Raw genomic sequence first — 122,812 nt, 5'->3', positions numbered from 1 at the left:
CGCCCCTGCACCCACTGAGATGACAGTTACATCATAGAGAAACAGCTTCATGCAAGAGGAGGGCCCAAGTTCATAAAACGTTTCTGTACTTTGGTAAAACCCACAAGTATGGGATCGTTTCTGTGTTGAACTCACAATCAATGGCTAAGGCTAAGGGATGCAACTCTCCCCAGCATGTGTTGCACAGTACCTATTTGAATGGTGAGGTGGGGTCTTAACATTGCGTTCAAGATTATTGCACTTATATAGTGACGTGCATGCACATGTGTGTGTGTGTGTGTGCTTGTATAGTTTGGCCGATTTTATAGTGCTAGCCCACTGAGATACCATGAAACAGTTTAAAATGAATACCCCCTTCACAGTATACCGACTCAGTCGACCAGTCCTTGTTTTAGCCCCTTAATGCCAAGCACCAAGTTGCATCTTTTAACATCTTTTTATATGATGCAGCCAGGGATCAACTCATGACCTTCCACTCTCCAGGCAGATGCGATATCCACTAGACCACAGAGGCGGTCAATTTCATTAGTTCTGCCTGAAGATGACAAAGAAGAAAAACAAATGGCCTACAACTGTGTAGTTGTTTTATTAGCATGCTATTATGCATGAAGACAATACAGAGACAACTCAGAGACGTATGATCCTAGAAACTGTACAGACTCTGTACAGGGGGACTGTGAGTGGCTAGGGGTGGACCTCCACAGTACAGGGAACATGTGTAAGGCTATTAAACTGCATTACAACAGACTCAACTCGAGTCTAGTAGGTCTAGGATACACCCAGGCCTGTCTACAGCATCGGCAGGCTTCAGTTAAAATCTTTTCACATCGAGTTATGATACAAGAACCACTAGTCTCTCAAGAGCTGTGGACAAGTACTTAAGTCACGTTCACCCCCCATAATACAGATGGAAAATAACTGTAAATAGCCAGAATATTTTCTTGACGGAAATCTGCATTCTACATCACTAGGGAGCTCAAATGATGAAAAAAAAGATAAAAATTATAGTCTTGTTCATTAAACTTTGCAAAAATATTAAAAGGAGCTTCAATGTACTGTTTGTAATTTGGTATTTAATTCAAAAATTGAATGTAAAAATTCAAATTTTATCCACTTTTCTTTAAACCTTCCCACCTCCTCCTCTACAACACCTTAAATGCCAGTGATCCGTCCCATGCACTGATGCTGTAGTCAAGCTGTGGGGGTGGCTTATCTCTACAGTGATTCATACCTACTACCCACAATAACAACTACAGTACTGATCTACAAACTTCACACATGAACATGGTAAGTCCAGCATGTGCCTCACATTGTTTGGTGTATGACTGCTCCCATGTGAACCTGCAGGATGGACAATGTATTTGATTGAAGTACTTCAGCCTGCAATGATGTCTGAATCAGGTACTCAACACCAAAATGTACATTTAATGTCAACAGGTTTCTGAAAAGATGTTTGGTGTCAAGTGCCTGTGATTTGAATTAATGGGTAACTGGAAAGATAATCTGATGAAAATGTAGTCAAACATTGAAATCAATTTGAACAAAAGTATTTGTCATGTAATTAAATGTTTTTAACCAACTCTGATAAAATTCTGCATCAACATTTAAACCTCAACAATTTGAAAATTATTCAACTCTGAAAAAATTAAATTTTATTTTAGTTCAAAAGTGTATTTAAACCTCATTAAAATCCAAAAATGAGCTGTCTCTTCCAACAGAAACCAAACATTCACATCTGCGCACTGAGATTTCTCATTATAGGTAAAATATAGTTCCATATTTGTAATGAAAGCACTAAGATACAACATGACCCATACCCTAAATGACAGATGATGGTTAAACATGAACAATGACCTGCTACTGACAAGATACCTCCAATTAGGACACACTATGTATACATACACATAACAAACACAGACATCAATATGTTCATTTCTGAAATGTACACAACTTGCAATGTTATTAACATGATAAAACACTTCCTTCAGTGTATTCCAATGGAGTCGACTCACTGTACACATATTCAGATCACACATACACAACTGTTGCTGGTTGTATGGTGAAATCTACAACAATGCTGTTATCACAAATATATTTCATTCAGTGGTGGTGACATCTACATCAAGCTACTGTGCTGGTGATTGATGGTGAACTAGACATGACTAAATGAGCATGGAATGCAACCATCAGGGAACATATCCTTACAAAGGGTCTCGCACATTTTAACCAGACTGAAATTAACATAATTAATTATGTCGCATGAAATCGCACCTTAACACATGAACAATTCAATAGTTTCATCCAAATTGAAAAGATCATACATGAAGATGACTTGAAAAAAAAGAACATAATTTTTGGAACGACACTTTTTTAACCCGCAAATATCCATTTCTGTACCATATGGTAGCCTGATACTGATGGCGATATTCTTAACAATATACATTACCAAATATACATTATAAAGTATTATTTATTTCAAAAATCTTAATGCAACGATATCCAGATACATGTACATAAGGAAAAAAACAATGGTCACCTTGCCAACGTGCAACTCCAATCATTCCTTGCATAGCAAGACCTAGTAACTGACAGCAGTTCGAACTTAATTCAACACGTTACATGTTCGACCACAGTATCAATGTTTACTGCCTTAGGAACCACAAAACAGAAAACGCCCCAAACTCCCACACAATTTGATCTCATTAGAAACATTTTAAGCTAAAAAAAAATGCTACTAAGGTTTCTCCCGAAAACATTTCTATCGGAGTGAGTGAGTGAGTTAAAATTTAACGTCACATTGGCAATATTTCATCTATCGGAGTGAAAATGCTTAGTTTTTCTGACACATTCGTAAAGCGTTTATCCACATTTTTCGGTCTGGATTCAGACATCAAGAATGACAGGAAGGCCTTAAATAGAACATATACATGTATAGAGTCTGTACTGACAACTCAAAGTATAGCCCATAAGAAGCACGGACAATGACAACTGGTGAAGAACTTCTTGCAACTCAGGTTCATGAATATTAATAAGACATTCACTTAAATTCACACCACAACTTTTTAATTGTGTTCATAACAAGGCCTCCAAGCCTTTAAAGCTCAAAGCCATTTGTTGCCATCGGTTTTATAGATTAGTTAGAATTATTATATTTCTTCTCAGCATATATTAACAAAGAATCTATACAATAATGGTGTATTGCTATTTCATGTGCACAAAAACACATTAAAAAAAACATTTGTTGCCTACATCTATATATGTACTCTGTATGACTTAGGAAATTTAATAATTCAATCCATCCAATATCTAAAATCACAAGTCCAAGTTTGGCTTCAGGGTCCCATTCCACAAAGCGATCACAGCCCCAAGACAATTATAACTGCCCTACTTAAACACAGACTAGAGTCAGCCTTAGCTCTAAGATCACTTCGTGAAATAAAGCCCAGGACTTTCAGGTTTTGGCCAGGCTTCTTTTAATACTTGGTTTACAAATCTACCAACTTTGAAAACTTTAAATGTAAAAAAAAAATAATGAATTGTTTTATTCTTCAGACAAAAATATAAGGAAAATGTAAAAAAAAATATCTTTACTGTCGCTATCTATATAAATAGTTAACAAAATAAATAATTAAAACCTGTTGAATATTTATCCTGAAAACTTCAAAACAACAAATTATCACATATCATGAGAAAAAGTAAAAAAGAATTGAAAATAATTTTTAGTATTTTATTTATCTGACCAAGTGACCTTAATTTTTTGGGCAAAAAATCTGCAAACCATAATAATAGAAGTCTGGCCTTGAACCAACTGCTAAGTACTCCCCATCAGTGATTCTCAATCAGTGTAGGTTAATATGGTGTTGGGTTGGTGTAAAAGAAGGACTGATGACTGTTTCACATAAACAACTAAACAACATGAAAGAACTGTGGTAATCTCTTGACTAAGGACTTCTACACTAACAAGGGCTACGCAGCACTAGCTTGTCTATAAACTATCTACTCTACTACGAAACAAACCAGCAATTTGGAAAGTCTTTGCAGATTCGGTTTGGACCATAATACTCTTCGGCATCTACTTAATTACTTGATTATAAATCAAATGATCCAAAACAAATAAGAAATATAAACATTTTCTTCGTGCAACGTCTGTTGACTAACTGTAGTAATGAAAAGTCCACAAAGTAGGTGAATGGAGAAGATACTACTAAACAAAAAGTTAAAGAACACCCAATTCTTTCACATTAAACTAAAAGGCAAAAGTTATTGTGACGTGGATTCTTATATGAAGTTTTGGATTCGAACCTGGGAAAATGTTGTGAAAAAGCTGGAAGAAACGCAACCTACAACCCCGTGAGAGACCGTCCCTTGGCCTGCAAGAGCCCCTCATCTGCCACTAATCGAGCACATGAAGAATGAAATGAAACGATCTTTGAGACGTCTTCCAAATCCAATAACAACGTTGCAAGAACTCCCATTTATCCTTCCTCAAATATGGAATGTCATTGCCCAGACTTTTCTTCGTTTAGTGATCCCAATGAGGCGAAGGTGTTAGGCCTGCTTCAATACACAAGGTGGCAGCACTGGCTACTGACTAGGTGAACTTGCCTCTGAACCCACTCTGGTGACATGGCTCACTAGCATATGGTAGGAGCGCTCCTTATATGGACTGCTGTTTGTTACCATTCCCTCAGACATTGAGCTTTCTATGTTATACAATTCCATATGCACCAGGACAACTGTTTGACCGATCCTCTTTGTGTTTTGTATATCACAAGCACTTTTGCCTTTGAGTATATTATAGTTAATCCATTATGTCATGACAGATTAACTATAGTCATATGAAAAAATCGCCCTTAACATTTTTTTAGCAGTATACTAACACTCGACTTTAAGAGACACACATTATTCAACATTTAATCAAACCATCAAAAATCTGAAGTGATCGCTTAAAATAAAAAAAATCCTTTTAAAATTTCATTTTCATATTGGCCATCGACACATCTGTTATGAATGGTATGATATCTAAACGAAGTAATTAAGAAAAGACCCTACAGTCTAATTCAACATTTCTGAATAAATTATTTGATTAAATATTCATTAAATATCACCTATTAATAAGAACATAAATGCCCATTTCAGTAAGAGATTATAACATAATGGAGTCGCCCCTTTGGGATATTGCAACAACTGAGGTCCAGCAAACAACGTCCTGAATGTTGGGAGTACACGGACACTACGCATAATAATGTCTTTGGCAACATACAACAGAGGGGATAATAAAGGCTACAGTTCATTTGCATACTTGGAAAAAGGTATTGTAATAAAAGTGAGTCTTTATGGAATGTCTCCAAATGATTATGTACAAATTGGATAGCACACACGGCCTGAATAATCTCGAAACTAGTTCTTATTATGTGGACATTTGATGGCTGTTAGGACTGAAATATCTGTCTTCTTTCATATCTCATTTCTCACAACAAACGTTTTAAATCACTGTATTTCCAGTAGTTCTACCACCTGGCAAAACAAACAATAATTATGCTTTAGGAATTTTGGCAATAGGTTTTAGTAGTGCACGTATTATGTTGATCAATCTTATGCATTTAGTAGTGTCAAGAAAACCAATACTGAAGCTGACGTGATTCCTGAAAGTTGAACCCAGACCAAGTTTTGTTTTGTTTTTCACAAAGTATCTCGTACTCTAAAAACATAGGAAGTATGTACCAATGGTGAAAATACTGTTAGAATTCTTTCAGTGATCAACTAAAGAGCTCGTATGAGGAAAACACAGCTCATAATCAGTTCAAAACAACAAAAATATTTTGTCAACATGGAAAGTAGTTTTCTGATTGACCTATTCATGTATCTGTTTGTTTGACCATAAGTAATGGCCTAGAAAATATGTAAAACCAAAAGAGATATTGGTCCGGCCTTACAAGCATATTATTCTTTCTCAAACTCTAAACCAAACTTCAAATCATACAGATCAGATCAAAGCAAATCAAAACTCTACCTCTCTAACGCAAGAGCCTCCTCAGAACAGCTTCGAGCAAACCAGATTTGTACATTCAAGAACATTGAGCACACTAACTAAACTAAAATCACAAAAACGTGTTAAAAAACTAAATAATGCAACAAGAACAAGGAATTGATGTAAGTCTTAGCACAAGCAGTACCTAGGTGGCAGTACCTAGGTGGCAGCACGGACACACACAGCGTCTTCACACAACAGTCATACTACAAGGTACATAACCTACAAAATGATCCTCAGTTTGGCCCACAAATAATGTTTGTAACATATTTTCTCGTATGTAACATTTAGCAAGCCTCCTATGTACAAACAAAAGATACACAATATATACAGAATGACAGCTAGCATATTGCACAATGCCATTAGGAGTGTGTCAATGATGTATTTATGTATATATATGCAGTTCATAACACTTATTCCATCACACACATATATATCAGAGATTTCCATTACATTGGTTTTTAACTTATTTTTATATCTCTTAATATCCTTTTGTTACTTGGAATGGAAATAAATAAAAACAGATACATGCCTCAGCATTTTAGTTCACCTTATTTTATATCCAACAGCTTAAAACAATCAGTGGGAAAAATATGATTAGATAGCCATATCAAATATGGATTCAAAACCTTTTGTATAAATCAAGGGGTTATCATTGGCAGGAACAGACACACAAGGTAATCTCAGTCCCAATGGTTCTGCCATGTTACCAGTTGATGCCTCGACAAGCACATCGGATCTTGGTTCAGGTGAGCTAACAGTTGCTTATTACTGGTACAATATAATCAACCACGAAACTAACTATAAAATACTTTTATATTAATCTTATTCCTATCATCTAATGCTAGAACAAGTAAATCCTAGTGCTCTGACAATGTTTTTTATAAGAGTGTGGACAGGCAAATCATATTACTTTTCATATGACTGTGAAAAAGTATGCCCCAGAGATTAGAATATGTATTGTGTTCTCTCAAAACAGAAATATACAAATGAAAGTTTGCCTGAGAACCAACAATTATTTTCTTAGCCTAAGTAACCTTGGATCAAGGATAACATATATACAGGATGATATTCACAAACTGACAGACATAGTGATGTGCACATATCATTTCATCCACCCAAATTCACGAAAATCACAATATAGCAACTACCCTTTCTTCAAAAGGACTAACCATATTCTTCTGTTACACAGAAGCATACTTCATCTGAAGATCTAAAACAGTAGTTGCATTCAAAGTTCATGGTAAGAGAACTTCCGAAATCATCCAAGTCACGCAACCATATGGAAACCCTTTGATGTCTGACACATTGGTTCATCACTGAAACCAGTGTTACAATGATAGACCCTTTACAGATACCAGGAACACAATCCTGCAGGTTATACCTACAGGCAGCTTCATACAAATCACTCAAGTGAAATGTTACCATTCTTCCGGGTACCACAGAACAATTTCCTTTCTTGTGCAAATCAATATCTGTGCCATTTTACGAATGTGATATTTTTTTCATATACTTTGATAAATAAAATATTATAAATCAAGTAACATTAGTAAATAAAGCAAATTTTAGGAGAAAAATAATAACAAACTGATAGCCTACAACATGTTGGCAGCTTACAACACACAAGCTGCTCCTATTATGGAAACGTAAATGTGGACCGTGGAATTCAGCCATGGAATGTCTCCTAGTATGTTTTATTGGGGTGGATCAATTCGTCATCAGCTATGCATACAGGGATATACCTCGGTGGTCTCAGAGAACTGGTCTACTGGAGTAAATGTTGGTCAAAATTCCCAAATTAAACATCTTCCTGTTCAGACTTAGAACACAGAAACGTTTCTACTCAGTTTAACATTAATGCACTGACTGCAGTACTAAAACACATCTTAAAGTAGAAAATCAGGACTGTCTTTTCTTCAAACTAACAACACTGTATTCTAATTTGTCTGTCATGGGCATTTAGTTGAAAGCTGTAAAAAGATCCCTATCTCATATAATGTTAACACTAATATTCTAACAGACAAAACTTCAGACAGTTTCAGCAACTATGACTTCCTCCTCTTGAGGTGATAAACCCATTTGAAGTAGACATGAATCCTGTTTGGCTAACTCTTCACGTACATATTACACAGAAAAATGATGTTCTCTGCTATGAAATGAGCAGGGAGTTAACATTCATTGCATCAAGGTTTGTGAAAACATATTCAAAAATAAGTAATACAAGTCTCATGAAAACACAAACAAAATGTTTGAGTCAGTCTCTCACTCTGGTATAAATTCATTGCACAAAAAAACAACTGATCACTGCTAACATGACACACCCCTCAAGGAGGAGGCACTGTTAGAAATCGCTGACAGTCTCTATCACTTGGCTGTAAATGTATTCTAATTCCAGCTATAAAGGCAAACAAAACATATTGACAAGGGAGCAACATGGAACTGTATCATACATTTGCTAACCATGTTCATACTCAATAGCACTATCTTCCTGACGAGCTGCTGGCTGTCCTAACATCTTCCTGACAAGCTGCTGGCTGTCTCACCATCATGCTGACGAATTCATGTCTGTCTCCTGTCTTGCTGATGAGCTGACTGTCTCACCATCATCCTGATGAGCTGATAACAGTCTCACCATCATGCTGATGAGCTGATAACTGTCTCACCATCAACCTGACGAGCTGATGACTGTCTCACGATGATGCTGACGAGCTGATGACTGTCTCACCATTGTGCTGACGAGCTGATGACTGTCTCACCATCGTGCTGATGAGCTGATGACTCTCACCATCATCCTGACGAGCCGATGACTGTCTCACCATCATGCTGATGAGCTGATGACTGTCTCACCATCGTGCTGATGAGCTGATGACTGTCTCACCATCATCCTGATGAGCTGATAACTGTCTCACCATCAACCTGACGAGCTGATGACTGTCTCACGATGATGCTGACGAGCTGATGACTGTCTCACGATCATGCTGACGAGCTGATGACTGTCTCACGATCCTGCTGACGAGCTGATGACTGTCTCACCATCGTGCTGATGAGCTGATGACTGTCTCACCATCATCCTGACGAGCTGATGCTTGCCTCACCATCATCCTGGCGAGCTGATGACTGTCTCACCTTCTAGACAATGAAGCAATGTGTGGCTCACAAGCTTCATCATGAGTTGTATCACAGTTGCCAATACAGCTCCACATCATACTTCTTTTCCGTCGGACTCAACACATGTAAACAGCTTCAAATTGCAGTAACAGTTACAATCTCAAACTGGTAGCTGTATTATGTAATGTCAACTTATCAACATTGAAACAACAGTGATTATGGCAAGCTGCTGTTAACAAAACTACACTGGTAACCGTGGTGACAAGCAATGCAAAATCGTTAACAATTGGTAACACTGAGTGCTGTGTGTGTGAGAGATTCTGAGGCTGGACACAGATGCTGGACACAGATGCTGGACACAGATGCTGGACAATATAGAGCACAACAGGACTCCTACGCCCTACACTGCAGACAGACAGCTTACAGCACTGCAAGCAAGATCTGTTCAAACTCTTGGAATTTCACTCCATCCAGAGATTCTGTGTTGGCTTATACCGAGGTAACTGTGCAAAATCTTTGTAGTGTGAGGTATTTTCATGTGAAAGATCTTCCAGTGGTGGCTCTCCTAAAGGTGACTCGATTCACCCTTGTATACAGATAGTTATCCTGTATTAATGTTCTCCTGTGTTCATGTTGTTCTGTGTTAATCTTGTTCTCTGGTAATGTTGTTCTGCCATGATGTTGATCATCAGTAATGTTGATCCAGATGATGCAAGTTAGTTCAAGATGAAGTTCAAGACCTGACCGTCCCTTCAGGTCGTGACAGAGAACCGGCCTCACACTTTCATACACAATGATATGCTTAGGCAAGTAGCAAAGTTTACTCATTAACTTATCTGGGACTTTTGACTTTCTATTCTTTGGATTGCATGTATTAAGATGTGACTACTTTCTCCACAACCATCATGTTCCATCCCTGTTGTCTTCAAAACAATCCAATGCAATAACAGCAACAAAATACCATAAGACATGTAACCAATACTGACAAACAGTACAGAGTGAGGGAGACTTGAAGCAACAGACACAGTAATTCAACAGAAACATAGCTCCCCTTCTGTCAACAGTGCCGAACCACGAGCACCCTCAGCGTGGTCCTTCCACAAAAGTCAGTCTGTTCAATTCACAGTAACAACTCCATGGAGATCAACATAACAAAAGCTGCAAATGCCATTATGGACCCTCTTCAAATCAGGTTTCCAACAGGCCAAAATCAGGCTTCAAATATGACCCATAGCTTCAAATGTGCCTTCTTTAGGCTTGACATCTGCCCCTGCAGGCTTGACATCTGCCCCTTCAGGCTTGAAATAAGGTGTCCCTGGTGTAATGAGCCTCCAAAGACTATCTGCCTCATCTTGCCAGTGTACAAAATGAGGCACTCCAAGATGGCAAGGTATGACTGAACCTCTCCCTACCAACACATCACAACATTGGTACAGGTGAAGTCGCAGGTGGAACGTGTACTGTGGTCTACTGTTCACTGACACTAGTCTAATGCACTCTATGGAATGATGGTGTTCACGTCTTCTGGCTGGAGATGGCGTCGGCGGCCTGCTGGGCCCGGACTATGTTATAGCAGGCCTGACACACTCGTACCGGTCGCACAATGCGAAGACGCCGGATCTCGGTCTCATACCGGCTACATCTGAAAAGAGGAAAGAATTATTAATAGGCAAAACATTAGTCATGTTTGTAGGGAAGTGTCAATCAAACAAAATGACTGACCAATCAGAAAGTCACAAGTGATATACAGACTCCGCCGACTTTTATCAGTGTGATAGGATATTTGTAAGGTCAGCTTTCAGGACAATAGTTTGTTTTTTCAGAGCAATTACAAATAATATGTAGATAAAAAACTTGAGATGTTGGCTGGTCACTAATGGTGATGAAACAGCAATGTCTGTAGACATGTAACACATGTCATGTTATCAGAAGTATACACGTTAAAAAAAATGGCTGACATTCTAGCCTGTACATTTGGCGCCTCATCACCTCGGCTCTGGTGATAGGTCAGCGGGGTCGTTTGACTACATACCGGTATATGGTGTATTTCAAAGAGTAAATTTCAGTGTAGCAATTTTCGTCTGCAGGTGCTTGGGGACAATAAACTGATGTGCTCAAGTTCTGTCATATGGTTATTATGTACATATACATTGACATTTTCTGAAGACATTTTGAAAGTTTTACTACATATTGACTTGGAAAAATTCAAAACACCAATGTCATCACTATCTACAAATATTCTGCCATGACACATCACTGACCTTGAACAGAACACTTGTCCACAGTTCCGACAATGGTGTCGCCGCTCGGAGAAGGAGAACTTGACAGAGCAGGAGAGACAGCTGTCCACTCCCTCATCCTTCATCCAGTGGTCAGCCACCACACGGCCAGGCTGGTCAGTCACTGTCCAGCTGAATATCCGTCCCTTGGCGTCACCCACATACACTGTCTTGTGGTCCCTGCAACACACACACACACACTTAAACACAGTCTAGGGGTAAAAGCGTTCACTCATCACACCAAAGACCCGGGTTTGATTCCCCACATGGGTACAAAATGTGAAGCCCATTTCTGGTATCTTGACGACATATTTCTGAAATGTTACAACACAATGTATACCTGTCCTTATAAGTGTTAATATGTGTGTTTGTTCTTAATGCTGTTGTCAGCAATATTCCAGCCATATCATAGCAGCCTCTTAATAATCTAATCTGAACCAGCAAAACCAATGATTGATATTATGAGCAATGTCCAACATGGTTGGGGAACGATCATGCACAATCAACCAAGTCACCAAGCCTTGTATAACGTCTATCTTTATTCTATCTGTATGACAGGTGCCTGTAAATAATCAAGTATGGACGTGAAAGTTCCAACTCAATTTGAAACAGAATATCATTTATCTAAAAGATGGTTACAACAAAATGTTTTTGTCGGATGATGTAAGCTTAGCTTACTTGAAAATGGCAAATGAAAATTTCTTAGCTAAAACCTGGTAATAATAAGTGCCTGTTTGGTATCATGAAGGTTCGACTCACTTGGAAATGGCGATGGCTGTGACAGCAGCAGGGTCCTTGTTGTCCTTCCTCTCAAACGCTGTGTGCATCGTCAACTTGCTGCGGAACACCAGCTGACTCTGCCACTGGAAACCTGCCACGGAGGGAAGACCATTGAAAATACCAGTAACACAAACAGCACTGAAATAACATGCTAGACCTGAAAATACATCAACTTCATAACCCAAATACTTCAATATAAAAGGACATGAGTGTATGACAATGTACTGTATGTGTCTTGTCTCACCTTCTCTCAGAGTGTTCTTGTTCTTAGGCTTATACTTCTTCAGCACCTCCTCCATCGACTTCTTCGAGTCTGCCACCTCACCGTCCTGAATCACCACAAAGTCGGAGCTGTTTGATCGAGACGAGTCCGACTCATGCCCCGACCCCTTCAAGTCAGGATGGCTCTTGCTACGACCATCGACACCAACACTGTTTTCCCCACTAGCTACAGCCGCCAGACACGGTTCCGACTGACTTGGCTGCTGGCTGTTCTGGGACGTCACCTTTTCCTCGTCACCTAGTTCGGTGAGAACATCTAGGGCAGTTTCTAGGGAATGTTCCCCTGACTTGATGCTCGAGCTGTCACACTCTCTACTCAAGTCATCTCCGTCACCATTTGTACTTGTGCCATCCTCGCCTCGGTACAAGTCACTCGTGCTACTCGTCGTACTCAGGTTGGACTCCAGTCTTTCGAACACATCCTTCTCTGTGTCACCCGTGTTAGTTTGTTCTCGTTTCTTGTTATCACGGTTCTTCATCCTGTTCACATAGTGATGCTCACTGTCTGCAGATGACCCGAGTTCACATTCCTTTGCTGCCAAATAGTCAGGATCTTTAAAGTCTTTCAACAAGTCCACAGCTGATCGGGCATCGCTGTAGCTATCACAGGACTCACGGCGAGCAATTTTTGGAATTCCGATTGGTTGAGTATTAACAACAGGGGAGGTAACCACATCCTTCTTGCCTGTTTCTGGCTGGTCCTTGGATTTGGTCTTGGTTTCTATCGGCACTTGGACATACTCGACACTCCACATCTGAGATTAAACATAATATGTACATATAACTCCAACCATAAATCTCGTTATAAACATACAATGATCATTATTAAAAAAAAAACTAAATGAGGTTTTAGATGCTTACAAAATTTGAGTCCTAACAGCAGTCTGTCCCCAAACTTTTGCATCGACCAAACTCAACTTGGCATCATTTTCAGTAGATAATAATATGGATTATTACTAGTTGAGGTCACTATATATCAAACAGAACATTTGAAACTCGGACTCCAGACTACTGGTTAAGTCGCAGACTACTATATTCTACCATTCAACAACCTTTTGCCCTCTTCATTCAAGGGTAATGATCAACATCAAGCAAGCAATAAAAGACAACATTAATTACATAAGACATTGTCTCCATTCCACACAAGGCTGTGACTACAAGTACAGCACCTACACTTACAATTGACACCAAACGGTGAAAGCCTAGACTCCATTTAAATTGATTCACAAATTGTCACAGGTATATTCAACATACGTGATGAAATTAACAAAGCAGATATGCTTCTCATAAGAAAGTTTGCTACAAAAACTGACAACTGTTTACAAGGCTTAGTAGTCCAAAGGACAGTTTCCTTACCCGGACAACTCCATCACTGCTTCCTGTCAGGATGACATTCTGTGAGTCCCATTCCATCATCTGAATGCAAACAATAAATTACTGATGTTAAACAAGATGTTCCAATGTGTTAGGTTGTATCAGCTTGTGTAAGTTAGACAGTGAGTCGGGACTGTGTAAGTGCTGCTCTATAATGCTGCCAGAAAAGGCTCCTTCCACTGGCATCCTGAAAATATTTGAGTCTTGGCAAAGCAAACAAGTAGTTCATTTGCAGGGTCAGGTGAGATATGAGACAAGCATCGGTACTGGGGACCTATTCTGATCTTGATTTCTCATGTACTGGAGAACTATTCTGATCTTGATTTCCCATGTACACCGGAACTATTCTGATCTTGATTCCACATGGGAGACAAGCATGGATACTGGAGAACTATTCTGATCTTGATTCCACATGAGAGACAAGCATGGATACTGGAGAACTATTCTGATCTTGATTCCACATGAGAGACAAGCATGGATACTGGAGAACTATTCTGATCTTGATTCCACATGAGAGACAAGCATGGATACTGGAGAACTATTCTGATCTTGATTCCACATGAGAGACAAGCATGGATACTGGAGAACTATTCTGACCTTGATTCCACATGTACTAGGGACCCTTTCTGATATTTATACCCCCATGGGAGACAAGCGCTGATACTGAGGACCAAGTCTATCTTCACGAGTGTGTGATACAGTAGCATGGTGGAGGTGAACTGTACTTGCCTGTGACATGGCCACACATAAGATCTGCTGGTTACGCCCTGTGGAGGTGTTGACACTAGCAATGCCCTCTCCGTTGGTGTTCCAGATGTGAAGGTAGGTGCCAGAACATGTAGCAATGTCGCCCTGTATGATACATAGCATATGGGGTCAACTGAATGACAGACACAAACAGTCCTAACATTTTAATAAAGTCAGCATTAACAATTTCTTATAACAGGATTTAATGAAATAATGATGGGCAGGTATCAATTAATTTCATGTTTTGTAGTGATGCAGTCAGACAGGAGGGGGTGAAAATCTAATATTTAATTTATTATGGCCTTATGTTATATTCCTCCACCATCTTGTCAGAAGCAGTGGTAATTTACTGTCACTGATACAATGAAAACATCCAACATTTCCTGGCTGGATATCAGATCAGGCAACAAAGCAACTCACTGTCAGATCATTGATGGCTACAGCAGCCACCGGCGCTACGTGACCTCTCAGCTGATGTACAAAGATCAGCCGGCTCATATCCCAGATGATACAGGTGCGATCACGTGATCCACTGATGATCACATTGTACGCAGGGGAAGCTGCTAGACATGTGACAGGCTCGGTATGGCCATACAGGGGGCGCTTCAGGAAAGCTTTCCGCTCTTTAGGAATGTACTCCCAGACGTTCACAACCTAGACACAGATATGATGGGATGGGAATTACAATCTCTGATAGTGGAAACCACCACTGGATATATAGATATATACACTTTAAAGAGCATTGCTAGGAATGTAAAGTAATAAGTTAAGGCAATTAGGAATATCTGGGAAAATTGGACTTAAAAGTTTAATCAATTGAAGAGAGATATTAACTGATGTTCACATCTGTACACACCAGATGGTAATAATACATGACGCAGTGTTAGATCGGCTTCAATCGTTGGTGATAAAAAGCGGGACCATACAGAAACTTACACAGCTGAATCCTCCTGTGATGAAGAGTTTGGAGTTGGGGCAAGCAGCACACAGTATCTCTCCGTTGTCCAGACACTCAAACACTGCAGAGGCCTGGCACAGACAAAACAGATCATCAACTCCTTAGTCCTTCATACGTTTTAGTGTCTCCTGCAGTCATATTGCTGGCCGTGGTGTAAAACGATACTTACATACTTATTAGTTAGAGACAAGTTGCCACTGACCCACACATGCAATTCCAGAAACAATCATGACATGACTTCACAGCGATAGAAACTAACAGTTTTAGACCACTAGTCCTTATAATGATAACATATAGCAAAACACTTAAAAAGGGCAAATTTCTACTAGTCCTTATGATACCTTAACTATGGGGCAGTTTGGCAAGGACTATAGGACTAGTGCCAATTTCTAACGCTGCTTCAACATATAAGAAGAGAGTGCACATCTCTTGGAATGAGTGAGAGAGCTGGGTTTTATGCAGCTTCTGGCTTTATTCCAATCTTATGATGTTTGCGCACACCCAGAATTAGCTGCTCCTATTATATCCATTTGGAGAATGGAGAATGCATCAGGGTTATGCCAGGTCTTTAACTACTAGACTACGCTTCACCCTTTGTCTTTGAACAACATAAGAGGTGAGGTGAGGTGAGGTGAAATTGGGTTCAATGTTTTATCCCCATAATGCTGAGGGCCAGGCAAGGTGAATACAAGTTGGATTTTTTAACGTATTTTGGTATGACGCAGCCTGGGATCGAACCGCCGACCTTCCGCTCTCCCTGAGGAAACTCTACCACTAGACCACGGATGCGTTCCAAAGGAGAGACGGGAACACACACTGCAATTTTCTTCAAGTATCCTCCGTACTTGGAGCAACCATGTTGGCTATATGACCTCCAGAATATTCTTCAAAAATAGCATGGAGAACCAAGAAGAGCGGGACATCAAATGGTTGGTTGGTTGGTTGGTTGGTTTGTTGTTTAACGCCGCTCTCAGCAATTTTCCAGCTATATGACGGCTGTCTGTAAATAATCGAGTGGACCAGACATTCCAGTGATTAATATCATGATCATCGATCCACGCAATTGGGATCGATGACATGTATCAACCAAGTCAGCGAGTCTGACCACCCGATCCCGTTAGTCACCTCTAACGACAAGCATAGTCACCTTTTATGGCAAGCATGGGTTGCTGAAGACCTATTCTACATCTTTTTCAAGGCTACATGAAGTGTACATTTATAACTGACCATCAGCCATTGACATGGTGAAATAGAGAGGAACATGAAAATGCCCTGATGTTCATCTTAGAGCATATAATGAAATCTTTGCTTATCCAGTCGATGGAAAGTCTTGAACACATTTCAGTGAGCAGGAAGCAAGTGTACCTACCCTATCAGATTCGTAGTTGCCAATACGGACACTGAGGTCTGAGTAGCCCCAGGCCAGGTACTTGTTGCAGCCCGGTGGGATGAGGACTTTGTTCTGCTCCACAGCCATCACATACTTCTCACTGTGGAAGATCTGACCCACAGCGCTCTTCAATTCTATAACATACAGTACATATATTGCACTGCACTCTTTGTCTCTATAATACACATTACATATTTTGCATGGCACTCTTCAGCTCTACAATATACAGCAGCAGTTCAAAATTTAACAAACCCCAAATTAACAACTGCTTTAAAGAAGCCTTTCCTGCTACTTATCACAAGTCTGTACTTGCTTTTCTTGAATTAAAGCACTTTTCAAGGGCTGTCAATGCATTTCAAGAACTTAACCCTCCATACCACCAAATCAGCAATTTCATTGAAGCATTATGGCAATGTGTGTGTGAACTGTGGGTGGGTTGGTCTGTGTATTGGTCTGTGTATTGGGTGGGTTTATGGAGTGGGTGGGTCTGTGTAGTGGATGGGTCTGTGTATTGGGTGGGTCTGTGTATTGGGCTGATGTGGGTAGCTTGTGGACCTACCTTTGACAGGCTGCATGGAAGGTTTGAGATTGTCAACGTTGTGGAAGAAGAGTCTGTCCGCCGAGGTGCTGGTGTAGGAGCCCATGGGTAGGGGGTCCAGTGCACGGATGTTCAACTTCTTCTGGGGGTGGGGCCGCTTGAACAACTAAACACAACAGCATACATCTCATTTACATAAAACATGTATAGGTATATATTCCTACAGCGCTGGTTCAAAGTTAGTAAGTCAAGAGAAGGAGTTGACAGATTGTCACAGTCACGTTCCAACGACTGATATGTTGGAACTAACTGAAGAAGTTATTACAACCACAGAGCAGTAATGTAAGATTAGTTGACACTGATTATTTTGTACCTTTAAACCATAGAGAGAGAAAACATCTATATCTCAAATATCGGCAAATTTTCATGTCAGGAATCTAAATGAAATCTATCTCCAAAGATTAAAAATCAGTGAAAACAAATTTATTATTACAAATCACATACAAAGAGTGAGTGAGTATTGTTTTACACCACTTTTAGCATTATTCTAGCAATATTCCAGCATTATCACGGCAGGGGACAACAGAAATTGGTTTCACACATTGTACCCATGTGGGGAATAAAACCCTGGCCTTCGGTGGGACAAGCGAAAGCTGTAACCACTAGGCTACCCGACCTCCCCACATACACTGACAAATCTGTGTACATGAAAGAAAACAAGTATTTGTCACAGAAGTGACGAAATGTCCCCCGCCTGTATATACACCATAGTACCAAATATGAAGACAATCCAGCGATTACTTCTTGAGATATCGCGGCAACGCCGTTTTTCAACTCCAAAAGCAGATTTACCTGCTGAGCCTTGAAAAAGGGGTCAAGGTCACCAGAACCGACTGGTGTCTGCGGAGTCTGTATATACACCATAGTTCCAAATATGAAAACAATCCAGTGTTTAGTTCTTGAGATATCGCGGCAACACCGTTTTCAAACTCAAAAAGCAGATTTGCCTGCTGTGACCTTGAAAATGGGGTCAAGGTCACCAAAACTGACTGGTGTCTGCGGTGTCTGTATACACACCATAGTTCCAAATATGAAGACAATCCAGCGATTAGTTCTTGAGATATCGCGGCAACACCGTTTTCCAACTCCAAAAGCAGATTTACCTGCTGTGACCTTGAAAATGGGGTCAAGGTCACCAAAACCGACTGGTGTCTGCGGAGTCTGTATATACACCATAGTTCCAAATATGAAAACAATCCAGTGTTTAGTTCTTGAGATATCGCGGCAACACCGTTTTCAAACTCAAAAAGCAGATTTGCCTGCTGTGACCTTGAAAATGGGGTCAAGGTCACCAAAACCGACTGGTGTCTGCGGTGTCTGTATATACACCATAGTTCCAAACATGAAGACAATCCAGTGTTTAGTTCTTGAGATATCGCGGCAACAAACAGGTGGGACGTACGGACGGCGTACGGACGGTCGTGAATACTATATCCCCCGCTTCACGCTTTCGCGCGGCGGGGGATAATCATTTAAAGGGGTAGCACCTGTCTCTACAGAAGAAATCTCTCCACCAACCTGTTTCGGTATTTGCCCAAAGTTGTTTATGAAACCAATTGTGGCGTTCTTCTTAAGAGGATCATCAATGCTGTAGATGTCCACATTGCCCTCATAGAACAGATGGTGGAACACATTGACGGACTCCACGGCTGGTGGTCCTCGCTGCTTGCAGCCGAAGATCAGGTCTATCCATTCATGGAGGTGAGCGCTCACATAGTCACACTCAAGAGCCTGGCAATGGCAATGGAAGACATTAATCATCAATCATTTCATAACATTGTTTTGAGGGAACGAGTGAAGTGAAATGGGGTTTAGAGTCGCGTCCAAGATTATTGCAGTTATATAGCGACGTCTTTTGATCAAACACCAGGACCGGGGATCGAACAACGGACACTCTGCTCTACGGGTGGACGCTCTATCACTAGACCACGGAGGTGGTCGGGAACGAGCGAATGATCTATTATGGTGGTTGTAGGTTTGTTTAAAATAATTTTTTTTAGATGCAGGAAAAAGCAAAAACAACCCACTTCTCAATTACATTCTTTAATCACTGCTTACAAGATTGTACCAAGGACGTTATTCAGTTTACAAACAAAACATTATGCATAGAATAAAGTATTGGGGTCCTAACAGTCATCACTTGGTTGTAAAAATAATAGCCGGTCAGTTGCAAGTTCAACTCCATACATGGTTAAAGGTGATCTAGCAATTTGGGGAGTTGTGCAAGTTGCAGCAATAGTAAAGAGATCTCTGGGCATAAGCTATCACTGTGAGGAGCTTGGAGTTATCACTGGTGACATACCTCTCTGTGGGCTCGGATGAATTCTCTAGGGTCCCCTTTAGCCCAGGCCGGTAGTATGACATCACCAAGCTGGACCCCGCTCTGCTTACAACCTGCAACACGAACACACAAGCTGTAGGAAACACTCATGTTCTTGATGTCCTCAGATGTGACTTCAATATTTGTTTGTGTTTATGGAGGTATGGACGTAAAAACCAACATTCCTACTGTGTAAATCCGCATAGCCAAGACATCATGTACCTACCTAGGTCAAAGTTGTTCTTGTTAATCAAGAAGTCCGGCAGGTAGAAGAACTCTGGAATAAGCTCTTTCACATCTGCCATGTTGTGTTTAGCTGCTGACAGCCAGTTCTCTCGGACGCTGTGAAACATTCTGTCAGCCAGGTCAAAGTGACCTCCCTTGAAATGAAATCAACAGATCATTATCTCACTGAAGTCTACATCTAGATAGAGGGAGGCTGTACTCTAGGGCCTGGTGCCGGGCATATCATAAACTTGAAGTTCGCAAAAGTAGAATGGTTGTTATTGGTGACTAAAATGCTGAATATATTTCTACTCTTGATGGAATGATGAAGTACTCAATTTCAAAGATGGTTTTGTGGAATGAATGGCTGGCTGGATGGGTTGGTCTGTGTATTGGGTGGGTCTTGGTATTGTGTGGGTCTGTGGATTGGGATGGGTTATGGTGTGGGTTGGTCTGTGTATTGTGTGGGTCTGTGTATTGGGTGGGGTTATGGAGTGGGTGGGTCTGTGTATTGTGTGGGTCTGTGTATTGTGTGGGTCTGTATATTGGGTGGAGTTTTGGAGTGGGTGGGTCTGTGTAATGGGTGGGTCTGTGTATTGTGTGGGTCTGTATGTTGGGTGGAGTTATGGAGTGGGTGGGTCTGTGTATTGTGTGGGTCTGTGTAGTGGGTGGTTCTGTGGATTGGGTGGGTCTGTGGATTGGGTGGGGTAATTGAGTGGGTGGGTCTGTGTATTGGGTGGGTCTGTGTATTGGGTAGGTCTGTGTATTTGGTGGGGTTATGGAGTGGGTGGGTCTGTGTATTGGGTGGGTCTGTGTAGTGGGTGGGTCTGTGGATTTGGTGGGTCTGTGGATTGGGTGGGGTAATTGAGGGGGTGGGTCTGTGTATTGGGTGGATCTGTGTATTGGGTGAGTCTGTGTATTGGGTGGGTCTGTGTATTGGGTGGATCTGTGTATTGGGTGAGTCTGTGTATTGGGTGGGTCTGTGTATTTGGTGGGTCTGTGTATTTGGTGGGGTTATGGAGTGGGTGGGTCTGTGTATTGGGTGGGTCTGTGTATTTGGTGGGGTTATGGAGTGGTTGGGTCTGTGTATTGTGTGGGTCTGTGTATTGGGTTGGGGTTATGGATTGGGTGGGTCTGTGTATTGGGTGGGGTAATTAAGTGGGTGGGTCTGTGTATTGGGTGGGTCTGTGTATTGGGTGGATCTGTGTATTGGGTGAGTCTGTGTATTTGGTGGGGTTATGGAGTGGGTGGGTCTGTGTATTGTGTGGGTCTGTGTATTGGGTGAGGTTATGGAGTGGTTGGGTCTGTGTATTGGGTGGGGTTATGGAGTGGGTGGGTCTGTGTATTGGGTGGGTCTGTGTATTGGGTGAGGTTATGGAGTGGGTGGGTCTGTGTATTTGGTGGGGTTATGGAGTGGGTGGGTCTGTGTATTGGGTGGGTCTGTGTATTTGGTGGGGTTATGGAGTGGGTGGGTCTGTGTATTGGGTGGGTCTGTGTATTGGGTAGGTCTGTGTATTTGGTGGGGTTATGGAGTGGGTGGGTCTGTGTATTGGGTGGGTCTGTGTATTGGGTGGGTCTGTGTATTTGGTGGGGTTATGGATTGGGTGGGTCTGTGTATTGTGTGGGTCTGTGTATTGGGTTGGGGTTATGGATTGGGTGGGTCTGTGTATTGGGTGGGGTAATTAAGTGGGTGGGTCTGTGTATTGGGTGGGTCTGTGTATTGGGTGGGTCTGTGTATTGGGTGAGTCTGTGTATTTGGTGGGGTTATGGAGTGGGTGGGTCTGTGTATTGTGTGGGTCTGTGTATTGGGTGAGGTTATGGAGTGGTTGGGTCTGTGTATTGGGTGGGGTTATGGAGTGGGTGGGTCTGTGTATTGGGTGGGGTTTACGAGTGGGTAGGTCTGTGTATTGGTTGGGTGGGTCTGTGTATTGTGTGGGGTTATGGAGTGGGTGGGTCTGTGTATTGTGTGGGTCTGTGTATTGGGTGGGGTTATGGAGTGGGTTGGTCTGTGTATTGGGTGGGGTTATGGAGTTGGTAGGTCTGTGTATTGGTTGGGTGGGTATTTGTATTGGGTGGGGTAATGGAGTGGGTGGGTCTGTGTATTGGGTGGGGTTTTGGAATAGGTAGGTCTGTGTATTGGTTGGGTGGGTCTGTGTATTGTGTGGGGTTATGAAGTGGGTGGGTCTGTGTATTGTGTGGGTCTGTGTATTGGGTGGGGTTATGGAGTGGGTTGGTCTGTGTATTGGGTGGGGTTATGGAGTGGGTGGGTCTGTGTATTGGGTGGGGTTATGAAGTGGTTGGGTCTGTGTAGTAGGTGGAGGTGTCTGTGGAGTGGGTGGATGGGTGGATGTATGGATAGGGTGGAGGGGATGGGTGGGAGCTCGGTGTGGAGTAGGTGATTACAGACCCACGAGTTCAGATGCCAATCTAATCACAGGCTGAGATACTATGCCACAAGATTAGTCTCTGACCTGGAGTTTCAGGAAGTGCTGTGTGAAGGGTTCCATCCTGACTAGATAGGAGGCCACGATCATGGCTGACGAGTAGTGAGTGCCGTAATGGTAGGGTGGGGTTTCACCTGCAAACATAAAACATCGGCATCATTTCATTTCCCGATCAATGTTTCCGCAGATAACAAAAATGTGAGCGAGTGAGCAAATGGTGAAGTCATCAATATGCCAGCCTTATGACAGCAGTAAGCAAGTTATCAGTGATGGACAACATCATCAGGGTATGAAACCATTGGCCAGGTAATCTAACCACCTGATTCCCACGATAGCCCATGTTTGTATTTTATCACTTTATATAGTGATCCCCAACAATCATCACAAGTGATCCCCAACATTCATCAAAAGTGATCCCCAACAATCATCACAAGTGATCCCCAACATTCATCACTAGTGGACCCGTGAAGATGCAGGGTAGAATAGGTCTTCAGCAACCCATGCTTGTCGTAAGAGACGACTAACGGGATCGGGTGGTCAGGCTCACTGACTTGGTTGATGCATGTCATTGATCCCAATTGCATGATATTAATCACTGGATTGTCTGGTCCAGACTCAATTACTTACAGACGGCCGTCATATAGCTGGAATATTGCTGAGTGTGGCATTACAACAAACCAACCAACAAACTAACCATCACTAGTGATAGCTGATATTCTTAAGTAGTGATCAGCTGACATTCGTCACTAGAGATCAGCTGACATTCGTCACTAGAGATCAGCTGACATTCGTCACTAGAGATCAGCTGACATTCGTCACTACTGATCAGCTGACATTTGTCACTAGTGAGCACCCGATATTCGTCACTACTGATCAGCTGACATCCGTCACTAGTGATCACCTGATATTCGTCACTACTGATCAGCTGACATTCGTCACTAGCCATCTACCAGCTTCACCCACCTTGAGGATCATCCCACTCGTTGTATCTCTTCTCGAACTGTTTGAGTCTGTCTGGGGACTGGGCCCCCATAGGAGCCGACAGATCTCGGAATGTAGAAGCTTTGTACAAGTCCATCTCCTGTAGACGGAACCAGACAACACATAAATACCAGTCCACAAATGTGAACAAAAATCTGTGCAGTCATTTTCAAGTTATAGGTCACATACAAAATTGTCCTCTGAAGGATTATAGCAATGCGGTAGAAAGCAATAAGACAGCGCTTTGCAAACATCAGGCTGTACAACAATAACAAACACAGGGAATCACTATCAATGCAAAATTTAACACTCAAAAACAGAAATCACTTTGTACGTCCACTTATGTAACACTTTCTAAACAATAAGCAAGTCTTAACACTAACTGCTGGGATATACGTAATTAACAAAGGCATATTCCCCCATTTCATGCGATCAACAAAAGTAATTCACTTTATTCATTACCGTATATCGCTGTGTACAAGGTGAGTTTTTCGTACCTAATATGAGGGGGTTAAGAAGGGGGGTTGTCTCATACACGGAGTCGAAGATCTCACATTTTTTTCCACTGGCGATGTGGAAAACAACGCAAGATGAACATATTTTTATTGCATATATAAGGTTTGTGTGCGCACTTGTGATGTGCTTCATTCCAGGTTGCCTTATACACGGAGAATAGGATTTTGGGTTGATTTTGAAGGTGTGTACTCGTCTGATACGTGGGGTCGCCTTATACACAGTGATATACGGTATGTAAATGAACTAGAAGACTCCTCAATGGCTTTGCTCCTACCTCGGAATCATAGTCGTTGATAATCCAGGGAAACACAGGGTACTGCATAAGGTCGTTGTAGCATCTCCCCGCCAGGGTGTTCAGGTGCATAAGGTACTGGAAGTTGTTGATCTCACCCCGCTGTGGGCAGACACACAGGGCTCATTATACTCAACCAGAGACACAACACAGGTCAAAAGCAAGGAGGAACGTCAAGGGTCCTTGTCTCCTAATTGTTAAAAATTTCATAATAATGACATTTTCAATACAATGCCATACAATGTTCTGTCAGATGATGTCAGTGAGTGAGTGAGTTGGGTTGTAACGCCACTTTTAACATTATTCCAGTTATATCGCGGCGTGTCAGCTTAATGTCTCAGACCTTTACCACTTTGGTGAAACCCACGAGCACGGGTATGGTGCTGACAAACCTAGAAACATAAGCGGGGTGAACCAGGATTCGAACCCACAATCATAGGTTTCTGGCGTGTCCAGGGGACGCAACTCTGCACAGTGAATCGTGGCGCCTTAGACGACTGGGCCACCTGTGCCTCCCAGTTGATATGACATGTTTAGGGGGATCCTTAGATGATAATTTTATAGCCAAAAACACGCCCCCTTGATTAACAGTGAGGTGAATGGAACTTGGACCATGGAGAGAGGAGTGTTTGTTATTCATCTATGTCATTAGACAATCCATAGCAAGGTAAATAACCACGTCTTGACCTAGTTCCATCACTCATGTTGGCCACATTCAAACAATAAACCATTACATATGTGTTGCTACATGATGGACTCAGTGAGGAGGTCCAGCATTGGTTACTGGTGGCCTATAGTCCATGTTATAAACAGTTGAAGATAATATCGTTATACAAAATATGTTTGACAAATTTGTTTTTAAATATAACTATGTATACATGACTCAATTGTATATATATCAACTTATGGCTTAAATAATGCTGATGCAATGTTAAATGTTAACTCACTCACTCAAATGATGGACTGCAGTTAAATACTACTGCCAGTGGTAATGACTGTGAATCTGATAGGGAATTTAACAAAATATTAATGATGATGATGATGATGATGATGATGATGATTCCATTTGATATGACTATTGACACCTACCTCCCATCTCTGCGTCACAGACTTCTCCCCTATCAAGCTGCTGATGAGGCCACCACTGCAAGGAGGTTGACACATGAAAATACAGCCCTTAATGTGAGGTGAGGTTAGGTGATATGCACTTACATAGCGATGTATATGCACATGTGAGAGTGGCTGCTTGTACTTGTCCAGACTTAAGCCAGTTTTATAGTCTTATTCCACTGAGATATCAAGCCACCGTTTATAAATACTGACTCCGTGCTGACTAGTCTTTGTTGTATCCCCTTACAGCCGAGTGCCAGGCAGGATAACAACAAGTACCATCTTTTAACGTGAGGTTAGGGCATGGTAAACATTTTATAGAGTGTTTGCTTGTTTGTTATCTAGAAAAGGCTTAAAACTGCTCAACTTAAACCCTTCTTTCATATAGGTTCGAGAATGATGACAGATTATTCAAAAGATACCATCAATTGTTTGATAGGCATTACTTAGAAGTTGACATATGACAAAGTAGACACAATAAAAGACTGTCTTGCTTGACAACAGTATAAGGATCTATATTGAAACGTCGTCTTTACAGTATTAAAGAAGCTGTCATCCATAAATTGTGTCTAGTTTGAGATATCATTAAGTATGTTCAGAAGAGTCCAGAACCATTCAGTTTATCTCTGAAAAGTGCACTGAAACTATACGTGACGTACCCCGATTCTACTTTAGCATTCTGCTTCTGTCCGGACACTGACTGTTGGGCATTGTCAGTGATCGCTGTGGCCACCGACAGAATTCTGAAATCATCATCCAGGTTTTAGTGAATACATTAAGTCAAATTTATGTAAAATCAACCATATGTTTCAATAACAATTCTGATATTACTTTGGAATGATCTTGTTTGGTTTGGTTTGTTTGTTGTTTATGTGTTTACGCCCCACTCAGCAATATTCCAGCTATATGAAGGTGGTGTGTATGTAATCAAGCCTGGACCAGACAATCCAGTGATTGACATCATGAGCATCGATTCACGCAGTTGGGATACGATGATCTGCATCAACAATGTCAGTGAGCCTGACCACCCAATCCCATTAGTTGCTTCTCATGACAAGCATAGTCGCCTTTTACAGCAAGCATGGGATGCTGAAGACCTATTCCACCCCGGATCTTCACAGGTCGAATGATCTTGTAAGACATAATGGAAGGACTACTATATAACATCTTCTAGCATCCAGAGATGCAAACCCAAACAGAATCGTTGGTGCAATCAGTGGGGTGAAAAAGCATGATTTAATTTAACAGTACCATGACGCAGGGTTTTGATTTGACATTTTTGCTAGGCCTGGACATAAGTGAAACATGTGGTCAAAGCTCCACACATTCATAAAATTCATCATCACTAATTAACTGTTTGTCAAAAACACAAGGTGGTGTTGAGAGTTCCGAAGTAACATCGTTGTAAATGCAATTAGTTCCCTGTCTGCACCCACAATTGATAAAATGACTTAAGTGTTTTAACATGACAACCAATCAGAGACCTTGTATCACTCAGTAATGGATATTATAACACTATGTCAATTGAAAACATGGCTCTCATTGGTCAGCATTGTCTCGCTGTAGAATGCTTCATGTCACAGGTACATTAACAATTTGCTCACCATGATATTTCAAGCGTGTGAATAATTCGCGAAATAGAATCATAATGTAGTGGGAGAACACTAAATGTTCAGTTTTAGGCTCAAAATTGTAACTATTACACCCAAATCATAATGGTTGGAATCTCTGTAATATCAACGAATTGTTTGGGTTACAAGGTGCACTCACTTTGCATACACTTTGTTCCTGATCTTGCGAGGGAACGCCAGTAGATAGTTTCTGCCATCAGCAGAGAAAACCTCGATGGCAATGGGCTGGAGCAGGTAGCGGCGTTTGTGCACCTCTCGCACCTCATCATAGGCGAACTTGCTGCACCTGTTGAATCAGACACATGACATCAGACAAAGATACTGACCACTATCTCATACTGACCAGGGTGCCATTGTACAAAACAACCTTAGCCCTACAACTCTCGTAGGTCTATGTTAAGGTATGGGAGTTTCCATCACCTTAGCACTAAGATCACTTTGTATAACGGCACCCAATCATATAACATTACTTTAAGGTTCATCAAGTGTAGTTGTTGAATGAGTAAGTCTGAGAGGTTTGACTCCAATCTCAGCATAGTCAGCATCATCATGACAAGAGATGCCTACAATGAACCTCACTGTACCCACGGGACTTGATCCTGGGTATTCAGCATGACCAGTAAACACTTTAACCATTAGGCTACCCCTGCTGTAAGAAAACCAGTCAATGGTTACCTCAATCAGGGTTACCATGCTGAGATTTCCATTTTGAAAAAGATGAATAATATGAATGGCAGGTGGCTATGATATGTGACTTTATGAATTTGCTGCTAAGTCCCATTTTTAGACTAAAAACTGTTCATGTGATAATTGCTGTTTTTAGATATAATGTCAGACATGTATCCTGAAATGTTTTTAAAAAATGATTATATTACATTACGAACTAACGGGAGAAAAATAAGATATGGCGATTTTTAGGGAAGTAAGTTGACATCAAAACGTCTTTTTTATGACGTCAAAGCACAATTGCATCATAGCACCCATAAGATCCCTTTTCTCTTGGTGGGTCACATATGTTATGTTACTATTCGGGCTACTAAATAGCTCAGGTCAAGTTGGTGCATCCCTGCATGATAAGAGCATAACAAGACACTAATCAGTTGGGTGGTATATCTACTGTTGTGACTGCCGGATCTACATATTACTCACCTCCTTATGTGACAAGTATATGATAGTACAGCAGAACACGGAGAGAACAAACATGGATAGGAGCGAACAAACATGGATAGAGCGAACAAACGGATACAACATTCCGTTACAAAATCCCTGAATTATTTCCTACATATTATCATACATAATGTACATAAATATACTCTCTACAGCAAATTAACATACACACTGAACTGTTACTTGACCCCGAAACACCACTTATTAGTGACATGTTGAGTGAACTGTGAAATCTCACTTACTGTCAATTATTGTCACTGACATGGATATACTCTATATATCCATGCTATACAGCTGTGACTAAAACACTTACATTCTCTTCAGTGCACCCCCACTGCTCATTGATGACTTGGGAATGATTGGATCGTGATACCTGCAAAATAATGGAGTGTATGAGTGGGTGATTTTATGCCACCTTTAGTAATATTCCAGCAATATCATAGCAGTGAACATGTGTGGAAACAAACAGGGGCCTTCAGTGTAATGAGAAAATGGTTTAACCACTAGGCTGCCCCAATGACCCCTTCCCCCAGATAATACAAATCACAATCACACTATCTGAACTGTTCATACACAATTTAGTGACATATGCAGACCTTAATAACACTGTTAAGTTTCATTGTTTTTACGTGCATTTACTATTTTAAATATTACATTCATATAACACACTACAAGACATTTAAAACAAAAATGAAATAATTACAATCAAATATTATACTCAAGTGTGTAAACACAACAAATACGACATTTTTATCTTCCCTGTATTAGTACAACAACAATATTCACCACTGAATAAAAAGGTTACATAAAGTGGACAGTAATATTCATATCGTTGACAACGTGACTCACTCGGGGGGAAGAGTGTCAATGTCTTTGATCTCCCTTGTCTTGAGGAGCGTGAAGCCATCAATCACATAGAAGTGTTCCTTGCCGAACAGTAGCAGTCCCTCTGCCGTGTCCAGCCCCTGGATCCGCGCACACCGGAACATGTGGGTGATCTGCGGAGGAAGATAACGTTTACTTGTAACACTAGTTGCATACTTCCTGCTGCAGCTATGTCCTTGTGGACCCGTGAAGATCCGGGGTAGAATCGGTCTTCAGCAACCCATGCTTGCCGTAAAAGGCGACTATGCTTGTCGTGAGAGGCAACTAACAGGATCGGGTGGTTAGGCTTGCTGACTTGGTTGATGCATGTCATCAATCCCAATTGCGTGGATCGATGCTCATGATATTAATCACTGGATTGTCTGGTCCAGACTCGATTATTTACAGACCGCTTTCATATAGCTGGAATATTGCTGAGTGCGTCATTAAACAATAAACCAATCAATCAATCAATCAATTATGTCCTTGTAGTGACCATTTGTCACTACTCCCTAGATTCACATCAATGGAGGGAGGGTGACAGGTTTCATATGAATATGGACTACATGAAGACCAATTCATCTTTTAATATGGTTTAACAAATGTAAAACAGGAACATATTTACACTTGCAATACATTTTCGGTACAAAAAGAATAAGACATATCATCTTAAATACCCAATTCTTTTCCCAATTCGTGGAGAAACCGTAAAACTGTTGGTTAAAGAAGGGAGACAATTCTACATGCCTGAAAGTTCAAGGTGGGTCCACATTTAGAAATATTTGCACAAGAAGTTCTTACTCATCCTCCAATAGGTATGATTGATCATATCTAATTTGTCTCCTTAATACTGAGCACCGGGCATGGTAACAACAGTATCATCTGTTAACATCTTTTGTATGATGCGGCCATACAATTGATCTTTCTAATTTCTTCCTTAATACTGAGCACCAGGCATGGTAACAACAAGTACCATCTGTTAATATCTTTTGTATGATGCGACCATACAATTGATCTTTCAAATTTGTCCCCTTAATTCTGAGCACCAGGCATGGTAACAACAAGTACCATCTGTTAACATCTTTTGTATGATGCGACCATACAATTGATCTTATCTACTTTGACCCCTTAATACTGAGCGCCAGGCATGGTAACAACAAGTATCATCTTTTAACATCCATTGTATGATGCTCCAGAGGATCGATCAATCCACCTTCCAGTCTCCTACCCCATACCAAACCATGAGCCCATATTCACATCCTACAGCATGCCTTGTCCCCGGCACCCACCTTCTCCTTGTCTCCCAGCAGCCTGAGGATGGCCTGGTTGTCTCCCTTGTCCCCTGTGGACTGACCCTCCTGTTGACCCTCCCCTGTAGTGGTGTCTGACCGCTCCCCGTCCGTTGTGTCGGCCGTGTCGACGCTCTGGAGGTCATCCGGGTCCTCATCCTCAGTGCCGGACCGTTGACTGGTCGACCGAGGCAGAAGCTTCGGCATATTCATGATGTCAGCTGCAAGAACAAGGACACCAGCATTAATAGATCTGTCGGGACATTATTTAATGTTAGTTTGTTTGTTTGTGGTTTAATGCTGCACTCAGCAATATTACAGCTATATGACAACTGCCTGTAAAAATCAAATCTAGACCACACTATCCAGTGATTGATAGTATAAGCAACGAGCCACACCATCAGGGTACAATGACACACCATCAACCACGTCATCGAGCCTGACCAACTGATCCATTAGGTCACCTCTTATGACCAGCACAGGTTGCTGGGAAACAATTCTAACCCGGAATCGCAACAGAGAATCAATGTTAGTTCCAGAGTGCTGAAAACTGCTGTCCCAGGAGATTCATCTGGCAGCAACATGCAACACATGAACCTGTATGACACATTGTACAATACATTACGTCCTCACCTTCCAGTGACCTGTCCGCCCCATTCTCAGACTCGGCAGACAAAAGATCAGCATCGCCAGTGCGCTGGATGGGCAGAGATTCCATACCCAAGATTGTCTGAGGCCGATACTGCTCACAGAAATCCTTGCTATCAAAACTGATGGCTACTTTGTACCTCAGGGGCTGAAAATAAGACCATGGACATCAACAGTCATGACATAGATCATGTTATTTAATTGTTTACACAAGTTTTAGTGGGGGCACGCATGGCTCAGTCGTCTAAGGCGCCACGATTCGCTGTGCAGAGTTGCGTCCCTTGGGCATGCCAGAAACCTATGATTGTGGGTTCGAATCTCGGTTCACCCCGATTATGTTTCTAGGTTTGTCAGCACCATACCCGTGCCCGTGGGTTTCATCGAAGTAGTAAGCGTCTGAGACCTGCATCACTTCAGGCTTTCCTCCAACATTAAACTGACATGCCGCAATATAACTGGAATATTGTTAAAAGCGGCATTAAACCCAACTCACTCACTCACAAGTTTTAGCACATCAGACCTAGATCTAACTGTGTCAATCAGGGTCACAACGACAGACTTAAGTAGTTCCAGGGGACATAGTTTGTAAACGACGCTGGCTTAGTCGGCTTAACAGCTAAAATGATATTTGCTTACATATTACTTAGACAACACAACTGATATTTACAAATTCACACCAATTTGTTAAATCTCTTCTTTTTTCGATAATTTCATTGTCTTCATGCGGGTCAATTTGTAAAGCAACTATTGGGTCTAAAGACTTCAACACCTAATGCTGATACTTACACTGTCCTCCAGATCAGGCCTGTATGGATAATGCACATAAAACAACTCATTGCAGTGCATCTTCTTCCTCATTCGACAGGGACCTACAACACAAGCACATTGACACAACTACTTCCAGCCTCCATGATACACACATGTTATGCCAGGATCCCATAAACATGCCATCATTAAAAATGTATTTGTCAGAATAAAAATGGGTTTTTCAGATTAAAAACGATGTTTTATTGGTCTGTTTTCAGTCGTACAATTGGGTATCTCATACCTCTAGTCGCACGTTAAAAGGAAGCTAGAAGCTGGAATGTAAACAATAAACTTGTTTCCGTCCGGTTGCGCACGCACCTCCCGATGACATGCCACAAATCTCGAAGAATAAGCCATCAAGCAGGACTGGACTGGATTACTTCCCAGTGGGGATGGCTGGGTGGGAACGTACGACTGAAAACAGACCAATAAAACATCGTTTTTAATCTGAAAAACCCATGTTTTAGTCTGTTTTCAGTCGTACAATTGGGTAGAATTCGACGGAACACTGGAAGGAGGGTCTGGAAAGTAATCCGGAAGTGACCTCTTGCACGTCGAATGTACCAAGTTCCTCACCCCCGTAGTGACAATAGAACATTCGACCAGATGCACAGACGAGACAAATTGTTTATCACGAACGCACAACATGGTTAATGCTCATCAACACAAAACTAATTATCGATGCGACAGGACAACTGCACGCGTCAGTTGAACGGCGATCGAAGTGGTCGACGTATAGTTTAGTTACAGAGCAACTCGCAGTATACAAGGTAACTAAACAGCATCTTTAATGCTCTTCGACCCACAAGTAAGTATCGATGCGACAAGGCAACTGCACACGACAGTTGAATTGCAATCGAAGTGTGGACGGCATATAATTTAGTTTCAGAACGACTCGTCGTATCTAAGGTAACTAAAACTGCATGTTTAATGCTCTTCGACCCACAAGTAAGTATCGATGCGACAGAACAACTGCACACGTCAGTTGAGGTGCGATCGAAACGTGGTCGGCTTATAATGTAGTTACAGAACGACTCGTCGTAGGCAAGGTAACTAAAACAGCATGTTTAATGCTCTTCGACACACTACTAATTATCGATGCGACAGGACAACTGCACGCGTCAGTTGAACTGCGATCGAAGCGGTCGACGTATAGTTTAGTTACAGAGCAACTCGCAGTATACAAGGTAACTAAACAGCATGTTTAATGCTCTTCAACCCACAAGTAACTATCGAAGCGACAGGACAACTGCACACGACAGTTGAATAGCGATCGAAGTGTGGACGGTATATAAAGTGGTTCAGAACGACTCGTCGTATCCAAGGTAACGAAAAATAGCATGGTTAAGGCTCTTCGACACACAACAAATTATCGATGCGACATGACAACTGCACACGTCAGATGAATTGCGATCGAAGTGTGGTCGGCGCATAATTTAGTTACAGAGCAACTCGCAGTATACAAGGTAACTAAAACAGCATGTTTAATGCTCTTCGACCCACAAGTAACTACCGAAGCGACAGGACAACTGCACACGACAGTTGAATTGCGATCGAAGTGTGGACGGTATATAAAGTGGTTCAGAACGACTCGTCGTATCCAAGGTAACGAAAAATAGCATGGTTAATGCTCTTCGACAAACAACAAATTATCGATGCGACCTGACAACTGCACACGACAGATGAAATGCGATCGAAGTGTGGTCGGCGCATAATTTAGTTACAGAGCAACTCGCAGCATACAAGGTAACTAAAAAATACGAGCAGTACTTCTAGTCGGAGACAATGTCGAAGGCGACCTGATCGAGAGGCTCGTAAGTCTAACTAGACAGGTAGCGCAGAACGATATTGAGGTCCCAGGCCGGCAGGCGGAATTAATGTGACTCATCTTCAACCATGAAGGCACGTAGAATTTTCTGCAATTCCGGTATTTTAGTGAGCCTGTCGCCCGTAGGAGACGGCTCGTCTAGGTAGAAGGCGACCCTGATCGCCTGCCGACGGAGCCATTCTACGACCGTCTTCATGATCCGTGTGATGCCATGCCATAGATCGGGTAACGCGATCGAACAGGTGGTTTGCTGAAACTCTGCCCCGGCAGAGCAGAGGCAAGTTCTGGTCCATATCGTGAACCATGGCTCTGAAGACATTGGGAGGAGAAGACTGAAGAGACTGCGGCGTATCTCCAACCTTTAAGCCAGCACACGTCGGTTTGTCATCATCTTTTGATAACTCAGGCAGAAAAGTGAGATAGCCAAGCCATAGCCAGGCTGTCGTCACAATCCATCGTCGACGTCGATTGTGTAAAGCTGGGGCGATATGAAAGTGAGACGAGGGTCACGATCGGTCATTATCTCTACGACGCTGTCGTCACAATCCATCGTCGACATCGATTGTGTAGGCGTAGATGAAGGAACCGGTGTACAGGACGATTGTCCATGGACCTACGACGTAGACGAACCCTTCTCGGTCGACGCCGTCAAGGCGAGTACCGCCGCCGTCATCTGGCCTATCAAAGCCGGGTCGATATGAAAGTGAGACGAGGGTCACGATCGATCATTATCTCTACGACGCTGTCGTCACAATCCATCGTCGACGTCGATTGTGTAGGCGTAGATGAAGGAACCGGTGTACAGGACGATGGTCCATGGACCTCCGACGTAGACGAACCCTTCTCGGTCGACGCCGTCAAGGCGAGTACCGCCGCCGTCATCTGGCCTATCAAAGCCGGGTCGATATGAAAGTGAGACGAGGGTCACGATCGATCATTATCTCTACGACGCTGATCTCCCAAAAACTCCCTTCGAAGGCGTCGCACGTCCCCGTGGGGCGAGGGCTACGATCTCTAACTGTAGAAGTACTACGATCCCCATCGTAGTTATCGTCCAAATCGAACTCCCGACGAGGGCCTCGACCTGTCGTCCCGTGAACGGGAACGACTTCTAGAGAGGGATCTGTGTTCACTGTCGACCCGCACGACATTCCTATCGTCGTTGGTAGGACGAGAGACGGACCGACTGGGGACCGTAGTCCCCTCGTGGTCCTCGTCACCACCCGGTCCCGTCGTAACGGGGGTGGCTGAGTGACGCTCTCGATCAACCGATTGACGAAGATCAGTCGTGCGGGTAGTATCATCAGCAGGCGAACGGTCCCGTGTCTTGTCAAAAAACATAAGTTGACTGAGGCGGGTCTTTTTCAACTGATTTCTTGGGTGTGGCCGACGCGCCACCCCCAGGGCCAGATGTAGGGGGTGCAGAGTCCAAGGATCCACCCGATGACCTCCTCTGCCTGTAGCGCTGGTCAGTAGCCCGCTTCGCCAACGCACGAAGATACAAGTTAAAGTTGATAGAAGACAAATGCTCACATTCTTAACAACGTTTATTCCACGAACACGTTGAAAGCCCGTCCTTATTTATGCAGGAAGGACAATACTTGTGAGGATCTACTTTAGACAGTTGTCCTTGACACGAGGCACAAATGCCCGACATGTTGCCACGTGTATAATCAAGTGAAACACGTGTTGAACCCAAACAATGGATTACCAATGATTACATTCCAGGAGTCTACAGGTAAGACATAGTATTATTACTGTATTAGAACAACAACTGTAGACACAAGATACTGACTAGTAGAATACAAACTAGCAGTCTATCGCGAAAGTCCTTCTCGAGCGACCAGCTCAGAGGCGCGCTGAGAGATTTGTGGCATGTCATCGGGAGGTGCGTGCGCAACCGGACAGAAACAAGTTTATTGTTTACATTCCAGCTTCTAGCTTCCTTTTAACGTGCGACTAGAGGTATGAGATACCCAATTGTACGACTGAAAACAGACTAAAACATATCTTTTATACTTACATACTCTCACTTCTGAAAGGTAGTCAAAACTTTCTGAACAATATTCCCAGAACAGAAAAAACATCTCGTCCAAACGCACCCAGGCTGCGCAGGCGCACCAGAACCACAGGACCAAACCAGAAGACTTGTCACTATATACTTCTCCTACTTACGTCCGAAACATGTATGAGGTGGAAGAGGGGATGCTGGGTGGGCGCTTAAGCGTATGAGTCAGGATAAGCATAAATGATATCTTTATTAAAAACAATTACATATATTACCATATCCTGTCTTATATTTATTGCTTGAATCCCACGGAAGGTGATGGGTTCCACCGATTGTGTGATTCAGACTGTGATTAGTTCTTCTTCCAACCATGTGGGGTACCGCCTCCTTGGTGAAAGGAGAGGAGTATATCTCTAGGATTTTGTTGGTTTGTAAAATGCAGTAAGGAAAGATTTTCCCGCTTACTTTAAACGATTATAGTGTTGAGAGAAGGTCATAATCTTAAATACAATCGATGTCACTCATGCTCTGAATTACATAGTAAAACAGGGGACATGGACTCTGGGTCATTGGTTAAGGGAAAGTAACCTGACATCAGGAAGTCTGTGTGAACGTGGGTGAGTGTTGTGTAGGTTCATCTTCTCGTAGGTATTGTCAGTGGTTGTGCGACTACTAATGGTCCAAATTGATGAATTCCCCTGATATCCTCTGTAGCAATATCTCTTTGATAGTGATTTGCAAAGACAATGGTCCAATCTTTGGTAATTTGGTAAGTTTGATTCTGTTGTACATAGCGAGGACGGAGCTGCTAAGTATGTGTCCAGTGTTGAACCTTTAAGGTTTCTTGTGCTTCTCAGGTGGCATAAGAACTCTGCTACTTGTGGTGAAGAGAACTTAGCTGCTGATAAACCCTTAGATCTCGCAAACTGGTCAAACTCTTCCCTGTATCATCACATATATTCCTTGTTGATCTGCTCTTGGTTGAATATCCTCTGCTAGTGAGGCTGATTGCAAGATGCTCCATACATGAAGCTTGTAGAGTTCCATTCTTGGATGAACTTGCTTTTTTGAAGATGAAGAAGATTTGACCAGTTCGGGAGCTTTAGGGTTGGCTTCATTAGTATTGCGATAAGGTCTGGAAACCCAAGTTCTTGCTGGCCAATAAGACGTGACCACAGGCAGTAGAATGTTCTTCATGTGCATGATCTTCTGTAATATCAGAGGTATCAGTGTTGGTGGTGGGAACACATGAGCTTGAAGTCCCTCCCACAATATTGCCAGTGCATCATTGGCCCAAGTCTGCAGGTCGATACTGATGAGACAAAGACTGCAATCTGTCTGTTGAATCTGGTTGCAAATAGGTCCACCTAGTTGTTGACATGGAGATTGCATTTGTCTGCGGACAAACGCTCGGTCACATGTAGATCTAGTAAGTGCACTCCCCAACAGATGTCTAAGTATCGACGTTGCAGTCATGGAAAGTATTATAAAATGGAAGCTGCATCTGGTACATCAAGGCTGGATATAAAATTCTCCAGTCTGAATGATCCTACGAAGTAGGGTGATCGAGAGCATGCAGAAGTGCAGCAATGTTATCAGAGACTGTGCCTTGAAGGAATGTAGAGATCATTAGGGTCATGTGCCAAATCAGTGTCTATATTCACCAACTCCCGATCATCAAAAATCGAGGGATGACTTTCCTTCTGGCAGTGTCAGAAATTTGAAAACTGCCAGGTTGCCATCAGGACCCAAAGACTGTAGAAGCTGCAGGCCCTCATTCAGAAAATTGCAGATTATTGCGACAAGAAATTGACACAAAAGTTTACTGCAGGCCATAAGGACACATACAAATTTGAAACTACAGGCCTAACACAAGAACTACTAGTCCTGCACCATGACCGTGGAATATATTTATTTTATGAAAAAATAATAATCTAGAAATACATACAAATGCAAGTCTAGCCAGCTCAAGCTATCTCTATTCAGCATAGGGAATTTTTGGGGTTTTTTTAAGAGTCAAGAAGGATATTGTGTAAAATAAGATTTCAGAGACTAAATGTTAGTCTAAAGAACTACCTGCCACTGTGCCCATATTTCGAACACTCCCTTCGGAGTTGATTGTTGTCACCATGTCGACCTGCAGTCCTGGTGAAGAGGCAAGGAATTCAATTCCCTAGGTGCTAACATTCTTACAATCATTGTCAACGAAGGTTTACTGAAAGTTATTGACCCGGTTGCATTGATGTATGGCATCAGGCATTTGAATGTGCGGTTGCAGCATTAATTACAAATAATCATGCACACCAATCTGTAAAGTGCACTGCACAGCTTCTATTAGGTGTCTGATCTAATTCCAGCCTAATCGTGCTTGTTTACAGTCCGAGAATCTTGACACGTGACTTGTTAATCACCCTGAGCAGGAACACGGAATACAGCATTCCTGGCGGAAACAAGGTCTCGTAGAAGTTAATTCATGTGCTAATACAAGCCATGTTGACTACATGAGGTAGACATGGTCTGTACCAGAGTTTAAATATCAGAGAGAATGCTGATGATGGAGTCCGGTGTGATCTAGACTGTACAAACTTCTCCGAGCCAGAGGCTTCATGGAGGTGACAACCTGGCTCAGGGGTCGGTCGGGTGACCTGTTTTTTTTTCTGTTCAGGGAACACTATTCATGAAGTTTCCACTAGCTTTCAGAAATGAGATGAGATAAGAAATAAGTATGAGTTAGGATTAGGTAAACTTGCCATATTAAGAAGATTTTGTCTTCATTTTCCCCAAGGTATGAATACTATGCCATCAGTGTAACCACTCAATTATACCCATCACACATCAAACCCATATAACCAGACGTACCTTCCGTCATATCCAGCTGCCACTTGTCCAGTCTATTGCTGACCTCCGGCCCCCATATTCCCCGAACTCTCAGCAGCTCCCCCTCCATCTGGCTCCACTCCTCGATCAGGTACTTCTCCATGTGCTGCTGGCTCTGTTGTCAGGGGCAACACAGTTAGCACCAAACATACCATTACAATAAAACATACTTGTTACACATACCATGTCTTATCAAACATATTAATAATTCATTGAGACTTAATCCAAATTACAGAAATAAATTAGGAAAACTAAAAAAAACTTAAAAGGAGTGTAGTATGATTTTCTAAATACAAAAGGTACTATTAAAAGTAATGCTGTAACTTAAAATTAAAAGACTATGTGAATAAATTTGCGGTAGAATTGATGTAAACTCTTTTATGCTTACCTCAACAACAAAATTGAGGGATTGAGTTTTTTGGTTCATTAGTTTGTTGTTTAATGCCGCACTCAGCAATATCTCAGCTATACTGCGGTCTGTAAATAATCAAGTCTGGACCAGACAATCCAGTGATTGATATCATGAGCAACGATCCACTAAATTTGGATCGATGACATGCATCAACCAAGTCAGCGAGCCTGACCACCCGATCCCATTAGTCGCCTCTTACTACAAGTATAGTCGCCTTTTACGGCAAGTATGAGTTGCTGAAGACCTTTTCTACCCGGATCTTCACGGATCCATTGTGGAATTGAGAGAAGGACTAGACATAATGACATAAGGTCAGTGAATACTTTCTTCCTGAGTTAAGGATAAGACATGTTTGATCTCACCAGAATGGCACAAAGTATTACCTGCAGATACTGCTTGTGTTGAAACTCCACCACGTCTTTGACTAGAGTTACATGGGTACTGGTCCACATGTAGAAATCCTGCAACAACCAGAGAGACCATGTGTAAATGGGGGGATGGATCCAGGCTTTACCAAGAGCCAATAAATTGCAGTGTTGGCAAAATGAACATGTACATTGATGTCAGTACTTACATGAATGTGTACATTGGATGCTGGGGATGACTTGAGGGGCAGCTCTCTCTTTGTGCGGCGCGATGCTAGACGAAGGACGCCACTCCCTACTCTTTGTAGTTTCTGTTAACAAACAATTCCTAGACTGAAACATGTTTCTTTATCTATGCTCCCCTGTACTCCCTCCATGTGGATGTAATAGTGGACTCAGGAATAATTATATATAATAACTATCTGTATTAGCATCTAACACTGGCACAGCCTAGTAGGCCCGAAGGCACAAGAATGTGTTTTTACTCCCCCCTTGTTTTTTTAATACATTAGTTTCTAATATAAGTTGTTACTGTAAATGTGTTTACAAATCTGAAAAACAATAATAGCAAACAATAGCCCAGAAAGATAATGGTTTAATGAAGAAATTTCATTAGCTGTAGAATTTTGGCGGGAAACAAATGCTACTTGTTTGAGACTTAATCCAAATTGATACCATGAAAACACATCAAATTAAGAAATCATAACTAAAAAATATGAAAAGGAAATAGTTGAGCATGTAGTCATTGCACATGTATAGTTTCATGCAAAAATATTCATTGGTTTGAGAGTTATGGCTCTGATATGAAGCCTAGCGTTGTTTGAGTTTAACTCCAAATTGTTTCCATGAAAACATGACAAAATAAACTTTAAAACAATTTTCAAAATATCAAAAGGCACCAGTGAAGATGATAAGCAATGCACATCCTAAATTTTGTTGAAATATATTGAATGGCTTTCACGTTACGGCCCAGAAATGAAACTTACCCTCGTTTGAGACAAAGTCAAAATTGTTTCCATGGAAACATACAAAAATATACACATTTTTGACAAATTTAAAGTACCAATAGGCACCAGTTAAGCTGAAGAGCAATGCACGTGGCAAGTTTCGTTGAAAGACTTTGATGAACGGCTTTCAAAGTTTCGTTGAAAGACTTTGATGAACGGCTTTCAAGTTATGGCTCTGAATAAGATGGGAACGCCGATACCAACACCAACAGGCACCGAGCCAAACACAACATGTCTCCTCCCTTTGGGAAGGGGGAAAGACATAATTACGCAAACAAGATCAGACAAAAAGATATGCACCTGTTAAAAAGAAAGCTAAAGTGACAACTAACAAGCTACAAACTCTCAGATGCCTTAACAAAATAATAGTGTTCTACTGCATTCAAGAACAGATGAAGAATAAGTATCTTGAATACATAACAGGGTGCACATTATTCACAAACTTGAGATGAGTGTTACTAATTAAACAAATAAAACATAGCATCACTCAACACCTAGTGGGTGCTAATTGTTTGTCATCACAACAGCAATTTTGTAGTCACGGGAGCATACTATTTCAACAAACAAATAGTTGCTTTGTTTGGATAGTAACTCCCGAGGAAAGAAAACATGTTGTGATGACAAACAATTATCACCCACTAGGTGATAAATGTTGCCACGCATTAATTCCTGTCAAAACACCACCTACAATAAACACAAAAGGAAGGAATTTATGGATGTCAACTTCTTTATTATGTGGAACACAACGTTTCGATCTATATGCTTATGCCTTTATTCACCCGATGAAGAGGTAAGCATATACTCCAAAACGTTGTTCCTCATAATTAAGACGTTAATATCCATACATTCGCTTCCTTATGTGTATTGCTTCTAAATTCCTTTTAAATTGAGTGAGTGAGTATGGTTTTATGCCGCTTTTAGCAATATTCCAGCCATATCACGGCGGGGGACACCAGAAATGGGCTTCACACATAATACCCATGTCGGGAATCGAACCCGGGTCTTCGGCATGACGAGTGAATGCTTTAACCACTAGGCTACCCGACCGCCCCGCCTTTCAAAGACTTAATAAACACAAAGGTTAGGTGAGATAGTAACTACCCAGGGGAATACAAGTGATTGTATGGTCCAATGACAGGGTTTGATGTTCATAGACAAAATCTACCAGCTAATGTTGAACACCACCCGCCCAATGAGTGACAGGTTACATTTGACCGATACCTGATCTATACTTGTCACTGTTCAAACTGCATTTATTATGATTAGACATTTTCAGCAGAATGCACTTCAAAAAAGACCGGTAAGTAGAAATAACAAGTTACCATTATTGCAGCCAACGTTACAAGCATTTGTCTATTTTGCCAGCATATTTATGGAGCTCTGAGCCCCATTCCACAACGTGACCTTAGTGCTATGACTAAGTCTATGTAAAAGTATGGCAGTTACTATCATCTCAGCTGACAACATTGCTTTGAGGATGATAGTGAGTGAGTATCGTTTTACGCCGCTTTTAGCAATATTCCAGCAATATCATGGCGGGGGTCGCCAGAAATGGGCTTCACACATTGTACCCATGTCGGGAATCGAACCCGGGTCTTCGGCGTGACAAGCGAACGCTTTAACGACTAGGCTACCCGACCGCCCCAAGGATGATAAGCAATAATCAATGAATATTGTTTCTACCCAGTAGCCGAGACTGTCCAGCTGTCGACTCACCGACTGTATCTGTGTCTGTATTCTGTCGGTGTGCATCAGGACAGACTTGCGCTCATTCTCAGCGTAGTTCACCCAGATCTTGGAAGCTGCTTCTTGTATCAGCAATCTACACATTTGTAAAACTTCATCATCTGTCATGTCACAAACAACTACAAATGATAAATAAAAAATTGAGGGATACCTAACTGTTGAGCATATATTTGCTGGCGCCACATTTAATGATATTTACATATGTGATGTTCCTATTTATTTGTATGTGTTTATCAATAAGCTGAGACCTTGTGCTGATGCAACCCAAATTTAATTCTAGATAACAAAGTGTTATCTTACACTAACCTGACAGTGTTGAGATCCGGACTGGAGATGTTCTTGGTGGAACTGTCAATGTTATTCAATTGGGTTCGGAAAATCTCCTCTAGAGCCTGTTTGAACATGAAAAAATAATTGTGTCAAATTGATGCATGCTTCTCATAATAAATCAATACATAATTACATGTGTTACTACTACGTTTCACATAAAGAGGACACAATCAAAAATCTTTCTACTTAAATATCACCAATGTACAAAAGCAAGGTGGAGAGGTGAAATGGGCTTAACATCACGTTCAAGATTAGGGCATGCTTGTACTTGTCTGGACTTATGCCTGTTTTATAGTGCTTGCCCACTGATACCATGCCGCAGTTTAACATGAATACCCCACTCGGACACAGTATACAGACTCCAAGCCGACCAGTTCTTGTTTGAGCCACTTAATCCCGAGCGCCAGACAGGGTAACAAGTACAATCTTTAAACGTCTTTCGGAATGACATGGCTAGTGATAAAACCACCGACCTGCTATCTTGGCAGACACTATCCACTAGACACTCATACAAAAGCAAGGGGTAATAGGTAAATTAAGTTTGATGGTGCAGTCAGCAATATTCTAGCTATATATCTGCAGTGTGAAAATAATTGAATTTGGCTCAGGCAAACCAGTGGTTGACAGCATGAGCAGTGATCAGCGCCATACAATCACAATCAACCAGATCCCCCGATCCACAAAGTGTTTGTAGCACAACGTCATTCGTAAGCCTATGATATAAACTTAAAGTTACAATACGTTGTAATGCTATGAACGCCTTGTGGAACCCAGGTCACATATTTCGATCAACCAATCCTCATCATAGTTTCAAATATGTATAGCTGTGGACTTTTTCTACCCTGGAATCTGAAATGTTGTACTCACAGGTGAGGTGAAGGTGAGGTGAAATTGGGTTTAACGTCGCGTCCAAGATTATTGCACTTATATAGCGACGTGCATGCACGTGTATGTGTGTGTGTGGCTGCTTGTACTAGTCCGGACTGATGCCGATTTATAGTGCTAGCTCACTGAGATACCATGCCGCAGTTTAACATGAATACCCCACTCAGACACAGTATACTGACTCCGAGCCGACCAGTCCTTGTTTTAGCCCCTTAATGCCGAGCGCCAGACAGGGCAACAACAAGTACAATCTTTTAACGTCTTTTTGTATGACGCGGCCCGGGATCGAACCCTGGACCTTCCGCTCTCCGGGCGGACGCTCTACCACAAGACCACGGAGGCGGTCTGTACTCACAGGCTTCTTGCAGACGTAGAGTTCATCCCACACCCTCTTGGCAGCAGTAGCCACCAGATGCATGCCTTCCTTCAGTACGGAGTTGGTGGGAGCCGTCTGCCGGGGCTTCTCTGCCGGGGGAGTCTGGCTGTTGGGGTCAGCGTCTACAGCGTCAGGGTCCACGTGCCATGTTGTTTGTCTTGGCTTAGACTCACTCAGGTTTGCTCCGCTGTTCAATAATACAAGTCAGCATGAAAATGAAGACCTAGATGACTTGAGGATTTCAACTTTTTTTTATTCTTTCAATGCCATATGTTTCATCTGCGAAGACTAAATAACACATGTGATGAAGTAATAATGTTTGGACTACTAATTCAGTGTATCATATCAATAAAACACATGTAAATACATCTACAGGATCCTGTAAAAGTATGTCCGCCCCCCCCCCCCGAAAAAAAAGACTAAGTTCCACAAACATATTTTTATTCTGGATTACAGAAGCTAATCCGGTATTAAAAAAAATGTTTTAAAACTAAAATCAAAAAGGTGTGGCCACAGTAGAATCTGCAACTCTGCTATGCAAGAAGTCCTCAATGATTGTTACCTTGACTCTGGGTCCTCTGTAAGCTGCAGCAAGCAGTAGCAGAGACAGCCAAGGAACTCCTGATCATAGTTGCCAGGCCCAAACACCATGCTGCGGGAGTTGGTGAGTCTGTGGAGGGCCTCCAGCACCCCTGCCTGGCTGGCCACGCTGTCTATAGGCCGCGACAGCTGGAACAGGATGGTCCTGTTCAGACACTTGTAGATGCTGTCCAGGGACACGCCAGATGCTGCAAGGTACATGAAGGATTGATTAGTGAATGAGTAAGGTGAGTGTGCAAACGATTCGAAGAGTATTTCAGTTATATTAATCTGTGCCAGCTTCATGTTAGGTCATAGGTCATAGGTCATAAGTTTTCAAAACCCTTGACACAAGAATGGTGCTGCCAACCAGGCAGGTGTACTGACAGACAGAATGGGGAAATGCAGGATTCAAACTCATGACAGTGGATCCAGGCACAACTAAGGGACACAACTCTGAACAAGAACATATATTGCCTATGATCATTGTACACTTTACATCTTTTTAAATGAACAATCCCAAATTTGGTACAGTTTTGACAGTGTTTCTTTATTATCAAATTGGATTTACAACATATGTGGAAACTAAATAGAAAAAAAACATTTCTGATCTTTGATCAAATACTTACATTTTCTTTTGGCTTGTTGTATCAGTTTGCTAACAAAATCATACACCTCTTTGGAAACTCTTGTGAATACACCTGCAAAAATAGATTTACTTCTTTCATAGCAGTTAATTAAATGAACAGTTCATTAAAGGAAACAGAGTAAAAGAAATGATGTAAACTTTACTCAAATGTCAAATCAAGCAATGCGAATGTTGATTTATGCTGCAGTCAGCAATATTCCAGCTTTAACACACCAGCCTGTAAACAATCAAGACTGGAACAAGCAGCCCAGTGGTTGATAGTATGAGCAACGATCCATTGAGGTATGGTGACACACAGTCAGCAAGGTCAAACATTCTGACCACACAATCTTTATTTTAATCAGCTCTTACAAGTTTGGGGTTCTAGGGACCTCTTCAGAACTCGAATCCTCCCTCACGAGGGTATAAAATAAAGTAAAATTATGTATCTCTTGAGGCCATCATTACACTTAGCATTGTACTTTAATATATATGTTTATATAAGAAACGGCTATGATAACATAAAGAACATCTGTTTCTGCATGAATGAATAATTACACTATGAACATCTGTATACCTTGCCATAGTTTGTCTACAACCCTGCTAGCGAAGTAGAAGACGTTGGCAGCCATGTTGTTGTAGCTGTTGCCTGTGCCGATGGGCAGTGCAGCCTGCTCCCCAAGGAGCACATCAGCAGCCAGCAGGTGCCCCATCAGGGTCGTCAACAGTTCTGTCTGGAACTCCTTCTGCTGGGCTCGACTTGCGTGTTCGGGGGAGGCCTGGAGGGGATCCATGCAACACGGTCAACACACATTCAACTATCCAGTGTACTCCATTAAGACGTAAATATTATGTTTTCAAATTTGTGGATGTTATTGAGTAGAGAAACTCAATAGTACCAGCAAATCTGAAAACACATGTCGGTTGTCCATCACTCTCGTTCTGGAAATAACGAAACTTAGACACTCGTGTCGTAAACATAGTATGACATGAACAACCATGTAATATCTTCTATATATGTTGTTTTGTCACGGACGATGAAAAAACACTGGAAAAAAAACACTTATTTTGGGCCTTGTGGCAGCTTCCTATTCCAACAACACTTACATCAAGAAGCAGGTCTATTGCAGCATTGGACTTGGAAGTTGGAGGCTGTGAGAAGCTGTCGATGACGATGGTGCGGAGGAAGTCAATGATAAACTTTCTAGCGGAGTGATTGGTCAGGACGCCTGGAATAGGAAACAGGGTAAGAACTGTGATCTTTACATAGAAACAGAGGAATTCATCAGAACAATTTGATAAATAAAGTTTGGAATCTGCAGAGCAAGCTTGTACATTATTCACTAGGTGTGGGATACGAAGACACACAACCAGCCAGGTCACACATTGTAACCACCCAATCACAATCATGATCAGGTACCAGGGACCTATTCTTAATCCTCACATCTGACATTAGTAGAACGATATATTTTCAGAGTGTATAATACGCAATAAGAGTTTAACACCTTATCAGTCTTGCAGCTTCATCACAGTGCTGAACACAAAGATTGACCTTCATATTATAATGGAAGCGTTAGTTCTTCACTAGTCTAATCAAACAATGTGACATGTTCCAGACAGTATCTGAATCCCACTTACTTCCATTACTTTTCTCTGGAGTCTTGACCAACACAACAGGCTCCGCATCAGGGAATGGTTTGAACTCCTCCTGGGGAGATGTGAGGTCACTGTCCAGGTCCATTGGCTGGAAGGGGAACAGTGTGGCAGCTAGCCCCGAGATGAAGTCCGGCATCGTGCACAGCGTCAGGAAGTCGGCCTGGTTGTGGTACAGGAACAACAGGAACTGCATCAGCGTCACGGGGAAGTCCTGCAGCCACGAGTTGTTGGCGCTGGTGTTGTTCTCTTCTCCAGGCTGGGGACAAGATGTGAAGAGCTGATATTAATCATACCTCAGGCTAATGTTTCGTAATGATCAATTTGGAAAGGCAACTGCAGTCAAGAAAAGAGCTAAACTCTGTCCAGAAAATACTACTCCAGACACAAAAGGTCTGAAATATTTATTATCATCCAAAACTGGCTCCCACAGGAGATATCGCTTGGATGAGATCAAGCGATATCTACACTGCTAATTACTGTCTGCAAACTGAAAAACTTGGAAGAATGATGTTGGATGATAAATAAAATCTCACCCTCGTGTCTTTTGATATCAAATATATAAACACGAGTTGATAAAAGTGGCAAAAATCCTCGGCAAGCGTCAGACTTTTTCCACTTTTATCAACTCGTGTTGATATATTTGATATCAAAACACACTCGGGTGAGATTCTCTAAATCTGCACTCAGCTATGTGACAGATGACATCATATACTGACCGTCAAGTTGAGCATGGCTCTGATCATGGACAGGATGACAAAGGCAGCATCAGGCACAAGGTCCACCTTCTCCCTGGCCAACAGAACTACAGGCTTGCTGGCTGGCACCCCGAATATCACAGTCCACACAGCATCCAGGTTCAGCTGCAAATAACATTAGTTCCATGTTGGACTACTCTATCATATATTCAGTGAAGATCCGGGGTAGAATAGGTCTTCAGCAACCCATGCTTGCCATAAACAGGTGACGCTTGCCATAAACAGGTGACTATGCTTGTCGTAAAAGGCGACTAACGGGATCGGGTGGTCAGGCTCGCTGACTTGGTTTATACATGTCATCGGTCCCAATTGCATGAATCGATGCTCATGGTATTAATACCTGGATTGTCTGGTCCAGACTTATTTACAGACCGCCGTCATATAGCTGAAATATTGCTGAGTGCGGCGTTAAACAACAAACCAACAAACCAACCAACCAACTATGAAACATTCATAAAATCCAATTCAGATTGATCATTGTCACCAACTTTTCAATGACTGTCAACGACCTACATGACAATAGTATCTGCAAACCTCAATTCAATTCTAGTATCTAAATTTTATTAAGAAAGATAAATAGATCATCATTTCTGATATTAATATGAAAATATACTGAATAGTTACATAAAATATTCAGAAGTTAATTTTACATTTTCACAATAATCTTGTGAAAATAATCTTTAAAACTACGGCTACTGACACCAAGACACGGGACACATACGTCTGTTGTTGCTATGTGGTCACAAGAAACTATCTCCAATCTGCACCATTACAAATAACAAAGGGGCTTGTCTGAACATCACACACAAAAAATATAAATAAAAAAAATATTCAAATACTTCTATTTAAGTTGTGGTAAATAAAAAAGGTATTTCTATCATTTCAATAAAATCATGTGAACATATTAAACTCGTGGAATACAGTGCACAAAATCTAAACTGCAAAAAAAAAAAAAATACTTTCACCAATCAATGAAAGAAATTCTACTCTCTAAACATACAAACCACTATATGCAGAGATGGCAAAAAATACCCGAATAAGTCACAACTCAAGGCCATGTGACCAATTTGGACGGAATTCCATAGAAGTACTGCCATCACTGCACATCTACCAGTGTGTCAACCAAACACGATGAGTCTAGTGTGACGACACGGAGAAGTTAATTAGAGAAATATACCCTCCCATGTGACCTGGCTTGGGCGTCTACCTGAACGTCAGCTGGCAAGTCCTTCATGTGCTGGCCCAGCATGAGTGCCATGAGCAGGAAGTAGAGTGCCGACACGTCCGTGTGCCGCGGCAACAACCACTGCAGGGCCAGAAACCCTGGCACATGACACACCTCAGAGTTCACTTCCCGTTCATGGCCTTTAGAGGCAGTTCCTAGATTGAAACCTAAACAAAAAATGGTTATTAGGCAACAAAGAAATAACTATTAGATTTTCACCAATTAGCCTAAATAGTAGTCAATACAATATCATAATAACTTGAGGTGAGGTGAGGTGAAATGGGGTTTAACGTCGCGTCCAAGATTATTGCACCTCTATAGCGACGTGCATGTACGTGTGTGTGTTTGTGTGGCTGCTTGTACTAGTCCGAACTGATGCCGATTTATAGTGCTAGCTCACTGAGATACCATGCCGCAGTTTAACATGAATACCCCACTCAGACACAGTCCTTGTTTTAGCCCCTTAATGCCGAGCGCCAGACAGGGTAACAACAAGTACCATCTTTTAACGTCTTGGTATGACGCGGCTGGGGATCGAACCCTGGACCTTCCGCTCTCCGGGCGGACGTTCTACCACTAGACCACGGAGGCGGTCCATAATAACTTGAAGACACAAGTAAGGATACTTCTCTATATATACTTAACTTGGAGAATAATTTCTCATAAGTCTTAAACATTTCCAGCCAACAACATACCCAACATGGTGGCCATCTGGTTCTTGATCACATGCTCTGTGTCGCCCAACCAGCCTCCACCGAAGCTGCCCTCGCGGAAGCGGTTGATGTTGTTGGGGTTGCGGAACATGGTGAGGAGTAGTCGCAGAGCCAGTACTACGGTGGACTGGTGAAGGTGAGGCTTCAGGAACAGCAGCAACCAATCAAAACCCAGCACCTTCTGAATCTCCTCACACGTACTGGTAACAACAATGGAGAAAGGGGATAACAAAAAGTCTGAATACATTAATTTTATTTTGTTTTGTTCGTTTGTTTGTTGTTTAACGCCGTTTAATATTCCAGCTATATGACGGCAGTCTGTAAGTAACCGAGCCTGGACCAGACAATCCAGTGATTGATATCATAAGCATCGATCCACGCAATTGGGATCGATGACATGCATCAACCAAGTCAGCAAGCATGACCACCCGATACTGTTAGTCGCCTCTTATGACAAGCATAGTCGCCTTTTACGGCAAGCAGGGGTTTCTGAAGACCTAAAGAATACATTAATGAAATGGGCCTTCACAGTCAGAACATTTGACTATGAAGCATACCTCCATCTGGCTTCAGATGCTGCCAATCAGAAGTCCTGCACATTGAAATATGTATCATTTTCTCTTGCAAGGTGAGCACTGAATACCAGTACTAACATTTGATAAAAAATATTTTTATTTCAATAAACATTGCCATTTCAAGTTCAAAAGAATCCTTGTTTGTGTTTATTTGCTTTTCAATGTCACCCTCAGCAATATTCCAGCTATATGAAAATAGCCTGCAAATAATCAACTCAGGACCAGACAAACCTGTGATTGATATAATGATCAACAATAACTAAATCATGATACAATGATATGCAACCAACCAAAGCACGGAGTCTGATAACCTCTGATGACCAGACAGGTTGCTGGGTGATTCAAACAAGGAATCCCGTCAGGGATAACCTCAGTACATCATGTTACGATAGGGACTCACGATTGGTCCACTTTGTTGGCTCCTCGTGGAATGATGAGCTTCAGGACCACCTCCAGGAGGATGTTCCTCAGCTTGATGGTGTGGATCTGGTTGACCTTGCTACTCTCAGCTGGAAACAAGGAACGACAGTGTTAAAAAGAAGAAACTTTCATTACTTGCTGCCCAAGTGCCATGAATGAGTGAGTGAGTGAGTTTGATTTAACGCCGCTTTTAACAGTATTCCAGTTATATTGGGGCGTGTCAGCTTAATGTCGGAGGAAAGCCCGAAGTGATGCAGGTCTTATACGTTCACCACTTCGGTGAAACCCACGAACACGGGTATGGTGCTGACAAACCTAGAAACATAATTCGGGGCGAATCGGGATTCAAACCCACAATCATAGGTTTCTGGCGTGCCCAAGGGACGCAACTCTGCACAGCGAACCACGGCGCCTTAGACGACTGGGCCACCCGTGCCCCCTCCATGTGCCATGAAACATGTCCACTTGTCTCCTGAGGTTAAAGCCAATAAACAGTCAAACACTGTTGTGTCGAACTTTGATGTGTCGCACTTACGTTTGTCTCGAAGAAAATCTTGGTCCCTGCATATTCCTTCTTTAGTCATTATTTACGGTTGTGACGAACCTCTGATAACTTGAAGTTTTTACGTAGGTCCCTTTCACTTCGACACAATGGTGTTTGACTGTACTTACCAACTTTATTTTCTTTCCTATGCATTAAAGAGTAATGATATTGAACAGTTTCTGAGGTTATCAGGAACAGTATAGCACATTTTAGATTTCTTGAGGGTAACTGCACACAACCTGTCATTTTAAGATATGAAATCAAGTATAAAGTATTTAATTGGTCATTTGGGTCAATTGGGGGAATAGGTCTGTAATCCTGCCTGGGAAAGATCGAGCTGGAAAAAAGGAAACATTTCGAGTTCTAACAGGCTCTCTGTTCCATCATATTAATGGAGAAGTACCAAAAGGGATTTCTTGCCTACCATTAGGGCAGTGTATTTAGTAAGAATAAATGTACACAGTTTTGAGCAAACACACAGCAAATGAACAATGTGAGACACTTGTCTTTGAACATTGTCCCGCATTGAGAGAGTTAACGCTGCTTTGAACAGTATTCCACTTATATCATGGCATGTCAGCTTAATGTGGGTGGAAAACCCGAAGTGATGCATGTTTAAGACTTTTGCCACTTTGGCAAAACCCACGAGCATTGGTATTGTGCTGACAAACCAAGACACATAATCGGGGCGAACAGGGATTCAAACCCATAATCATGGGTTGGTGGCATGCCCAAGGGACGCAACTCTGCTCAGCAAATTGCAGCACCTTAGACCATTGGGCCACCCATCCCCTTTTGAGAAAAGGAATTGTAGCTTTAATCACTGCTCCCTGTTACAGTATTGTCTACAATGATGACAAGCATGTTACTTGATGCTGTAACTTTGTACTGCATCCTGACCCCTGCTACAGCTTGTCTTGCATGCAGTACCTGTAACTTCCTGCTGTGTGGCTGAAGGAGACACGTCCTCATCACTGTTGGACACTCCAGTACCATTCACCTGAAGACTGATCAGCTTCTCATTCACACTAGCTGATGGAATGGTCGATACAACAAACTGACCAAATCTGCAACACATAATGTTCATTAGTACTGGCAGCATTTAAATAAAATGCATTTGTTGAGAACTAAAATTATTCCGTAGTTTGAAAAGATGAAATTGTTTAGTCAGGATTCAAAAACTTTAACCAAAAACTAAATTTTCTTATCATGCAACTTTTCTTTCCATCCTTATGTGGAAAAGGGCTTAAACATATTTTCCAGCTTCTGCCTAGTGTCATAAAAGACAGAAACTCGTGAGTGCCTGAAAACATCATAACATGACCCCTTTACGCTTGTTGGACATAACATCATGAAATCGGGTATAACACGTGTCATGTGTTTTCATGTAGGACATCATTACACGAACGACCGTGTGGCTTTGAATAGGGATCTATTCAGCCACGACTTATAACCAATCCGGAAGTGGTCTCCAGGCAATCAGTTGTACAAGAGAGACCACATCGATATCTCCTACAGACAATAGGGTGAGCCAGCTCGGGACCTCTTTTAATGCTTCGTCAAAGCTATCAATCATGCCCGCAGGATTGAAGAATTACTAAGAAGAGGAGATTAACGATCCACAACATCCACAAGAGGATCTTCAAACCAATACTATGACAGCATGCGCACAAACGGACGAGCCTTGTGGAGACTTCGATGTTGAAGACTGGAGTCTCTACAGGTAAGTCACTTCACCCTCTACTGGGTACTCAGTCTGGGAACCCGAATAACAATAACCATAGTATGTACAGGATACAGAGTACATTCTGTTGGTGATGGTTGGTCTATGACATTGTGGATCCGGGACTTGGTGGAGACCATTTGGTTGATATACCAGACAACTGATAGATTGTCCGACTGGATCATGATTTGTGATGCACTCAGGATCTCTGCCCAGTGGTATTCAGCCAGAATGACTGCCTTGAGTTCCAGGTTGCAGATGCAGAGTCTCTTTCTATCAACAGGCAAGCGCTCTGCCATCTGTAGATCATGGAGGTGAGCACCCAAGCCCATGGTCGAGGCATCGACAAAAAAGTGTTGGGTCGTGTTGAACAGCCACAAAGAGACCCTGGCGCAGACATTCGACTTCACTAGTCACCACTGGAGATGCTGATGTAGTGTTACTGGGAGGTTTATCAGAACCTGGCAGTTAACGTCCTGGAGGAAGTCGTGTAAGGTCACAACGCACATGATTACAGTGGGTGTTTGGGTGGTGACCATGGTGATGCTGGGATGTGTTTAGGCGAAATGTTTTTAGAAGCTGGAAACTTTGTTTCAGCAAGTTTCCACATAAGGATCAAAAGAAGATGAAAAAGAAATGCATAGTATGAATAGGATAAGTTTACAAATTGCAAAATTATTACCTTGTTTGAAATGTAGACATTGTTTATTTAGGATTCAAATTATGTTCTGTTCACAATAAAAAAATTAAAAAATTTGATTTGCATAAGTTTGATGATACGACAATGCTTACATAGTATTAAGAACACCAATTCAAAAACATTATGTTGAAGGAAAATCATTTCTTTCGCCACCCATGCCCCACCCCTTCAAGTCACCGCCTCTAGAGTCAAGAGTAGTGTTGACTGTCTAACCTGAGTAGGGCAGGGATGTCTGGTGGCCCCTGCAGGAGCTCATGGAGGACGGAGGACACAGTCTGGATGGTCAGCTGGGAAAGGCGGACGTCATGCATGACATGCAGCAGTCGCTCAACCAGACCGATCTGACGCATCATGCCATGGTTCACCTTCTGATCACTGCAACACAAACACACAATATATCAACACAAACACTCAATACATTGACATGATCACACAATATATCAACACAAACACTCAATGTATCAATACTTCAACACAAACACTCAATATCTCAACACGAACACTCAATACATCGACACAAACACTCAATACATCGACACGAACACACAGTATATCAACACAAACACTCAATACATCAACACAAACACTTAATATATCAACACGAACACTCAATACATCAACACAAACACTCAATATCTCAACACGAACACTCAATACATCGACACAAACACTCAATACATCGACACGAACACACAGTATATCAACACAAACACTCAATATCTCAATACAAACACTCAATACATCAACACGAACACTCAATTCATCAACACGAACCCTCAATACATCAACACGAACACTCAATACATCAACACAAACACTTAATATATCAACACTAACACTCATTACATCGACACAAACACAATAATCAACACAAACACTCAATATATCAACACAAACACTCAATACATTGACATGATCACACAATATATCAACACAAACACTCAATGTATCAATACTTCAACACAAACACTCAATATCTCAACACGAACACTCAATACATCGACACAAACACTCAATACATCGACACGAACACACAGTATATCAACACAAACACTCAATACATCAACACAAACACTTAATATATCAACACGAACACTCAATACATCAACACAAACACTCAATATCTCAACACGAACACTCAATACATCAACACAAACACTTAATATATCAACACTAACACTCATTACATCGACACAAACACAATAATCAACACAAACACTCAATATATCAACACAAATACTCAATACATCAACACAAACACTCAATACATCAACACGAACACTCAATATATCAACACAAACACTCAATGCATCAACATGAACACTCAATACATCGACACAAACACTCAATACATCGACACAAACACTCAATACATCAACACGAACACACAGTATATCAACACAAACACTCAATATCTCAATACAAACACTCAATACATCAACACGAACACTCAATTCATCAACACGAACCCTCAATACATCAACACGAACACTCAATATATCAACACAAACACTCAATGCATCAACATGAACACTCAATACATCGACACAAACACTCAATACATCGACACAAACACTCAATACATCAACACGAACACACAGTATATCAACACAAACACTCAATATCTCAATACAAACACTCAATACATCAACACGAACACTCAATTCATCAACACGAACCCTCAATACATCAACACGAACACTCAATACATCAACACAAACACTTAATATATCAACACTAACACTCATTACATCGACACAAACACAATAATCAACACAAATACTCAATACATCAACACAAACACTCAATACATCGACACGAACACTCAATACATCGACACGAATACAAACACTCAATATATCAACACAAACACCCAAAATATCAACACAAACACTCAATATATCAACACAAACACTCAATGCATCAACATGAACACTCAATACATCGACACAAACACAATAATCAACACAAACACTCAATATATCAACACAAACACAATAATCAACACAAACACTCAATATATCAACACAAATACTCAATACATCAACACAAACACTCAATACATCGACACGAACACTCAATACATCGACACGAATACAAACACTCAATATATCAACACAAACACCCAAAATATCAACACAAACACTCAATATATCAACACAAACACTCAATGCATCAACATGAACACTCAATACATCGACACAAACACAATAATCAACACAAACACTCAATATATCAACACAAACACAATAATCAACACAAACACTCAATATATCAACACAAATACTCAATACATCAACACAAACACTCAATACATCGACACGAACACTCAATACATCGACACGAATACAAACACTCAATATATCAACACAAACACCCAAAATATCAACACAAACACTCAATATATCAACACAAATACTCAATACATCAACACAAACACTCAATACATCGACACGAACACTCAATACATCGACACGAATACAAACACTCAATATATCAACACAAACACTCAATATATCAACACAAACACAATAATCAACACAAACACTCAATATATCAACACAAATACTCAATACATCAACACAAACACTCAATACATCGACACAAACACTCAATACATCGACACAAATACTCAATACATCAACACAAACACTCAATACATCAACACAAACACTCAATACATCGACACAAACACTCAATACATCAACACAAACACTCAATACATCGACACAAACACTCAATACATCAACACGAACACAAACACTCAATATATCAACACAAACACCCAAAATATCAACACAAACACTCAATGCATCAACATGAACACTCAATACATCGACACAAACACAATAATCAACACAAACACTCAATATATCAACACAAACACAATAATCAACACAAACACTCAATATATCAACACAAATACTCAATACATCAACACAAACACTCAATACATCGACACAAACACAATAATCAACACAAACACTCAATATATCAACACAAATACTCAATACATCAACACAAACACTCAATATATCAACACAAATACTCAATACATCAACACAAACACTCAATATATCAACACAAATACTCAATACATCAACACGAACACTCAATACATCGACACAAACACTCAATGCATCAACACAAACACTCAATACATCAACACTAACACTCAATACATCGACACAAACACTCAATACATCGACACGAACACAAACACTCAATATATCAACACAAACACTCAATATATCAACACAAACACTCAAAACATCAACACAAACACTCAATATATCAACACAAACACTCAATATATCAACACAAATACTCAATATATCAACACAAATACTCAATACATCAACACAAACACTCAATACATCAACACTAACACTCAATACATCGACACAAACACTCAATACATCGACACGAACACAAACACTCAATATATCAACACAAACACTCAATATATCAACACAAACACTCAAAACATCAACACAAACACTCAATATATCAACACAAACACTCTATATATCAACACAAACATTTTCATGTCAAAATTCCAACATGAACGCTCCAATGTCAAATTATCAATGCGGTCTTGATTCATGTGTAAACACTTGAATGCAAAATGGCATCCTATGACGTAAACCATAAATCTTTTTAAAAAGTCTGGTCGAAGAATGAAACTATGACTTTGTCATTTTATTCACCAGATGAAGGAGTAAGTAAATACTCTGAAACGTTGTGTTCCTCATAATAAAGAAGTTGACATCAATAATTTCTCTTCCTTTTGTGTATCACTTCTAAATGCCTTTCAAAGACTTTATATGACTTTGTCTTACCTAGATTCTGTTAACAGCTCAAAGAAGTGCTCAAAGAGAGATCTCTGTAGATCCCCTGGAGCTTCGTGCCACACCTGCAACACAGACACAGGGTTTCCCATGACGCAGGAATCCTAAGTATATTCACATTACTCATACTTTCGCAATAAGCTTTATTTGACACAATATATTCATATAACTTGGTGCTGTTTTTTTTACAAAAACATTGATGGATTTGTATCTTAAATTGTTTCTTCATTCATTACAACATGTTTCGATCAACAGAATGCTCATATGACTTGTTTTCTTGTTTCCTATGAATAGCTTGTTGTCTAAAAACTCATGCTTGAATCTCTACATGATGCTCATGACTCTCAATAAATAATGCAGTCAGTCTAGATGACCCCCAGTTTTCAAATACATTCAGAACACGCTGTACCTACCTGTTTTGTCCGGGTAATTTTCAAAGGATTAAGTTGTCACTCAACAATAAATACATCTCTTAGTTAGCTCGTGTCTACCTGATATCAATGATATGACCACTTTTCACATTGGATTTAGCAGAAATAACTAAATTAGTACAAAACAATTTGTCAGAAAAAAGTCATTTTTCAGGTATGATGACAGAAAAATAATGCTGTATGCAGAGTATGAGAACTAAAACTATCTCAGTTTAGTTTTACATCTTTTATTTCCACTCTACCAAAATCTAATTCAGTTTCAACCATACTAAGGCTAAAAACAATAATAGTCTTGGTTCTCAGGCGCCACCCGCATCATCACAAAGTCTGCTGCACATTTTGTTTTTATTTCCATTTTCAAAAAAATAAAAAAATCCTAATACTTAAACACAATGCATAAAAAAAATGAAAATGGAAACAAAAACGATACGTGCAATGAACTTTATGATGATGTGGGCAGTGCCTGAGAACCAAGACTATTATTTTCTTTAGCCTAAGATATTTCTGCAGTTGTTCTCACACAGTATTTACTGACCTCGAGATCGCAGAGCAAGTCTTCAAACGACGTCTGGTTGGGTATGGCGGAGCTCTCTCTTCCACTGTCAACAGTACCCACCAATGAGAAGGTGAGATGTAGGATGTGGCTGTTGAGGAGGTGACGCTTCTTCTTGTACAGCATGGCCAGCATCTACAGTGCAAGTACGCAGGCTGATCATTCCAGACGACATACATGCTTATTACAAACAGGACAGAATTTTATAGCGGCTTCTCTTTGAAATATGTCATCACATCAATCCATATATTTCACCAGTGTTTCAAATGCATCTGAAACTTTTGTCAGCCACACATAGAGTATTTCAAAATACAGTGAAACCCTGTACTTCCAAAACACTGAAAAATACTCCAGATTACCAGTAACAAATTTCTAAATGAATGAGGAGCAGGGTAGTCTAGTGGTTAAAGTGTTCGCTCGTCACACCGAAGACCCAAGTTCGATTCCCGACATAGGTACAATGTGTGAAGCCCATTTCTGGTGTGCCCAGCCGTGATATGCTGGAATATTGCTAAAAGCGGAGTAAAACCATACTCACTCGCTCATTCAATGAATGAATTGTCGGTACATATCTTTTGGTATATATACTACTCAAAACAAATTAAAGAACACTCAATTTTTTCACATGACTATAATGGCTTGAGAAGTCCTACCTATTTCATCAGGCTCTATGTAACAGCTCATACCTAACTGATCAATATAAAGTCCTATACCACAGATAGAAAAAATAAGAAACTCTCAGCCTGTTCAAATTTCTGTTAATATCTCATAGTTTAAATATTTCTAGAATCCTCTCATTGCTTCAGTCACAGCTTTCATATCCAGGAAGATATGTCCTACACTTCTTGCCTGACACTGTTGTGTACCATGAAGCACGGTACGGCTGGGTGTCTGTCCACATCGCTTGCCTTATCCAACTTATTCCTCTAAGTATTTCCCTTGTATACAAAGAGAAACGCCTTCACTACCTGATAGCCTCGGATCCTGTCCATGTCCCACATGGCCGACTTGTTGCTCCGGACCACGCACACCAGCGCCTTCACCGCAGCATACAGGCCCTCAACATCAGTTGCCATGGCGATCAGGCCCAGCAGGGCTGAGGTGCCTCCAACATTGTCCAACATTTTGGCAACAGGACGAGGACAGAACGTGCGGACACCTACAAAATTGAAGTGCCTTCATCAAAATCACCATCTTTGAGAGTTAAATACACTGTGTATAACTAGTGAGCTAGTGAGTGAATCATTTTACCCTAAGGAGCCAACCATTTCATAACAATGAGGGGTGCTTTTTTCAACAAATAATTTGTATCTGAAAAAACAGCAAACAAAATAGTTTGCCTTCAGGGTGGGCTCCCCTGAACAGAGACAAAACATAATCTCTTGAACCGCTGAAACAATAACCAAAATATATTCTGTTACAAAAGAAATATCAAATGGTCAGTTTCTTAGAAACTATAAGATGTTAACGCCTGACCACCCAATCCATCACGTCTCCTCTTACAACCAGCATAGGTTGCTGGGGACAATTTAAACCCAGAATCCCAAGGTTACTTCAATAAGGTTAATGACATTACTGGATAACAGAGACTGATATCAATGGGTTGTGCCTTGCAGCAAAGCATGGAACCCATAGTATCCTGTGTTTACATATCCTACCAAGATAGCCCATGAGGATGGCCCCTAAACTGCGAGCTGGTCCCGCCAGGTGTCCAGATGCATTGTGGAGGATCCTGATTGGTGTTGCGTTTTCATGGGCTGACATAGCAAGCTGGAACAAAAAAACACTTCTTAAGTATCTGATGAGACAATGAGACTCTGTTAATCCAGACAGTGCAATTCCTAGAGAAATTGTCCGTATTAACACATTTCCAGACAAAAGAATTATGGGTAATGAGTAACGTCCCTTTGTATCTAAATATTCTCAGCAGCAATTGTCCAATGTCAGGGTTTCCAGACTAGCAAGGTCCAGACTTGCAAGGTCATTCGGTGCCTGTTTAAGTAGAACTGTACGTACATGTTATGAACAGTTATTATCTGGTACGGGAGACTATAAATGTCATGTAGCTAGCAGGAAACTGTCAAAGTCACGTACCTAATGGGAACCTGTAAAACCTAGCAAACAATGTAAAGAAACGGATTGCTGCATACCTGTTTAGCAATGGACTTGCTGTCTACTTTGTTGTAGACTTTCCTGATCTTCGCGATGGTCATTTGTGACATGGCATGAGCGTGAACTTCAAACATCACCTTCTCTTCAGCTATGAATGGTCCAGAAACTTCTCCATCTTCTGAAACAGTAAGAATACACTTCCCTGAACACAGTTCCTAATATTGACAGAAACATGTAAATTAAAAATATTTTCTGGATTCCAATATCCTACCAACTTGATCTAGCAATGTCATATGCGAATTAATGCATACCCTACTACGACCCAATGTGAGTGAGTGAGTGAGTGAGTGAGTGAGTGAGTGAGTGAGTGAGTGAGTATGGTCTTACGTCCCTTTTAGCAATATTCCAGCAATATCATGACAGGGGACACCAGAAATGGGCTTCAAACATTGTACCCATATCAGAAATTGAGCCTGGGTCTTTGACGTGAAGAGCAAACGCTTTAACCACTAGGCTACCGGACCAACCCTCCACCCATTGAGAAGCCCTCCACATAGATATATTCAGATTATTCCACATTCACTCATATCTAAAGTTTGTACAAAGCTTTGAAAAGCCATGTTAAAGAGGAAGGCACATGCTGACAATGAAGATGAAGTCAACAACTGAAAAGTCTTTTACGATTAAATTGTATTATTTGTAAATCAACAGCATTCTTAACTGCAGTTCTATACTACCAAACCATGTATGACCACTTCCCCCAAAACTGTTTGGCTTGTCATTCTCAAATCAACCAATAACAAACTTTTGAATACTGTGACTAGCATACCGAGAACAGGAGCCTGAAAGCTGCCAATGTATGTTGGACCGAGGTTGTAGATGTTCTGAATGGTAGACGATGACACAATGTCCTCGAGGAGGTGGCATGGTCCCTGTCTGAAGGTCAGGCGGGAGTTCCGTCTCAGCTGTGGGGGAGTTCCGATGTAGGCGAACACGGAGGTGAAGGCTGTTGGGCTGGCAGTTCCCCCTCCTCCCAGGTTGGGGGAGATGTAATGAAGCTGTAGGAAATCAGACATTACAGCATGGACTGTTTGCAGCATAAGTAAGGAACACATCAACAGCAGCGTGAAGGTAAAACTGCTCAAGGAAGACTGCTGGAATGTTTTGTCTCTTCTGCATGCTCTAACTGTAGTGCAACGGGAGACTTTTAATGACTGTTAATGAATGTTAATGAATGTTAAAGACACTAAATCGCCAATATGTAGCGATGCAGCCAAGAATCACAGACTCAAAGCTGACGTGAAATGGGGTTTTACGTCGCGTCCAAGATTGTTGCACTTATACAGCGACGTGCATGCACATGTAAGTGGCTGCTTGTTCTAGTTCAGACTAATGCCGATTTTATAGTGCTGGCCCACTGAGATACCATAACAGTTTAACATGAATATCCCACTCAGACACAGTATACTGACTCTGAGCCGACCAGTCCTTGTTTTAGCCCCTTAATGCCGAGCGCCTGGCAGGGTAACACAAGTACCATGTCTTAACGTCTTTTGGTGGCAAACCCCTATACCTTCCTCTCTCTGGGCGGACACTCTACCACCAGACCACGCACAGACTCAAAGTCAAATCCTCAATGATATGCATAAATCAAAAAGTGTATTAATTCCATTATGTTCCAGTTACAACATCAATGTAAGAAAGTCTAATGGTCCCAAGCTGTGTTCCTGACCCACCTTCTGAGTCTGTACATGTTCTCCATCCACAAAGAGGCTGACGCTGCTGTTCTTCATGATGCCAGCTCGGTGGAAGATCAACACCAGGTGGTGCCACTGTCCTTCCTGTGTGAGCTCGGGGCACCAGAACCTCACAGTGTTGTCATTCAGGGTGGGCTCCTGTTCCTGCTCACACCCACTCACTGAAACCACAACAACACTGTTGTCACCCAAACAGCCAGTCATAAGTAGTCAGTGGCTCTCAGGAATAAGGGCAGACTTTTTTTTCTTGGTTTACAAAAATTTGTGCGAAAACTCCTAGTCAGTAGATGAGTACAGACTTGATTTTCTTGTTTGTTCTAATCAAGTTGACAGAATGTAATGCCATATGAGTGGAGTAGGAGACGTGGGTCTACACCCATGGGGTGCCAGCAATAGAGTGCTGAGGACCTACTCTATTCAGTCCCATGGGGCGAATAGAGTGCTGTGGACCTTTTCTTACCCAGAGTGCTGGGTACCTATTCTACCCCAGGTCCCCATGGAGTGACAAGCAATAGTGCTGGGGACCTATTCTAACCCAGAGTGCTGGGTACCCATTCTAACCAAGGTCCCCGTGGAGTGACAAGCAATAGTGTCCTGGGGACCTATTCTAACCCAGAGTGCTGGGGACCTATCCTAACCCAGAGTGCTGGGGGCCTATTCTAACCCAGAGTGCTGGGGACCTATTCTAACCCAGAGTGCTGGGGACCTATCCTAACCCAGAGTGCTGGGGGCCTATTCTAACCCAGAGTGCTGGGGACCTATTCTAACCCATGTCCCCATTGCGTGATAAGCAACAGTGCTGGGGACCTATTCTAACCCAGGTCCCCATGGAGTGACAAGCAACAGTGCTGGGGGCCTATTCTAACCCAGAGTGCTGGGGACCTATCCTAACCCAGAGTGCTGGGGGCCTATTCTAACCCAGAGTGCTGGGGACCTACTTTAACCCAGATTGCTAGGGACCTATTCTAACCCAGAGTGCTGGGGACCTATTGTAACCAGAAGTGACAAGCAATAGAGTGTTAGGACCTGTTCAAGGTCAATTTTGGGTTTAAAAGTAAAGATGCAAAAACCAACCAGAGTTAGGCATGTAAGTTTCCTGTGTGGCAACTATAAGAGCTCTGTCCCGGGATGCTAGCGTGACGCTCAGGCAAATGAGATTCTCGTCCCGCCCCTGCAGGTTGCGGACTACGGTGAGGAGGCGGACAGGGTGGGCGTCCTGGGCCACGGTGCTGAACTTGTCCACACAGAACCACGTGGAGTAGGTCAGGCCGGACTGGGGAGGGAACACTCGCTCACCTGGACACATAGATTAGACACGATCATAGCAACGACATCATTTCCATACAAATCAGCACATCCAAACTATGAAGAGAAGATTTTGGAGAAGGCGTGTCTGTTTCTTATTCAATCGAAAAGAGATGCACTTCTAAAAGGCATCAATAACTGAAATTAAGTCACTGATAAACATACACAAGTTATTTTCCTGATGTCTTTTAACATTTTGCTTGTTATAAAATTATTCCTGAAAGAAGCAGAAACTAATTAATGAGATCATTTAACTAGAAAGTATTTAAATTTACACATTTCCTTAAATAATTTGAAATTCAAACATTTATCAAAGAGTAAATCACTGAATGAAAGAAGAGTGATCAATTGGTACTGAAGAAATACATGCACCATAATAGACAATGACATGCGAACAAGTCAGCATTTACTCTTTACTGCCAGAATGGTTAAAAGTGAATGAGCAAGTTGGAATAACGCTGTTACTCACTATCACAGCATGTCAGCTTAATGTGGGATGAATGCCCCAAGTGATGCAGTGTTTACAACTTTGTTTTGTTCTTGAACACTGCACTCAGCTATATTCCAGCTATGTGACAGCAGTCTGTACATTATCGAGTCTGGACCAGACAATCCAGTGATTGACATCAGGAGCATCGATCCACACAATTGGTGATACAATGACATGCATCAACCAAGTCAGCGAGCCTAAACACCAGATCCTGTTAGTCGCCTCTTACAACAAGCATGGGTGCCGAAGACAATTCTTACCAGGATTGTTTTCCACTTTGAGTACAGGCTAAAAATATATAACGCTGACAGACCAAGGATCAGCAGATCCTGGTGAGACTGTGGGACCCAACTGTGCACAGAGCAATGCAGCACCTTGGACAGAGGATACAGTATCAGCACAACACAAACTGCCTATCAAAGAAGTTGTCACATGTGCATGATCCTTTAATTACCTGCGCCCACTCCGCCTATGACAACGGGCTCCGAGGTGCCGACCACTCCCCCTACAACGGAGGGTGTGGGTGGGCCTTGGGGGGCGATGCTGGGCAGGTACAGGCAGGCAAACCCTTCCGCATTCATGTCAAACTCTACGAAGGCAGGAGTCACCGTCGCCCCATGCATCCTGGCATCTCTGGGTGTTGTCATGGAAACCAGACACTTGACTCGAGTGAGAGGGACAGTCTGACCAGCAGACTTGAGTTTCTTCTCAATCTCCACGGTGGCTTTCTTGTCCTCCATGTTGACAGAGTGGGACACTATCTCAGCATCATGCCAGGCACATGTGTCCAGCTGGGCCGTGTCTTCAACTGCTCGGCAGCTGAGAGGGGAGCCCAACCTCATGAAGTCTCTGCAGTAGATCACATATATATCAGGGAGTGAGCTGTGGACAGTTTATCAATTACATCACTGCATGTCATTTAGGGAAAGCCAAAGTGATGGACATTTACCAATCATGAGCATGGCCTATGCTGACAAACAAAGAATCATAAGTAGAGAGAATCTGTTATTCTGGTATGACTAAGGATGCAACTCTGCTAAGAGAACTGCATGCACCCTCAAATATATCAGTGAGAGCCAAAGAACCAAGATGTGTCAAACAAGATAAAAAGGTGTACATTACTTGTCAAAGTTTCGATACAAAAGATCAAATAGCTGAAAAATGCATCAAAAGATGCATCACAAAACTACTTGCTGTGTCATTTATGAGCTCTCGGAAAATGTCCAAAGGAATGCATGTCTACAATTTTATCTGTCAGTGCTTTAATATACAGATTTTCTCTCTGAAAATGTGTCTTTTTAAATTTTTCTTGTCATCAATGGAACAGTATGAGAGTATGAGGCCAAATTGTCTTGTTCAAATATATTCTGGAACAATCTCCTTTTTAAAAATACACCACTCCTATTCCCTCCCCACCAGAGTAGTCGGTTACTGAGGCTGAAAAGAAAAACATTTGTTCACAGGCAATGACAATACAAAGTGTTAAAATGAAAATGGAATGCTAAATGTTGGATATATTTCCAATTGTTGACAGTGCCTTAGAACCAAACTATTTCTAATTCTCAAGCCTAATATATCAAGTAAATATCATTACAATCCAACTGCCTAATAAACCAATCACAACAATCATTTACTGTTATTTCTGTAATCTATTATTGTCTTGAATTAACTGTAAACCTGGCATGCATGTACTCACCGTAGATCTCTGGGTGTGAGTGACTGTGAGGCCAGTCTCTCGAACATGTACTGTAGGTAGGGGTGGAGTGGGTGGGACTCGTCAGCAAGGGCCACACTGCCATGGCTCAACAACTCATGGGGGAAGCGCCCATCACACATGACCTGTTGGTTACGTTCAGTACGAAGCAGGGTCTTCAGGGTTTCGCCGACAAACAGCCGCAGGTCAAGGGAAGTCTGTAAAGATGGTGAACATTTGATTTAAAGGACAAGTATACAAAACTACAAGCAAAATCATGCCAATAGCGCCTTTAGTGTACACCCTCATTGTAATGACTGTATGTATTCAGCCAGTCAGGAACTGATGGTCAGGCTTGATGACTTTGTTGATTGCTTGGCATGTTACCCTGACAATGTCCCCCAATGGTTGTTCTTCCCGACCATCTCTGTGGCCAAGTGGATAGAGCATCTGCCCAGAGAACAGAATGTTGGTGGTTCGAACTCCAGCCGTGTCATACCAAAAGACGTTAAAAGATGGTACTTGTGGTTACCCTGTCTGGGCTCGGTATTAAGGGGCGACTGCTTGGCTCGGAGTCAGTATACTGAGTGGGATACCCATGTTAAACTACAGCATGGATCTCAGTGGGCTAGTGCAATAAAACCGCCATTAGTCCAGACTAGAACAAGCATCTACACACACATGAATGCATGTCTTAATATTAGTGCAATAATCTTGAATACAATATTAAACCCGATTACCTGAATATCAGATAACAGCTCGATTGCAGGCAGGAGGTGGAACATGGACAGGACGGCACCCGCATGTACGACGATGAGGTCGGAGGGGCTGGTGAGATTGAGGGACATACTTCCCGTGCTCCCTCGCTTCGGTTTCAGAGCAGCCTGGTTTATCTGAGACTCATCGGACACAGAGGATGTGTGTTTCCTCATTGAAGGGGAGTCAGCCTTCACTTGGCTGGGCATTGGTCTGGAGTCATAGTAAAGACTTAGGTAAGACCAATTTCATTCGCATTAAAAGTTTGTTCTTTGCCATATCAGGGATAATTCATTTTGATTATTGTCTTTTCTCTTATGTTTGTTTTAAAATGTAAGTGTTAACATAACCTCAAATATCCATAAGATTAAGTAACTTGCTGCAATAGGTAGATAATGCCAATAATAGTTTGGCAGAAGAATCGGATCAATAGTTCAGTGTTTTGTATAAATCATATATTTCCTTAAGTTTCAAAATATAGCCCAAGAACATTAATTATGAAGATGTTGACATCCTATATATCCAAGAAGCAATTCATAAAACTGATCATGCAACAGAGTTTTGAGCATGGCATGACTTCTTTTTCACTCAACTCGTTTTAATAATACAGAAAAGATTTGTTTTCAGAGTAGAACATGGCAATTACAGCTTTAACTTATTGACTTGAACTATAAATCTTCTGACAAGTTGGAACTGGCATATCATCCCATCATCCCCCTATCACATCCCCAAACTTAAGGAATTAAGATTCTTATCAGACATAAAACTTTTGAACTCCTCTCTTAGGTCATGTCTATAGGCTTTATGTTTTCTATGTCATAATGGCAGAATTAATGTGGTGTCATTTGCCTCAGATTGAAGACTATATTCTTCTCCCAACATACACACACCTCCAGGAATTATACTGGACAACAGACATACAGACAGAGTGTCGCTACAGTAACTCATGAACTTATGGAGAGGATGATCACTAGGTGTTTCTACCTGTCAAAGGCATCGAGAGCCATGTCATACAGGTATCGGATCATCAGGATCGCTGACAGCAGTATGATTGGTACCGGCTTCTGCAGTCTGAAAACATGACAGTACAAGTTATCTACTGGTCAGAAGACATGGCAATCACATCACCAATATTTCAACTCAGTAACCATGGTAACATGTAATACACTGAACCAAAAAAAATGAGCAAAACATAAATATTTGAGTATACACTGCAAAGTAATATATTCATTTACTAAGTTTGCCACGTCATTTTGCAGACCCCGTCACATACCAAAAAATCAGAACTCATATCACCCAAGTGTGACAATAATGCACGTGAAAATGCTTATGCCGTTGATCACGAAAAATGTGTGTTCACTTTCTACCGCAGGATTACATGCCCGACGTCCAGTGACTGCTGAGCCATTAACGCAATGTCATATGGCTGAACGACTTGCATGGGCGCAAATTCATCAAAGATGGCATTTTGCACAATGGAAAATGACGCTGAATCTCTGAATTTTTGTGTGCAGTATGCTGACACTGTGTATGGCGTAGGCATGGTGAAAGGTATGATACCTATAACATCGTACAACCAGATCAATACGGTGGTGGAAGCGTTAGGGTATGGGCCAGAATTTATGGTACGAGCAAAACTGATCTTGTGATCATTAATGCTTTTGTTCAGTGTTGTTTGATTCCGATGCAATATACACATAAATATCATATTGCAAATCTTTTACTTGTACTTGTATGCTGATCAGTTACAATTTGCTGAACTTTTTTGTTTCAGTAATTTACTTAATGATTCATCATAAAACAATAACCAGTATCGCCAAACATAAATCGAGATACTATTGCAGTACTGGTACTACTATAACCCTTCTCACAATGTAGATTTTCCTTGTATTATCAGGGCCTAACTCATCCACCATGGCAATGGTTCAGCAAGGTGTCAGTGATACAAGGAAGGTACCTATGATGACCGTGTCATACAAACCTCTAAATGAACACAACACATATTGAGAAAACACCTACTTGTCATCCTTGGTGTGGCAGAAGAAGTCGTGGAGATGGTCCAGGTTTTCACTAGGTTTCATATCCTCAGGAGCTGGTTGGATGTCTATGGTGTTTGAGAAGCAGCCTAGCAATCGGATGGCCTCTGTCAGACTGTCATACCTCACCTGCAACAGAGGCAAACTCAGGCTAGCAAAGGTTGTTGGTCTGCACTAAGATTGTCTTACTTTTTCTAAGATCTAAATGATATGATGTCAATGTCCAAATGAAAAAAGGGGGTGCATTCTATTGTGCTAGACACAACTATTACTGTGCCATATTCACCCTTTATTGCAGACGCACACAGGGAAATCATTTACAGTGTGTATTTAATGCAATAGTCTAAGCATCAGTATGTAACTTTGTTTGTTTGTTGTTTAACGCCGCAATCAGCAATATTCCAGCTATATGACGGCGGTCTGTAAATAATCGAGTCTGGGCCAGACAATCAAGTGATTGACATCATGAGCATCGATCCACGCAATTGGGATCGATGACATGCACCAACCATATCAGTGAGCAATGAGTTGCTGAAGACCAATTCTACCTGGTTTTAATGAGATTGACTTTCTGTCAGGTGATTTAAAGTTTTAAAAAATAGATATCAATGATTAAGTGTGTACATGTTATGGCTAAGAGTTTCAAAACAAAATATATTTTCTTATACCTCTGAAGCAAAGAACTTTGCATTGGCTGGTTCGTATCTCATGGCAACAGTAAGAGTGCTGAATACTGTCCGTAGCATGGTAAGTATGTCCTTCCTGGGTACTGAAAAACAAAATGAAAAGTGATGACAACAGTACAATTCAGACGATTTGAGACTTTGGCATGCTAGGACTACTGAAAGTTGGCTCACAGAGGACATACATACCCATATCCCAGGGTGCCCTGGGTGGGTCAGCCAGGCAGCCCTCCATGGACACCAGCACGGACATGACGTACACGAAGCCGCCTACTTTACGGAACACTGTCCGAGTTCGGTGACTCTCTCGCAGTACATTCAACAGAGACTGAAAACAGATGGAAAAACTCTCACTCTCAAAGTTTACAATGACCATGACAACAGGATCTGGTTTCCAACGTACAAACTTCATTCAAAGACCTGTCACTTGCCTGGGTTTGGCTAAGGTAGTAAGACAGTTATTATCGAAGGTGCTCCCCAAGCATGCGAAGTGTATGAAACATGTCAGATAACCTGCTATAAACAGTAGGGATGAAATGATACATCAGTGCACCTGTGCATCTCGAGTTTTCATGTGACGCTAGATAACGAAATATATTGTCGCGACAAGACAATACACTTGCTAAAATAAGTTATTTCGTACTTGTGCCTACAGCTAACTTTTCCTTTGACACCGGCTTTGAAAAATTTACAGTCAAGAAGTTTCCACATGATTTGACGTAAAGACAATCCAATGTTTGACATCATGAGCATCGATCTATGTAATTGCGATATGATGACACGCATCATCCAAGTCAGAGAGGCTGACAACCGGATCCCGCTAATTGTCTCTGCGACAAACATGGGTTCTTGACATAATGGATTCTGACATAATGAGATATGATTATTCCTACCTTGAGAATGTGAGTCTTGAGTTCCAGGTCGGTGACAGGTGCCGTGGGCATGAGACCCAGTAGAGTTCCCATGTCATCGTCGCCACCAGGTGACAGCACCAGCTGCTGTACGATGTTGAGAGCCAACTGTCGACAGCCCAGGTATGGCACCATGTTGTGTGCACAACGAGCTCCTCCACACTCTCGGAACACACCTGGTCACACACACAACACACTATAAAGAACAGTTGTTGACAAACACCACACATAATACAGAACTGTACCTACACAAGTCTTCCTATAAGGCACACCAATGAATCAGCATATATTGATTCCGCTAACTGCAAGTAGCATGACTACAGTACCTAGTTCTCTTTAATGCAAACATATGCCATTTATGCCAGACCAAACTGAAAATACACTACTCAAAAGAAGTTAAGGACCAACCGATTCTTTCATATTGCTATGGATAATCTGTCACGACATGACATCAGGTGGTCCTAAACTTCTTTTGTGTAGTATATTAAGTCTTGGTAAATCATGACAGTTTTTAGAGATAAGTTAACTAGCTGTGTTAGTAGGTACATCTCTTTTCTAAGTCAGTTACTTATTCCAAATTAGTATTGCAAATTACTGATACATAAAAAAAAAATTAAAAAAATTAAAAACATCTTCGGTCTGTGACAATAGTAAACTCTACTCACAACATGTGGACTTAGTGGTAGGCTCATACGCTTGGACAAACCGAAAAATAACAAAGTCGGACATGGAAAAATATCTGCATAATTAGACAAACTATTAATCCCCTTGAAATAGGAACAAGACAGTAAATGGATTCCAACAAATTGCTAAAGCGGAGTTGTGGTGTTACTGACTGGCGTTGCTGGAGTTGCCACACAGCAGCACGGCCAGCGCCTCCATCACGTGGTGCCCCAGCTCCTGCTGCTCCTCCGGGATCTTCCCACCATCCCCGCCCACTGCTGCAACACACACACACATATACAGATTTACATTTGTTACACAACCAGTGTTCAAAGTTGTTAGGGCTCCTAGAGGTCGTACGACACACATACGAGTACTGCTTTAGATTACTTAGACAAACCAGTTTGCAAAACTGTCCAGGGCTCCTTGAGGTCTTCTCCGGTATTTGAATCTGGGACCTCCATCATATTTTACTTTAACATTTGAGTAATGACAAGGAACTCTTGATTTATTCATACTTTTGAACAGTGCAGATCCTGCACATCCAAAGAGCTGCCCATGCGGGATTTCAACCTGGGACCTTTCGAAGTACAAGGCCAAGATTTTGTGAAGAAAAGCTACCAGCACATGGCTTTTTATTTCATCATGGTAACTGCAAGTTTAATTTGGTGAGCATGAAACAGCATTTTGTAACATTACAGCATCGCCATGTATCCTATTGCTCATCAATACATCAATGTACAGTCACACAGTTTGGCCCTCATTCTAAAAAGGTTCATACTCCAATGAACTCACACAAAGTGAAAGTCAATTCTTATAATTTTTAATATCACTATTTTTTACCTGGATGGATGTGGAACTATACACAATTTTATTTAGGCCCAGTACGTGTGACTTCATGTTTACCCAGGAATGTGTAAGTAGTCCGTCAGTGTTTACGTCATTTCAAGAATATGTTCTCGTGAAAACAGTATGAACATCAAATTGTGTCATTTATACCCTTCTGAAAGTCAATTTCGTGATCATGTAACCGACCTCTTGTCCAATGGAAAATACAAACATCCTCTTGTCATAATTCAAACTTAACAATGGTGCTAAATAACCCTTTTGATTTCATCTTTCAACAAAATCCTACATTCTTACCACTACTGGATTTAACGTCGCGTCCAAGATTATTGCACTTATATAGCAACGTGCATGCACGTGTATGTGTGTCGGGCTGCTTGTACTAGTCCGGACTGATGCCGATTTATAGTGCTAGCTCACTGAGATACCATGATGAGTTTAACATGAGTACCCCACTCAGACACAGTATACTGACTCCGAGCCGACCAGTCCTTGTTTTAGCCCCTTAATGCCAGACAGGGTAACAACAAGTACCATCTTTTAACGTCTTTTGGTATGACGCGGCTGGGGATCGAACCCCGGACCTTCCACTCTCCGGATGGACGCTCTACCACTAGACCACGGAGGCGGTCACTGGATTTAGATGCACAAAACTAAGGATCTGACTGCCAGAGGGCGGCTCACCTGAGTCACTCTGCGGCTCCTTGAGGAGTGCTGCATATCTGTACAGACAGGTGACCATCACCTCCAGCATGCCCACCTCACGGAACACATCCCTGTAGGTGCTGTGGTAGCGCAGGATCTTCAGCAGAGTCTTCATGCACAGGATGCTGCACTCTATGGAACTGCAACAGTGGTGTGGAAGTCGGTCAGAAAACATGCTCTACTCTGGTTGACAATGGCTGAGAGATATTCACGATTCCAGATCAAAATGAAAACAGATACAGGTTTTGGAAATCAAGATTGTGGCCTCCTTGCAATCACTTCGGGTTTTCGTTTTTTCGTAAATCATCATTAAAAGTTCACTTTCGAAATATGTAATTGGAGGTGACTGAGGGAGTTGATTCAGTTAAATGTGTGTTGTTTAATGCCACACTCAGCAATAATCCAGCTACACAATGAGAACCTGTAAAGAACCGTACAATCCACTGATTGATATTGTGAGCAACGATCCATTCCGGTGTCCATGACACCAAATCAACCAAGTCACTGTGCAGAGTTACATCCCTTAGACATGCCAGATTTGACTTGCATCACTATAGGTGTTCTTCCCACATTCAACACACATGCCATGAGTGAGTGAGTGAGTGAGTTTGATTTTAGGCCGCTTTTAGCAATATTCCAGCAATATCACGGTTGGGGACACCAGAAATGGGCTTCACACATTGTACCCATGTCGGGAATGGAACCCGGGTCTTCGGCATGACGAGCAAACGCTTTAACCACTAGGCTACCCGACCGCCCCACATGCCATGAGGAAGTGTGATAAGGCCAAGTGCTCTAGAAGTACTTACTGTTGTGATTTGATGAGTATGCTGAGGCTGATGAGTTCCTTGCAGGGAACAAAGTTCAGATTAAACACAATGAACTCCATCAGCTCAAAGAATTTGTTCTGAAACAGACAAAAATTGCAAATGTAAAAAGACACTATCACAGATTCTAGGTCAGTATTCTCCAATCTCAACATGACAAATGATGTCACTTGTCTTTTAAGGAAACAAATATTCACATGCCTGTATATCGTTGGGTTTAAGATAGATTTTCTCTGCAAACTGAGAGAGTGTGTGCTGTGGTTCTAGGATGAAGTAGTTGGCGTTGTCCTGGTGATAGATGCTGCTGATGACGTCTAGGATGGTGCTGCACAGCTGACTCGTCTGGGCCTGGAATCAACAAGAGCACATGATCAATACTATCGACTCATAACTAAAATATGTAAATGTCATTCAAAGAACTTGTGTCTCATTCAGGCAGGAGCCCAGACAGACGAGGGTTTATTGAGGAATGCTCCTACCCTACATCAGAGCTGGCTCACAGCATTTACTGTTGACAACCAGGTCTGGAGTGAGTGAGTGAGTGAGTTGGGTTTAACGCCACTTTTAACAGTATACCAGTTATATCACAGTGTGTCAGCTTAATGTGGGAGGAAATCCCGAAGTGATGCAGGTCTCAGACATTTACCACTTCGGTGAAACCCACGAGCACGGGTATGGTGCTGACAAACCTAGAAACATAATCGGGGCGAACCGGAATTTAAACCCACATCCGTAGGTTTCTAGCGTGCCCAAGGGATGCAACTCTGCACAGCAAACTGCGGCACCTAAGACGACTGGGCCACCCATGCCCCCAACAGGTCTGGAGGACACCAAAATCTGAAGAATACCCAGTATTGAGTTCACAGTCCTCACATAAGCTGAATCCAGTGTGAAAATCATCATTCCATGAATTTCACATTTGATTTTTGCACGAGACATCGTCCTTGCTTACCTTGAGGAATACTGACTGTAATACTTGGAAAGCATGTAGGTTGCGGACACTGACACCTGAAACACAAACTTCCTCTTAGAAAACCTCTCACCATCAAGCTAATCATGCTTTCTTATAACACATTGTCATCATCTTACAGACACAGCATGACTTCCACACTACACATATCAGGCAAAGAAAGCTACATCTACGCAATACACAATATCTACTTCAACCACAACATCCACAATATCTACTACATCCGCAACGTCTACTACATCCACAATATCTACATCATATCCTACAACCCATGCAGCTCAGTCTGTTGACTGATCTCTGGGTCAAGTTTATTTCTTAAAGTAGATCCAATACACACTGTTACTTCTCATTGTTCCTTATTATCATTTTGGGAAGAATTTTGTTTGTTGTTTAACGCCGCACTCAGCAATATTCCAGCTACATGACAGCGGTCTGTAAATAATCAAGTCTGGACCAGACAATCCAGTGACTGACATCATGAGCATCAATCCACGTAATTGGGATACAATGACATGCATCAACCAAGTCAGCGAGCCTGACCACCCGATCACGTTAATCACCTCTTATGACAAGCATAGTCGCCTTTTACAGCAAGCATGGGTTGCTGAAGATCTATTCTACCCTGGATCTTCACAGGTTTTTTCGAGAGGAAGACACTACATGCTCTTGCTTCTAAATGATGGCTATTTATTTATGCGGCTAAATGGACAAGCAACAGGCAATAATAAGTAAATGCACAGAAAGACTGATATACCTGTAGAGAAAGTACATGGAAAGATACAACATATACTTGTTATATTTGTCAAATTTAACAAATATATTCAGAATGTGCTGATAAAAAGGAATAAAAACTGATTTTTTAGTTTTCAGTGTATGCTCTCTACATTATAATAAAGTACTTGTACATAAATGTACACATTGTTATTATGCATAATGTATCAGTTTACTCGAGCAACGGTGAGGTCAACAACAGATGTTGTATGGATAACTTACACAGTTAAACAAAACTGTCACAAGCCATATAAATCAATATACATAAATTTGCAATGGGATTATGTTTCTGGCTGTGGTCATGTGGCAAGTGTTTCCTTGCTGTGTACTGTGCTGTATTGATTATAACCACATTGTGACACAAAGATGTTGCCAGGAGGTGAGGGAGATAGGAAGTTTATGTTGTATGTAGTTTTTAGCACTATTCAATCAACAGTGGTCAACACCAAGAATGGGTTTCATGGTGTCCATGTGGGAATTGAACCTTGGCCTTGAGAGTGATAAGCACAACCTTCCACAATTCTAAAAGAAATGACACAAAGCAATCTCCATTAAAGTGGAATTAGGCTGATGAAGCAAGACATGTGAAAGTCACATGGAGTGTGCAACTATCTACTAACTACAAGTAGTAAAGTAGGACAAGCTCACACAAACATGCAGCAAACCATCATACAAGACATGTGAAAGTCACATGGACTGTGCAACTATCTACTAACTACAAGTAGTAAAGTAGGACAAGCTCACACAAACATGCAGCAAACCATCATACAAGACAATGTACCATTATATACATAATATAAGGCCATAATAAAGAATATCTTATTTTCGGGCAAAGTGGCAAAGTTATATGAAGATATGTAGGCAGTTTTTTCGTCCAGACAATTACATGATTACAGATGGACATGCTCATTTATGGGGGTGGGGTTGGAGGAGGGTGTCAATATTAAAAACCAAAGCAGTCAAAAACAAAAAACATTCAGGGGCGGATGGGTTGCCCGAAACAAAAATCTATTCATAATGTGGCCTGATCATGTAATACAATGTACTGGTGCATAATCATGCAAAAGACAAGGATATACATATTTTCAGTATTCAGCACACGTACAAATGAAAATGATTAGCTTGGGACAATATTTTACATTTTTTAAGGGTGAATCAAAGTGAGTGAGTGAGTGAGTGAGTATGGTTTTACGCCACTTTTAGCAACATTCCAGCAATATCACGGCAGGGACACTAGAAATGGGCTTCACACATTGTACGCATGTTGGGAATTCAAACCAGGTCTTCAGCATGAGGAGTGAACGCTTTAACCACTAGGCTACCTGGCTGCCAATTTTTATAGTTCTATACCATAGATACCATGCCGCAGTTTAACATGAATACCCCACTCAGACACTGAATACTGACTCCAACCAGCCAACCAGCCAACCAGTCCTTGTTTTGGGGATCAAACCCCCGACCTTCCACTCTGCTGGCGGACGCTCCATCACGAGAATACGAAGGCAGTCCAATGCAGCCAGCAAGGTGTAACAGTAATAGCTGTGAGTGAAATGGGTTGTAACAGTATTTCAGTTACATCGTGTGGGAGAAAAACCTGAAGTGACTAATCAAGATTCAAAATCAGGGAGATTCTGGGATTTGAACCCACAATGATAGGATTCTGGGGGGCTGGATTACAAATCCATTGACAACTGAGCCACCTGTGAACCCCTATAACTGTATTCAGGCTGAGCCAGACAAACCAACATCTGACCAACTGCAATACAGCCACCTGGTGGTCCTCACAAGCCCTAGTCATAAATTGTTGCACATCTAATTTTAGTCACCATGTATGTCCCATAAACAAAGTCAGTGTACTGAGTTAAACGTTAATGCAACTTTAACTTGACATCAATTTTAATGAAAACTTTAATACATAATAAAAGCAAATTTAAAAGGAAATTCAAACTGATCAGTGTGAAAATCAATAAAATAAAAATTGAAGAAGAAAAAACAACAAAAAGCAAGAATAAATAGAACTGTTAGTAGCAAGCCATGCTGACATTACAGATATTAGAAGATTTATTAGAAGAACTCCAGCCCTCTGTCCCCGTGATAAAGACAGTGTTTAGCGTACTCAACTGTTACTACCACTGGAAAATAGCTGAACCTCTGTCAAAATACCAAACAAAACAAAATAAACTCAATGTCAACAAAATTGTGAAATAAAACACATCAAATGTTTTAACAGAAAACATGCCATGAACAGGGTCTGAAACAAACGGAAGTCAAAATTAACTAAACAACTGCATAGAACTGAAAAGGTAACCTAATGAACAAAGACAAACCAAAATTTAAAAAAATCATGACAAAAACGCGAGAGGAAATAAAAAAAATTGGAATATATATATACTATATACCGGTGTATATATATATATATATGAAATCAGAATAATTTTGTTAAGATTTTTTTTATCTGCCGACTTAAAATTTTGGGCCGACATTCTGTAAACCCAAACAAAAAAAGTCTGGCCTTGGTACTGGTATTGTTTAGCGCATTTCATCAATCTATGAATACACATACAGCATAAAACATATGTACAATGTGAACCATTCATCAACTGATCTTTCTGTGACTTTACATAACAGATAATATTTTAATGATATATTATTAACTGACTGCTAAATAATAAAGCAGTTCCATCAAACACATCAAAAGTGAAAATTTCTCAACATTCAAGCATATTCATTTTGCATCATGCAAGCTTAAATATAGACGATGCTTTTCTCTACACATGATCATGTTGACATGAAAATAACACTGTTGTGCTGTCATGAAAACATTTAAACCATGTTATCTCTACTTAAAAATGCAGCATATCTATACAATACAAACACATTCCCATGCAATCAAAATTCATTCCATCTAATAAAAACCTTATTGAACGGTGTAACATGAAAGCAAGACACTTCCTGAACATCACTTCCAATTCACTGAATCTAACAAAGTACTAGTCTGGACTAATGCCAATTTTATGTGATACCATGCCATAGTTTAACATGAATACCACACTCAGACACAGTAGCATGGTAGCTTACTGACCTATTATATATTTCAAACGCAAAATATTTGTTCTCTGTTCAACTTTTATGACAGATCAGTTAGGATTGATCAATGATGACTTTCTTTACCGAGCCTGAGAGTAACCAGGTTAGATCACTGACTTTGTGTGCTGGCAATAGGTGCCTCACTCTAAGAGTGTAGGTTCTAATCCTTGATGGGACTCAACCCAAAAGAGGACAAGAATTTATACTTTACTAAGAAAGTGTAAACCCATCTATAACATTTGTTATAAACATTTGGTGTAAACATACAGTGGTCCCTCGCTACAATGCTACCAATGGGGTCCAAATAATTGGTGGGCGTTATAGACGATGAGCCGTTTAACCGAGGCCGAGGCCGATCTTCACCTTGTCTCGGACATTGCAATGATACAAGTTGTTTACCGTTCATGGTGTAAAAATATATATCCATTATGTTTTCGCCGTTTGTTATTATTTACAAGCCTTAACTGTCACATTCAATGTGAATGTAGTCTACTTACATGAAAATATCGATCGATAATGGTAGTAACAGACGCCATGAGTGAAGAGCCAATCACAATTCATTACACAAGTACAGAGTGATTCAGTGGCATTGATTGGTCATGTTGCTTAAAATACAGAAAACGAGAGTTTTGACCAGCACTACGCGCATTCATACACATTCATACACATTCATGCAAATATAGATACACATTCAAGCCAGTTTAATTGGTTTGATACGGTTACTTGATCCGAATCAAAAGGAATGACCGCCGTGTTGTGCTCAAATTGGATTGCCCACTAATTAAGAAAATAAACTTCGCTTGTGGTTCTCTTTTATTGCATGCATGCGCTTCTAAGATCAAAGGATGTATAGTGTGAAAAGTTAACTAGTAGAACAATCGTATTTCCGGGACTTGCCGCGGATGTTTTCAAACAGATTATTAGAACTCCATTCAACGATAAACGGTTGATTATGCAATGAGAAGCGTTATGTGCAATACAATCACGGCTGTGTAAAACTCTCAGTATTAAAAGTGTACATAAATTTTGGGAGCCATGGTAACCGAGGCAGCGCTTTATCGAAGAGCCCAACAGCGAGGGATCACTGTATTTGAATTGCATAATAGCCAAGTTAAACAAATCTTGGTAAGCCAGTAGTCCTAGAAGATATTCAATTTTTAGACATATGTTTATCTAATTGTGTAGACACATCTCATCCACCCTGTGGCAGAGGTAGTACGTGGGTAGGAGAGTGAGCGAACACACTCAACATAATATAAATAATAAAACCAACAAGAAGGGCCACCACAACAAGCAGAAAGTGCCCACTGTGACTTCACGGACGTACCTTTCCCGGCCGGCTGTGGTGTGATGAAGCCTGGCATCTGGAAGAGTGATCCCGAGCTGGCCTGGCTGGGCTTGAGCTCCAGGTAGCCGCACGTGGTCAGTGACCCCACCAGAAGCACCAGGTTCCGCAGGGCTTGTTGGGACTCCTCCGCAGGGTCTTGCTCAAGTCTGATGTCAGGAGATTACAGAATGAAAAAATAAGTAATAGACCAGCACAATTCATTCAAAACTTGAGTAAAAGGTATGTGTACAAATAAAGTAACAAAATATTCAAGTCCACACTTTTCTTCATCAATCATAATACAAACTAATCATTAGCTACATGTTGTCATCACACAGTATTAGAGCCTGCGTTAGAAACTGGCACTAGTCCTGTAGACCTTGTCAAACTGCCCAATAGTTAAGGTATCATAAGGACGAGTAGAAATTTGCCATTTATAAGGGTTTTGCTATATGTTATCATTATAAGGACTAGTGGACTAAAACTGTTAGTTTCTAACACTGAGAGCCAAATTAAATTTAATATCTTTCTAATAACAGTGTTCCATGTGCTCTTCAAAACATTTTTGTAGACTGCAGACTGAAATATAAGACCACTCAACATGCTCAAGGCCTTTTCAAATCTGTGAGAGACTTGTAACACCTTGTCTATGAAATATTTTATTACACATTAAATTTATGTGTAATTTCTTTTTTTGTCTAATACTCAGGTCAAAGAATAATAAGCTTAGACAGACATTGATGTCAATAATTAAATAAAATACAGATATTCCACAGTCATGGTCCAATTTCAGTAACCTACAGTGACGCCACTTTAACTCCCATTACTTTAAACTTGATTCATACTGTGTAAGACAACTTTACCATGTAACCTTATCTGTCTTCAACTATGGGAAACTGGATATATTTCCGATGGCCTGCAGGATTGGAAGGTGACAAGTGGTCTTAAGGTATGTGTTAAATGTTCTTTTTTTTCGCAATAAATGTTTTGAAATCTTGACTGCTAAAAAGAACTGGTTAGACTTGCACTTGCACATTTACAGTTTTCCCCAGGATATTCTTGGAGGTTCCTGTTTAGGTACTCCCTGTGCCAGCCACACAACGCACCTGAGAAGGAACTCGGAGAGATACACGTATCCCTGGCACGACCTGAAGTCATCAAGCAGGGTCTGTGACACCTCACTGGAATCTTTCAGGAAGCAGAACACCGTCACAAACATTTCCACTAGCTCCAGGGGAGACAACTCTTGTACCCTCTGCATGTTTTCTATACAGTGACGAACACAACCCTTGTCTGCAAAAACAAAAAGTAGAAACATGCTGTAGCATGCAACAAAAAGGCATTGTTTAAAGTAAAAAATATCATTTATACTTATCCTGACTCATACTTCTACACTCATGTGTATGAGTCAGGATAAGAAAAAAGGTTGAAAAAAGAGCGAAACAATGAAGTTTAATGCTGCAGTCAGCACAAGTCCAGCTACATGATAGGGGCTTGTAAATAACAACATCTGGAAAACAGATAAACCAGTTGTTGATAGCATGAGCAACATATATAATATTAAAGAATGTGTCTTCAACAGGCACGCTGGGACAAAATATGTTTTGCCCAAAATAGATATTATCTTTATAGCCTTTACTTTATTACATTCAGAGGTAATTATTTTAGACTGTGAATAGAAGTAGTACAATCCTTTCTCTTTACATTCACTGATACTGTTTACTGACCCTGTTATAAGAAAAATACATGTCACCTTTGCAAAATGAAACATTACCATCATTAAAAAGTCAATGGGGAAAGTTTCCAATTCGTAATTTTAGCCAAAAAGGGGCCAAATACCAGCCTCCCAAAACAAATCCGTGTGTACATTACATAGAACGTCAGGTCCGTACCATGAATGTATTTGACGACTGTGTGAGTAAGTCCGTGGCGAGACAGCGTGACAAGCACCTCGGCAGCACTCTTCCTCCAGGGTACATTAGACAAGGGGCACCAGCTAGTGATGGCGCTAAACAGCAGACTGAGGTCATCCTTCCGCGCCAGCTCCTCTGCCGGGGAGATGTGGTTGCACAAGCGCACCAGCACCTGCACAGTACATTACTCATGCAGGGATATACTGTTTGTTTATTGTTTAACATTGCAGCCAGCAATATTCAAGCCATATTACATCAGTTTGTAAATAATCAAATTTGGGCCAAAGAAACCTGTTGTTGATATAATGAGCAAGGTCGCCTGCCATCAGGATATTTGCAATCAACCAAATCACGATGTCTGACTACCTAATCCAATTTAGGGCATCTTACGACAAGCAATACTAACAAAGAGGACTTATTTTAACCCAGGTCCCCAGAAGTCTGTAGGCATCTATGTCAGTGAGTGAGCGAGTATGGTTTATGCCGCTTTTAGCAATATTCCAGCAATATCACGGCACCAGAAATGGGCTTCACACATTGTATCCATGTGGGGAATCTAACCCGGGTCTTTGGCGTGACAAGCGACTGCTTTAACCACTAGACAATCCCACTGCCCCCATCTATGTCAGGGTATCTTAGGGCTGAAGTAACCGTATCTCTGTACTCCATGCAATAAACGATGTTGATATTGACTTGTTACTACACAGAGCTACGGGCTGTCCCATAGTGTTTTCCTAATAGATTCTGATTTAGAACATACTGCACCAACAACCCTGCCATAATAAGCATTAGGAATTGGCACTAGTCCTGTAGTCCTTGCCAAGCTGCCCAATAGTTAAGGTATAATAAGGACTAGTAGAAATTTGCCATTTTTGAGGGATCTGTTTATGTTATCATTATAAGGACTAGAGGACTAGAAATGTTAGTTTCTACTGCTGATAATGTACATGAATCTTATCCCACGAAAACTCAACTGCAACATGATACCCTTCCTAAAACTCAACTGCAACATGATACCCTAGAGGACTAGAAATGTTAGTTTCTACTGCTGATAATGTACATGAATCTTATCCCACGAAAACTCAACTGCAACACGATACCCTTCCTAAAACACTTGCCTTCAAATATGTGTACTTTTATTCAATCAAGCAAGTTTCTGTGTACTTATCAGGTTGGAATCATCAAGATAGTACTCAGCACAATGACGGAAAAAACATCTATTGTTGCATGATCTAATATAGAAGTACTCGTATTTCAAGGCAGGTGTCTCAGGAAGTGATCGTGTTGCAGACTTTGATAGATCACGATGCATGCACTTCGCTGAGGAAGAAGGTATTAGGACAACACCATGGACATCTTCCTGAGGTATAGGAGTTAACTGACTATAAAAGTCCAGTTTCCACCCTTGCCGAACTAGGCTGGTATTATGGAGTTACGTTTTGTGTCGACTAAGGAGTCTATAAAAGCCCAATCAAAATCGCGCACCGAAATCGAAAGCCGGTTCGTGAATTGTCGTGCAGATTTCGATCGACTGCAAGATTTGCAAAGAATGTGCATCGCCAATTCGTTGTCAGCAGATATTTTCCAAAATCCTTTCATGTTTTTAATCAAGGTGCTCACGTGATTTGGTGCATTTCGCGATGTAAGACCCGTTTTATCACAATATAGATCTTGATTATCGATCAGATCGTCCTGACTGGGCGCCACCATTTTGTGTGAAGCAAACGCAAGTGATACGAGAGGTGGAATTTGATTGGTCCATAGGAGAGGCTTAGAAGGGACATAATAGGTAATAGCCACTGGTGGCGCAACGATCAAGCCCAGTAATTCCAGCCTAGTTTGGCAAGGGTGGAAACTGGACTTTGAAAGTCAGTTAACTCCCTTGCCTCGGGAAGATACACCATGGACAGTCAGTCCATAGCAGCACAGAGATACAGTTACTGCAGCGGGGTACTTGACACTGCTACATCCAGTCATAGTATACAAGTTATGCACAATGAGGAGTAAAATTTGGCCAGAAAATATTTCAGGGCAAGGTTTTTCAAAGCCAATCTATCATATCCATTTGATATCCCTAGGAACACAAGTATTCCCTTTCTAATACATTTGCTAGCATATTAGCATGCAATTCAATGTTATCATGCAAATGAAAGAGTTGATCTGTAGCATACTAACATTTCACATTCGTAACAACATACGAAACAAAATAAAGGAGAAACAAACAAAGAAAAATAATTATTATTTCATTATTCAATCAACTTATTGTTGCTCTTCTTGGGATTTTGATTATCTGTACAAGGAAATGAATATATCATTTTGAGGTGAAGGTTCCAAACTTGTTTTAATAATTCACTTTGCCATTTCTGGAATCAAACACTTTTTTCAGCATTGTTGAGAGAGGCTTGGTTTGCATGAAGCCAACTTGCTGTAACATGTAGTCTGAAGCCGTGGGTGTGGTTGATTAGAAAGTTTAGAATCGATATATCAACTCAAAAGCATCACGATATATATCAGTTAATAATAAAATTAGCTGCTGTGTTTAGATACAATTTCTGACGTAGGCCTGCAGTTAATCAACTAATGCTAAACATGAACTAGACTGAGCCATCAAATTTTCAAAATTGAATTTTCTGCATTCTTATTGTCCATATTAAACAGGGAGTCTTACAAATGTAAACATTTCTGTGGCAGTGAATTATTATTTTAGTATCGACATTCATAAACATGTATCGATAAAGCATCGATATAACAAATTTATGGATACATTGATATATGGATATATGATGACATTCCCATCTGAAGCCTCGGCTAACCCATGTCACTCTGACACTTACCTGCACAAACACTTTCTGTAGGAGTATGCGTCTCTCCTTGGGACTGAATTCACAACCGGGTTCTAGTGTGTCACTGATGGTGTCAGCAGGCAGGTCGAAGAAGAGATACAGACATTTGACGAGTGTGGAGGGGAGGGAGGCGGCCGTCATGCAGTCGATCAAGGCCTGGTCGCCGATGGACAGCAGGTTGATGGCACTCAGTAGGGTCCAGCCATTGCTGTTGGGTTCACCAGACTCTATCTCCAGAAACTTGACAATTGCACAACTGGCGGCCTCTGAAAGTCATATAACATGAACACATATCAGTACACATCTTCATGGTCTTAGGACATGTAAGATGAACATATCTTAGTACACATCTTCCTGATCTTAGGACAGGTTACATAAAAATATCTTAGTACACATCTTCCTGATCTAAGTACATGTAAGAGGAACATATCTTAGTACACATCTTTATGGTCTTAGTACATGTAAGATGAACATATCTTAGTACACATCTTCCTGATCTTAGGACAGGTTACATAAAAATATCTTAGTACACATCTTCCTGATCTTAGTACATGTAAGATGAACATATCTTAGTACACATCTTCCTGATCTTAGGACAGGTTACATAAAAACATCTAAGTACACATCTTCCTGATCTTAGTACATGTAAGATGAACATATCTTAGTACACATCTTCATGGTCTTAGTACATGTAAGATGAACATATCTTAGTACACATCTTCCTGATCTTAGGACAGGTTACATAAAAATATCTTAGTACACATCTTCCTGATCTTAGTACATGTAAGATGAACAAATCTTAGTACACATCTTCATGGTCTTAGTACATGTAAGATGAACATATCTTAGTACACATCTTCCTGATCTTAGGACAGGTTACATAAAAATATCTAAGTACACATCTTCCTGATCTAAGTACATGTTACATGAAAATATCTTAGTACACATCTTCCTGATCTTAGTACATGTTACATGAACATATCTTAGTACACATCTTCCTGATCTTAGGACAGGTTACATGAACATATCTTAGTACACATCTTCCTGATCTTAGTACATGTTACATTAACATATCTTAGTACACATCTTCCTGATCTTAGGACAGGTTACATGAAAATATCTTAGCACACATCTTCCTGATCTTAGGACTGGTTACATGAAAATATCTTAGCACATATCTTCCTGATCTTAGGACAGGTTACATGAAAATATCTTAGTACACATCTTCCTGATCTTAGGACAGGTTACATGAAAATATCTTAGTACACATCTTCCTGATCTTAGGACTGGTTACATGAAAATATCTTAGCACATATCTTCCTGATCTTAGGACAGGTTACATGAAAATATCTTAGTACACATCTTCCTGATCTTAGGACAGGTTACATGAAAATATCTTAGTACACATCTTCCTGATCTTAGGACAGGTTACATGAAAATATCTTAGTACACATCTTCAGGATCTTAGTACATGTTACATGAACATATCTTAGTACACATCTTCAGGATCTTAGTTCATGTTACATGAACATATCTTAGTACACATCTTCATGGTCTTAGTACATGTTACATGAACATATCTTGATTCACATCTTCCTGATCTTAGGACAGGTTACATGAACATATCTTAGTACACATCTTCATGATCTTAGTACATGTTACATGAACATATCTTAGTACACATCTTCCTGATATAAGCATGAACATATCACAGTCCATAAAACGTTAACATTTCAGGATCTTAATACATGTTACATGTACATATTTATCTTAGTCCATATTACATGTGAAGCACCTGCCTCCAAGGCAATCAATCGACTGTGACAAAATCTGGACGTTCGTGAGTGCACTGCGAGTTATTGTCGGGCTTGTCATATATTGCTGTTGCCACATATCTGACCCACTATATAGCTTTTACGACTGTAAACCTAATCCAGTGTGTTTCAATTATTTGTTTAGTTTTCATTGATCTTGAGTGATCATTTATTGATTTCAATATTTAGTTCTCTATGTACCGATTTCTGTAAACCTTGATGTTCTAACATGGGAATCACCTCATAACAACATGTACCCAGTACGGGTGTCACGATAAATCGAAATATTGATATATTGCTATTGGTAAGCGCTTAAAGTAAAAAAAACGATTGTTATATCAGTTTCAATTGTATTTACATCAATAAAATACATGCAATGCTGTTCAAATTTGTTGTTTTTTTATCATGAGTGGTATTAATTTATACATGGTAATGTGGAAGACTCTTTTTCTTAAGTTATTAGAGTAATGAAAAAACTAATTAGTCATATCTCAAACTTTTTATTTGTTGTTATGGTTATCACATTGAAAGGAAAATTCAGTTCCAAGGTTTAATTCATCTCTAAAATCCATCTACAATGATTCACTGAAAACTATCGATATTTATCGCAATAGTTGCTTGCCATATCAATAGTTATTGCAATAGTTTCTTTCAATATCAACAGTTATTGCAATAGTGATTTGCAGAACAATAGTCACCCCTAGTACACAGTTTATAGTGACAGGCAAAGCATACATTAGGTAGAAAGTACCATGCAGCTATTACTATCATGACTCCAGGAAATCCACTTGCATCTTATATTGCTCAATGTTTGATAAGGATACCAAGCTAATGCTATTTACATATACATACACATACATGTATACAGATAATAAACAATACGTGGGTGTGCATGTTGGAGTAATAGAAATATCCCAAACAAAAGTTGAGAAGTATATTTGTTGAAAGTCATTGTGATATGTAAGAGTCAACGGGAAAGCCTAAACATGGCTATGTATTATTACTTAGAAGGAACATGAGCGAAAATCCCAAATCCAATCAAAATATGACAATAAATTTGACATTGTCCCAACCAATGGGATCTATAATTACAGTGCTACTTCTCAGTGGCTCACCTGTATATGTAGTTAGAATTTATAAGGAAAGCAGTGATCTACATGCTTACATCCATAAAGATAAACTTATAATGAGAGAAATATTAACTGTTATCTAGGGTCATTGTTAATGCTCCTGATAGATTAATAGTGGTACCACAGTGATGACTTATATGTGATAAATTGAAACTGAATGTTAATCAAATTCCAAGTCCCTGTATGCATTTGTTTCAACCTTATCAAGCTTTGTTTACAATGGCCATCTGTTACCATGTACACATATTTATGTAATATGACTACATATTCATAATTTCCATTGTTCTCTGTGTACATAGCGACACAAAATTATGTCAGGCATGGTGTTTCCATCAATGCACTACAGCGAAACAGACATAATTTTGTCTATGTCTACATGGTTAAATGAAAACACAAATTAATACTTCTGAATCGACGATACCAATAATAATTTATCTACATTCAATTGGTTATACATATTTATGGGAATGAAATGGAGATAATATACACTGGATTATCATGGATGATATTTCTGAAAAACCTCATGTATGTTAAGTGTTATAAACAAAATCAAATTTGCGCACTTAACTCGCAAATCAGTTTTATCTGCACTAACTTAGAACCCAGTTTACGGGTAACACCTAGTTTTATCTGCACTGACTTAGAACCCAGTTTACGGGTAACACCTAGTTTTAACTGCACTGACTTAGAACCCAGTTTACGGGTAACACCTAGTTTTAACTGCACTGACTTAGAACCCAGTTTACGGGTAACACCTAGTTTTAACTGCACTGACTTAGAACCCAGTTTACGGGTAACACCTAGTTTTAACTGCACTGACTTAGAACCCAGTTTACGGGTAACACCTAGTTTTAACTGCACTGACTTAGAACCCAGTTCACGGGTAACACCTAGTTTTAACTGCACTGACTTAGAACCCAGTTTACGGGTAACACCTAGTTTTAACTGCACTGACTTAGAACCCAGTTTACGGGTAACACCTAGTTTTATCTGCACTGACTTAGAACCCAGTTTACGGGTAACACCTAGTTTTAACTGCACTGACTTAGAACCCAGTTTACGGGTAACAACTACCGTAATGAAACATTTGTTATTTAGTAATCTTTTCAGAAAATGACAAGTGTAGACCTTGAACTTCCATTACAGCAAAACAAGAGAACAAAGTCATCGATATCTACTGCAATTAAAAGGCACCAGTTCACCACTTGACCTGTCTATGTGCCAAGTTTGGTGAAGAAATATTGTACATTTTTCAAGAATTGCTATGGATACGAGCACTACCCCCATTTTCAGTCAAAGTCAAAGTCACTAAAATCAACACTCAAAAAATACAATTTCAAAAATTCCATTACTTCCAAAAAGCATCAATTCACTACTTGACTTAACAATGTGCCAAGTTTGCGAAGAAAAAATGTAAGTTTTTTAAGATATGCTCCGGAAATGACACCATGCATGGATGAACACATGGACTACCAGACAATGTCCATATTTAATACACCCATACACCCCTTCCCCCCCTTCCTCCTCAAAACGGGTGCTTGGGGATAACTAGTTCCTGTGTCTTTCAAGATAGAGACAAGAGTCCAGCTCAACTAAGCTGGATGTGATGTCTAATAAATAAGCAGAGCATTTATAACGGAAACCAAAAACGGGTTCTATCTTGTGTTAGTTGATGACAGGCACAGAGAGCCGGGAACCAGCTTACAGAGCAAGCAGTACAACTCCTTCCTCTCTCGCATGTATCAGTTTAACACTGTGAGGAGCCTGGTGCAGCAGAGACAACAGAACAACTCCATCCTCTCTCCCATGTATCAGTTTAACACTGTGAGGAGCCTGATGCAGCAGAGACAACAGAACAACTCTATCCTCTCTCCCATGTATCAGTTTAACACTGTGAGGAGCCTGGTGCAGCAGAGACAGAAGTAAAACTCCTTCCTCTCTCTCATGTGTCAGTGTAACACTGTGAGGAGCCTGGTGCAGCAGAGACAGAAGTAAAACTCCTTCCTCTCTCTCATTTGTCAGTGTAACACTGTGAGGAGCCTGGTGCAGCAGAGACAACAGAACAACTCCATCCTCTCTCCCATGCATCAGTGTAACACTGTGAGGAGCCTGGTGCAGCAGAGACAACAGAACAACTCCATCCTCTCTCTCATGTATCAGTGTAACACTGTGAGGAGCCTGGAGCAGCAGAGCAGTACAACTCCTTCCTCTCTCGCATGTATCAGTTTAACACTGTGAGGAGCCTGGTGCAGCAGAGACAACAGAACAACTCCATCCTCTCTCCCATGCATCAGTGTAACACTGTGAGGAGCCTGGTGCAGCAGAGACAACAGAACAACTCCATCCTCTCTCTCATGTATCAGTGTAACACTGTGAGGAGCCTGGAGCAGCAGAGCAGTACAACTCCATCCTCTCTCTCATGTGTCAGTTTAACACTGTGAGGAGCCTGGTGCAGCAGAGACAGCAGTACAACTCCATCCCCTCTCTCATGTATCAGTTTAACACTGTGAGGAGCCTGGTGCAGCAGAGACAGCAGTACAACTCCATCCCCTCTCTCATGTATCAGTTTAACACTGTGAGGAGCCTGGTGCAGCAGAGACAGCAGTACAACTCCATCCTCTCTCTCATGCATCAGTGTAACACTGTGAGGAGCCTGATGTAGCAGAGACAGCAGTACAACTCCATCCTCTCTCCCATGCATCAGTGTAACACTGTGAGGAGCCTGGTGCAGCAGAGACAGCAGTACAACTCCATCCTCTCTCTCATGCATCAGTGTAACACTGTGAGGAGCCTGATGTAGCAGAGACAGCAGTACAACTCCATCCTCTCTCCCATGCATCAGTGTAACACTGTGAGGAGCCTGGTGCAGCAGAGACAGCAGTACAACTCCATCCTCTCTCCCATGCATCAGTGTAACACTGTGAGGAGCCTGGTGCAGCAGAGACAGCAGTACAACTCCTTCCTCTCTCTCATGTGTCAGAGTGTGCTTACCTGTTGACTGGTTAGATGCCCTGCGTCGGATCTCGGTGACCATCAGCTTGGACACATGGCTACAAAACTGTAGGATGTCACCCCACTTTTCTGTCATTTCACAAGATGGAGCATTCTCAAACACCTGCAACATCAACATTTATTATCATAAATTTGTGTTTATTGGAAGGGTACATCCTTGGGAAAATACATCCTAAGTCATAGTATTTGAAGTATTTTAATCCCATATACCTATCTGCAGATAATCCCTATCCCTATTTCAGCTGTAGAAACTTATCATTCTTAGCCCACTAGTCCTTATATTGATAACACAAAGCTGTAAAAAATTGTAAATTTCTACTAGTCCTTATGATACATGTACCTTAACTTGTGGGCAGTTTGGCAAGGACTACAGGACTAGTGCCAATCCTAATGATGTCTTTCATCACACAAAACCCATACACATTTACCCTACTAACCTTATTCTTTCAATAAATATCATCAACAACAATAATTATTAATGTATGGCTTTACTATTTAGTAAAGAACAAAACGAAAGAAAGAAACATATATAGCGTTACCTTTTTCATAATTTTCAATTTCATTAAAACCATGAGCAAACTTTGACTACCCAATCTGAAAAAAGGCTATTGTCAGCTTTCCAAAATGATATTTTTACCATCTTGATAGGAAAATTTCGATTTTGAACAAATGAAAACCCACACCGAACACAAAAATTCCTTCGATTGGGGCTCCCTTTTTGGGTATAGATGCCACAGCACTCAGAATCGACAGAATGTATAAAATATTCATAACAATATAATGGCACCGCTATACTTTATTTTGTCAGACGCTGTTGTTTTAGATCATATTTGAGATACCAAAAGCTGATATATATGATGATTTGAATGCTTCGCTCACTCATACTGAAAATTTAGAAGCCTCGATGCTGATTGATTAGAAAGTTCCCTTGACGCAACATCCTATCGAGGCGTCCTAAAAAATCATGCAGGGAGGTAAAAAGATTGGATTTTAATGAGATTGCATGATCTTAGAGTTCAGAAAATAATAGACAAAAGTGCATCCCTGAACATGCTGAAGCTTCGGTGGAATTCAAAAAGATAATTTTCCTGATAAACATCTAAAACAACTGTTGATAACATATAAACATATAAACATAATGATTTCCTTTGTAGCAATTTGTTAGCAAAAAACATAGCAGCCTCTGAAGTTCGGAATAATAGGTCATTGTGACATGAGAATAGATTATATTTTCTATCACGGATCCATCTCCATTTCAAACACACTAGGTCAACCTGTTTCGATCACTTTAGTAAAGAGATAATTTAAGTTTGGAATAAGGAAATAATACACTTAAGTTTATGATTTACACAAAGAAAATTTGGCAAAGACTGCAGCATTAAGATGCACTCCATAATTCGGAATGAAATAATTGGGATGGTAACATATTGTTAAATATGTTAAGCTATTTCAATGAAAAGTTACTTTATGTTCATACTATTGTGTATTACTGCTAACTTGTCACTGGATGTTGCTCAAATGATGTTATCTGATTGGTTCCTATTTGAAAAGTCTTACCATATTGGCAGGAATAAGTGCCCTGCTCCAATTATTGTTTGTTTGCTGTTTAACGTTCACTCAGCAATACTCAAGCTATATGACAGCGGTCAGTAAATAATCGAGTCTGGACCAGACAATTCAGTGATTGACATCATGAGCATCGATCCACGCAATTAGGTCAGCGAGCCTGACCACCCCATCCTGTTAGTTGCCTTTTAAGCATATTCGCCTTTTATGGCAAGTATGGGTTGCTGAAGACATATTCTACACCGGATCTTCACGGGTTCCTGTTCAAGTTAGGGTCTCCTGATCAACTGTCGTAAGTAATCTTTACTAAGCGCCCCTTACTAAGACGGAAAGGTAACATGACAGTCTGTATTTTATTGTGTACATTACACATTTTATTTTATTTTAAAAGCAATGTAGTAGAAGCATATATCATTGCCTAGTAACTATTATCAAAACTGTGTTTAGTTTCATTGACATATGAACTAATTTTGTTCACTACTCCTCGATTTCTGTCAACAAATGTTAGCCTCGGTGGTTTTAATAAGCCCCATTCATCAACGGGGCATTATTATGGCAAATATGGTATATGATTTATATGACAAGATTGCTTGTAAATACATAAAAAAAATCAACACCAGAGAATAACCGGTTTCAATTATCCACCACAACAAGATTCCATTGGGTGTAAAAGTAAAAGGTAAGTACTTATATTATTGTAGGTATTTATGCATGATTAAGACGTATACGCTAGAATACACAATAGCAAAACCCTTCACCTTAATATTAAAAAACCCAAAAACACTTCATCAAAGTTACCATGGCAACAATAACATCAATCTGTTCTGACCATACTTACCAAAATGTATTGCAAATGGTGCATCATATCATTTATATAATACCACCCTCCCAACAATGCTGCCAACTACACCCTACTTCTAAATAAGCAGGGATCCACTTAAGTGGGTATCTTTAATGTGTGTCTGACAACATGGACCACCTAACCTGTGTCTGACATTGATGTAAGAACACATTACAGTGGCAATCATCACATTATCTCCATCAGCATTTAAAAGCAAATTACCATCAATTCCAGACATAACAGTAACAGTCAAAATAGACTGATAGTAGAGCTAATTCAATATCAGCAGAAATAAAGATGAACAAGCAAGTGAAAAGTTTTTTATGTCTCTGTAAGCCATATTCCAGCTATAACTCTGCCTCCTGTAATAATAATTACCAAGTCAGGCCACACAAACAAGTGGTAGCAAAAACAAGCACCCATCAGGGTATGATGACACACAATCAGCCAGGTTACTCACGGTACTCATTCACACAACACATGACAAGCATGTGACCTTTATTACTAGGGCTGCAACGATACAGGAAGGTCACGATACGATACACATCTCAATATTCTGGTCACAATACGATACGTATCTCGATACGCAATGATAAAAAAACAAGACTTTAAGCATGTCAAGATTGAACCTTTCATGATTTTGGAACAGTCAAAATTATTTTATAATAACAAGACTACTGAAGTTGTTAAGCTTCAAAGTGGAACTTTCTCTAACTTTCCTTCAAAACAATTCAAAGTTCAAACACCAGAAAATAATTAATGTACTTCACCAGTGAAACAACTTCAAAGAATTTGTATGCAATGTTCGAAGAAATTGTATCTGAAACGATTGTTTTATCAGGAATAATACATTCCAATATCGTGTTACTTTAGTTGCAGCTTTTACTCTATATGTATTTAAAATTATAAAAACCACAAGCGTAGCATTTGGGTAATGGTGATTGCTGTTGCAGGATATTTTTATGTATGGAACAATTTGACCAGTCACAGTAGGGACTTCCCGCGCGACAGGTATTTCGATTGTGAAAATGTTATGTTGACATATATTAGCCAAATTGCCACAAATATGACTTTTAACGAGTCAAAGTATGTCCTTTTTAATATATGTATCCATTCTTTAGCAACTAAACTTCGTTTAAATGCGTCAAAAGCCGTAATCTGACCGTGGTTGCTGTATCTCTTCACACACGATTTCACCTAACTTATGAAAACAATATAAAATGAACATGATGAAATTTTGAATAAAATTGATAGAATATATTACAGACAAGTGTCCAGATATACAATGAACACGCTTTAATAACCAGATAGTATAATGATGGTATTGAATTGCGTACTTCAGTTTGGTTTTGCTGACTGGTATTTTCAGTGTTATGTGCTTATGGTGATCAGCTGATAATGTTTTTTGAGATGGGGAAAAACATCTGTCAGTGTAAAACCTGAGCTTATTAAAAATGTAAGTACGTTTTGGGGAGCCATGCGTTACCGCACACTATAACCAAGTTAGCGGTTTATTGAAAGGCACATAGCGAGGAAAAGCATTCCGCATCGTGGCGTATCGATAAATGGGCCCACGTTTATCGTATATCGTACCGTGGGGCAAGTATCTTGATGCATCGGAATATCGGTGTATCGTTTCACCCTTATTTATTACTACAGAATTCGGGACAAGAACACCAGGCCATTATAAATTGTTTCACTTGCTGTAAAAATAGCATCCCATACACTAATAAAATTAGAATGGATGCAAGTACTAGGCAGCGGAAGTCCCACTGAGAGTGGGAAATTGTGGCTGTCTAAATGATAATCATGATCATGATGATAGTAACTACTCCAATATTAGCATTCATATAAAATTTAAGTGGCATTTCTATTCTATGCTGGTATGAAATACAATAATGCAGACTGTTCATCTCCATATCAAGTGCGCCACATGTCACCAGCCAAGTAGGTCACAGTGGTCCACAGAGTTGTAACGATACAGTGGTCTTCCGATACGAAACAGCGGGCTTGCGATAAGATAAGTGGACTCGCAATATGATACAGTGGGCTCGCGATACAATACATTGGGCTCGCGATACGACACAGTAGACTTGCGATACGATACAGTGGGCTCGCAACACGATACAGTGGACTCGCGATACGATACAGTGGACTAACGATATGATACAGTGGGTTCCAGATAGATATAGTGGGCTCGTGATACGATACAGTGGACTCGCAATGCGATACGATACAGTGGGTTCTAGATATATAGAGTGGACTCACGATACGATACAGTGGGTTCCAGACAGATATAGTGGGCTCGTGATACAATACAGTGGATTCACAATACGATACAGTGGGTTCCAGACAGATATAGTGGGCTCGTGATATGATACAGTGGACTTGCGACACGATACAGTTGACTAAAGATACAATACAGTGGGTTCCAGATAGATATAGTGGGCTTGTGATACGATACAGTGGACTCGCGATACGATATAGTGGGTTCTAGATATGTGGAGTGGACTCACGGTACGATACAGTGGGTTCCAGACAGATATAGTGGGCTCATGATACGATACAGTGGACTTGCGATACGATACAGTGGACTTGCAATACGATACAGTGAACTTGTGATACGATACAGTGGGCTCGCGATACAATACACAGCATTAGAGATTGCCACTAGTCCAATAGTCCTTGCCAAACTGCCCAACAGTTAAGGTATCATAAAGACTAGTAGAAATTTGCCATTTTTTTCAATATGTTATCATTATAAGGACTAGTAGACTGAAAACAGTTTGTTTCTATCACTGAATACAGTGGACTCACGCTATGATATAGTGGGCTTGCGATGCAATACACTGGGCTCGAGATATGATACACTGGGCTCGCGATACGATACAGTTGACTCACAATACGATACAGTGATACATACCCTGACCCTATGGATGCAATACATTTAGTATCCCAATACAGTACTTTTATTTCACAAGTTGATATTCTTTCTTATTAGCAGGTGAATCACAGTCCTAAATTTAAATTTCAGACTGTAACCAACTGGGAAATGCTAGAGCATCTGCATTAGCTTCTTGTGGACCAGTTTGTTAGTATTCACATGTTTGTACTCCAGTACAACTTGTAATGAAATGTAACATGTATCACGATACAGGGGGTGAACATTAATGTATTGTATCGTGGGCCTCGTATTGGGATACAGTGCTGTATTGCTGTATCATTACACCACCAGGGTTATTTTTCTGTGATCCATTTAAGACATTATTCCTACCTAAAACAATAATACTGTAGGTGAAAGAAACAGATTTAACGTAGCCATCAATTGGTCAAATCCAAATAGCTCAATTCAGATTAGTGGCTTATGTAAAATTTTGGTAGAAAACAACTAGTCTCTCTTCTTGGACTATTGGACAAGTGTCCGTGTCTATCATTGTGATTACAGTACAACAGTCAACAACTTTAGCCACTTGTCCAAAGCTCGAATTTAGTAAAATTCTATTTGGTCTAGTAAAGCCAGCTGACAAAACTCCATATGATTCACACTAAACTCTGCGGAACATGATGCTTTGAGCCCAAACATTTAACATGCTATTCAAACATACAAAATATGAATCTTACAATACATTCCAATTCGACTTTTAAACGTTCTTGTAGTATAAACTACACTTACATCTAACTATTAGTATAAACACAAGAAACTAACTTAATTCAAAAAGAAAATCAGTTTGTGCTTATTTTATAGGGGTAAATGGTTGTTATTATGGCAAGATTTATTGCAGAATTTTGATAAATTTAATGCAGAATTTGTCTGGGACTGTTGTGTTAATGATGAAATAAGCAGCCTGTGAAATTATTATTGTTGGTGTATTTATTTATAAGAATTGGCTTCAGTATATTTTTGCGTTTATGAAGTTATACACACTCCACAGACTTACATAGCATGCACACCGTTTTTACATTTATACCTACATAAACACAAATAATTAATTGAAGTCTGTTCTTAAAAATAATGAACTAAAAGAACATCCAGGAAAATAGAAAAGTTAAAAAATCAATAATACCCCCCCCCCCCCCCCAAAAAAAACCAAACAACATGACCAAGCCATATCTATGTTTAAAAAAACTAAATGAGCATAAAAGAACCAACAACATTCTGACACTTGTAGCATTCCTCACTTGTTAACATTTAATGTAAAAATAGAAAACGAAGCATTAAAACCTGTTCCTATTTACTGGTCTTGTTATATATGAATACAGGTTACTACTACAAAGACATCATATTAGTTATTAGTTATATGTAATCATACATAGTAAAATGAATTGGGAAATTCTTAGTTCCAAATCAGGAAGTTATAATGACATTAACGGCAGACATGGGGCCAAATATCGGCCTGTGGGCAGGAATTGATAAACCCTGGCACCATTTGCTGGTATGATTACACCGGAAATGATCAATGCGCATACACATGTTACCATGGTTACAAAGCAAGCTCCATTCTATCATGTTCTATTGCCACCTTCAACTGCCTCCCAGGTTAGAGCACAATGAACAAAGGGTTTTAAACATCTTAAAGACACCTCCTTTTACCGTACACAAAGCAATAAGCGCCCAGGGGGCTCTCAAAATTAGAAATAGGGGGCTCTTATTGGAATATTATTTTAGTGAAAAAAAAAAAAGAGTTGAAAGATAAATATTGTGGTTTATGCTGACAGCCTGAAATGTTTATGTACGACAGATATATTTTTCCAGAATTTAATTGCCCATAATTAAGTGTGCGCATAACACATGAGTGCATATTATATGCGAATAAATAAGTCTTGTGTACATTGATCAATCGGAAGGGGTGCTAATTGGGGTTGTTCACTGGCCAATATATTAGCAAATATCGCTGTGGGCGCTTATTAGAGCGGGGCACTTATTACGTTGAACCCGGTACAGGAAAAGACTGCGATATGGCAATTCGAGCATAACTTGTTATAGTGCCCCATTCAAATCATGACTCTTAATGTCAGAGAGCCGATGACAGCCCTGCTTTCACTTTGGGCAAGCATCATCCCAGACTGTTTTTTCCATAAAGCGACCCACCTTTTTAGCAACTAGAATAAGGATAGGAAAAGGATCTCTACATTTACATCCCTGCTTTTGTGATGCATACTGAGTCAAGTAGCTTACCTTGCAGAATAGTGGCAGCATGTTATACAGCTTGTCCTCTTGGTCCTTCTGAGTAGCTTTGGCCGTTGGATGACGGAATTCCGCAAACAATTTGCGTAAATGCATGAGTCCGAGAGCATTGTCCTGGACATGAGATTGCCGGGCAGAGTCCGACATCAACTTCTGCCCTACAAGCTTCTTCATAAAACTCATGATTCAATTTTTTCTGCAACAAAAGAAAATATTATTTTTTAACATAAAGTTACACTAACAACATATGTGTAACATAATGAGCAGAACAGAAAATGACAAAGGAGGGACAGTATTTGGCCATTGATTTTGGCAATAACATATCAAAAGAGTGTAATGGTTCTGAATGCCTATCTTGAAAATTATGTCCATTTGGCATGGTTCAGGGGCCGTTTTTGCTTCTCTGCTGTTTCCATCACCACAACAAACACAAGTAGTTGTGTGTGAATGATGCTGATTTAATGAAACTGACCAACAACTTACACATACTTGTCACATTTATACATAGAAATATACATATAAATATACAAATCGTACCATTTACCTAGTTTTAACAATATACATTAATTAGCATGTTTACGCACTAAAACCCTCAGAGATACAAACCTGCCATTCAGGCAAAAAATATCACTTTGGGAAAAGTGTAAAACACCTAAAATATGTTAATGTTAAATGTACTAATCACTACAACCGTGGCCACAATACTAAGACTAAAAATAATGACATACCAATAACATCTTAAAAATATTTTAACACTGCCAACCAACCAAAGCATTATCCATTGCAAATGCACTACAAAGGATTTGATATGCATTTACCCTGTAGCTAATGGTAAATCCTTTGACGAGTCATATACCATACAATTTAAGCTTTCAGCCTCAGAAAATGAACTAGTCCTTTACAGATAATCAAAATGTTAAACTCAATCAAATGAAATAGGTGAGGTGAAATAACGTCGCGTCGAAGATTATTGCACTTACATAGTGGCGTGCATGCACGTGTGTGTGCATGTGTGGGTGCGTGCATGCTTGTGCTAGGCCGGACTTATGGCGATTTTATAGTGCTCGCCCACTGAGATACCATGCCAGTGTTTAACATGAATACCCCACTCAGACACAGTATACTGACTGAGCCGACCAGTCCTTGTTTTGCCCCTTAATGCCAAGTGCCAGGCAGGGTAACAACAAGTACCTTCTTTTAACGTCTTTTGGTATGACGTGGTCAGGGATCAAACCCTCGACCTTCCACTCTCCGGGCGAACTCTCTAACCACAGAGGCGGTCTCCAATGAAATAAGAACTACAAGCATCATCATAACCCCCTTTAGACCGCTATCACACAGCTGGACTACAGCTCAGTGACTGTGAGGCGTCAAACACCAAACAAACAAGAAAATATAACAATGAACTAGTTACTGTTTACATATGCATTTGACATTTTCTTGGAACTTGGTTACCTTAACCCCCCCCCCCCCCCCACCACCACACAATAAGAAATTTAATTCTCCTTTTTTAGCAAGTTTACATGAGTGACTGAGAGCATAAAATGCTGTTTTTACATGAAATTAATGTTATCTTCTTTGAGATAAGTCATACATAGAACGTTTGACTCGATGATTCTCGGTTTCACCTCTTGAGATGTGAGCTTAGATCACAGTCATACACAACATTTCGAGCTGTGCAGTGATTACAAAATCATACCATCAGATATCCTGAGGGAGCTGTTCAAAACTTTGATGTTGGATAAAAATCTTACCAGTAATTCTTTTAAAGTTTGGGGGTGAGGAGTTTAACATGAGCAGGTCTGCTAGCTTAACATTTAACAAAATCAACTTTCAGGGATTTTATGGTTCAAGTCAACAAAAAACATCTCTCATCGTCACATATTTTCTCTGAAATTGAACACCATCACTTTCGGCAGACAAGAATTTAAAAAAAGAAATTTTGTGCCAGTCAAAAACCTTCGTCTAGGCTCTTTCTGTTTGTGTCCCCCTGCTTTGCGGTACTATATTTCCATACACTTACCAGTAGTGCAATGGTTTATGATTTCTGCCTTTGTCTTTCTGAAAAATGTTTTGAGCATGTCAACATTGTCACTATTAAGGTTTGGCAGATCATGTGTAGTGGTATGTCTCAAAACTTAAGGAACTAAATTCTGGAACGAAGTTCACTACACAGCCACTAGTAGAATTCAGGAAAAACTAGTTCCATTTTCTTGTGAAATATTACTTTTGCCATTTGGTAGATGGCAACTCTGTTGCAGTTCTATTTTACGGACAAGTGAAAACATAAATTAACTTTTAACTCTGATTTAAGTTTTTTCATCTGACATTGGATTTTTTAAATGCGAACAAATAATTCCTAAAACTACTATACTAGGGTAACAAATGGAGGTGAGCGATATTAATGGTATACCACGATATGAAATACCAAAACATACATACCACAATACGTTTGGAAAAAGTAATGCTGTATTGCGTTTTTCAAAATCATGCGTATCTTGTTTGAAGATTTTAAACTAATGACAACTCAAATGGAAATAAAGAAATTAGCAACCTTTTCGTGTGGTCGAAAAAGTGAAACTATTTTTGAGAGTTTAATGTATATAATGTCTTTTACACACAATAGACAAAATACAAAAATACAAAGTTGTCAAAAACATGCGTGTGTGGGGGGGGGTGTATTCAGGTTCATAACAAATACAGATTAAAGAACGCATGCAATACATTGTGGTACGTACCGCAATACATGAATCATTATTGCTTTGTTTGTTTGTTGTTTATCACCACACTCAGCAATATTCCAGCTATATGACAGCGGTCTGTAAATAATTGAGTCTGGTCCAGACAATCCAGTGATTGACATCCTGAGCATCGATCCAAGCAATTGGGATCGATGACATGCATCAACCAAGTCAGTGAGCCTGATCACTCAATCTTGTTAGTCGCCTCTTACGACAAGCATAGTCGCCTTTTACGGCAAGCATGGGTTGCTGAAGACCAATTCTACCCCGGATCTTCATGGGTTGAATCATTATTGCAACAAATTGCAATACAAACTTCAGGCCAATACCCATCACTAGTAACAACCCATGGATAATATTATGATAGTAATATTTCTGATTAGAATAGAAGACTATGAAATACAAGCTAGAGAATAAACATACAGTGCTAGTCCTTCAGCCTGAAGGTATTTTGCCCAGTATTAAGTGTCAATCGTGTCAATAAGTGAGTGAGTTGGGTTTAATGCCACTTTGAAGTGTTCATCAGTCACATCTCTGCATGTCAGCCCTTGTGGGAGGAAAGCAAAAAGTGATGCAGATCCCAGATGTTAACCACTTTGGTGAAACCCATAAAGAATGAAGATGGATTGTGCTGACAAACCAAGAATCGTAATGAAAGTGAAAATTCAAAACCATGATCATCGGATTCTGATATGACTGATGGACACAAATTGGCACAGCGAATTGCAGCATCTTGTATAAGTGGCCACCCTTATGGCAATGAGAGATCAACTGAAAACCACTTGTGGTGTAACGATAAGGTGGGGTCGCAATACGATACATATCCTGATACTATGGGTGTGATATGATTTGTATCCTGATACAGTACTTTATTTCACAAGTTGAAATTCTTTCTTTTTGCAGGTGAATCAATCATTTGTCATTTAATTTTTAAGGGATCAAAGATGGGATATAATTGGGCAGAAACAAATTGGCTAGAGGGCACTGAGAGTGTTATGCTATTTATGTCCAACCATGAAATACTAGAGAATCTGCATAAGCTGGTGGTTGAACAGTCATTATTATTCACATGTTTCCTCAACAATATAAGATTATGTAATGTATTGCAAACTACATGTTATACAATTGCACAGATACACAGCCGTGATGGAAAGTTTCAAAAAAGAATCCATAAAAATTAAGATTTATTCATTGAATGATTAACATAAACTGCATGATTTCTGCAAATAGCAATCAGTGTCAGCAAAGGATACCTGGATGTGTGTGGGTAGGTACACAAGCTGATCACTTGAAGCCAGTGCAGTGAATAAAAATCAATGATGTCATTGTTTATACAACAATTTACTTCCTATTCAAAAATATAAAATTGTCAATATAAAGTGACGGGTGCAGGCTAAACGTCACCTCGGCAAAAGGACACAAATTTCTTGGGCGAAATCGGCACCTCATTTGGTAAAAACGGCTACTAATTGTCAGGCGAAAAAGGCACCTATGTTTTTAATAACGATAAGAACAACTTATGTGGTAGTATATATGCTTTATTTACATGCTTTATTATGCTATGTTGTAGCATATATGTTTTCCTTAGGCGGGGACGTCTGTTATCCAAAGAAACATTCTTGTAATGTCGGCTGCCGGCAGAAAGGGGAGATATATAAGAAATATCTATAAAATAACTATTTATTTCCTACTTACTAAAATAAATATTAAATATATAGTATACCTGTAGTCCAATTTCTTGACATTTCCACCAGACTCAGTTTCAACTTGACATTGAGTTAATTTGAGTAAAGGTACTTAAAACTTCAAAGCATGTGAGGTTTCAACGATAAGTTAAGTTGCACATCCCAATCAGAGTCGGTGAGTAAATTAGAGCAGAGGCTAATTCCTAATGTAAAATTGTTTTACGGCGATTAACATTTCACAATTGTTTGTGTTTGCAAGTGTGAGTTTAATTTCATTTATTTTACTTCAAAGCATGTAATGTTTTCACAATAAGTTTAGTTGCGCCTCCAAGTCCGGCGAGTAGAGGTTAGTTTCTAATGTCAACTTTTTTTAACATTTCACAGTTATTTGTGTTTGCAAGTGACCATGTGAGTTTAATTTCATGTATTTCAGTACCAAGGTAAACAAAAAATAACAAGGTGCTGTTTTCGCTAGGTAATAGTAGCCGTTTTCGCTTTAGGTGAGGTGCCCTTTTTGCCAATCGTGCTGTTTTTGCTCGGTGACGTTTCGCTGAGGTGCCATTTTAGCGAAAACCCAAAGTGATTCAGCACACCAAGAAAATGTAGATTGTTTCCCAGGGATTTTACACTTAACTGATTTAAAGTATGAGGAATCATGGCTATAGAAGTTGGAACCTAACAATGTCTAGTTAACCATTTAATCAGTGTTTACATTAGAAGAGATGGCTGTAAAAATGTGAACAGGCCGAGATGGCCTGAAGTTCTACATAGATACATAGGATGAGTTCATTCAGGCTCATTCCATTGATACTAATTTAATTCCTCCAATAAATATAATGCATTAATTGAAAATTTACTTTAAAATCATGAGTACGTCGCAAATCGTTTGGTGACTATAGTGCCACGGCTGCCAGAGATGATGCATTTACCAAATTGGCACTCTCAGAAGCAGGAAATCGGTTTGTCGGAATGTACTCATTACAAACCCTTTCTCTCATTTAGCCCGTGCGATGAAATGAGTTCGTATTGATATATCATATATGCTTTAAAAATTGGCATAGTATGATGAAGAAAGGTGAAATATTTAATGAAATGACCCCGCCTCCTCACCTCAGAAAACAAAACACGAATGATTGAATCAGACGATGACACTTGCTGTCAAACTCTGAACCAAGAATATCCACATAATGAACAGATATTACGATACAGTCTTACCTATCGTTCATTTGTGGAATCCCATGTGTGGTTATTACAAACTCTACATTGCAAATTATCATTATAAAGCATATTTCAAGGCATTTTTTCCTGTGAGTTTCGGTACGATATCCATTTCTCACTTCCGCGCATGTTCAGTTTACTTCCGCTAGGTGGCGCTATAGAAATATCACATCCGCCGGCCTTCCTCAAAGTCAGAATGTTCATGGCAATCATTTATTTTGCAGCACATTTCGTTTTCTCAATGATATCCAGCCATTTGAAGTCTGTTATGTATAATTCTTGAGATATTTTTCATAAGTCATATTTAGATGGACAGAAAGTCCCAATCTCCATTGCGTCTAATCGATCTTGAGGTCCTTTGCTGCTCTTGGCAAAGTGACAAGGTCACATGTCGTAGATTGTCAGACGGATCGAAACTTACTGACGCAGATAGGCGCAGCATTCTTCTGGTCGCATTATTTAGAACCAAATTACCGTTATATTAGAAACATTAGCTTTCCTTTCGTGAATGTGAATGTGTCCGAGGAAAAACCTTACCCTTGCTTTCAATGAATCGTCAATAAGAAATATGGAATTCTTAAGGCAAGAGTCTGATGGATAGGATATTTTCCCCTGTACGTCATCAACTTACGCTATGAACATGAATTTTTTTTTATTTAATCTGATCACAAATCCAGATCAAAATATTATGACAGTCTTTCCATTTAGTCTTTTTTGCATTAAATGACGTATCAGGCGAAAAAATTGCTAATTTAGCCTAGTAATTAAATAGGCTCCATATACATATATATATATATATGACTATCATAAAACTCCAAAGATGTTGTTAAAAATGGAAAGGAACAGCTAGGGTGCATCCCCAGTTATAATTTAACCCACCTACACAACTAGAATACCATAACTCAGAACGTTTTATGGTTTATATTATTAAAATCGTAGTTGCATGTAAGCTAGATCAATTTATCCCTCAGTTCAAGTGAAAATGCTGAACGTGTTTGAGCAATATTTGAGTTGATAGACTTCTTCGTAAAGTACAAAATTATAACCGTATTGGTAATGTGTTTTTATGGAGCGTAACTATGACTGCAAGCTAGGCGTTTCTTCGTGCAAATGTGTTGATGAATTAGGTTCCAATGTCTACATGAATATTGTAGCCCTTGATGGTTTCAGCACAGGTACATACATTTCCATTGAATTATTCACTCATTCGGTATTATGAATTGAATTGATTAGGTATAGATGAATGGAGCAAATTGCGTATATCCTATTGCTGAAAGCAGCATGATTGCAAATGAATAAGAATAAATTAGTATTCATATCTGCGTTCCTCTGACATGATTCTCGCGAACAGATATTTCGCCTGCTCTCGTTCAACAGAAACTGTCCTCAGTCTTAACTGGTACCGCTGCTTGCATCCGCGACCGCATACTCTATAAGCTGGTTCCCGGCTCCCTATGCGCGTCGTTAACTTGTGATATTAGAGACGGGGCCTAGCTTACCGCATTCTGTTGACTTAGACTGGAGCCAAGTCAGTTGCGCAGGGAATATTTTCGAGCGATTTATGCGAATATACAAGCTGGAACTAATTTCGGTTCCTAAAACTACTAGACATCATGTTACTGTAATATTCGAGTGTTAATCTTGTGACCTTTATTTTCTTCAAAGACATTCGTGATCACGGCGCGTCGCGTTGACTGGGCTCCTCACACCGATATCTGTAATGTCGCGTACCAGCTGTACAACCAGTTACCAGTGTAAATCTTGCATATTACGGAACGTCCCGAATGCTAACGAAGGATATCCACATAACGGAATATCAACGGAGATACGACTTGTTCCGTAAATACCCGAGCGCTTACAAATAGGCAAAAATAGATCGCAGCTGTTGAACCAGTTCAGGAGTATCGTTGGCGTTGCTTACTTAATGAATTATTTCCCTGTCGTTCAGCAAGAGCTGCGATGGCCGAGTGGTTAAGGCGTTGGACTTGAAATCCAATGGGTTATTCCCGCGCAGGTTCGAATCCTGTTCGCAGCGTATGTTTTTTGCCCAGATGAGCATACGTCCCTGAATAAATGCCCTGAAAGTAACCCAAGAAAACGTTAAGTACACAAAATACCAGAGAATACGTAATTTTGAAACATCTTGAAAAAGTAAGACTGTATGTATAGTTAATAATGTTTGAGTTTCAAGAAACTACACTAAACTACGTTTTCGTCCTTGCAAAGATGATGGGCGGGAAAATCCCTCCCAATTTGAGATTTTTATCCGTGACATATTTCGTTAACATTTACAACAACAAAAACACGTCTATATACAACTGTTTACCCAAATAAAGCCAAAGTTTACAAGACTGACATTAAGTCTCTGAAGCACATTTTAGAGACGTTTTTGGTTTTATTGTCCAATAATACATACATGTATTATAAATCGGTCCAGATAATCTCATCATTTCCAGGACCAAATACATATTCGGATAACACACACACACTAACACCAGATTATCGATTGTATGAACACGCGCCCCTGCGGTATGGGACGATGTCATAATATCAAATTATCAAACCCATGTTTGTCTGGTCCTTAACTATTTTACAGGCTGTCGTCATACACGCTGTAATATTGCTCAGTGTTACAGATCAAACAAACAGCTGCACGGCTTCTCCAGCAACCGTCTACGACCGTACACTGCTGATGAAGGTGGCAAAGGAGTATTTGCATGTGTACATTTTAGCGATTCTAAACGTTGATTGGCCAGTTGAAGCAATATGACGTCACTTTGCTCCGGTATTGATTACATGACGCCCTGATTTGTTCACGACGTCACGAATTGATAATTAATACCTTTTTCTTAATTTTGTTTTTAAAAGTTACACTTTGTAATGTATGGTATGATATACCCACATTCCATATCCATTGTGGAGTGATATTGTTTGTTTGTTGTTTAACGCCGTACTCAGAAATATTCCACCTATATATATGACGGTGGTCTGTAAATAATCGAGCCTGGACCAGACAATCCAGTGATTAACATCATGAAAATCGGCCTTCGCAATTGGGCTCAATAACATGCATCAACCAAGTCAGCGAGCATGACCACCCGATCCCGTTAGTTGCCTCTTACGACAAGCATTGCCGCCTCTAGGGCATCTTCAAGGGTCCGTATTATATTTACGATACAGAAGAAAACAGGGCTAATTTCTCTATGCGTTACCCATTGTGATGTGATGTTTGTCTGAAATATGTACTACACTACGGGTTTCTGTTCAGGAATGTACCAGAGATGCACCATCAACGATAATGCAGTGTATTATATATCAGTTCTGTTACTATTACTATTCGAGCGAGTATGGGTTTACGCCGCTTTTAGCAATATTCCAGCAATATCACGGCAGGCGACACCAGAAATGGGCTTCACACATTGTACCCATGTGGAGAATCGAACACGGGTCTTCTGATGGACGAGCGACCGCTTTAACCACTTGCCTACCCCACCCCTATTTCTATTGGACACAACACGAAGCTATTGTGGCGAAAAGGTCCAGAGTATTTATCATGATACAATAAAAAAAAAAAATACACGGAATAATCGAGGATGGATTTGTCTTAGTATATCATTGCTTACCTGGGGCCCGACAAGTATAATATTGTTCGTGTGTAGAGATATTTGTTTCATCCGGATTAGAATAGGTCTTCAGCAACCCATGCTTGCCGTAAAAGGCGACTATGCTTGTTGTAAGAGGCGACTAACGGGATCGGGCGGTCAGACTCGCTGACCTCGTTTGTGCATGTCATCGTATCCCAACTGCGTGGATCGATGCTCATGATGCCAATCACTGGATTGTCTGGTCCAGACTCGATTATTTACAGACCGCCGTCATATAGCTGGACTATTGATGAGTGAATGACCGTTTATTAACAGGCCGGTATATGCAGGGATGGTAATAACAGCATGGGTGTAGTTGCTGTACCGGACCACCAAGGACCCATTTGCGTCCATTATTGGATGTGGTTTACTCACGTACATGGTTGTGGATAAAAATAGCACATCTTGGCAAGTAAACTTGGAAGTCTCTCTCTCTCTCTCTCTCTCTCTCTCTCTCTCTCTCTCTCTCTCTCTCTCTCTCTCTCTCTCTCTCTATCTATCTATCTAGGAGTGAGTTAGGGTCGTTTCTATATAATGAATATTTTCTATATGTAAAGTACGATCCTACTGCTCCGAGAGAAAATCATTACAATAAGTGGTGAGCTTGTGGGCCACACTAAAACAGCTACATTGTATATCATGAATGGGTCGAACCCGGACCAGCCAAACCACGAGCAACACGTCCCGCAATAAAGATACAGAATGCCAAAGTCAAACTTCCAAGAATTCGCCACCATTTATTTCGGCTCCTGACACCAAGGCACTTTTATCATAAGTGAATGGAGATACCATACTTTGGACAATCGAGGATGAAAGTACATGTTCTGTCCCAGAATCACAGCCCCGGACAGTGCTCCATGACATGAACATGTTCGTCCCCAGGTAATAGAAATGGAACTGCTAAGTTGTATTTTTCTTTCCACAAATATATCCTATTAACTCATTTGAAATTAACAAATTAGTTTAGTGCAGTAGAGAGCGAAATTGGAATAGATGAGATCTTTATATCTTTGCGTACCTTGCTTAAAAATGATTGAAAACAAATATAAAATCTATTTAATCATATTCATTTAATTCAGCATGGCGAACATACGCGAATGTAATTGGGTCAAACTGGACAACTGTAGACTGTCTCCCAGACCCTAGAAAATAAAGTTAAAATCGAATCCAACACAAGTCTAGGAATTAAGCACTGTTCAGGGCTCAGTTTGGATTTTATTTGCTTATTTCTTAATACTAGTATATTTTGTCAATGAGATAACTTTATTTCTAGGACTAAATGTAGGTCTGAGGCGGCTGGTTTATAAATTCGTAGCAAGGCATATATGGTTACAACTCCAAGGAAGGGACAATGTCGATGGCGCTTTGACATGTCTTCCAAACAAGTATAATCCTAACGACGCAATACCCCGTGGCAGAAACACCACCCGTTGTATGCAGATTCGATTCTGGTCCAGGAAGGAGAGAGAAATCTAACATCCATATCACTAAGCTGGAAATAATCCAGGACTTTACTAGCCGAGTTATCTCCCCTACACCAGTATGCGATATTTCGTATATTAAAGGTGCTGTCGACTTTGTATGGGACAAATGCTTTTCATATATTCAATTGGCTTTCAACAAACCCAAAACATTTGAATAATTACAAATATGTAATATCGTGTTCAGTATCTAAATATGTCACTGAATAGTCAGAGGGGGTGGTGTCTGATTGTAGCCCTGCGGTGTGGTAGAATTTGTTCCTCAAACTTGAACACGTCCCTGGCAATGTCGTAATACCCACACCTTTGTGGTACTAGACAGAAGTACATCGTCCGTAAAGAATCCGTTCTCTGAACACTCACTATAATTAGCAGCAATGCTCAGAAACCGCGAAAGTAGTCTGTAAGTGTCGGTTCAACAACAAACATGCCGAATTTGATTTCCAGTTTTAGCTCGACACGAACACAGAGTCCGAATGTTATTACAGTGATGTATGTATTACCTTACATCAATATGCATAGAAACACGTGTTCATGTTGAGGTCTGATCACATTGCAATCTAATGTGCCGAACCCCAGACCCGCCGTGATGATGTTTACCTCCGCGGGCATCATACCCCAGCTCGGGGGTTTCACCAAAGTGATGAAGCCCTTGCATCCGCATCACGTCCCCAATTCCCCCCCCCCCACACACACACACACACACACACCAAGCTCACACCCCGTGGTGTAATTGAAATAATGTTCAAAGCGCCTTTATACCAGACTCACTCACTCTAAATTTGCCCTGGAAGAAAAAAATCAAAACAAGAATCCAATCCAAAATATACCTCGTTTCATTCATAAAGAAACAGTTAAATGTGTGTAATCACACAAATCATGGCTAATATTGACATTTAATTTTTTGAATATCAAACATTGAAGTTGGTGGTCATCATTTTGTCATTAGTGCTGATCTATCCTATACCCGATGCAGCGACACTAATGCAGCCATGTAGGATTGGTGCAATAACCATAGTAACGGAATGTAATCGTGGATGTAACAAGTCCGGGCAGATGAGAAAAAGTGCGCCAAAACAAACACCAGTGATCGATGGAGCGTGAGGGGAGGAGAGTTACAGTCAGACTCATCGCCGAGTCCGTCGGTTCTGGAGGTATCATAGCGGCTGCGTTTTGGCGTTGGTAACGGGATCGGCGTTCTAAATGTCGTGTCAAAACAGGTGGATCTCAAAATAATGAGAGTGCGTGAGTTGGGTTTAATGCCGCCTTGAGAAGTCAGTCACATGTGAAACCTTACCATGAGGTATCATATCGGAGTAAAAGATCTGAGTTAAAGATTCTTCTTTATTTTAACTAGATGTTATATTACCTACCCTTCGCATATATACCTGCAATCTTCCTTACGTAGGTAATGAGGTGTCCCCGCCGTGATATTTCTGTAATATTGCTAAAAACAGCGTAAAACCATACTCACACTCACTCATTACAATTTGGGTTGTTTTTGTTTGTTTGTTTGTTTGTTTGGTTTTTTTTGGTGTGTGTTTTGTTTTTTGTTTTGTTTTGTTTGGGGGGGGGGGGGGGGGGGGGGTCCATTCACAAAAAAACAGATACTAGTAATTAGATGACAAGGGTGAGGCTGCAAACTCCCTTTGGCTACGCTGGATTCGGGGTCTTGATGTATACGGGACTCAGCGGTGTGGTACGTGGGCCGGACGCAAATAGACTCGTACTTCGTAATCATTAATAAAAACAATAATGGCGTACATAAAGTTTGCTTTATGAAATTTTATGTTTAAAAGATTTCAATTAATTTAACTTCGCACACCTTTGTCAATGCCTTTGAGATGTGTGTTAAATAGAATTCGGGCTTCAGGGGTGAGCATGGAAATCAGAGTGAAAAATTAGATGGTATTCAGTATTCAGGGGAGTGGGCGCCCTCACCAATGGGTCAATTCCAGAACAAATAATTTATTGACTCTGTATGATGAAGATCGAAATAATCGAAAGTATTGTATGGTTGTAGTCGCATAAACACAACTTTTACATCGGGCGTGGAATCCAGAGCACCACCATGCTGTAGCCTGGCATCACGGTGGGACATGGAGGTAATGGGGAATCGATTTAATCAGTAGCTTTCACTGACTCTGTGTAGCGGACATGTCTACCAGCACTTATCTTCTAATGCGTTTATATGGGGTATCCAAAAGGCATGACGTTTCTGTAAAAGAAACAGTTCGTCAGTAGATTTTATTAACGTTGGATTTTGGTAGTGATCAAGGTTTCTTTTTTTTCAAGGTATGCCACACACTGCTGAGTCCTAAATATGATTATTTTGCGATTGTCCAAAGACAATAACACACTGCAAATGCAACTGAATATCCTAGCAACACTGGTGAGTGAATGTATTATACCTAGGCCTCATATAAACAAACAGTGTGATACATAGAGCTGGTAAAAGATTGTCATTTTAAAATCAAAGTCAAACGATGTGGACAATGATTTCGACACGAATATAACACTATCAGGGTAGCGCTATTTTTCAGGGCATTATCATTAACAGAAGCCCGAGGTCTTCCATTAACTGCTCGAGGGCAGTTGAAAAGACCGAGGGCTTCTGCAAGATGATAATGCCCTGAAAAATAGCGTTACCGTTATTATAGCTAAAATGGATAGAATTTGTTATCAAATAAAAATAAACACCAATATCTGTTTTGCAACATTTAGTGCAATCAACACGAATTTCACTGCCCACTTTTACAAATATCGAAACGTCATAGAACAAACCAGATGACGTTACTATTGAACGTGACGTCACCTATCCCTATGCTATGACGTCACCTAACAACGGTAGTGATAATGGCCCGTCGTCAAGCAATATGAGGGCATTATCAAGTTACAATGGCCCGCTCATTTCTGATAACATGCGGGCGGTTAATGATAATGCTATCCAATTTAGCTATGAAATAAGGGTTACGCTATTTTTCAGGGCATTATCATTTGCAGAAGCCCGAGGTCTTCTATTAACTGCCCGACGAAGGAGGGCAGTTGAAAAGATCGAGGGCTTCTGCAAATGACAATGCCCTGTAAAAGAGCGTTACCGTTATTATCGCTAAATGGATGGAATTTGTTATCAGATAAAAAGAAACAACAATATCGGTTTTTGAAACATTTACTGCAATCAACACGAATGTCACTTACCCACTTAACCAGATGACGTCACTATTGAACGTGACGTCACCTATCCCTATGCTATGACGTCACCTAACAACGGGTGTGATAATGGACCGTCGTCAAACAATATGAGGGCATTATCAAGTTACAGTGGCCCGCTCATTTTTGATAACATGCGGGCGGTTTAATGATAATTCTATCCATTTTAGCTATAAAGCGTGATATAACAGGCCCCAGTTCGTCATTTTGCCCTGTTACCCCTGTATGTTTCTAGCATCAATGAAGTTACACCTTAACTTGGTAATGCATGCATATTTTGACTGCTTTGGGGGCACACGGAATATAGTCCTACAGTGATGTTGTCTTTTCCATTTAATATCCAATAGTAAAATACGTTTATAACGAACACGCTTATAACGAACTGACGGATATTACGAACTTAATTTTTGGTCCCTGCCATTTGCTGTACAGATGTTGTATATATGCTATATATGTATATTAGTGGTACATTTGAGTTCGTGTTAACCGTAGTTTACTGTGATGGTATGAACAGGGTAAAAATCTAACATGTTGTTTGTGATCCCATGGCGGGTCATGAAATGATTGTCACAGATTGAAATTGAAATGAATAATTATCTTGCAGTCACTTTACTTCAAATACCACCATATACTCACTGAAAGTTTCCACGTGGCATAACCCTTACTGTGAATGAAGGTTTTAAGAAAATTCTCATGTCGCTAAAGTTCATGTTGAGTACTCTTAGCTTTAGAAGTATCCTTAATGCTAAAAGTCTTGCATTTGAGAGTAACTTTTGTTTTTTTCTTAGCATTTACTCATACTTTAGACTTCTTAAGCACTCTGAGAGTTTGTATGAATACGGCCCCTGAAGGAGAGATGTTCGTTTTCGCCTACAGTGTGAGAGGGTCTTTTCAGGGAAAATGTGTGCTGAAAACGTGTGTAGCCAACGGGTATTGTATTTATTATCCAGATTCCAACAAGGGAGGTCGCAAGTGCATATGTACACATATAGGTATGAAACATCCAGTGAATGATAAATAATAGTCATATACCTGTCTCCGCACCTGTAAACCCCTTTTCAGGATAAGGAACACCATTGTTTCAGTAACCGGTTGTATCCCGTATACGACTGACGTCAGCCCACGTCAGACAGCGCCGATATAGCGTCTCGGTATAGCTCTGAAAGATCACTATGTGTTACGGTGCAGTGGGGCATGGTAGAAATACCCCATGTATGTGCCTACAGACTGATAGTGAATCTCTCTCTCTCTCTCTCTCTCTCTCTGTGTGTGTGTGTGTGTGTGTGTGTGTGTGTGTGTGTCTCTCTCTCTCTCTCTCTCTCTCTCTCTCTCTCTCTCTCTCTCTCTCCCTCTGTCCTTATTCTACATGTCATTCACTATCATTATGTGCAAGCAGGTTGTCTATATGCAAGCACATACTTCTCGGCTAACGCTCTGAATAAAAGCTATATTTCGTTGCTTTACGTTATGTAAATGAATACACTGCATGACGCTTCAACGCACGCCATCTATACATGTCAAGAAGAGGTTCACTCACACAGGTGGAAAATTACAATACCACAATCCTACAACACCACATGCACTCGACGACTACCGCGGACCAACATACTCAATGCTCCCTGAACGCTATGCTTGCCCCTGAAACGGTTGATTCACACGTATATTAGCCGAATTATAAAAGTATTGAATAACATGTATATAGAGCACCACAGACTTAGCAGATTAACGTGCAAGCGTTGTCGACAGAACTATAACACAGAGCTAGGGCTTATAGTGAAACCCCGGTCTCTGATCCCGCTAACAATTAGTTACCTACAAATTATTCAGTGGAGATAAACGAGAGAGTGTGTATACTACGTCGTACAACAAGTCTTGGCATGTATCGCTGATACTGCGGCGTCCGTAACACTTTCTCTTACTATATATAGTTAACTGTAGTACTTAACTAGTGTAAATGGTGTCAAGGTGACCTGCACATAATGTGAGTGAATATAAAAATATTTCAGGGGTATCTATGTCGGTTTAATCGCCGAGTTTTGTCGCGGTGTAGACAAGCTAGTGCTCCGTAAACAGTGTGAGCGCTGATGTAGTACAGCCTCGATTTTTTAGGATAAAATGCAATTCAATTTGTTACCTTAAAGAATGGAACAAAATCCAATTAAAACATATGTAATAATTTTAAACATTGTTTCCAGAGATTATTATTTTCATACATTCGGAACGCACCGGTGAAAAGGAATAAAATATACCTCGGATCGTTTCTAAATTCATTTTGGTTGCGACTGTATGATATTTGCCTTGGTGTCACACACGCACTATAAATCAGGCAACAGCTGAGAGATCGATTTAAGACGGTGACTTCGCCCCAATACATTCCACAAGTCCCATATTTCTCATTGTCCCTCTTCACAATAGCATAAGCCGACAGCTAGGAGCTTATGACAGGTATATTACAAACGTCTATCTGTTGTCTGTATGTTCAGTACATACTAACAATAATATCTAAAAAATATTATAACTACAATACAGTTAACCGAGAGACCTGTCAAAGAATTGCACACCTTCTATTTGCAAAACATGAATTTCGTCTTAGCCGAGGGCAGGGATTGTTGCTCATGCTATCAATCATTGGTGCACCAGTTCCCGTTAGTTACAGACAGCTGTGATGAATAGCTTGAATATTACTGACTGCGTCGATAAAATCATTCACATAATTTATTAACTTACCGAGTGAGTATAGTTTTAGACTGCGTTTAGCAATATTCCAGCAATATCACGGCGGGGTACACCAGAAATGGGTTTCACACATTGTACCCATGTCGGGAATCGAACCGGTCTTCCGTGTTACGAGCGACTGCTTCAGTCACTTGCCCACCCAACCCCTATTGATATTGGACACAGCACGAAGCTATTGTGGCGGATAGTCACACAAATGGGCTTAACATATGGTACACATGTGCAAGATTACTTACTGAAACTAAACAATATGCATATATAGGCAAGACACATGTTAACCACACACGAAATTCATTACGCGCAAACACCAAGCACGTAGATGATACGGTGTATAGTTAAACCTATACACAGATGGCGCTGGTCGTTGTAAGAGGGATCACGGTGTATGTTTGGTTGACAATGTAGCAGTCAAGTATGCCTCGCGGCCTGTGAACGACTTGGCGGCAGTAAATGTGTCATGTACTCTCCACTCGGTATGATACACTGCCTCGCTCTATATACATCGACTGCAGGGGACGTTTGAATGACAAGAACATAGGCCTCTTATGCAAGAACTCAACACTGAAGTAGATACCATACAGCCGATAGCAATCTCATAAGATATTTTTGGATGCCCAAATCTAACAATAGAATCTGTAGGAGCATTCCCAAAACATTTTTGAAATATTTAGGTCCTTGAGTTAATTTGGGTGTAGTGTATCAAGTTTGGATGTTTGGAAATAAATTAACATAGTTGAAATAACATAAATGATAATACTTTGTATATATATAGATCATAAATAGAAAGACACCATATCATCACAGATTCGCCCGAATCTTTATCGAGAGAAAAAGGGGTCACTCGATTGTCTGTTGATAATAAATCGCCTTTCCAGACGAATGGAGATATCTGTGTCCACCCAATCGTTGAGCTTTGAGCCCACCAAATCGTCGTGTTTGTGTGAGCGTGCGCGCGTGCGTGCGTGTAAATACCGAAATTTAGACACTCTCCATTAACGGCCTTTGGCAGCCACACATCCACCCCCATATGTGTTTGTAGAATTGGAATTGTGAGTACATATTTAGAGGATAATATGAGTGTTAATGTCTAAATTCCGGTTATTCCCGAGCGACAGAGTATAACAATAACACTCATTTATCATCAAAAATTGCTCCCACGGGAGATATCGCCTGGGTGAGATCAAGCGATATCTACACTGTACTTTCCAGACCATTGTGACGTCATTGGTTACCATGACGTCACAATCAAATGACATCACTAATGGCTCTGCTACTGAAGCTGTTAGCGGTACTTTTAACACTTAAGGCACTGCTTATTACTGTCTACAAACTGAAAAAGTTGGAAGAATGATGTTGGATGACAAATAAAATCTCACCCTCGTGTCTTTTGATATCAAATATATCGACACGAGTTGATAAAAGTGGAAAAAACCCTCGGCAAGCCTCGGAGTTTTTCCACTTTTATCAACTCGTGTTGATATATTTGATATCAAAAGACACTCGGGTGAGATTCCCTTTATAATATCCTCTAAATATGTACTCATGGTTCTAACTCTACAAACCCGCAGGGGGCATTTATGTCCGTCAAAGGTCGTAATTGATGAAAGGTCACAATGTGTATACAATGATAGCTATAATGCTTGGTAGGAAAATGTTTTATTAAGTCAGGCAATTTATCCACGTTAAATGATGTGTTGGTTGGTTTGTTGTTTTACGCCGCACTCACCAATATTCCAGCTATATGACGGCGGTCTGTGAATAATCGAGTCTGGACCAGACAATCCAGTGATTGATAGCATGAGCATCGATCCACGCAATTGGGATCGATGACATGCAAGTTAGCGAGCCTGACCACCCGATCGCGTTAGTCGCCTTTTACGACAAGCATAATCGCCTTTTAGGGCAAGCATGCATGTGGGTTGCTGAATACCTATTCTACCCCGGATCTTCACGGGTCATATATTGGTACAGCGGTGAAGAAATGTCCTTCGCATCGGTTAAATTTTATTATGTCAATTATTTTTTAAATTACTGCAATTCATTGCAAGCATGCCTTTTGTACCAAACGAATTGAACGCGCAACGCTTTTGCTTAGACTAGACATCTGTCTATTGATTTATATAGAGGCCCGAGTCTATCAGCAGTGAAAGTATGCTCATTATACCACTATGGAGAGCTTATTGTGCAAACACCATAGGGTCGAAGGGTTAAAACTGTGAATGCCACCATCATTCGTGACCAAGTCGTGCCTGCTTGTAGCTTACGGAAAGATGCGAGTGATGACGATTGTTAACTCGTGCAATTCCGGGATAACCCGCATTCGTCATGACTCGCCACTTTCCGTAACTTGAAAGACGACTCGACCCCATATCGATCAATGCTAATGCGCGTTAACATTGGGGTATGATAACAATAATCGAGAGTAAGTAAATCAATTACGGCAATCATTTAACTAATCTTGGAAAATGTATATCGTCATTTTAATATATCACATTACAGGGATGACAGAATTGTATTGTATGAATTGTAGTTGTACAGAGAGGCAATGCACGATAAGAGATTCAAATCTACACACGTGCGTTTGTTTACATTCAGTTAACGGCTCAAATGACAGCTCCGGGTTTCCAATTGAGATTATGTCTGATGATGTATGTGGCTTCCCAAACTTAATTCAGTTTAATATCCACTGTCAGAATATTTAAAAAATGTGTAAGTAAATGAAATATTGATTAACTTTAATATTAAATAGTGTGCTTACATTTCACTCCAAAAGCTGTTCATTAAGACACTGGAAAAAACCCGTTTTCTGACGTTTCTCACGCATGTCATTCATATTTTATTTATCGTAATCATATTTATTGTTTACACAGTATGTCACCTAGGTTACATTTGGACTAGACTAGAAAAATGTCCACTGTTTCTTTTACATGAACTCAATGCATGATAGAATACACACGTACTTATATATTTCACTGTGTTTAAAATTTTGTTAAAAAATCTATTTGAAACTATGAATCGTATGTATTATTTTTTTCAATGTGTTACACTTTGTCATTTTCTTAACTTCCGTTTTTCTGTCAGTATATCAGAGACTCTGTAAGTAAGTCGGTCTTGCCCTATCACGTCCTTAATCAACTAGGGTCGGTCGGGTAGCCTTGTGGTTAAAGCGTTCGCTCGTCACGCCGAAGACCCGGGTTCCATTCCCGACATGGATACAATGTGTGAAGCCCATTTCTGGTGTTCCTCGCCGTGATATTGCTTAAAAATTACGTAAAACCAAATATCACCATTTTATAAGAATGAAACCAGATATAGCACAACTAGATACCTCCAAATAGCAGGAAATGTAATCATTGGTGGATAGTGTCACCCGGGGAGTCAAACCTTTATTCATCAAGCCGAAGACCCGGGTTAGATCCCCCACATTGGTGAAATGTATAATGGGCATTTCGGTTAAGAAACGACTGTTTAAGTTTGATAATACGCTCACTCACCCATGCCGTTGAATTAGCCCAGAGAGGCTGGCTGTGACTTTTCAATGTTTGCTAGTGGAACGCGTTCCCGCAGTACATAACCACGTGTTTTGGTATTTCAAGTGTGTAATAGAGCTAGCTGTATGTTTATTAAACGGGTGATCTCTTCACGAGCGAGTAATATATGGACATTCCGGGTTAGAATATCTTGATAGGTCCTCGACAACCTATGCTTGTCTGAGTAAATGGATGGTGGTCAGGTTGGGTTGATTTTGTCACTACCTTGATGGTGTGTGGAGTTGTTCAGATCAGTTATGGCGAGTGTGGTCCACGCACAATTGTTTACAGGTTGTAGTGACATAGCTGAATGTCGCTGACCGTAGCGTAAAACAACCAAAAACACAAGAAGCATGCGCAGCCTAAAACCTGTCGAACTGTTTTCCACTGATATCCCTGCTTTAAAAACCCAAAACCTGTTTGGGAATATTCAGGCGACATAATTTGTATACAATATACTAGTCTCCCAAACCAGGCATATCCTTTCCTGTCAAGTACAAGTGCCTCCGGCTCTGTCATCTGTGACATTGGCGTGTCCGCTATGCCTCAATGGTTTTGCCTCCAGCCCTAGCTGGAGGTAACGTCCTTTATACCAAGACAGCTTACATGAGTCACGGCGAAGACTTGAGTAACTAGGTCCATCTTTGTGAGAGGAACGGCAATTACACTGCGAATTGTCATCTCCTCATTAAACGTATTTGCAATTCACTGACCAACCGATGACAAGCTCACAAGATTGGGTTTCAAAGATTGTTAACAGAACCAGGGAAACATCTACTTAGCTACATAAAATATTTATGTACTGTTAACATTTTCTTCTATTTCACAACCTTTCCTTTCTAGTTCTAACCTGTGTCGCTGTCCGGTTGTGGTCCGAGGGTTATCAAGTAGTGAAGTAGACTGGGGCAGTTACCACTTAAACTTCCAATGCTTACAGCAACAGTCGATGTCCCTCGGCTAAAGATTTAGAATTCCCATAAATACAGACCATGCTTGTCGTAAAAGTGAGTATGGTTTTAGGCCGCTTTCAGCAATATCACGACAGGGGAAACCACAAATGGGCCTCACACATTGTACCCATGAGGGAATCAAACCCGGGTCTTCAGAGTGACGAGCGGACACTTTAACCACTAGGCTACCTGACCGGCCCTGCTTGTCGTAATAGGCAATGAACATGTGGTTAAGCTTGCTGACTTGGTTGATGCATGTCATCATATCGCAATTGTGTAGACAGATGCTCATGACGTCAATCACTGGATTACCTGGTCCAGACTTCACTACTTACAGACCTTTGTCATTTAGCTGGAACACTGCCGAGTGTGGTGTTAAGCAAAACAAAGCACCATGCTACCTCAAAGAAAGGTAAATACTACCTTTGAAAGTATACAAGATGAAAACGAAACAATCATCACTATCATCTGTTTATTTGAAAAAAATTACATGAACATTCACTCAGAACACAAGTTCATACCTGCCTCAATAGAAGGCCTTCTTGTATTCTATTGAACTATACCAGCTCATTCCATACCAGATGATCACAGGCTAAAACCAATTACAATAAGCCAGTAAAATTAAAACCGTCTGATAAAACAATAAAGATTTCAAATTTACATGAATAACAGACTAAAGCTCTGAATACATACCCCTACATAAGCTCAGGAATATCTATATACAATATCATACAATATTATGACCATATTCCAATTGTTACACAAGATTGATTGTCCTCCAAATTTTCAAATTGTCAAAATTGACCTGAAACTACCTGAAACTACTGACAGGAGTTTATACATGTCCACAAAACCCATTATTATTACTTGTCAGTCTATTAATTTCATGTCAAATTTGACCTCCCTAAAACATGCAATGTGTGGTAGAGAATGAGCTGGTGGTAACCCTACAACATGGTGAAGTAAATAGCGTGATGAGGAGCTCCTCAGAAGCTGGTGAGGAAAAACATTCATGTCTCAGTTAAAACTGGCCTTCCAAATGCTACAATTAGTTTCAGGGATATATGTTTCTTTTCCAGTAGGTGTCTACTCACACTATACATTTTGAAAATTAACTTCCATACAAAACTGTCTATTTCAAATATATATTGCTACAAATGGCACTATTTTTTTCAAAAGAAGAAGCGACAATATGTAATATTTAGGATAGCGAATAAAATCTTCAACATGAAAATAAACTACATAAACTCTTTAAGAAAAGTAACAATATATTACATAGGAACCGCCCTTAAATCCTTGTACAAAACAGTCTTTTAAAGCCAATGTTAGCATGCTCTGATGATAACATGCTAGGTCTGACACTATTCATTCCAAAGTGTATTAAATAACTGAAAAGTATAAACATCTTTCTTAGGAATAAATCGTAATATGAACAGTGGTGTACGAACAACATGAGCATTTTCACATACCTATACACTGATACACACCATAATTAAATGCTTGGTACTTATTAGGAATCATACAGGTGGTTCTGTGAGAAGTCTGATTGTGACAAATGGTAAAATACATGTAAATTCTTTCAAATCACAGTGCAAAAACATCTTGGTTAAATGATAATCTTCAAGCATTGATCACATACTTCTGGATTACAATCACTGTCGATACCCTAGCAAACGTTCTAACAATAGACAAATATTTACATGATATGAAGAAAATAAAATCTCATCCTTTCCATAATTCAAGACACTGTGATAATGTTGTAGTAATGTTCCAGTATACTATTGTGCTGATGAAAAGTTTGAGTATTAAGAACGAAATGCTTATTCATGTAATGGGAGATCTTTACTTCAAACAATATATTTGACAGTCAGCATTTTTTACATCTTGATTTACATTAATTTTATCTATAGAATCAAACAGAGATATAGATTTCAAGAAATTGTTTTTGAATGTTTAGATTCATTTTGACAGACAATGCCTTAGTCCATAATCTGGTCGGTATTTCCTCTCCGGGAATGTGAAACATACACAAGACATCACATCCAGGCAATGCCCATTTCATTCACACAAACAATGGAAATTACAATGCAATTATATATGCATTCACTGAATATTCAAAGTAACATTAAACTTCATTTCCTAGCATACAATTCTCGGGTCACATGCAGCCTATCTTGTTTCTATACTGTTATGTAAAAATCCTCAAACCACCCATGAGGGCAATATCTTGCAACTGAAATACGTCAACAGTTTAGAAACAATCTAGGATGATATCAAAATCATAATGGTGGATGGACTTAATTGCTCAAAAGAACGACAATTCTTTAATGTGATTTTCTAAAGAATGAGTTCAATATAACGGTTAAACTGTGTCAAAAAAGTATGAAGTATGTTTGATTCATCCATAAATGACACCGAAGGCAATTCAGAATAATGCCACTTTTTCAGGACCAATCAGAACTTAATAACATATGGTCTTCAAAGGGCCAACACTGAATTTTATGAAGAAACTGAGTCTAACAAACCTATAATTTTGATTAACATTGAAATTTAGAACCAGTGGTTTTTTTTCGTGGCCCATGTGCTAAGTTGGTGGTTTTGCCTAATACATCAATGGACCTTAAACTTAACAAATCCAAATGTCACTGGAATATATTTCTAATGCCAATCTGAAGCCATTGTGAAACAAAGTGCATAGAAAAAGACTTCTGTTCACATATTGAAGAGAGTTTGGTAATTCAGGAAGAAAGAAACCTGTTTAATGTCTGTCACTCATAAATGCTTCCTAGCAAAATGTGTGAGTCCAAGAGCAAGAGACAACAGGGTCACAGAGATGGCCGAAGTAACTGCGCTGTTGCACCCATCCTCATTGCAGTGACAGTATTGCACTTTGTAGCGATAGGTTCCAGTACGAGAGATACAGGTCAAGGGTGGGTCCTCCTCATGGCCGCATTGACGGATGATACGGGTATCATATTGCTCGCTGTAGTACACTGTCAACATCAAGAAAAGGACAATTAATGACTAATTGATGAATAAACGATTAATTACATGATTTGGAATATAATCGTCTTCCACAACATTCACAAAGCAAACTACATTCATACAGCTAATAAAGAATTAAACTTACCTTCTTGTTCAATCTTACGACACGCAGTTCCATTGGTACAGGTGACTAAGGTGTCTGATTCCATAGTCAGTGTCCCGCCACAGCTTGGCGTTAAGAAGGAATTGCATACATGGCATTTAAGACCCAATCCTGAAACACAAATTGTAAAATGTACATGGCATAAACACATCGGTTTAGCAAGGACTACATGACTAGTGCCAATTTCTAATGCTGCATAAAGAGTGCAGAATAGGATACAGTGCACATCATTACAATCATGATATGCCAAAGTTGAGATTCCTGTAGACCTAAAACAGTTTGAAGTTTTGCATGGTACATCAAGAGAAATATTCTTATAAGAATGTGAGACATAATCACTCAGTAACATCAAGTGCTTAAGGTTCAAATGCCACCCATAATGACAAGTTTCACACTGGAAAACTGAAGCATTACAGCATAGAATATTGAGGACTCACTTTTGGGTTTTATGTTTTGGGGAAGTATGTATGAGGCACAGGGTGTTTAGCATTCTTACAGAAATGTGCAGTCTCTGAGATTAAGTATCAAAATCAAGCGGCATATGCTTTTGACACTTATATTTCATCAGGGTTTAACTAGATTCAAATACTATGCATTGCAATCTTTGGCAGCCAATCTCAAAGAGACCCTATTCATTTAACACTGGTTGGGTATGTTTTTACTTATGAAAGGCTTTGTTCCCTTATTATAATGTTTGTAGTGTCCAGAGACTACATATGATGATGCATTCGATTCAAGTTTTACTTAAAAAGTAATAATTTACTTTAATTTTGTATTATTTTCATTGTTTTAGTTGTATTTTCTAGTAAAATATGAAGTAGTCGAGACAAAAATTATATTTACACAGATTCTGCATTATTTCTATTTGTGGATTTCGTTGGTAGAATCTGTTTATCGAAAAATATAAGTGTTATCTAAGTGACAAAACTGAATATGATCAAAGACATCCACAATTTCAGTTATGTTTAATGTTATTCGTAAGTCCTGACAACAATTATCACAAGAAGAATACTAGCTGATATACTGGCAAGGGCGATCACCACTATCTGATAAATTGTGAAAAACATGATACAAATAATAATCAATAATGTGTCAACAGGTAAGGAAAGCATGAAAATGTATTTCCCGTATCTTATGAAAATATGCTCTAAATGTTACATGTATGTTTCTGTATACCAATTGTGTGATTGTGTGTATG

At 40.3% G+C, this 122,812-nt stretch overlaps 2 protein-coding genes and 1 non-coding gene across 4 annotated transcripts in view; 1 reads left to right on the top strand and 2 right to left on the bottom strand.

Annotated features, from left to right (window-relative positions):
• Window positions 1-9,839: 9,839 nt before the first annotated feature.
• LOC124149334 (WD repeat and FYVE domain-containing protein 3-like) lies at window positions 9,840-103,043 on the bottom strand. Of its 2 annotated transcripts, none has more exons than XM_048392485.1 (70): window positions 102,913-103,043; window positions 97,263-97,467; window positions 89,659-89,782; window positions 83,715-83,989; window positions 80,860-81,052; window positions 80,074-80,260; window positions 78,968-79,134; window positions 76,675-76,704; window positions 73,765-73,820; window positions 73,014-73,160; window positions 72,795-72,892; window positions 71,965-72,125; window positions 70,608-70,712; window positions 69,754-69,947; window positions 69,050-69,188; window positions 68,846-68,946; window positions 68,161-68,306; window positions 67,126-67,212; window positions 66,126-66,354; window positions 65,389-65,603; window positions 64,147-64,541; window positions 62,972-63,193; window positions 61,877-62,058; window positions 60,970-61,198; window positions 60,179-60,318; window positions 59,687-59,798; window positions 58,997-59,187; window positions 58,011-58,163; window positions 57,036-57,109; window positions 53,407-53,568; window positions 51,701-51,837; window positions 50,207-50,315; window positions 49,214-49,431; window positions 48,471-48,685; window positions 47,255-47,398; window positions 46,521-46,794; window positions 45,990-46,111; window positions 45,460-45,661; window positions 44,884-44,955; window positions 44,238-44,463; window positions 43,655-43,862; window positions 42,391-42,476; window positions 42,055-42,160; window positions 39,541-39,642; window positions 39,350-39,427; window positions 38,537-38,669; window positions 31,821-31,903; window positions 31,020-31,182; window positions 30,387-30,607; window positions 29,083-29,231; window positions 28,547-28,606; window positions 27,206-27,352; window positions 26,095-26,178; window positions 25,415-25,469; window positions 24,308-24,427; window positions 23,500-23,617; window positions 22,564-22,670; window positions 20,094-20,247; window positions 19,850-19,941; window positions 19,066-19,278; window positions 17,509-17,653; window positions 16,929-17,083; window positions 15,538-15,630; window positions 15,022-15,255; window positions 14,584-14,706; window positions 13,837-13,896; window positions 12,443-13,235; window positions 12,178-12,289; window positions 11,401-11,598; window positions 9,840-10,781 (listed from the first exon to the last, which is right to left on the bottom strand). In XM_048392485.1, exons 2-70 carry the CDS (start codon window positions 97,452-97,454, stop codon window positions 10,655-10,657), a joined length of 10,944 nt encoding a protein of 3,647 aa, XP_048248442.1. In that variant the 5' UTR covers window positions 97,455-97,467; window positions 102,913-103,043; the 3' UTR covers window positions 9,840-10,654. The 2 variants fall into 2 exon arrangements, with proteins under 2 accessions (XP_048248442.1, XP_046376805.2); XM_046520849.2 differs by having other exon boundaries at window positions 48,501-48,685.
• A 1,825-nt stretch (window positions 103,044-104,868) lies between these two features.
• Trnas-uga lies at window positions 104,869-104,950 on the top strand. Its single transcript has one exon. It is a non-coding gene; the product is annotated as a tRNA-Ser (tRNA).
• A 13,971-nt stretch (window positions 104,951-118,921) lies between these two features.
• Window positions 118,922-122,812, bottom strand: part of LOC124149333 — a 6,048-nt gene continuing 2,157 nt past the window's right edge. The window contains exons 2-3 of the mRNA XM_046520848.2: window positions 121,597-121,725; window positions 118,922-121,459 (exon numbers count right to left, since the gene is read on the bottom strand). Coding sequence (XP_046376804.1) covers window positions 121,239-121,459; window positions 121,597-121,725 — 350 coding nt within the window. The 3' untranslated portion in view covers window positions 118,922-121,238. The remainder of the gene's footprint in view (window positions 121,460-121,596; window positions 121,726-122,812) is intronic.

The sequence above is a fragment of the Haliotis rufescens genome, unplaced genomic scaffold (assembly GCF_023055435.1).
Source record: "Haliotis rufescens isolate VD_foot unplaced genomic scaffold, xgHalRufe1.0.p SCAF_11, whole genome shotgun sequence".
In the NCBI taxonomy this organism is placed as follows: Eukaryota; Metazoa; Mollusca; class Gastropoda; order Lepetellida; family Haliotidae; genus Haliotis; species Haliotis rufescens.
The sequence above is the reverse complement of the archived record's forward strand: the minus strand, read 5'-3'. Positions and strand labels throughout refer to the sequence as shown.

Excerpts from the sequence above, each read along its gene's own strand:
- LOC124149334 (XM_048392485.1), bottom strand. The coding sequence starts at position 97,454 with ATGAGTTTTATGAAGAAGCTTGTAGGGCAGAAGTTGATGTCGGACTCT. Across the intron at positions 59,188-59,686 it reads CATCCTCATGGGCTATCTTG|GTGTCCGCACGTTCTGTCCT; the intron begins GTAGGATATGTA and ends TCAATTTTGTAG. Across the intron at positions 26,179-27,205 it reads AGGAACAAAGTGTATGCAAA|AATTCTGTCGGTGGCCACAG; the intron begins GTGAGTGCACCT and ends TGATGATTTCAG.